This window comes from Apteryx mantelli, unplaced genomic scaffold (assembly GCF_036417845.1).
Source record: "Apteryx mantelli isolate bAptMan1 unplaced genomic scaffold, bAptMan1.hap1 HAP1_SCAFFOLD_72, whole genome shotgun sequence".
In the NCBI taxonomy this organism is placed as follows: Eukaryota; Metazoa; Chordata; class Aves; order Apterygiformes; family Apterygidae; genus Apteryx; species Apteryx mantelli.
Window position 1 is genome coordinate 2,539 of NW_027118798.1, and position 144,179 is coordinate 146,717.

General features: G+C 46.8%; 1 long non-coding RNA gene and 1 pseudogene across 2 annotated transcripts; one reads left to right on the plus strand and one right to left on the minus strand.

Moving 5' to 3' along the window:
- Nucleotides 1–14,639: 14,639 nt before the first annotated feature.
- Nucleotides 14,640–40,059, minus strand: LOC136996718 (transmembrane protein 164-like; annotated as a pseudogene).
- A 1,299-nt stretch (nucleotides 40,060–41,358) lies between these two features.
- On the plus strand, nucleotides 41,359–83,746 carry LOC136996719 (uncharacterized). Of its 2 annotated transcripts, XR_010887676.1 has the most exons (4): nucleotides 41,359–41,409; nucleotides 42,942–43,014; nucleotides 54,235–54,288; nucleotides 83,631–83,746. It is a non-coding gene; the product is annotated as an uncharacterized lncRNA (long non-coding RNA). The 2 variants fall into 2 exon arrangements; XR_010887675.1 differs by lacking the exon at nucleotides 41,359–41,409 and having other exon boundaries at nucleotides 42,718–43,014.
- Nucleotides 83,747–144,179: the final 60,433 nt, after the last annotated feature.

A 144,179-nucleotide genomic window follows, 5' to 3' on the forward strand; every position in this document is an offset into this window, starting at 1 on the left:
CGGGGCGCGCGAGAGAGAGAGAGAGGGGGAAGAGCCGGGGCGCGCGCGAGAGAGAGAGGGGGCAAGACCCGGGGCGGCGCGCGAGAGAGAGAGAGGGGGCAAGACCCGGGGCGCGCGCGAGAGAGAGAGGGGGCAAGAGCCGGGGCACGCGAGAGAGAGAGAGAGGGGGCAAGAGCCGGGGCGCGCGAGAGAGAGAGAGAGGGGACAAGAGCCGGGGCGCGCGAGAGAGAGAGAGAGGGGACAAGAGCCGGGGCGCGCGCGAGAGAGAGAGAGGGGACAAGAGCCGGGGCGTGAGAGAGAGAGAGAGGGGGCAAGAGCCAGTGTGCGCGCGAGAGAGAGAGGGGGCAAGAGCCGGGGCGCGTGCGAGAGAGAGAGAGAGGGGCAAGAGCCGGGGCACGAGAGAGAGAGAGGGGGCAAGAGCCGGGGCGCGCGAGAGAGAGAGAGGGGGCAAGAGCCGGTGCGCGCGCGAGAGAGAGAGGGGGCAAGAGCCGGGGTGCGCGCGAGAGAGAGAGGGGCAAGAGCCAGTGCGCGCGAGAGAGAGAGAGGGGCAAGAGCCAGCGCGCGCGAGAGAGAGAGAGGGGCAAGAGCCAGCGCGCGCGAGAGAGAGAGAGGGGGCAAGAGCCGGTGCGCGTGAGAGAGAGAGAGGGGCAAGAGCCGGGGCGCGAGAGAGAGAGAGAGGGGCAAGAGCCGGAGCGCACGCGAGAGAGAGAGGGGGGACAAGAGCCGGGGCGCGCGAGAGAGAGAGGGGGCAAGAACCGGCGCGCGAGACAGAGAGAGGGGGCAAGAGCCGGTGCACGCGAGAGAGAGAGAGGGGGCAAGAGCCGGGGCACGCGAGAGAGAGAGAGGGGGCAAGAGCCGGGGCGCGCGAGAGAGAGAGGGGGCAAGAGCCGGGGCGCGCGCGCGAGAGAGAGAGAGAGGGAGCAAGAGCCGGGGCGCGCGCGAGAGAGAGGGGGCAAGAGCCGGGGCGCGAGAGAGAGAGGGGGGGCAAGAGCTGGGGCGCGCGCGAGAGAGAAAGGGGCAAGAGCCGGGGCGCGCGCGCGAGAGAGAGAGAGAGGGAGCAAGAGCCGGGGCGGCGCGCGAGAGAGAGGGGGCAAGAGCCGGGGCGCGAGAGAGAGAGGGGGGGCAAGAGCTGGGGCGCGCGCGAGAGAGAAAGGGGCAAGAGCCGGGGCGCGCGCGAGAGAGAGAGGGGCAAGAGCCGGGGCGCGCGCGAGAGAGAGAGGGGCAAGAGCCGGGGCGCGCGAGAGAGAGAGAGGGGCAAGAGCCGGGGCGCGCGAGAGAGAGAGAGAGGGGGCAAGAGCCGGGGCGCGTGTGAGAGAGAGAGGGGGCAAGAGCCAGTGCGCGCGAGAGAGAGGGGGGCAAGAGCCGGGGCGCGCGCGAGAGAGAGAGAGGGGGCAAGAGCCGGGGCGCGCGCGCGAGAGAGAGAGAGAGGGAGCAAGAGCCGGGGCGCGCGCGCGAGAGAGAGAGAGAGGGAGCAAGAGCCGGGGCGCGGCGCGCGAGAGAGAGAGAGAGGGAGCAAGAGCCGGGGCGCGTGCGCGCGAGAGAGAGAGAGGGAGCAAGAGCCGGGGCGCGCGCAGCGAGAGAGAGAGAGAGGGGGCAAGAGCCGGGGCGCGCGCGCGAGAGAGAGAGAGAGGGGGCAAGAGCCGGGGTGCGCGCGCGAGAGAGAGAGAGAGGGGGCAAGAGCCAGTGCACGCGCGAGAGAGAGAGGGGGCAAGAGCTGGCGCGCGCGAGAGAGAGAGAGAGAGGGGGGCAAGAGCCGGGGCGCGAGAGAGAGAGAGAGGGGCAAGAGCCGGGGCGCGCGAGAGGGAGAGAGAGAGGGGCAAGAGCCAGTGTGCGCGTGAGAGAGAGAGGGGGGGCAAGAGCCGGGGAGCGCGAGAGAGAGAGAGAGAGAGGGGGCAAGAGCCGGCGTGTGAGAGAGAGAGAGAGAGGGGACAAGAGCCGGGGCGCGCGCAAGAGAGAGAGGGGGCAAGAGCCGGCGCGAGCGAGAGAGAGAGAGAGGGGGGGCAAGAGCCGGCGCACGCTGCGCGCGCGAGAGAGAGAGCAAGGGCCCCGCCGCGAGAAAGAGGGTGTGCGTGCGTGTGCGCGGTGGTGTGTGCGAAAGAAAGAAAAGAAAGAAAGAAAGAAAGAAAGGAAGAAGGGAAGGGGGAGGGGGGAGGGGAAGGGGGAGAGGAAAGGGGGGAGGGGAGAGGGGGAGGGGAAAGGGTGGAAGGGGGGAGAGGGGGAAGAGGAGAGGGGGGAGAGGAGAGGGGGAGAAGGGGGAGAAGGGGGAGGGAAAAAAGGGGAGGGAGGGGGAGAGGGAGAAAAGGGGAGGGAGGGGGAGAGAGGGAGAGAGAGGGAGTGCACGAGAGAGAACGCATGTGAGAAAGTGAGCGCACGAGAGAGGGCGCATGCGAGAGGGTGAGGGGGCAAGAGAGGGCATGTGTGGGAGAGAGAGGGGGGGCAAGAGCCGGTGCGCGAGAGAGAGAGAGGGGCGGCAAGAGCTGGGGCGCAAGAGAGAGAGAGGGGGCAAGAGCCGGTGCACGCTGCGCGCGAGAGAGGAAGGGCCGCCCGCGAGAAAGAGGGTGTGCGTGCGTGTGTGCGAAAGAAAGAAAAGAAAGAAAGAATGAAAGGAAGAAGGGAAGGGGGAAGGGGGAGGGGAAAGGGGGGAGGGGAAGGGGAGAGGAAAGGGGGGAGGGGGGGAGGGAAAGGGTGGAAGGGGGAGAGGGGGGAGAGGAGAGGGGGGAGAGGAGAGGGGGGAGAGGAGAGGGGGGAGAGGAGAGGGGGAGAAGAGGGAGAAGGGGAGGGGGAGGGAAAAAAGGGGAGGGAGAGGGGAGAGGGAGAAAAGGGGAGGGAGAGAGAGAGAGGGAGAGAGAGTGAGTGCACGAGAGAGAACGCATGCGAGAAAGTGAGCGCACGAGAGAGGGCGCATGCGAGAGGGTGAGGGAGCAAGAGAGGGCATGTGTGGGAGAGAGAGGGGGGGGCAAGAGCCCATGCGTGAGAAAGAGAGAGAGAAGGAAGGCGCGCGCGCGAGAAAGAGGGGGCAAGAGCCGGGGCGCGCGCGAGAGAGAGAGAGGGGACAAGAGCCGGCGAGCGCGCGAGAGAGAGAGAGGGGACAAGAGCCGGCGAGCGCGCGAGAGAGAGAGGGGGCAAGAGCCGGGGCGCGTGAGAGAGAGAGAGGAGAGAGGGGGCAAGAGCCGGAGCGCGCGCGAGAGAGAGAGGGGGGACAAGAGCCGGCGAGGCGCGCGAGAGAGAGAGGGGGCAAGAGCTGGCGCGCGAGAGAGAGAGAGAGAGGGGGCAAGACCCGGGGCGCGCGAGAGAGAGAGAGAGGGGGAAGAGCCGGGGCGCGCGCGAGAGAGAGAGGGGGCAAGAGCCGGGGGCGCGCGAGAGAGAGAGAGGGGACAAGAGCCGGGTGCGCGCGAGAGAGAGAGGGGGCAAGAGCTGGCGCGCGAGAGAGAGAGAGAGAGGGGGCAAGAGCCGGGGAGCGCGAGAGAGAGAGAGAGGGGGGAAGAGCCGGGGCGCGCGCGAGAGAGAGAGAGGGGGAAGAGCCGGGGGCGCGCGAGAGAGAGAGAGGGGGAAGAGCCGGGGCGCGCGAGAGAGAGAGAGAGAGGGGGCAAGACCTGGGGCGCAAGAGAGAGAGAGAGAGGGGGCAAGAGCCGGGGCGCGCGAGAGAGAGAGAGGGGGGGCAAGAGCCGGGGCGCGGGCGAGAGAGAGGGGGGGCAAGAGCCGTGGCATGAGAGAGAGAGAGAGGGGGAAGAGCTGGGGCGCGCGCGAGAGAGAGAGGGGGCAAGAGCCGGGGCACGCGAGAGAGAGGGGGGGGGGGCAAGACCCGGGGCGCGCGCGAGAGAGAGAGGGGGCAAGACCCGGGGCGCGCGCGAGAGAGAGAGGGGGCAAGAGCCGGGGCACGCGAGAGAGAGAGAGAGGGGGCAAGAGCCGGGGCGCGCGAGAGAGAGAGAGAGGGGACAAGAGCCGGGGCGTGAGAGAGAGAGAGAGGGGGCAAGAGCCAGTGTGCGCGCGAGAGAGAGAGGGGGCAAGAGCCGGGGCGCGTGCGAGAGAGAGAGAGAGGGGCAAGAGCCGGGGCACGAGAGAGAGAGAGGGGGCAAGAGCCGGGGCGCGCGAGAGAGAGAGAGGGGGCAAGAGCCGGTGCGCGCGCGAGAGAGAGAGGGGGCAAGAGCCGGGGTGCGCGCGAGAGAGAGAGGGGCAAGAGCCAGTGCGCGCGAGAGAGAGAGAGGGGCAAGAGCCAGCGCGCGCGAGAGAGAGAGAGGGGCAAGAGCCAGCGCGCGCGAGAGAGAGAGAGGGGGCAAGAGCCGGTGCGCGTGAGAGAGAGAGAGGGGCAAGAGCCGGGGCGCGAGAGAGAGAGAGAGGGGCAAGAGCCGGAGCGCACGCGAGAGAGAGAGGGGGGACAAGAGCCGGGGCGCGCGAGAGAGAGAGGGGGCAAGAACCGGCGTGCGAGACAGAGAGAGGGGGCAAGAGCCGGTGGCGCGCGAGAGAGAGAGAGGGGGCAAGAGCCGGGGCACGCGAGAGAGAGAGAGGGGGGCAAGAGCCGGGGCGCGCGAGAGAGAGAGGGGGCAAGAGCCGGGGCGCGCGCGCGAGAGAGAGAGAGAGGGAGCAAGAGCCGGGGCGCGCGCGAGAGAGAGGGGGCAAGAGCCGGGGCGCGAGAGAGAGAGGGGGGGCAAGAGGTGGGGCGCGCGAGAGAGAGAAAGGGGCAAGAGCCGGGGCGCGCGCGAGAGAGAGAGGGGCAAGAGCCGGGGCTGCGCGCCGAGAGAGAGAGGGGCAAGAGCCGGGGCGCGCGAGAGAGAGAGAGGGGCAAGAGCCGGGGCGCGCGAGAGAGAGAGAGAGGGGGCAAGAGCCGGGGCGCGTGTGAGAGAGAGAGGGGGCAAGAGCCAGTGCGCGCGAGAGAGAGAGAGGGGGCAAGAGCCGGGGCGCGCGCGAGAGAGAGAGAGGGGGCAAGAGCCGGGGCGCGCGCGCGAGAGAGAGAGAGAGGGAGCAAGAGCCGGGGCGCGCGAGAGAGAGAGAGAGGGGGCAAGAGCCGGGGCGCGCGCGCGAGAGAGAGAGAGAGGGGGCAAGAGCCGGGGCGCGCGCGCGAGAGAGAGAGAGAGGGGGCAAGAGCCGGGGGTGCGCGCGCGAGAGAGAGAGAGAGGGGGCAAGAGCCAGTGCACGCGCGAGAGAGAGAGGGGGCAAGAGCTGGCGCGCGCGAGAGAGAGAGAGAGAGGGGGCAAGAGCCGGGGCGCGAGAGAGAGAGAGAGGGGCAAGAGCCGGGGCGCGCGAGAGGGAGAGAGAGAGGGGCAAGAGCCAGTGTGCGCGTGAGAGAGAGAGGGGGGGCAAGAGCCGGGGAGCGCGAGAGAGAGAGAGAGAGAGGGGGCAAGAGCCGGCGTGTGAGAGAGAGAGAGAGAGGGGACAAGAGCCGGGGCGCGCGCAAGAGAGAGAGGGGGGCAAGAGCCGGCGCGAGCGAGAGAGAGAGAGAGAGGGGGGGCAAGAGCCGGCGCACGCGCGCGCGAGAGAGAGAGCAAGGGCCCGCCCGCGAGAAAGAGGGTGTGCGTGCGTGTGCGCGTGTGTGCGAAAGAAAGAAAAGAAAGAAAGAAAGAAAGAAAGGAAGAAGGGAAGGGGGAGGGGGGAGGGGAAGGGGGAGAGGAAAGGGGGGAGGGGAGAGGGGGAGGGGAAAGGGTGGAAGGGGGGAGAGGGGGAAGAGGAGAGGGGGGAGAGGAGAGGGGGAGAAGGGGGAGAAGGGGGAGGGAAAAAAGGGGAGGGAGGGGGAGAGGGAGAAAAGGGGAGGGAGGGGGAGAGAGGGAGAGAGAGGGGAGTGCACGAGAGAGAACGCATGTGAGAAAGTGAGCGCACGAGAGAGGGCGCATGCGAGAGGGTGAGGGGGCAAGAGAGGGCATGTGTGGGAGAGAGAGGGGGGGCAAGAGCCGGTGCGCGAGAGAGAGAGAGGGGCGGCAAGAGCTGGGGCGCAAGAGAGAGAGAGGGGGCAAGAGCCGGTGCACGCGCGCGCGAGAGAGGAAGGGCCCGCCCGCGAGAAAGAGGGTGTGCGTGCGTGTGTGCGAAAGAAAGAAAAGAAAGAAAGAATGAAAGGAAGAAGGGAAGGGGGAAGGGGGAGGGGAAAGGGGGGAGGGGAAGGGGGAGAGGAAAGGGGGGAGGGGGGAGGGGAAAGGGTGGAAGGGGGGAGAGGGGGGAGAGGAGAGGGGGGAGAGGAGAGGGGGGAGAGGAGAGGGGGGAGAGGAGAGGGGGAGAAGAGGGAGAAGGGGAGGGGGAGGGAAAAAAGGGGAGGGAGAGGGGAGAGGGAGAAAAGGGGAGGGAGAGAGAGAGAGGGAGAGAGAGTGAGTGCACGAGAGAGAACGCATGCGAGAAAGTGAGCGCACGAGAGAGGGCGCATGCGAGAGGGTGAGGGAGCAAGAGAGGGCATGTGTGGGAGAGAGAGGGGGGGGCAAGAGCCCATGCGTGAGAAAGAGAGAGAGAAGGAAGGCGCGCGCGCGAGAAAGAGGGGGCAAGAGCCGGGGCGCGCGCGAGAGAGAGAGAGGGGACAAGAGCCGGCGAGCGCGCGAGAGAGAGAGAGGGGACAAGAGCCGGCGAGCGCGCGAGAGAGAGAGGGGGCAAGAGCCGGGGCGCGTGAGAGAGAGAGAGAGAGAGGGGGCAAGAGCCGGAGCGCGCGCGAGAGAGAGAGGGGGGACAAGAGCCGGCGATGCGCGCGAGAGAGAGAGGGGGCAAGAGCTGGCGCGCGCGAGAGAGAGAGAGAGGGGGCAAGACCCGGGGCGCGCGAGAGAGAGAGAGGGGGCAAGAGCCGGTGCCCGTGCGAGAGAGAGAGGGGGCAAGAGCCGGGGCGCGCGAGAGAGAGAGAGGGGACAAGAGCCGGGGCGCGCGAGAGAGAGAGGGGGCAAGAGCTGGCGCGCGAGAGAGAGAGAGAGAGGGGGGCAAGAGCCGGGGAGCGCGAGAGAGAGAGAGAGGGGGAAGAGCCGGGGCTGCGCGCGAGAGAGAGAGAGGGGGAAGAGCCGGGGGCGCGCGAGAGAGAGAGAGGGGGAAGAGCCGGGGCGCGCGAGAGAGAGAGAGAGAGGGGGCAAGACCTGGGGCGCAAGAGAGAGAGAGAGAGGGGGCAAGAGCCGGGGCGCGCGAGAGAGAGAGAGGGGGGGCAAGAGCCGGGGCGCGGGCGAGAGAGAGGGGGGGCAAGAGCCGTGGCATGAGAGAGAGAGAGAGGGGGAAGAGCTGGGGCGCGCGCGAGAGAGAGAGGGGGCAAGAGCCGGGGCACGCGAGAGAGAGGGGGGGGGGGCAAGACCCGGGGCTGCGCGCGAGAGAGAGAGGGGGCAAGACCCGGGGCGCGCGCGAGAGAGAGAGGGGGCAAGAGCCGGGGCACGCGAGAGAGAGAGAGAGGGGGCAAGAGCCGGGGCGCGCGAGAGAGAGAGAGAGGGGACAAGAGCCGGGGCGCGCGCGAGAGAGAGAGAGGGGACAAGAGCCGGGGCGCGCGCGAGAGAGAGAGAGGGGACAAGAGCCGGGGCGTGAGAGAGAGAGAGAGGGGGCAAGAGCCAGTGTGCGCGCGAGAGAGAGAGGGGGCAAGAGCCGGGGCGCGTGCGAGAGAGAGAGAGAGGGGCAAGAGCCGGGGCACGAGAGAGAGAGAGGGGGCAAGAGCCGGGGGCGCGCGAGAGAGAGAGAGGGGGCAAGAGCCGGTGCGCGCGCGAGAGAGAGAGGGGGCAAGAGCCGGGGTGCGCGCGAGAGAGAGAGGGGCAAGAGCCAGTGCGCGCGAGAGAGAGAGAGGGGCAAGAGCCAGCGCGCGCGAGAGAGAGAGAGGGGCAAGAGCCAGCGCGCGCGAGAGAGAGAGAGGGGGCAAGAGCCGGTGCGCGTGAGAGAGAGAGAGGGGCAAGAGCCGGGGCGCGAGAGAGAGAGAGAGGGGCAAGAGCCGGAGCGCACGCGAGAGAGAGAGGGGGGGACAAGAGCCGGGGCGCGCGAGGAGAGAGAGGGGGCAAGAACCGGCGCGCGAGACAGAGAGAGGGGGCAAGAGCCGGTGCGCGCGAGAGAGAGAGAGGGGGCAAGAGCTGGGGCACGCGAGAGAGAGAGAGGGGGCAAGAGCCGGGGCGCGCGAGAGAGAGAGGGGGCAAGAGCCGGGGCGCGCGCGCGAGAGAGAGAGAGAGGGAGCAAGAGCCGGGGGCGCGCGCGAGAGAGAGGGGGCAAGAGCCGGGGCGCGAGAGAGAGAGGGGGGGCAAGAGCTGGGGCGCGCGCGAGAGAGAAAGGGGCAAGAGCCGGGGCGCGCGCGAGAGAGAGAGGGGCAAGAGCCGGGGCGCGCGCGAGAGAGAGAGGGGCAAGAGCCGGGGCGCGCGAGAGAGAGAGGGGCAAGAGCCGGGGCGCGCGAGAGAGAGAGAGAGGGGGCAAGAGCCGGGGCGCGTGTGAGAGAGAGAGGGGGCAAGAGCCAGTGCGCGCGAGAGAGAGAGAGGGGGCAAGAGCCGGGGCGCGCGCGAGAGGAGAGAGAGGGGGGCAAGAGCCGGGGCGCTGCGCGCGAGAGAGAGAGAGAGGGAGCAAGAGCCGGGGCGCGCGCGCGCGAGAGAGAGAGAGAGGGGGCAAGAGCCGGGGCGCGCGCGCGAGAGAGAGAGAGAGGGGGCAAGAGCCGGGGCGCTGCGCGCGAGAGAGAGAGAGAGGGGGCAAGAGCCAGTGCACGCGCGAGAGAGAGAGGGGGGCAAGAGCTGGCGCGCGCGAGAGAGAGAGAGAGAGGGGGCAAGAGCCGGGGCGCGAGAGAGAGAGAGAGGGGCAAGAGCCGGGGCGCGCGAGAGGGAGAGAGAGAGGGGCAAGAGCCAGTGTGCGCGTGAGAGAGAGAGGGGGGGCAAGAGCCGGGGAGCGCGAGAGAGAGAGAGAGAGAGGGGGCAAGAGCCGGCGTGTGAGAGAGAGAGAGAGAGGGGACAAGAGCCGGGGCGCGCGCAAGAGAGAGAGGGGGCAAGAGCCGGCGCAGAGCGAGAGAGAGAGAGAGGGGGGGCAAGAGCCGGCGCACGCGCGCGCGAGAGAGAGAGCAAGGGCCCGCCCGCGAGAAAGAGGGTGTGCGTGCGTGTGCGCGTGTGTGCGAAAGAAAGAAAAGAAAGAAAGAAAGAAAGAAAGGAAGAAGGGAAGGGGGAGGGGGGAGGGGAAGGGGGAGAGGAAAGGGGGGAGGGGAGAGGGGGAGGGGAAAGGGTGGAAGGGGGGAGAGGGGGGAAGAGGAGAGGGGGGAGAGGAGAGGGGGAGAAGGGGGAGAAGGGGGAGGGAAAAAAGGGGAGGGAGGGGGAGAGGGAGAAAAGGGGAGGGAGGGGGAGAGAGGGAGAGAGAGGGGAGTGCACGAGAGAGAACGCATGTGAGAAAGTGAGCGCACGAGAGAGGGCGCATGCGAGAGGGTGAGGGGGCAAGAGAGGGCATGTGTGGGAGAGAGAGGGGGGGCAAGAGCCGGTGCGCGAGAGAGAGAGAGGGGCGGCAAGAGCTGGGGCGCAAGAGAGAGAGAGGGGGCAAGAGCCGGTGCACGCGCTGCGCGAGAGAGGAAGGGCCCGCCCGCGAGAAAGAGGGTGTGCGTGCGTGTGTGCGAAAGAAAGAAAAGAAAGAAAGAATGAAAGGAAGAAGGGAAGGGGGAAGGGGGAGGGGAAAGGGGGGAGGGGAAGGGGAGAGGAAAGGGGGGAGGGGGGAGGGGAAAGGGTGGAAGGGGGGAGAGGGGGAGAGGAGAGGGGGGAGAGGAGAGGGGGGAGAGGAGAGGGGGAGAGGAGAGGGGGAGAAGAGGGAGAAGGGGAGGGGGAGGGAAAAAAGGGGAGGGAGAGGGGAGAGGGAGAAAAGGGGAGGGAGAGAGAGAGAGGGAGAGAGAGTGAGTGCACGAGAGAGAACGCATGCGAGAAAGTGAGCGCACGAGAGAGGGCGCATGCGAGAGGGTGAGGGAGCAAGAGAGGGCATGTGTGGGAGAGAGAGGGGGGGGCAAGAGCCCATGCGTGAGAAAGAGAGAGAGAAGGAAGGGCGCTGCGCGCGAGAAAGAGGGGGCAAGAGCCGGGGCGCGCGCGAGAGAGAGAGAGGGGACAAGAGCCGGCGAGCGCGCGAGAGAGAGAGAGGGGACAAGAGCCGGCGAGCGCGCGAGAGAGAGAGGGGGCAAGAGCCGGGGCGCGTGAGAGAGAGAGAGAGAGAGGGGGCAAGAGCCGGAGCGCGCGCGAGAGAGAGAGGGGGGACAAGAGCCGGCGAGCGCGCGAGAGAGAGAGGGGGCAAGAGCTGGCGCGCGCGAGAGAGAGAGAGAGGGGGCAAGACCCGGGGCGCGCGAGAGAGAGAGAGGGGGCAAGAGCCGGTGCCCGTGCGAGAGAGAGAGGGGGCAAGAGCCGGGGGCGCGCGAGAGAGAGAGAGGGGACAAGAGCCGGGGCGCGCGAGAGAGAGAGGGGGCAAGAGCTGGCGCGCGAGAGAGAGAGAGAGAGGGGGCAAGAGCCGGGGAGCGCGAGAGAGAGAGAGAGGGGGAAGAGCCGGGGCTGCGCGCGAGAGAGAGAGAGGGGGAAGAGCCGGGGCGCGCGAGAGAGAGAGAGGGGAAGAGCCGGGGCGCGCGAGAGAGAGAGAGAGAGGGGGCAAGACCTGGGGCGCGCGAGAGAGAGAGAGAGGGGGCAAGAGCCGGGGCGCGCGAGAGAGAGAGAGGGGGGGCAAGAGCCGGGGCGCGGGCGAGAGAGAGGGGGGGCAAGAGCCGTGGCATGAGAGAGAGAGAGAGGGGGAAGAGCTGGGGCTGCGCGCGAGAGAGAGAGGGGGCAAGAGCCGGGGCACGCGAGAGAGAGGGGGGGGGGCAAGACCCGGGGCGCGCGCGAGAGAGAGAGGGGGCAAGACCCGGGGCGCGCGCGAGAGAGAGAGGGGCAAGAGCCGGGGCACGCGAGAGAGAGAGAGAGGGGGCAAGAGCCGGGGCGCGCGAGAGAGAGAGAGAGGGGACAAGAGCCGGGGCGCGCGCGAGAGAGAGAGAGGGGACAAGAGCCGGGGCTGCGCGCGAGAGAGAGAGAGGGGACAAGAGCCGGGGCGTGAGAGAGAGAGAGAGGGGGCAAGAGCCAGTGTGCGCGCGAGAGAGAGAGGGGGCAAGAGCCGGGGCGCGTGCGAGAGAGAGAGAGAGGGGCAAGAGCCGGGGCACGAGAGAGAGAGAGGGGGCAAGAGCCGGGGGCGCGCGAGAGAGAGAGAGGGGGCAAGAGCCGGTGCGCGCGCGAGAGAGAGAGGGGGCAAGAGCCGGGGGTGCGCGCGAGAGAGAGAGGGGCAAGAGCCAGTGCGGGCGCGAGAGAGAGAGAGGGGCAAGAGCCAGCGCGCGCGAGAGAGAGAGAGGGCAAGAGCCAGCGCGCGCGAGAGAGAGAGAGGGGGCAAGAGCCGGTGCGCGTGAGAGAGAGAGAGGGGCAAGAGCCGGGGCGCGAGAGAGAGAGAGAGGGGCAAGAGCCGGAGCGCACGCGAGAGAGAGAGGGGGGGACAAGAGCCGGGGCGCGCGAGAGAGAGAGGGGGCAAGAACCGGCGCGCGAGACAGAGAGAGGGGGCAAGAGCCGGTGCGCGCAGAGAGAGAGAGAGGGGGCAAGAGCCGGGGCACGCGAGAGAGAGAGAGGGGGCAAGAGCCGGGGCGCGCGAGAGAGAGAGGGGGCAAGAGCCGGGGGCGCGCGGCGCGAGAGAGAGAGAGAGGGAGCAAGAGCCGGGGCGCGCGCGAGAGAGAGGGGGCAAGAGCCGGGGCGCGAGAGAGAGAGGGGGGGCAAGAGCTGGGGCGCGCGCGAGAGAGAAAGGGGCAAGAGCCGGGGCTGCGCGCGAGAGAGAGAGGGGCAAGAGCCGGGGCGCGCGCGAGAGAGAGAGGGGCAAGAGCCGGGGCGGCGCGCGAGAGAGAGAGGGGCAAGAGCCGGGGCGCGCGAGAGAGAGAGAGGGGGCAAGAGCCGGGGCGCGCGCGCGAGAGAGAGAGAGAGGGAGCAAGAGCCGGGGGCGCGCGCGCGAGAGAGAGAGAGAGGGAGCAAGAGCCGGGGCGCGCGCGCAGCGAGAGAGAGAGAGAGGGAGCAAGAGCCGGGGCGCGTGCGCGCGAGAGAGAGAGAGGGAGCAAGAGCCGGGGCGCGCGCGCGAGAGAGAGAGAGAGGGGGCAAGAGCCGGGGCGCAGCGCGCGAGAGAGAGAGAGAGGGGGCAAGAGCCGGGGTGCGCGCGCGAGAGAGAGAGAGAGGGGCAAGAGCCAGTGCACGCGCGAGAGAGAGAGGGGGCAAGAGCTGGCGCGCGCGAGAGAGAGAGAGAGAGGGGGCAAGAGCCGGGGTGCGCGAGAGGGAGAGAGAGAGGGGCAAGAGCCAGTGTGCGCGTGAGAGAGAGAGGGGGGGCAAGAGCTGGCGCGTGCGCGAGAGAGAGAGAGGGGGGGCAAGAGCCGGGGCGCGCGCGAGAGAGAGAGAGGGGACAAGAGCTGGGGCGCGCGAGAGAGAGAGAGCAAGGGCCAGCGCGCGAGAAAGAGGGTGTGTGTGCGTGCGTGCGTGCGAAAGAAAGAAAAGAAAGAAACAATGAAAGGAAGAAGGGAAGGGGGAGGGGAAAGGGAAGAAAGGGAAGAAAGGGAAGAAAGGGAAGAAAGGAAGAAAGGGAAGAAAGGGAAGAAAGGGAAGAAAGGGAAGAAAGGGAAGAAAGGGAAGAAAGGGAAGAAAGGGAAGAAAGGGAAGAAAGGGAAGAAAGGAGGGAAGGGGGGAGGGAGTAGAGGGGGGGAGAGGCCAAGGGGGGGAGGCCGCTTCTCTTTTTGTTGCTCAAATTTTTACAGTAGCTACAGTATTTTTTAGAACAGATGAGGAAACAGGAATGGTTCTTCAAATAATAGTAACTAAAATTAAAAAAAAAAAAAAAAAAAATCAATAAATGCCAATGCTGCAAAATTTGATGCAACGCCAAACATTCTTCCTAAACCGGATTTAATCCAATTCAAGGCATTTTGCAAATTTCTTAAGTAAATAAATAAAACAAGATAAACTTAACAGTAGCTGGGGGGAGGGCAGAGTGTGTGTGTGTGTGTGTGTGTGCCTGTATTTTACAGCCAGGCACGGAAGCAAGCCAGAAAGCAGTTTGTAAATTAGAACATGGGGCAAAGCACTCCCGATTCAAGTTTGGGTTTTTTTTGTTTTTTTTTAAATCAAGTGGAGTTAAAATATTTGGAGAAGCCATTTGCTCTCTCTCCAATGAAAATTTTGCTCTTTTAAAACAGGAAAGAAAAAAAAACCACCACGCTTATCATTCTTACTTTTCTTCTTGAGGTATGCGTGACTGTACCTTAACTCCAGAATATATCTTCAGGTGACTGAGCTGAAGGAGGAGGTATGGTGGTTTTGTTTTATCTTACAAGTCACAGCCATGACAATGCAATGAAAAGAATCTATAAATTGCAACAAACTTCTGTACAACAAAATTCCTGCAGCCCTGAAATACAACAGTCTGCACAAACAATGGCCTTAAAACTAACTATCGGAATAGCTACAGGTCACGAGTTCCCATCTTGCCGCGCAGTCCTTTCCCCCTCTGGACGTGGCAGAGCTGAAGAGGTTCACCAGCTGACTGTTTATAATGCTCTCTGCTTGCATCCCATTCTACTCCAAAACGTGTCAACAAGAAATTTAGTGCTATCTCTTCATATAAATGCAATCATACTAGTAAACTGGAACACTGCCTCTCCAGTAGAGGGTGGACTGATTTAACTCTGCTTTTTATACCTATACTTCTAAATCTGTATACAGAGCATATTAGAGCTGTAGAGAGAAAATAATTTAATTTTGTTCCCTCACTAACCACTCTACTGAGGTCAGTGCAGAGCACAGAGCAGGAATGTTTCAAAAGCTAGTAAGTTTAAAAAAAAAATTGGATGTTCGCATTGGACTTTGTATCTCTACTCCCGGCTCCAATCTAAGCTAAATGTCAATAACCATCTTGTTCAAAGGCAGGTCAGAACAGTAGATGAAATACCTATTTTAGCCTAGATGTTACACGGCTTTTTGAAATAGTTTCAACCTGGTGTTTTTCCAGTCACTCAAAAACATCTCCAAAGCTTTAAGACAAATGGGACCTAGTTGGATATTAATCTACAGCAGCTCATAAATAAAGTAGCCGATTAAAACATAGTTTTTGTTTGCAACAATTTTTGTTGTTACAAATATTGTTGCAACAAGTTATTGTTGTTATTCTCCCATATTTTCAACCAGCTTAATGAAAATACAGTAGAACCTCATTGTTTCACACTTGTCACTGGGAGATTCAGTGTACATTTCTTCACTGTGACCATTTGACAACATTCAAGCACTAAGAGCTAAGCTAGGATGATGCACTTCAAGATATGCTCTGTTCTTATCAGTGATGAGTTATAATTCAGCTTTATCTCCTATTCTGGGATGTAAGTGTACTGATATTTAGTAGAAAAAAAGTCATAAAACGAGGCAGCACTGACACTCTCTTTGCTGGAATGTGGACAGATCCTGGGCCTAATTTTAAAGGGTGGCTTAGCAAGATTCTACTGTAATCTACACAAAATGTATAAAACACGGACCATTTCCAGAATAAGGCCACTAATTTTGCCATTGGCAATTAACAGTGAGAAACAGCAGTTAAAGGAAAAACACTCACTTGATTACAGAGGTGTTTTTGAGGCAATAAACTGTGGGAAGAAGTATAAACACACAGTCCTCTCATCCCTCCTCTTTCTTTTCCAGTATGAGTATAGGTGTCTCTGCTTCCTGTATGTACCTATTCCCTGAGGAGAAATTTCAGTCTGTTTTCTTAGTGGGGAATCTAAACAAGTCCACGCTACATTTAAAGATGGGGACGGCGCTGTAAAACAGTAGGATTACAAGTTTCCCATGAGTCATAGTCATGACAGTCTGATGTCCAGATGCCCAGATTCGATATCAGCGCCCATAAAAAGGGTCCGAGATGGCTGGGCATAACATGTCATTCAAATTCACTTCTGTGACCTAGGAAATGGACAACAGATTTATAAATTAGTAACATTTTGTGTTGCGCTGATTCAGACACCTAAAATGGTAATTTTCAAATTACCAGAGTAATCAAAAGTGTTTAGCTGGCAATCCTTTGCTCACCATCAGTAGGCCAGCTTTCAGAAGGAAAGCAGATCTGAAGGCAGTTGTGCATTTAAGAGATGGATTTATACACATGCATAGCTGATTTATACAAGGTTTTGCCACTACTTGTGAAACATGAGATACAAATGGCCATTAGGATGTGCAATTAAAAGTTTGTATTCAAGTAATTTTATCCATGTGAATCTGAACACTTTGAAAAACTAGTGAGTGTTTTTACTTTGAATGTACCTGCAAACTATCCATGTACTAACACACATTTACTTACCAATCCCAGAATCTGCAAGATGCTAAAATGATATATGAACATAAGCCCAGTAGACAGAAGAGCCCACCAGAAACTGGAGAGTGGTTCTGGAGTGTCGATGCCTTGAAAAGAAAGGAATACATTAGTATTCAGCTGAATTACTGTGTCCAAACACTCATGGAAAATCCTCTTTTCTCCTCTAGATGTTGGGGTATCTGGTTTTAGCTGATAACCTAGTGACTACTGTTATAGTAATTAATATTTGAGAGCCTTACTTCCTACCTGGAGCATCTGGATCAGTTTCTTCCCTCCTTCTGCTCCAACATTAAAATGTACAGTGTATTAGCTCATTAAGCTTGCCTATTTTCCACCAACACCAGTGATTTTCACCTCATTTACCTAATTTTTCCTTCTAACACAGAAGTACTAAATGTATCTAAAATCAGGTTGTTAATCGTACTCAGACACCTGCTCGTTATGGGAGCTATGACTTTAGCATGCACAGAACTAACCCAGGTAGTGGCAATTACTGCGCAGTCCTGTACTGGAGTGTGGCTTGATAGCCATTTCCTATTTTATTGTTGGTTGACATCTATTCAAGTAATTTGCACCAATAATGCACAGGAACAGAAAACCTTTATAAAGTAGTCAATCCATTAGTGACAGACCATGCTCTTACGTGAAAATTGCTGTGGAGATACTCTCAAATATACCCTATAAACAATTTTATGTTCAGTAGATATCACAGATGCTGTAAAGTATTTGTCCCCCTCAAATGAAGCAGCAGGTACCACAGTATTTTGGGCCTCTCCTCCTGAAAATGAGTTTTGGCAATTTAGTGAAAAAAACACAATGTCACATGATCTAGAGTTTACCAAAGAAGTAAGAATACTCTAATAAAAGTACCTTCAGATGCAAGACTATTTTTAGAAATAAATATTCACACATATAGCGAGAACAGAAACAGCTTACAGAGTTGTCAGTCTTACTAACAGACACGTTAATAAGATGTGGGGAAAATATTACTTTCCTTATGACTTTAATAACCTAGGGACACACACACAAAAAAGATGCACACTGTCATGCTGTTCAGACTCTGTAAAAAGCTGTAGACTTTCAGACAACTATAAAAATACACTGTCATTTTTATCTGCCTTTGCCTGCTCTCTGCCCTGTTAGATATTATCAAATGTTGACACGTATATTCATTACTCAAAGGATGCCTTGTGGCAGAGACGGGCATATTCATATTACCCTTCACTAGCTAGCACATTCAGCAATAACCATAAAGATTCAATAGACTTCAGCATAGGCTGTACAAGCCTACTGGAGACTGAGAATAACTATGCACATGTGTAGGTAGCTATGACTACTCACTACACTAAAGCTGGTATGAGTACGCCTATGTACGGTATCTTATGAAGAAAAAGGCAAATAACTCCTTTTCCCTGCTTCACCGCACCACCATTCAGTCATGCATGCTCTCTGTTTTAAAACCACCAGAGGACTGCTTTCTCCATCCTTATTGCCCTTTTACAATCCTTTCCTGCATTTATTTTTCTGTAATTTTGGCTGTCATGCCAGGTAGCTACAGCAAAATCAATGTAATTTAAAGAGAAATTTCTGAAAGTTACAATATTCTTCCCAAAATTACCTACACTTTACATTCTAAAGCAGTAGAGCTATCCATTGTCCACTGAAAATAACATAGCGGCTCCGTTCCTAGTCAGGAAAGAGCAAGAAGTTGGTGGTATACTTGAATGACAGCACACGTATGCACCCCATATATCAATCGCTCTCACTGTGACTTTAATAAACAACAACATTATTGTAATTTCACCCAAAATACAATTGCATACCATGTGTTAGTAACCAACCTGTGATTTGATGCAGCCATGACAAAGAGGAGCAGGGAAGCTACTTTGAAAGCGTAAGGCAGCTTATAAGAGTTCTTTTCCAGTGGGCGGATGAAGGTCAGAGGAAGTGTCTGAACTACAAGCAAAATCCAAAGTTAAAAGTGAACTTGATATGAATAACGGAGTCCTCTGTAGTTAAAGGGAGAAAATTCAGACTCGTCTAATACTTCTAACATACTTAGCAAGTATGATCTAAGAGCTGGGGGGTATCCTGTTTACAAACCAGTAAAGAAAGCTTTACTTAAATAGCAATGATATTAATTAAACTCTGCTACCCGAAAACGTCGGTAAGATGGCAGATACATGATACCACCTGACGTATGGTTTTTCATTATAGATAGTGAGAGAGGAAGCAAGTAGCTTTGGTGTCAGAGCTTAAGCGACCACAGCTCTATTACCAAAGTACCAACTTTAAGTGACCTGGTCAAGCTATACATAAACTTTTGTGCTGCCTCCCCAGCTGTAAAGAAAATGTCATTTGACTTGCAAAGTTTTTAGTGTTGTCTTTGCAGTTTTAGGTGCATTTTTAACCTAGATGCAATATACAAAATAATATTTAAATAAGTTAAGCTATCTAAAACAGCTCCCAGGAACTGGCAGAGTAGTGCTATACCATATTTGTTTTCACATGAACTCACCTGGTTGACATTTACTTATGTTATTTCAGAAGTATTCTATAAAGCCTGAGAACAGATGGTACTGGACTAAAGAGGTAAACATTCAGAAAAGCTGTGATTCAGAGACCTTGATATTTGGGGGACAACTTAGGGGCCTACATTGTTTCACTAGGCAACGTGTAAAACTCTAAAATAGACAAGCGGTCCTAGCTATGAAACAGGCTTGGAGGAAGAAGGCAGTCTTTAAGAGATTAAGTAAATTGCCCAAGATTACAAAGCAGAGCAATGGCATAGTTTGGCTTTGAACCCATGTTTCTCGTATCCAGCTCGAACAATCTAGTCAGAGAATCATGTTTCAGCAGACACTTAGGAGAGCTGTTCAGGTTCTTCCAGCTAAGAATTTTGCACTACTACATCCTCTTTTTTTTCCTTGCAAAATTAAAAAAAAAAATAGTTACTCTCACACTCCACAGACTTCTGATCTCACCAAATAATATAAAATCCCCCTCGCTTGCTAGACTTCACAATCCTGAAAACAACAGTATGATATTCAGTAGTGTCATTATCCAGACATCGAGGGACAAAAAGGAAACAACGACCTCCGCACAGAAACATTTCAGAGCGATCTGGATTCCCACATGTGTTTTGGGATACTAATTTTAAATTCATATCTGGGATATTTTGTGAACGTTTCTCATTAGATAAATAATCGCTACAGATTCTACCTCTCTGCAACAGTGCTATTCAACAGATGACTGTTTAACAGGCCAGGGTGATCTACTTTCCTTAGCACACAGTCTGTTAACAACGGCATACAAAAAGGAAAACTGAGATCCAACTGAGAGGTTGTTTGAACGGCCTGCGGTGGGTTTGTCACAAGCTATTTGCTGCTCACATGGGAAATCAATTTCGATATGTAGCGGTGAGCTTCACTATCTCTCTATTCACTACGAATCACAGGCAGTTCTTATACGGTATGTTAAGCACATTCAAAAAAGTTTAATCCGACTGCCAGTCTGGCACTAATCTCATTCTCAGAAACGCTCATGCCCCAGACAGTTGAGACCATTCCAGATCAGGGGCATCCAAGTAGGCTGTATATTTGCTCTTGTGTTGAAATAGCATGGTAATGGATATTTCAGTTTAAACTTTATTATTTCAGTAGCGCTGTTGGGAAGGACTTAATATGGATTCAGGAGATTTGGGTTCATCATCTGCTTCTGCAATAAGAACTCATGTGACCTTGGACAAGTCAAATAGTTAATTCTGTCATCTAGGCAATGGAAGTGTGGCTTTAAAATCTAAAGATCAACAAGGAACAGAGACTACATTTCTTTTATACTTTTTCCCCCATGAAGTCTTGTGCTAGTTCTAGTGTCCTTACTAATTATTTATTTTTATTCAAACTTCTCAAAAAATAGGCTTGTGAAAATCTTTACAGAATTTAACAGAAACTAATACTCTTTTGTATTTCCATCTAAGCATAAGGTAGTAGAAAATTACTCTTCTTTTGATTGCAAGCGGAGATTTATATTTTTCCCCTGCCCAAAATACAACCAAATCACTTTACTCTCTCCATAGTGTGGACAACCTGGGTTTGAATTGTGAATTTTGCACACCCATTTTAACAAAGAGGATGCTGGAGACTTAGCTCCCCCTGCAGTCTAATATGTCTGAACCATACAATGACGCTGTTTGACACTGAAGCGACACTGATACAGAGGCCTCTGATTAAGCATAAAGGATATTCCTGGAACTTCAGGTACATCTGTTCACACATCAGATTGCTCCATATGCTGGAGATCTCAAACTGTAAGAAGGATTATTACCTGAACTCTACTGCTAAGGAGTAGCCACATATTAACTCTTATTCCATACCATTGTGGAATGATACCATTTGCTCACAGCACAAATATGTGGCTGGCATATTTCACTAACAAGAGACAAACAGAATGATCTCTGAATTACTGTACTTCACTTTTTCTTTGGATCATTTTTTACTTCACTTCACTCAATAGTCAAGAACAAAAAGAAGGTTACAAACTTATAGTATAGTAAGCGCAAAGGATTATAAGTGGCGGCTGCTGCTGTAAAACACAAGAGATTCACCAGAATGAAACAGGCTGAGTTTGTTCTGAGCATGTGCTAAATTGTATCCCACTGCTTGGCATCACATCCCTAGGTTGTCAACTGAAGCTACTGAACATCCAGACCATACATTATGAGCTTCTATTTCCTAAATAAAACAATGCAGCTCTGCTGGACAATGCGGCTGAGGGCACATCAACACTAGAGAGGGACAAAGCATCGCGCTTGAGGAACACGTTCTACATTACCTTCTCAGGGGTGATGATTAGAAAACCCCCTGTCGGTGCAATGGTTTAGGATTCCCACACTTACTGCAATATTACAGTAAAGTGAATGCAAGATAGTAATCCTGTTTGAGCAGACAACAAGCAAGCTAGCCTATTTTACTAATGTGTGCCACTACAATTCATTAGAGCTTCAGAATTCCAAGAAATTATCTAACTAGCTGATTAATATTTACCTGGGATCTAATGCTAAAAAGAGATCTTTTCAGCTCAGTTTAAGGTGCAGTACTTCCCAAGAAACATCCAAGAGGGCAAAAGTCTTGAAAACAACATAAGCCTTTGGGCAAAAGACCATCTTTTTATTCCCCTAATTCAGGGCCTGATGCTGTTATCCAGGATGGAACTCCAACATATCACCAGAAGCTATTAAGTAACAACATACAAAAGAGTAATATATACTTTAAGAAAAAGAGCAAAATTTGTGGTAGCCATTAGGCACATCTTGTTCCATTGGGTGGGACGAATTCAACATACAAAGGGCAAAGTGCCAACCTACCTCCTTTCCGCAGCAGATAGAAGGGCACAACATAGAGCATCACATGCTGGATGTAGTAAATTTCCATTTCAAATGGGAGCTGAGGAATAAGGAAAATATTTGTAAATATTTTTCATTATTAACACCTGAATCACAAGGAACCATTTTTAAGAAGGAAAACTGCTCCTCATGCCCCACAAGAATCCCTTCATTTAAGTTCTTCTGTCACTGTGTATATTAACAAAGTGATGACAGACATTAATGGTCAGTGCTTTGAAAACGCAGCTATCTGTACCCGTCCCATCCTCCTTGCCGCTAACACAATACAGTGCTTCTAGCAGAGAATTCGCAAAATTAGCCAGCGGCACAATAAAGGAGGAATAACATAAGATAACATAAGCTTGCTCTCTTCCTTTTCCTAGTTAGCATAAATTACCAACAACAATGCAAAAAAGCAAAGTAATCAAACACCCCCCACATGGCAGCAGCCTATTTACAAAAAAAGTTAACTGCTAGCTTGCAAGTGATAGAAGGCTATAAAGCAGGTATTTTAAAATCATTGTAATGAAAAACAAGTTATTGCTGAGAGAGCCTGTGCAAAAATTTTCAAAAGACCTGATTTAGCAAACTGCACACGTGCAAAACTACTGCGCTTCTCTTAAAACCAATAAAATTCAAAATAGATGAATACCAGTCAATCTTCAAGCTGCAGAAGAATGCATATAAACAAGTTACCTGTTAGCAGATGAGCAATACCTGATTTACCACTAACAACTTTTGAGAAATTACTGTTAGACATTTGTCTGTTTAGTTGAATTCATGTTTCCTCTCACAGGAGGGGTCAGACAGACTGTGCTAAAATAATACTGTTCTAAAATTAACCTGAACCAGAGCCCAACTAATTCTAATTCTAGCTCTGTACGAGTTAGAAAAAGTAATACACTATATCTGAAAGTTATTCCCATCTCCTGTAAGTGTTTTTGTCTATATCCATTTGTTACCAAAAAAAAAAAAAAAAAAGGCTCAAACTAGACCATAACACATTTAAAATTGAACAATGGCAGGAAAAATTCAAATTCAAACTTCAGAATCCAAGTTGTTGTTGCAGTTCACTTAAAAGGCTGAAAAGACATACTTTTCTAATATATTTCAGATGTGAAAATTGGACAATACCCTTACTTGAGTCTGAAATCTCACAGGAATAATGCAAAGCCAAATCATTAGCTTTGGTTTAAACGCAGGCTCATTTTAAATGCTAAAATGCTAAAGTGACTCCGGATGCAAGTATTACTATCATGGCTTGTCTGTTCAAAAAAAAAAAAAAAAAACCCTCCAAACCCCCCCCCTCCCAAAAAAAAAATCTGCATCAGCAGAAGTCAGAGATTGAAACAGTTCAATTTTCTTCCTAAATAAGTCAATAAAGAGCAGGTAAATACTACAGTGATGTTTTAAAGTCTACAATTTTTTTTAATCCAATTTAGAATGTAAAAGCTGTTAAACCCAACAGCTGGATTCCATTAGTCCTGGCATCCCCCAGCTGAATACTTTAAACACTATCAGTGTCCTGATTGCAAACTCCAACATGTTAGCTTACTCTCCCAAGAGCTGGCTGAAAGGATCTTCCATACAAGCTGTTGGGTTAATTTGCTCCAAGTATTCTGTATCAAAACATAAAACCAACCAAGATAATAGTATGCAAAAGCAAGAACTTCACAGAGATTCTGAAGTTTCTTCAATATTAATCTTTCTTTTGTCTCCTGTATTACCTGTTGAAAGACACCTAGGGCAAAATAAGGAAATCAAACAAGAAGATTTGAAAAGAGGCTAACACAGCTTTAGTAATGGAAAAAAATCCCTGTACCTCTCCCAGCTGGAATACGCACACTTCAGAAACAATAGCTCCTAATAGAAACAATACAACACGAGGCACTCGGTCCCTGCCAAGGAGCCTTCTCTAGTATCCTGTGGTTTCATAAGGGCTTCTGCACTCGCCGAGTTGTGAGGGTCAGTTACACAAACATCACACTCAGGACACTTCTGAGAACAGAGTAACAGTTATTTTGCCGCAGTAGTGTGGACAGTAATTTTTTGTGTAAAACAAAATAACATTTTTTTGCTGTGAAAGATTGATCGTTCTGAAGCCCGGCTAATTATGCAAGTGCATTTCCTGGTATGGAACTGACAACGCAGACTTCTCTGTACAGCCAGGCACTCAAGCTGTACAGCCAGGCTACAATAAAGAGAAAAGAACAAACACAAAAGATTAACTGTAAAGTGGTACAGAACAACTGACTCATCCGGCTCTAAAGGTCTGGTGTGTAAATTGTTTTTATCAATAAACACTCATTCACAGATAGCAGATAGGTATCTTGAATGTGCAACAAGAATCTGCAAGTGGAGACAACATAGAAAGGATCACCCATCAATCCAGGATTTTAAAAACCTCTTCATGAAAACAAATCAGCAGTTTAGAATGTGATCAAGTTTGAGATACCCAAAAATCAAAGCAACACTTATTCACAGAACACAAAGGAGCTCAGAATACTGCCTCCTGAGTTAATTCATCATCAATTCATTTGATGGTATGCAGCTGCAAAGGCCATGAGTATCTAAATCCAGACTCCAACAAACTAAAGTAGACCCTTGCCACAGGCCCCAACAGACGTGTCTTCTCCCATCAGATGCCTTTGGTGGAACACAGCAGCCACTCTCAAGAGCAACAAGGAATTCCCTAGTAACAGACCAATGTCTTGATGGTATATTTCTTTATCCACACCTGTCCCCACACTCAGAAACATTGAATGTTCATTACCAAGATGGACCACTCTGAACTCTGTATATTAATTTTCAATCTGTTTGCTGACTGTTTGCCCTAAACTCCTCTCTCCCTTGCAGGCTGCTAGCATCACTCTTCCTGCATTTCACCTTGTTTCCCTTCTCAGGGCATTAAAACAAATAAAGGTACAAGACAAAATGACAAATTATCCATTTCTTCTACTAACTCATATTCTAGGCTCTTAACAGTCTAAATGAACACAGAGTACAGGCTGCCCTGTTACTCAGGATAATAGGTTCTTTTCCTTTAAAGGTTCCTACTCGAAGAAAAATCTGTTCATTGTCCAGTCACTGGTTTTAACATTGGTATAAAATCGTGCTATGTTCAAAACACAACCTAATACTGACATACACAATTCTTCAAACAGGCATACAAAATCCAGAGTACGATGTTAGCATATTTTGAAATAAACATTCAGACTATTCAGTTTTTACATTTTCTGATGAAATTTTTGTTAGAAGATATATACGGTATTTTGTTTTTCCAGGAAGAGTTCAGCTCAAAGTAGCCACATCTGCTGCTTGCCCCCACATCAGCCCAGTATGGTGCAGATTCAAAAGTGCCACATTCCCAGGAGACTTGCTAAGGGCTCACTGGAGACGTACCAAGAATAAATAGTGAGCAGGCAGTAAGTTTTCATCCCAGGAACAGGTAAGTTACGTTCAGTGGTCTAGCTAAACTCTTAGCAGCCACTTCTACTGCTTGTGAGACTGCAGAAAAGAGAAACTATGTGATGAAGTATTAGAACTTGCCTCTGAGCAAGAAAAGTCACAGCCATCAACAGCAGTCCTCTGAGCACGTAACGGATGCCCTAACTTAAACCAGCTATTGCCCTAAGGAAACAATTAGGTCTTTCCATTGACTGCACTAAGATTTAGAAAAAGCTCTTCAAAACTATAGGCTTCTGGGCTGAACTCTATTCGAAGTGCTGATATTTAGATGCGAGTTCCTCCCTGCCCTTCAAAGTGTGGCAACTAGTGTAAACCCACTTCAACTCAGCAGTTGGTTTTCAGTGGAATAGGAGGTTGCTACTTCGCTCTATTTTCTGAAAGCAGTACTCCTCCCTCTGTTAATTATTTATTCCTTGGTTTTATATTTGCAACAACAGCTCAAGCACCGTGTTGTGCAAGAACTCTCCCTCCACCATCCCCTACAAAGACTGCAGGGTATGACAGAAAAAGGGACAAAAGTCATTCAACTCTGCCCTTTTCTATAGCACACCCAGCAGGAAGGCTAGGTGTCTGCATCAACTGGCATTCTGTACCAGTAGCTTTCCTAGACACAGTCAGTAACCCAGATTCATAACTTATAATTAAGGACTAGTTTCCTAGACAGGGTCAGTAATCCACAAATAAACCACAAGCAGATTTTTTAATTCAACCTGAAAAGCAAACCACAGTATATGTGAAATGGGAGATAGGGGCTGTATGTATATGTATGTGTGTTTGTGTGTGTGTGTGTGTGTATATATATAGCTGTACAATGCAGAAATCATGGGGCAAACAGCTACTAGGCCCATGTAACAGATGTTGGTTACTTCTCAACATACTCAGGATAGCAAATAACTTACTTGGCAGAGGAGAGACAGCTGCCAGAGAAGTTTAGGAGAATGGTCTAAGGACAGACGTGGAAGTCTTTAAGAAGGAAAAAAAAATCCAAAACAAAAACACAAGTGGCCTTCAGAAAACAGATTATTTCCAGTCCTGCTAGGACTCATTTCTCAAGCAGACATCCAAACTGGCAAGTAGCCAAGAAGTTGACCAGGGCTCAAGTTACTGTTACACTATTCAGCCAATTTACAGCTCAGGCACCAGTTTGTCCACCTGGCATAGATCAGATAAGGGATTCCCACATACCTGAGTGAGGCAAAAATAAAGATATGCTAATGTTGGCATTAATGTCAACAGCAAAGCCACTTAAAATAAGTGAGTAACAGGGCTGTAGCTAAGTATCAGGCACCCATCTGTGTGACATCTGTGCTAAGGTCAAAACCAGTTTCCCCAGATTTTATTTGCAACAATTCCTTTTCTGATATTTTAGGGGCAGCTTGTTGCATTCAGATTTCCTGCCATACACCTGCTTGTCTGTAACTGATACAAATACATATTGACGAGTGTCATCCCCCCCACCCAAAAAACCCTAATCTCAATTTCAAGTAGGCATCTGCCATCGTCTACACAATCCAGTCAGTAGAGAGAATTATAATATAATCCCTTAAGGTAGCATTAATTGATCAGTTCTATCCAGTTTTATCTAGTTCTCATTTTCAATTAATCCTATGAGGGTGGGCATATATACACAGAGGGAGAGAATCAGAATCTGCATCTGCTACCAAAGGGAAGCGTTAGCATGCACAAGCACAGTCATGAGATTTATAAAGAGAATCTGTTTGTGCTGAAGATTAGTAGAGTTAAGACATGGTGGAACACAGGACTAGGAATAACACCTTGCTACAGGGATGGAGGGGATCAGAAACATAACAAAACAAGAACAACAACTATATTTTTACTAGTGTACAAATGCCAGAAAATCCAGCTAGGGCAAACCCCCAGGATTCCAACTCATGACATACCCAAACGCTGCTAACTTGAGAGGGAATTTTTTTCTTGGCCTGTCACTACACAGGATGAAGCTGACCAAGAAGGTTAGGAAAATGCAGTTGTTCAATGCACTGCTGAGCTCAACGGTATGCGTTTATTTTAACTTTTATTAGTGTTTTCCTTATTTGACCAGTGCTAGATTTGATGTTTATTGTATCTCATAAAAAGGCATCCCAGTCTCCTGGTCACTCAATCTGATCGTACAAACCAGCTTACATGTAATGACTCTAGGGACACAATCAGGCATCTGTAGAATTGAGTCCAAGATAGAAGATGTCAGTTTGGTACAATCTCTCAAGGTGATGGGAAGCAACAGTCTCCTGTTTCCTTGATCTCACTGATCTCAGAACTCTCTCCCACCTACCTGCCCATAAGCATGATCTCCCCACTTTTAAATGAGTAGTTGGGTCAGGTGTCCAGCTTCTCATGCTCTTACTTTCTGCCAGACGCTATCTATTACAACTCTTTACAGATGTAACTAGCTATACAAATTTTTTATATGAACCATGTATACAGTAAAATATATGTCTTAAAATATCACAAAACTGAAATAAAAAGTTGAGGCATAAAATGATGACCATTCCTGACTGAGTCAAAAGCTTTTCAGGAAGGCATTACAAATCAGAGCAGAGGAGCAGAGAGCATGGACAAATTTATTGCACTTTTTTTGGAACTTCCGACTAAGTGTTAAGAGTTATTCAGTGCTTTCAGGAAAATGTCATTGTAGACAATTGCAATGACAGTTATAGAGCAGAATGCGTGTCTACCAAGAGATAATTTGGGCCAAAGCTGCAGTGCTATAAAACATCACCCATATTATCTTGTGCCAGAAGACACACAGAAAAGAGACCGGCCTAGCAAGCAGCTGTTAAGCCAAAAATATCTTAGAGCTGTATTTATTCCAAAAATATTTTCTCTTGGACATAGTCCTTTGGCTCCTCTACCTCTAGTTAAGGGCAGAATTTTATATAAGTAGTCTGTATTTTTCCTGTTCAATCACTACTGCCCAAATATAAATGAGATCTACTATAATATCAGAGAAAATACAAGCTAATGATTTATTAAAACATTTCAACATTAGTATTTTAACCTTAAAAGGTTACTCCTAAAAATCCGATAGAAATCAGAAAGCTACCTAATTTGAAATATGAAATGAGAAGTATTCGATTATCAAGAAAGCATATTTGAATTTTTCATTTAATGCCCTTTCTATTCAGCAGTAACTAGTTTTAGTAAAAACAATTGCAAACTGAAAATAAGCATTTCTAGTATGAAAAAGAATATGTGTAGTTACCAGATTAGGAAGGACAACCTAAATCTTGAAGAAACTCTAGGCTTACGCTACTGAATACACTGAAATCTGAGAATGATGATCAAGCCTTCTGTGCATGTGTGTCTTATGCTGTATGGAAGATTATTTCTAACGTGCAAAAGCCTACAGATGAATGCCATTAATATCCTTTCTCTGGTAACTAAACCCTGTCTCAGTGCAAAGTTTCATAGTCTTAAAGAAGGGAAGGAAGAGACCATGTACAAATCCATAATAAAATCTTCAGTTTTCAGGTCTCCTAGCTACCAGTGTGGCCAATCAACATATCATCCATAAAATTCAATATGGAAGCAGACTTTTATACTTAATCCTACTAAGACTGTCAAGATTTGCAAATGGACAACCACTTGTAAGATCTGCAATGGCAACTTCAGACTCCAGTAATATAGATAAATAATAATCTTGCTAATAATATAATTAATTCATATGCTATACAGATACAGATATGAACATTTTATCCAGACACCATATATATGTAAGCAGGTAAAGTTAAGAGTGAACACTATCTTAGAAGAAACATTTAAATAACTGCAACAAAAAAAATTCTTGCAAAGAAGTCAAAGGTATCTTTACTTGAAAAAAAATGAGCAAGCATGTGTACATACATACATACGCACCCATATGTGCGTGCATAACAGCTCTTAAAAATAATCCTTAGAAATATTTTATCCGGCTCAGATTCAGGACAACTTTTCTTAGCATTAATTCTTGATAGGTTTGAGTATTACTAAGGACACCAACAGGCTAATTTTTCTTCCAGAAGACAGGAATTTTGTGGCAGTTTTGAAAACTTGGAGGAAGAAACCCTGCTGTGCCTAATTTGGGGGGAGAGCAGGTGACAGACACCAACAACACTGGGCATTTTCCAGGCCTGAGGAATCTCCCATACTCACGTGTACCCATTTCTAGTTGTTTTAGTCTCCCACTACAGCATTTTAACCATGGGCCACATGCTTTCCTTGAAGCTGCTTTCAAAGCCATCATGTTCACTGTCAGTTTAAAGATCAAGGTGGAAACGACAAAGAACTTTGTTCCACACTTCCACTCTCCACGTTATTAACTCTCCACATTGATTTATAAGCACAATCACAAAAAATTCCAAGACTAGTATTTTGGATCCATTCTAGTGACCTGTACCAGGAATTTACAGGCTGGTAAAGTGGACTGTGAATTTTCCTAAAACCAAATATATTTACTTAGCATTCACTTTGATCGTAGGAGGGCTGTTATGTGACTTCACTCAGGAAAAAAGCTTATTGATTGAGGTAAATAACTTGAAGCAAAAAATCTAATTCAAACTATAATCTGTAGGACTAATAGCTCCCACCAGGCTGAAATAAAGACCATATCTATAGCACATTCCAAGGCTTAAATGATGCTGACAGGCATACATCTACTAACAATCTAGCCTGCTTCAGTACCAATAATATCAAAACTTTGGCAGCAGAGATTTCAGCACCAACTATACAACTCGAACCCTGAATATGCCCTTGTATTAGCAGCCTACACAAACTGCATTGCCACATCTTCACTGGTCTTGCTTGCCAAAGTTTCCTAGATTAAACCTACCCTGGTTACGATACGATGCCACGGCTACATTCCTGAATGCACTGCTGCCACCCTACAAAAGAGCTTAGACTTTTGAATTAACCTAATCATGTGAAAGATATAAACTACTTTTTTTCATTAACTTTTTTTCCCCCATAATCAATTTACCCTGTAAAACACAAGGACAAAAGGTAGGGCAGTGTAGCAACCGACCTCCAAAAGAAGTCACGCTTGACAGCTCCATCTCACAACTTAGCCATTCTACAGTCTAACCTTCTTTTTACACTTAAATTTTATTTATAGTTTTACATGCACCTGCTTGAAAAGAAACTAGTTCTTCAGTTTCAAGCATTCAATACCATTGTCTCAAACACCGTCAAAATACTTACAAAGAAAAAACTGCATTTCAGAAAGCAGTTTGTTTGCTCCAGCAATGTAGAAGAAACACCTTTTAGATAGCTTTACAAAAAGGACTGGGATGAAGAAAGGCAGCTACTTGCAAGTGTTAGTAATCTGACTACCATATTCAAAGTGGCAAGTTCTTCATAGTAAAAGAAGCAACTCAGTGATAATCTAGTACTTCAGAAAGATCTTAGCAAAAGAGCTAACTTACCTGCTTTGAGTGAAACACTCTCATCCCATCATTTTCTCAGTGTCTTAGATATCTCTTCAATACACAAATCCAGCAGGTATTTATAGATCACTCAAATTCATTATGCAAACAGTATGTATCCTGCTGAATTTAATTAAGAGGGAGGAAATATTTGCAGAAACAAAGATATGGGAATAAAGAAGTTTTCCATGGCCAGTGAATTTACATGCAGCAAGAAATTTTAACTGTCAGAACTTGCTTAGTATTTTAGAAGTATACCTCCTAAACCAAATCTGTGTCATTTAGCCACCTCTAAAGACAGCTCAAGCAAGGGTCAAGCACGTTTCTAGAGAAAGCGTTGTAGAAACACACACAAGAGAAGGAAAGGTATAGTACACTCACCAGACGCGTGTTAACAACAGGAAACAGCAATGCCAAGAGGGCCCCATTTAACATATGCATCTGTAACCTTAGAAGAGAGATGAGACATTATTTTCACAGATTGGAAATGAAATGCAAACTTTTTTATATAGTATGTCATATGCATATGTTATGTATAGTTATGTAGTATTTTATGTAGCATGTCTTTCATAAACGGTAGCAAGAGATTTGAGAAAATTCTGCTGTCTTGAATTTGAATAAAGCCACTGTTAACTGCAATAACCAGGATAAAAACTCTCTTTAAATAAACATTTAAATAATTTCCTGAAGTAGGACTGCTTTCTAGAATGAACTTTGGATTCCTAGAAGGTTTGGACTGCCTGTTCATATTAATCCTATTCATGGTCCAGGCTGCTAAATGGTTGAAATTGTGCTGTTCATTTTGCTTTCAGAGCTTAAAATAGATATTTGACGAAGTTTTTACTTCCATCCAACTCCATAAACGTACGTGACATCAAACTAAAGCTTCAGGAATTTGGAAGAAGTCTGATTTTTGAGTCACTTAAATAAAAGAAGAATTATATTTGTCAAGATGCAACAGTGAATCCCAAGAGAAGAACAGGGAAAGAAAGTAGTATTTAACTTACAGTGCTGTATTTCGTACAGCTTTCAGTCCTCTCTCCCTGAACCACTGTTGCATCAGGCGCACACAGAAGTAAGGTCAGAACTGTTTAAGTTTACTTTATATAAGAGATAAAGTAAGGCATAAAATTCATTATACAACCACTGCCTGTCATAAACTCTATTAAAAATTACAAAGTTTGTAAGTAAATTGAGGGGGGGGGGAAAGAAAAGAAAAAAGGTATTACAATTCCAAAACAGTTCTTCAAATGTCATTTATACGTCAGGACCTCAGAAAACAGAAAGGCTCATTCTGAAGAAGAACAAATACTGCAGCCTCTGCCCTGCAACCAGGCCTTTGCAAATGCATAGTAACTCCAGGATTTCCTAGACACCAGACTTACTTTGCACGCTCTCTGAGATGAAGAGGCACTAGTACTGTATCTCTGTACTCAGCCTACTCCCTGCCCAAATAAGGAGCAGCAGGGAAAAGTTGCAGCCAGACAGTAGCACCTCCAAAACAATTCATGAGGCATGCCCCCAGCATCATATTTTCCAGTCACTGCCTAGACCAAGACAAGAAAGAGACGAGTGAACTGTCATGTTGGCAACTACAGCCATTCCTGATTATCATTCTGTCTGGGAAGTCCCATGACCCTCCCCACAACATGACTAGTGGTACCCCTATCACACAATGCACGTGAGAGAGCGCCTTTGAGAACAAGAACTCTAAGACCCTATAGGCACAAACCTGTTAAAAGTATGGGCTGTTTACTGGACACTACTGCACTAGTCCATTAGACCACTTCCTAAAATTAGTAACGATAAGCAATATTATAGAAAAGATTGCACACATTTGAGAAATAGCCAAATCAGTAAGAATTTGCTTTAACTATTTAACTTATCTCCACATTTTAAAAAATAGACCCATACTGTACATATGGCCTTCCATGAAGATCAGCTACTAGTTTTTAGTGAAGATAATCAGAAAGTACAAGGCACATGACATAAATTAAACAAGCCCATAGGTTAATCTGCAGAAGGACACCTGTGCTCTCATCAACTAATGGATGTTGTTAGTGAGACCAAAGCCACCACCAGTACAAAAGAAACAAGGGTAAGTGGACTCAGCACCCACAATTGAAGCCATGATCCTTTTCAAGGTCTCATCTTTCAGTCCAACCAGTATGTCTTTCTGACTAAGGGCTGGATGCATATCTTAATATTTTATGACTTAAGCCATGATCAACTTCTAAAGCACATCATGCAAGCAGACAGAAATGTAGCAAGGACAAGGCATTACCTGAGAAGAATCATTGCAACCCGGCATGGAGGACAGGCAAGAAGAAAAATCTGAAACATTAGGAAAAAAAAAAAAAAAGAAAGAAATTAATGATACAATCTTATTTAAACTCTATTTTGTACATCTTTCTTCCCCAGTTTTGTATGTCACAGATCATTTCTAACTAGAAGGACTGTTTTACAGCAGAGCTGCAAAAGACTAAAAATCATGAACAAATTAAAAGGTCTAACATTACCTACATATACAAGGATTTAAGCAGTATGAGCAGCATCTAGGATTCAGCTTCTGCCAGTTCCTAAGAAGCAAGTCAAACTCTAGTCCATTTGAAATTCTGTCATTATTAAATATATATATATATATATATTTAGATATAGATATATCTAACTCTCTCTCAGGGCTTTTTGTAAAGCAGATTACTGTATTACCAGTCACTTAGATCTTCAAGAGCTGGGTCCTGCACTGCTGAGGCAAAGGAGAGCTTTGTCATCATAAATGCTTGGTATTCAGCACAGCAGGGACCTTATCATGACCGGAGGATATCTCAGTATCCGTTCTATGGATAACCTTAGTAGTCATCTTTAAATACGCCTGTTGCCTTATTTCCATAGAGTATTTTTGAAGTACTGTTTAAATTTCACCAGTAATTAACTAGCTATTTCCTAAGATGAAAAGTAACATAATGCAGTGTGAGCAGCATATATTTGTTTCTTTTTATAGGCCAGACTCCTGTCATAAATACAACCTGGTTTAAATCTTTATGTAATAAAATATTGTTGATTAGCAACAGTCTCCCATCCAACTTTCAAGGATAACCGTCATCCTTTGATACTGTTGTCCAAACCTCTCACAGCAACTTAAAACACTTCATATCAGCAAGTTTTACTCAGAATACAAAGAAAAAAAATGTGCAAGTGTTCAGTGCTAAATCCTCCCCCCCTCCCCCCGCCATTTTTCTTTAATATTGCCCACTACTGGGAGGAAGGGGTGGGGGGGAAAATCGTACCTAGTCTGCTCTGTGAAAGTATATCAGTGAAAAATGGATCATGCTTTTTTCTTTGTTTCTAAAAGAAGTGCACAATAGATTATTTCATTGTCAGGCTACTAGTCAAATCATTAAATCCCTTCAAGTGAGAATATCTGAAGAACATATCTGCTTTGGGGACAAGTTGGATAAATTCAACAAACATATTTCTTTGAAGTGCTACAGGGCCTACCTGGCCAGGTAACTGATAGATGTTCAAATTAATTACTATCAGGTCATGTACTTGCTACAGCAACAATAGAAAGGTTGAAGCCTGGATCATTCTATTCAGCCCTTGTGTCTAAAAGGGCCTGTTATTACCATATGAATAAATGTGCACATTTCAAATATTTTATTTCCAGTGCAGGTTCCTAATATACAGCCATTTATTTCTCTAATCAACTTGTATGTTTTAATTCAAGTCCATCAGTCTCAATAACAGTTTAGAATGTACACACACTCACAGGAAAAAAAAAAAATCTTTTTCCTTAGTCATACAGAACTCTACAGTCTTCTATTTAAAAAGCAAGGCATTTCAACTCATCAAGGAAGGTTAAAGAGTAAGCGAACACAATGGATGCATGATGACAATCTGCTAGTTGAGGCTTTCTTTGCAAAGGCAAAGAAAAAAAAAAAGTATATACCACAAAATCTTATGTGAGGTCTATATATCACCTTACACATTAAGGCCCATATGGCTTCTGGGAAAAGTGTCCAACGCTTACTAATTACATTTCATTATTCCATCATTTGATATTTTTGCAACAGACTGTCTACTAACTAGACTAATGTTCCTTCAGCTGTGGAGTATATCCCTTCTGTGGTGGACCATAAAATTTTCCCTTCTGTGGGGACCATAAAAGTTTTCTACAGGTCTTTTATAATACCTAGTTTTTCCCATGCTCTTTGTATATATTAGTCAAACTTTTTAAACATTCCATGAGATAAGGCACTTAGAGTCCTACTAGTTTATTTGAAGCTTTAAATTCAGGTATCTTATGATTTCCTTACATTCATAAGTATGACAGAAGAGAGGTGTTACATTAGAAGCATTGTTCATACTTAAATGAAGAAAATTCTACTCCTCCAGTACATATTTTTTTTCTTTTTATCTCCTACATCTTAAAAAAATATATATATTTTTTTCTCTGTGTACACAAAATAATCAAAACAGAAATGTGTCTTAATCACACCAGTCATTTATTTTTCTGACTGCAGAGCACTCCAATTACTGAACAGCAGAGGAAAAACTAGAGTACAACTCTATGTACCAGCTGAATCTTAGTGTACCAGCTGAATCTCACCATTGTGGTGAAACAATAGCAAGTATTTAAAAAGTATGGTCGTAATAGTTACAAAGATTGAGACGAACACATCAGCCTAATCAAAAATACTTTACTGCCTCAGAGACAGGCAAAAAAGAGAAAAGGATTCACAGCTGCTCATTTTCAGGTCAGCTCTACAGCAACACACACAGTTTCAGGATTTGTGATGGCAAAAGAAATATTTACTATTTTGAGCATGCAAGTCCCTCTGTTATGAGGGATCTTTCAGAAAAATGTGCTTGACTTCCATTTTTGGAAAGGATAGCAGGGAATTTAACTAGAATGTTTATGTTAAAACTTAAAGACAGTGGAATAGATCTTCAAATGTTTCAGCTTTAGCAATTTAATATCAAGCACTCTCTCTCTAAATACCTACTTTCCATGATAAATAAACCTCACCACCTCTTAAAAGGAATGCTTTACAGACCCCTTGTATCAGATTTACAAAAGATTATTTCACAGAGTACATTTAAACATTAGAGAGCATTATCATTCAGCTCACATAGTAATTAGCAGCCTGAAAATATCTCGTTCACAGCAGACACTCATAAGCTCTAACATACTGAGTGTTCACATACTCATCCCGTAATAATATTACATTTCACTTTCATCCTGGAAACACCATCCTTAGCCTTTGGGTAGAAAACAGCCAAGTCTCATAAACTGAACAATATCATATTAAGTTAGTGACATGGCTGTGAAGAGTACCCAGCTTCTGTTTTCCTGGTGAAACTCTGAAGGTTTTACTTGCTCAGACTAGCAGAGACAATAGCCCCCATCCTAGCTGATACGCTGCAGACACAAGACAACATCTCTTTGAAAGTACACTGAAGGAGGCTCTTCCACACACGTTTTTATCTGATCATCATTGCATACATTCAAGGCAGAATAGCTAAACTTTCAATTTGGAAAAAAGCTAAGAAACAACCTCAGTATCCCTCCTCATTTTGCCAGATGTGTTACCCATTACATTTTCGCATGTTACAAAGGAAAAGAAGGACAAAAGAATTAACTGGAAGCCCAAAATGTACAAAGTAACATTTTAGAGAGGAAAAATAAGCTATAAAACATCCATTGTTTGACATGCTGAATTCTGGGCACAGTTCTAGTCATTCCCTTCCCTCTCACTTCTATACACACACCACTGAAAATACAGCAGATTTGGGAAAGGGTTACAGAAGTCAACAAGAATGATCAAAATATATTGAATAGCTTCTATACATGGATCAACTTAACACATCAAGAATCTTCAACCTGAAAAAGATTTTGGGTGATGGGAGTGAGAGAAAGAGAAGATACAAAATCATGTGCGGTCTTAGGACTTGTTATCTGCGCGTTTCCTTAATGTGGGCACAGCACTGCGAGTCAGGATGCTTGAGAGACAGAAAGCAGCGTTTCAATCTTTCACCAGCACAGGATCAGGAGATTCTGAGATTCTTTTCAAGTAATAAACTACAAAGAAATTCAAAACACTGGTAAATCTGCAAACTGAAGTTCACTTCAAGCCTGAGGACCCAGAATAAAACAGAAGTCAGAAAGCCAGTCAAATTCCTAGTTGCTCTGCAAGGCCATAAATATCGTCCATCCCCATGGGAAATATTTCTGGCATGAAGAACTGCACGACCAGCACTCCCTCTGCACAAGCCCAAATACAAAGGTCACACCAGAACACATGATGGGTCAGCAGGGCTGTTATAAGTTGTAGACTGCAAGGAAGAGGCAGATTGCACTGCCTAACTATTCGTCTACTGAGAGGAGACCTGAAAGAGACTAAACTCATGGTTGCATTGAACCAACCCAAGAATCAGCCTATTCCACATTCCATTTCTTGAGCCATGCACCAAGAAAGAGGAGAAAGCTCCAAGTGATATCTGTAGGTCTGGGACAGACTGCAAAGAAGGAAAAGGATATTTTCCCCCCTGCACTAATATGCTTAAAAATTTTCTAGAGTGAACATATACGTGATCCAGTCGCTCAGTATTTGATGGAGTTTCCAAGAAATACCATGTCTGAGTTCCTTAAACATCAGAGATCATTATTTTCTTAAATCTAATTTATTAGTCACCTGCATTACTGTGGTAGGTAGTAGAGCCTGTATGTAAAAGGACTATTCTGAAGACCATATCAAGATAATATTGCATGAGTTCATTCAGGAAAACTCCTGTAATCACAAACAGGATCACGTGAGAGACTACAGAGCTGCACAGGGATCAAAAGACAGAAACATCATGACCTAGAGCAAAACGTTTCTTCCTTTGGACTTAGATGCACTGTTCTCTCTACGAAGTAAACAGAGCAAAGTCTATAAGGATTCACACCACTGTTAAGTGAGGTCAATGGAACATTTCTTTCCCTTGTGTATCAATCCTCTCCTCCCATGCAAAAAGCACAGAGAGATGAAAGGCAGTCTTCACTATTCCTATGGTAATGTATGAGAGGAGGCATTCTGTAGGACTTCAAAATTACTTTCAACTCTTCATTTGTCAACTAATCCAAAAGGAATATTTTGCAAAGTATGCCTTCCCTACCTTTAATTTCCTGGCAGCATTGGCAAGATAGCGATATGTAGCTATCACAAAGTATTACATTTGCCCTCCACAAATTCCTGTTAAGTTCCTTCCCTTTTAATCACTGGAAGCAAGCATAACCACTCAAAGGAAATAAGGAACTGGGAAAAACAGGTATTTTTTTTATAAATTCATTTTTAGAAGTCAGAATTTACAAAAAAATACTCCTTGACATTGCAATAATATCTCTAGGTAGAAGTCAAAAATAACATTCATGGAAAAAAGGCTAGATATCCACTGAAATAAAGTGGTATCTTGCAGCAGGTTTAGGGGCTTTGATTGATTCTATCAGTTTTCCTAGGGGCAAAAATATTAAAATGCATCCACATCTCAGAAGTGTGAAAAAAAAATCTAATATTGGAACAAACACCTAAAATTCACAGAAGACTGCAACTTTATGAAACCACAATGAACTATGTTAACATTAACCTGACGGCTCACTTAATACGAACTAATTTTCTAATCTGCATGCACTATTGTAACCCCAATAGTATTTTCACTTCTTGCACTTTAAAGCATTACTTATGCTGCAATTATCAGATCAATTTTGAGATATCAGAGGTTTCCATTATTTGATTTTTCCAGTTGATACAGAAATAATTTTATTCAAACAATCTTTCACAGTCTGCAAATCTAGACTTCAGCAATGCGCAAGCGCACCAGTATGAGTTGGAAAGAGGTGAAGAACACAGTCAGACACACCTAGTTTTCTGTTTTCCATTTAACTGTATTGCCAGATTGGACATGGTAAGAAAGGAAAGGAATTGGGGGGCGGGGGGGGAGGTTATTTGTTTGTTTGTTTGTTTTTTAATCCAGCGGTGCCTCTTTAGTACATTTGCTATGAATCACTTTTGGTGGAGGGGAAAAAAAAGGCCATGATGCAAGCAGATTTTCCTAAATCAGCATTATTACAACCCCAGCATACTCAGATGTTGAGAGAAACTCAAACTTCAAGATGTAAATGTCCCAATATGTTGCCAGGCTACTACCTAGAGTAGCTAAAATTTACTACTTTATTTCTGCAGCTCTTGCATAACTTATGTTTTCCATGTTATGGAAACTATTAGGCTCGCTGGCCTCCATAACAGGGTCCGACCCTAGGTTCCTGCTGAGGCAGAAGTTCGAAGTCAGACTGGAGAGAAATAAAATTTAGTGATACACGTGCGGTAATTACAGCTCGAGCTGGGTGCTTCCAAAGAGGGACCCCGAACAAAGAAATCCCTGGGCAATTATACCCTTACAATCTAAATTCCCCACCCCTTAAGCGATAGTTTGGACCAATAGTAATAGTTAGGTCTGGGGTCTTCCCCTTCTTCCTTGGGCCCCTTCATTGTCTCTAGGCAGACTGCTTCTTATCTTCAAGGTTGGCTACTCCTGCTGTCCATGTAACTTCTTTATCCCTCCAGCTTGAATCAGCTCTGGGGCCCCCTTTTACTTATCTAGGTAAAAATTCACAGCCCAAGGCCTAAGGCTTCAGCAAATTTAGCTACTAATGCTAAGCAAGTTATGCTAAGCAATTAATTCTAGACAGCTTCAGTCCAATATTCTCTAACATCCACTTCATTACCAATACTGACTAATTGATTGCACAGCTCTTGTTACCACTTTATGGGCAGCAAGTGTCCTATAGTCCTATGAGCTAACGTTGCATCACTGCTAAGGAATTTACATACCCTACTAATTAAGTTCTGGAACAGCAAGTTAATCGCTGTAAATGTCTTGAATATTTCTGTAAGGAGCTTGGTTTTCCCCTCTTAAAAGGATACCCATCTTCCTTAGACCTCTGGTACAAAAATGTTACCGTTCCTTTTTCAGGAAATACTCTCCAGGAGTGAAAGTAAGAACTGGCTTGATCTGATATAGCCTAGATCAGTTGCCTCAGATCCTTTGCCTTCTGCAAAGGGAGACTGAGAGTAAGAACTACATTGGTTTGATTTTTATTTGTTATTGCTCTTAGACAGATGTTTTTATTATGGCAGCTTTTATGAAAGTCTTTTTGACATTCTTTTATTAATTTTTGAGCTTAAATTTTGTAAATTGTCCAGTGTTGAGGCTAGAGCATTAGAGAAATTAAACAGAATAATAAAGGAGTTTGGGAGATGTCAAAAATAATTAGTCTCAGTGAAGGTGACTTCTAGATACATGTACAGGACTATTGGAAAATATAGCTCGTATCACAGATATCACAGTTCAATAATTGTTTATGAGTATTTCCATTATTCCAACAGCTACACAAACTGTATATTAAAGTGCATCTGCAAGCTAGACACAAGTCATTAAGTTACACAGTGTATCCACAGGTATTCAGCCAGCCCGGTTATTTCATCCCACAGACAAATGTGACACAGGTAACACTGATTTCCTTACCATTCGGCTTTTAAAATTAGAAAGTCAAAATCAAAATTCTGCACAAGCAGTAATTCACTTCTTCAACAACTTCACAAAACACATTTGCATCCCTGAAAAAAGCTTACCTGAAAAACTTACCTGTGAACTACATAGGTCCTTTAGCAATAGCCTGCTTTCATTAAGCTTGGTGAATTGGTAAATTGGTAAATTTTACCACTACTGTCACTGGAAACAGCATTTTCTATTTTTGAAGCAATAATCAGGTAAAGGTAACTAATGAGAGTTTTTATCTTTTGCCTTTCCAAGCAGGAAGTCTGACATTAGTATTTTCATTTGACTTTTGTTTCTTCAGAGATTTCAGTTCAGCCAGTTAAAAACTAAATCAGTATTAAAATGTTTATATCAATTCTTGACATTTGTACCCTTGCTATGCACTTTTGGTCCACAACTGACTACATAAAAATACTGCTTTGCAAGTATAAAGCTAAAGCAAACTTCCTGGTAATCACACATGGGCCTTACCTGCGTCATAGTGACCACATGACATGGATTCAGCAGGTAAATGACAGTCTTGGTAGCAAACTTGAACCCCACCTCCAGCCCAAAGACAAGACAGAGAGCCACCAGTAGCAGGTTTTTGCCCAAGCTCTCCTGCTTAGCCTGGGGCTGCTGTAGCAGATGACCCTCCAGCTCCCTGAAATGCAGCTGCCTCAGCTTCCACAAGGACAGAAGGATCTCCACAAAACCCACACTGAGGAAGACCAAGCTCTCCAGCAGATGCTGCTGCCCGGAGAGAAAGGCAGCACATTCTGGCCCTCCATTGCCAGCAAAGTTGGCGTCCACCCCCCCGTACAGCCAGCCCAGGAGGTTACGGAGGCTGTAACGGGACATGGTGGGATAGTGCCTCTTCTCCTCCCCGTCACTATCTGGCAACAGGTAGGAGCAAGATGGAATCAAAGCCAAAATGCTGTCGGGCTGACGAAACATGAAAGGTAAGGACGTCCCCTCTGTAAACTCCTTCCCTCCCGAGCTTCAGGAGGAGCCAGCAGCCCAGCTCAGAGCAGGGCTAAATTTGGGGGTTTCCTCTTGACGCCAGGACGGTAACTGCAAGCAACAGCCTGCAAGGGGAGAGGAGTTACCGGTGAAGGGGGTCACTGAACGGCGCCGCCAGCCCCTCGCCCCCAGACCCATTACCCTCCCACCCCCGCTAACGCCCCTCGCTCTCCCCCGCCTGAACGTTACAGGACTGCCCTTCTCCCCGGCCGGCACCACCACGCGCCCCGCCCCGCGGCCGCCTCTCTCCCCTTACCCGGCCCCAACGCCGTCCTGCTCGGCTCGCTCCCCTCGGCCTCGGCCTCGGCCTCCCCCACCTGCGCCCCCCGCCCCTCGGCAGCCCTGCGGGGCCAGCGGCGGCCGCTGACTGGACGCCGAACGCCCGCGATTGTCCGCCGAGCGCCCGCTGATTGGACGCCGAGCGGCCCCTCGCCCGCGCGCCCAACGGCCCCTCGCCCGCGCGCCGCGGTCGGCGCCCTCAGGGCAGCGGCAGCGGGGGCGGATAGCGGCTCCGTTAGCGAGCGCGGCTCAGAGGCGGGCCCGGCGCCCCCCGCCACGGGGCTGGCCCTGGCGGGCGGGGAAGGAGGAAGCAGTGTTCCCCTCAGCGGCGGCGCCTACAAGCCCGAGCGGGCGGGCTGTGCCCACCGCTACCGCGTCCCGCGGCTCTCCCAGCCCCTTCCCAGTGCCGTAGCATCACCCCGCTGACGTGCCTGACTCGCACCGAAAAATGGACGAGCCCCCTGGATTGGCTGCGCGCGCCCGCCCGCTCCTCCCTCCGCCGCGGCTGCTCCCGCCTCTCGCGGCTGCCTCCCCCGCCGCTCTCCTTCGCTGCTACTTCTTCCTCTTCGTCCTCTGCTAGGTGCCTCTCGCTCGCCTCTCTCTCTTCTTTTCTCCTTCCTCTGCTCTCCCTTAGCTGCCTCCCTTTCCTCCTCCTCCCTCTCGAAACCAGCCTCCATGAGACACCCGAGGGTTGTTCTGGGTCCTCCCTCGACCCGGCTCCCCTCTACACTCGGCAGAGAGGAAGTAAAAGAGCCAAGAATAGTTCTTTCTGTGCTCCTCGGGCTCTGGCTGCTGCACTGCTGCCTTTTGTGGAGCTGGGTGCTCATCATCACAGTGCTGTTTGCTGAACTGATTCAACAAGCAGCATTAACTTGATAAATAAGTTTTGCAAGTGCCATTGCAGCATTAGTCAGTCAAGAATTTGCAGTGGTCTGCTTCCTTCTGGCATACCACGGAAGGGCAAACTTCAGAGGGGCCTCAGCTTAGTCCCTGTCTGCACGCATGGTAAGTATATGCAGTCAGTTATATGTGGAAATTGTGGTCATGCAATATGTACAGTAGAGACACCGCTTATATGCATGCATAAGTGATTTACACACATACCTGCAAAACTGAGTCTTTGCAAACAGAGGCCAGGTTTGGTTCTTAGAGTCGACTGGTTTATGGTTTTGTGAAGTAATTATACTGCAAATATGCAGTTCTGTTTCTATCTGAAGGACAAAGGCAGATGGAGATGTAGGTAGAATAGTGGATAAAAGAGATATTGTCAAGGTAGTTAGAACTGTAAGTGAATACACCCTGACAGCTGTCTCACTTTATAGATTTTGCTTCAGAGAGTCTGCCCATTGCCTGGGTGCAACTAGTCATTTCATGTTCGGTAGGGTACTGTATAATGCGTGTTGTACTGGGAACAGTTTGTATTACTGTTTCATTACAGCCTGTGCGTGACAATTATTATAGTGTAACAGTGAATCTAGAGTGCTCAGTTTATCAGAAGCGCGTGCATTTTATTTTGGGAGCTTGCATTATTACAAGTGGGGAAATCAGACAGACTTCTCTACATAGATTTAATGAAAAAATAGACCATGTTTCAAAGACTATAGTTATTGTATGTTTCCGGTTATTGTTATAGTATCAGTTGTCAAGGTTATTCTGAGGACTGTCTACACTAACTACACTGATACTACACTGATATATCTTCTGGAACAGTTTCTATTCCAGAGACATTTATATTATACGGACTCTTGAATTTCAGCACTGACTATGATTTTTATTGCGTGTAGGCAAGTAATCCAATTTCTTGCCAAAATTTCACAATTGTCAAATGGTGATAATAATGCCTATGTTGCAAGGATGATATGAGAAGTGAAATTCGTGTCTGAAGGAAAAGAATGTTTATGAGCAGCAAAACTCATTTTTTCCTACAGATATATATTCTACATTCTCCTACCTCAATATTCGCAGTTCCCTGATTCTCCCCACACAGCCCCAACTCCCACCTTATCCACACTTCTCCCCACACAACCCCAACTCCTGCCTGATTCCTTTTTGTACCTCTAAGCGTTATCAGCATCGGAGGCCTCAAAGCCTAAGGAATGTCCCAACAATCCCCTGCCTCCAAGCTTCCTTCCTGTCTGCAGGGGCTTTCTAAATTTTAAGTTTTCTTACCAGACCCCTCTCAAAAGTGAAGAGGTCTAGTAGCTCAGCAGTGTAGGGGATAACAACACCTCATACTTCTGTGTGTTTTGAGAAACTACTGGCTACTCCAAACCAGCGTTCCAGCTCAGGCTAGTTCAAAAATACAAATGCACCCATGGGCTTGTCACTAGCCCATCAAAACAGATCATTGTTGTGCTCATGTTCTGGCCTTTTCCTCACTTGCTCACACATTTAGATCTCTTGCATATACCCAGTTATGAGGAACAGGGTTGGTAGAGCCTGAGTGCATAGGACTCATTTCCTTGTGAAAGCAATCTAAGGAAATTGCTGCATCTGAGGTAAGACTGCCTGACAATGTATTGCTCTTCTGGTTACAGGTCACTTTCACCTCACAGAAGAGGAGTTCAGGAGATGAGAATTCCCAGAAGCAGACCGCAGAGGCTGCAAAAGGTGAGAGACAAGATGACACACAGACGCAAGATACAAGTCTGTCTGCCATGGCTTTTAGCAGCAGTAGCTGTTCTACTGTATGGGGTTAAGGAAGTGGAAAGAGATGGATCTGTTCCAGGTTGTCCAGAGCAGCAGATGATCCAGTTGGTAGACCCCACGAGGGAAAATAATCTGTGCTTGTCTTTATGAGCAGTATTGTTATGTTTTAGAAATAGGGAAAGAAAAGAACTGCCGAACTATTGGTGTTAGTGCTATTTCTTGTGGGGGGGGATCTTGTTACTATTGTTAAATATAGAAACCTTGCAATAAAGGTTGCAATAAATCTTTGGAGAAAGAATATATATTTAATATATAAAAGTAAAAATGTTATTTATATAATATTCAAAATCATAAAGTAAAGAAAGGAAACAAATTACAATCACGGCACATAAGAAGCAGCTGAAACACATTCAAATGTTCAAGACCGATCCACTTAATTATTGATCACTCAATTTGTTATTGTCATTTAGATGAGAATAGCTTAGATCTTAATCTTACCAGTGGATTAATGAGGAATCCATTAGAACAGGAAAGTGAAACTACAAGAGACTGCTATAGCCTCTTTCAAAATTTAATAAGTGAAAATTTAACAGCAGTGGCAAAATAGCCTATGTTTCTTAACAGGTATAAAGAGGATTTTATAATAATAATGAATTTAGTTCTATCAGCCAAACTTTGAGTTTACTAAGGGCTTGTCTTACACTGTATCCATATGGATACATAAGAGGCTTCCTAAAACCAAGAGTCTTTTCTAGACATAGATGATTTCAGCAAGTGTGTTGCCAGAAGGATTTATCACTGTATGGATTATTTCTACCTGAATACACAGAAACACCAGTTGGGTTTCAGTTAAAGTGTGTAGTCAGCAAGTTGATGGTCTCCCAAAATAAATATTAACATTTAAAAATATAATGTAGTAAGTTCACTAGTTAACTGAACATGGCCTCCTTTGAAAGCACACAAACATTGTCAAGTTTCAGAATCTTAGAGTATGATAGCTCTATTCTGCTTCCTCAGCTTCAAAAGAGCTTTGAATCTCTCTACCGTTGATATGCATGATGCTTTGTTAACAAATCAGAGGATTTTGTTCTGTGGATGAATGCACATTCTTATGTAACAAGGCATAAAAACTAAAAAAATAGTTATTAATAATAGAATAATAGGCAAGACAAGGAACTAATTCTTTTAGATATTGGTGTACTAATTCAGGGAGAATAAGAGACATTGGAAGTCTTAAAATAAGATCAAAATGATGACTTCATTAGCATGAATAGTTCCATATAATTAATGTAGAATTTAACAGAAAACTAGAATATTAATATGAGGATATTAATATATCCTTATTCAAATAAGGATAGGAAAAGGGAGGATGTTTTGTTTTGCTTTGTATAGCAAGAAAACATACATTGTTTTGGGGTGCAGAATATGTCGTAAATTAGACTTGCGACAATATACATGATAATAATGAAAGGAGAGAAGCACATCACAGCAAGGTGAGCTTACAGTCAGACCATGAAACCCAAGATAACAAGGTGGATGGTTATTTTAAGATCAACTAGCTGAAATGAAAAACTTAGTAGTAATAAGGCATTTTAACTACTTGGACATCTATTGGGAAAAGAGCATGGACTAGCCACAAGAATACGGCGAATTGGTCAATTTGCTTGGTTTTGTTACAGAGAATGCAGAAAACAACTAGAAATAAGGCTCTTAGTTCAGTTCTAACCAGTGAGGAAGAACCGGCTGAGAATGTGAAAGCGGGCAGTGTTTTGTGTGAGAGCATTTGCAAATGAGAGAGTTTGTTGTCCATAGAAAAGGAAGGAAAGATGATAGCTAAAAAAGACCAGTTAGACTTCAGGAAAGCTTCAAAAAACTTAGGGAATTAATGGCTAAGATCTCATAGGAAGGAAGTCTTAGGAAATAAGGAGCTAAGAAGAGGGACAGTTCCTCAGAAAAATAATTCTAAGGGCACATTTATCCCAATTTTGAGTAGAATAGGGATAATAGTAAGGTTAGCTTGACCATGACATGAGCTCACTATTGACATTAAGCATGAGAAGAAAATATAAATCAAGATGGGTCAGACTACTAAGTATAAAGACTAAAAGACTAAAAAGATGTCATGAGAGGATTAAACTGTCAGGAGACATCAAAGATAACAAGAATTATTCTGTATTAGTAGTAAGAGAAAGACAGAGGAGAGGATTAATACCCTACTCAATAGAGAAGAAAATCTGTCAACAAATGATAAAGAAAGCTAAGTAATTGTTGCCTTTGTTTTATCAGACTTCATAAAAAGATCACCTGCAAGCAGATAGTTAGGACAGGTGATGCCAAAATCTTAGCCCAGAATGGGGAAAGAACAGATTAGGAGCACTCAGACCATTTGAAAACATCTGATTTATCTGAGTCTGATCAATATGATCCAAGGATAATTAAAGAATTGACTGAATTAATATCAGAACCATAAACAATTATATCTAATAGCTCTAGTAGGATGAATGAGATGCTGAAAAACAGAAGAAGCAGCTGTAAATTGCTCTTATTAAAGAGGGAGGCAGAAGCTGAGAAATACAGATTGGTCAATTTAATTAACTTCAATCCCCAGAAAAATTCTGGAACAATTAATCATAGAAACTATTATTAGCACCTAGGTGATAACCAGGGAACGAGAGCAATCAGCGTGGACATGTCATAAATCGTGCCAGATAACTTGATTTTTTTCCTCCAATAAAGAAGAGAATTTAGGGAAAGGACAGAAGCAGATGACCTGTTGTCATGTGAGTGTCAAAAAACTAATTAAACTGACATTTTCATTAAAACATTAAAGAAATATGGTCTAGATAAATCTATTATAAGGGCTATACAGAACTGGCTGGATAGCCAGCAGTAGTTCACCCTCAGAAAGGAAGACTATATTGCTGGATTCCTAGAGTTTGTGTTTAGTCTGGTTCTGGTTGGTATTTTTTATTAACAATTAGATGATGGAATTGAGAATATGGTTATTAATCTTGTAGGTGACACAAAGCTGAGGGTAACAGAATTAAATTTTAAAATAGTCTTTACAATTTTGAAAAATGCTGTTTAAGAAAATAACAAGGAACATATTCAATAAGAACAAGTTGCATCCTAGTTCAGCACTTCATACTCGTATAAGTCAGCTGGTATAAACCATCACTGCCTTTCCTCTTCCCCTTGCTACTCATTTTCTCTCACACCACCTTATGCTAGCATAAGCTTTTCTGGGGCTATGTGGTTGTCTGTATGAGAAAACTGATTCACACTACAATTATCATCTCGGAGTTAACTGTAATCTGGAGCACTTACCTGATCTATTTGATCCTACTTTGGGTTACGGCGATGGATGAGGTGACCTTGCTAGATGTCTTAACAGCCCTGTTTTTCTGTGATTATCCCCTCATTAAAAAGAAGGGGTATATTTGATATAAAATTGACATACCAGTATGATTTTTTTTTTTTTTGGGCAACAGCACAATATTGTTGATTCTTGTTCAGATTGTGATCCACTGTAAATTCAAGAGATCTGTGTTCTCTGATCTTGATCTACTGGGTGGCTTAGTCACAGTTCCTTGATTTGCTCTGTTTCAGTTTCTTCAGCTTCTTTGAGAAGCACTTTGAAATCTGTGAAAAAGAATTGTTGACAGAACACTAAGCCATTGCTCTTTCCTGTTTGTTAACCATTTCTTCTCTTCCTTTCACTAAGTAATTTACGTTCTTTCTAAGATCCTTTGTAAACATATATATCGCATATGTCAATAGAAATGGTTGTCTAAAAGCAATAAATTCCTGTGACTAGGATGTTTGCACAAGAGCCTGAGGCTTGTTCTTGTATCTAACATGAGATTTATTTTTCTTTCTGTGAATTCTTAAAATATCAAAGTAGTGAAATCTAATGTTAATCCATCAAGAAATGCCAGGGCCCTGTGTGCACCAGTAGGCCTTAACTACCCTGAGCAGCTTTGTCTGGGACCTCTACCAGGGAGCTCTATTTAAGCTCTGGCCTGTGCCCCCAGTCCTCGCCTACGTTGTGGGCAGCCCTGAACCCGTGCTCAGCCCTGTCCCCCAGTTGTTGACTGGACTTCCCTGACTGACCATGGACCTGACTTGTCACCTCTCATTTCTCTGATGGTCACTGGACTGTCAACAGAACCTGTCACTGTCGCCAGCCCTGTTCTGCTTGCCTGCCTCGGTGCTGTGGCACTGCACCCCTGTTGGCAAGGTCACTGCCCCTCTCTGTGCGTGGTCACCCTTGGCTCCTGGATTGCTTCCCGTCGTAGAGCAGCCCCACTCTTGCTGACAATAAAAAGATTAAAAGTCAATTTATGTGAAATTGCTTCCACTCCAAAATAAAGCTGTATGTTCTTTTCTATTCCTAATACATCACTTGCAAATTCCCACTAACTTTCCTAAGTACAGCGGTAAAGGCAAAGCCTGAAGTCTTGCACATGGTAGATAACAGTCAATAACCATCAGAAGTTGAACTTCAAAGCAGAAGAACTGAAAGGCTAAAGGATATTTTCCTTAATTCTTATTCAGTAGAGCATTTAAGCACAGACTTATTTTCAGTCTGTCCTTAAATTCTCTGAATTTAAGTACATAAGTTAAGAGCTTTCCTCTGTCAACATCTAGCTATGTTTCTATACTTTAGAAATTTGATTCTATACATCAGTATGTAGTTACACCTATAGGTTTACTAGAAACTGTGCATCCTTCTTGTCATGTAAAAAAAATTTTTTTTTTTTAAACCCAACAAAATAAAATAATATTTTAAGCCTTGAAATGGTGAGGAGTATGTTCCTCAGGAATAATTATACTTACAGTTATAGCTGAATACATCAGCAAAGTTACATTAACAGTGAATCTATAATTTACCATGAAAGTTTTTTGCACAATGTAATAAAATTCTGATGTTTAGTTGTTTATTAGATTCTTTGAGCCGATGGGAAACTAGATTATTTGAAGTGTCAGGATGAATGTTTAATGCTTTATATATAATCCATGATGTCTCATACAAAATGGAAAAACAGATGACCACAGCTTTAGGAAAAAATCCATTAAATTGTGTGTACTAATGTTAAGACTTTTAAAAACAATAATCTGAGAGGGACTGCCATTTTCGTAATGGTTGGAGCTGGCCCCAGCTGACAGGGCTCTGAGCACATTCCTCCCTTCCAGTTTTGTTGGCCAAGTTGAGGAGTTTAGCTAGCTGCTCCTTCACTGCTAAGAGCTGTTGTGAAGAAAGCTAGATGCAGGGGCCTGCACCGTCTTTCTTTTGTGAGCTGCTGTTTAAGCTGAAGCTTTATCACTGGCCCTCGGCTGTGCTACATCCTAGCTGTGCAGCAGCTATGTCTGTGCCCAGTCTCTTACCTCCTTGGTTCTGGCCCTGATCCGAACTCACTGGCTTGGCTTCCTGGCTTGACCTCAGACCCGTCTCGTCTGTGACTTGCTGGGTGATCGCTGGGCTATGACTGACCCTGGTCACTGTCTCCAGAGCTGATCCTGACCTGAACTTGCTGGCTCAGCACCGAACTCCTTAGAGATGAGGTCACTGCTGCCTACCTTGTTAGCACGCTCAGGTCCTGGCTCTCCATCCCTTGCAGAGCAGCCAGGCCTTGCTGTCCACTGATACCAATCCATTATATTGGAGCTGATGCATCTCTTCAAAGCCTCGTAAAAAAGGTGGTATTTATTCCTATTTGACGAAAGAGACATGAAGTGCAATGCGATTGTGTCTTATAGTTCTAAGTTCATATAAGAAGCCTGTGGCAATCAGGAGTTCTAACTGAACCAAAAAACCTTCCCACTTCATTGTATCAGTAACTCTGTTTCATTTTCTCCACTCTTCCTTTGTCTGTTCTTCTCCCACCTTTAATAAGCATTTCTTGGTCAGCCGTGAGTGTTACAGTCTTGCAACATTGACCATGCACTGGAGACAAAGGTTTGTTTTGTTCCCTCAGCTTGGAACTTAGCATTTTTGTAGTTTCATGTGCTTGATCTGAATAGTGAGGAGTTTTGAATTCCTACTGGTACAAACATAGATACTCAGAAAGAAAGGGGAATTGCTTAACTGAGATAGGAAGGAAAGAGTGCAGCTGGATTGAAAGAAAAAGCAGTAATGAGGACAAGTTTTGCAAAAAGTTGTGATCAGATGCCTATTAAAGTACTGCTGTTTATTTACAGGGATTTTTATTAAAAGAACATAAACATTATGTGCAGGATCTTTGATGGTCTGATGATCTTTGGAGGTGCATATGGAGTCAGAGTTAGACTCGGCAGCAAATTTATCATTCATATATGCTTAAAATGGAAGCTGGGTTGAGACTCCCCTTTAGCTGTCATTTCTTGTCTGAAGGATGGTATTTGGCACAGTATTGCCGTCTGGAGTATGCTTTGAGCAGTCAGAATGAGACTTGGAATAGCCACAGTGCCAGTAGTTAACAGACTTGGGGCATGAATGTATTCAAGTCATGCCCGCAGAAAGCAACAACTTTTCTACTGCTTAGGCCTGTAAGCCAGAAGGCTTGTTTCTGTAAAAAATAGAAGCTGGAGTGTCTTTGGCTTTCTAGTGACATCCTAATTCTTTCCACTTTGCACCTGGCCTTCCTGCTGTGCTCCTTGGAACCCGGGAATTAAATCAAATGTACTTTCCTTTCAAAAATTAGGAAAATTGATTCTATAACCTAGATAATTCTGCAGAAATGTACCTACATATTTTTCCCTCTCTCTCTCTCTCTCTCTCTCATTTTCCATGTTTTTTCTGTTGTTAGGATGGCTTTGGTACCCCAAGCTGAGTTCTACTAAGTCCTGAAATTTTCATCTAGTCTTAAGAAAATTCTTCCCTTATTTTCCATCTCTTAAAAAGTAACCAAAACCTTGATCACTGGCAAAAGCAGTGGACCTACAAACAGTGCTGTGCTGCCCATGGTAAATGCTGTTTGTTTACTCGTTTTATTTTATTCAGTATGAACAAGGGAAATAGATTGATCAGTTTTGATTTCCGTTTTTAAACACTTCTGTTGTACTTCAGTGTAAGGGACATGGGCAAGGGACTATTGAATCTAGTCTTCAAAACTGTTTAATTTGGGAAAAAACGTCTAACCAAGATTATTTCCTTCAGTGCTAGTTTTGATAAATGTATTTCTCTTCACAAAACAGTTTGAGCATAAGATGCTAATTCAGAAATGGTTTTTTTTTCTCTTCCAGTTCTTTCATATATAACTGTTATAAATGGTCGCATACAGAATAACCGTTGATGGTTCTCTCTCACGTTTTGGCAAAAAAAAAAAAAAAAAAAAAAAGCATTTACCCTCCAGGGGCACCAGAACAAGACGCCTCCCAGCAAATCAGTAAACAAGTCTTTCCTCTTGCATGCTGATATCAACAAGTGAAATAATTAAGAGCCAGTAGTTATATTGTCATTAGTCCCCTGGGTTAATATTTAACCCCCTCAAAAATGGACATGCTTATAGATATTACAATTTTTCGTGTTGAATTATCTACAGTATCTGATATGACTGCATCGCTGAACATTTAGTTCACATTTTGAAAATTACCTTTGCAATCAGAAGTGCCTACAGGGCAACCACATGGAAAAATTCAGTCTGGTAAGCCGTACTCAGTACAGCTTTGTTTCTGATTACTACAAATCTGGTTTAATAGAAATTCTGCCATTAGTTATGCTGACTTTCTTCCATTTAGTCAGTTGCTCACCTATATTTTTTATGAATTTGAAGAAAGGCTTGTGGTACTGTAATTGCTGATTTCCTCTCAAGGGTTTTTCTTCAGAGAAAGATGAAAGGCTGTTGTGTTTGTCATATCTCTCTCCCTGTCAGCTAATTTAGCTAGAACATACGCTAGACAATACTGAAAAAAACTAAATGTCAACTTGAAACATTCAAAATAGAAGCTTAGAAAGCATATCATATTTTCATGTTTTTTAATCTGAAGGACTGAAAATAATTATAAAGTACCGACGGAAACTTGTTAGATGACAACCGGGTGAACCAGCTTTTTGTTGAATCACATTCCTGTCATTTGTTTGCAGTATCTGACTTATTTTTTCCCTTACGTAAAAAGCTGCAGTATTAATAGACACAGAAACAGTTGGATGTAAAAGCAAAGAGAAAAAGAAATATCATTAGTGTGTGAGATTTGCTTTGAGATACAGAAGATTATGGCTAACAGTTCTGCATCTGGAGGCTGAGTATGTGAGAAATGGTGATACATTTCATTTTAGGTTCATATCTTAAATGAGTAAAGGAATTCTCTGAAAATATTTGGAGCTTGGGGAAAATATTTTTTTAAGATGAGTGTGAAAAAAGAGTCTAATATAAAATAAATAAAATGTTTCTGTAAGAAAATTAAAGTGTCCATCCAGATGTTATTTATGTATTCTTCCTAAGCTTGAAGTATCTTGAGAACTAACTGAAAGAAGAACAAAACTGCTCTTTTCACACACCAGTAACTAAACATCTTATGCCTTAAAGTGCTTGATGACATTCACGCCCTTCTGAGGCTGTGTCCTGTGCTGTTTAGCTATTTTTCAATTTTCATTGTATTTTCAAGGCATTTGCTTTATTTCATGTCCAGCGCCAGCACCATTTTATTGTTAATATAACAAAAGGAATTTCACAAACCACCCAAACTCTTTTTCTGGAAGCTCAGTCTTAAGAGCACTTTTTTCACTCTTTCCTCCCAAGTCAAAATATTACAATATTAATATAATGCACACTTACAGATGTTTACAACCACAATAATTAAATAGACTTGTTAACAGTATTTAACTAGTCTTTCAACTGGCTGCACCCAGATGGGAGGTGATCTCTGACTTACCTATAGGTAGACTACAAGATACTTCTCATACTGTTGTCTCAGAAAAAGAAGAACCAAATCAGTGATGAATTTGATTGTCAAATTGAATTTACAAGAATTGTTAGTTAATTCATGTTTGGTAGAGTTTAACTTTACCCATTGCTGGTATACACAGGACTTATATGATTCTGTAAGTCTACACAGAAATGCAACGAGAAGAATTTGTGCTTTCCAGTTTTGTTCTATCAAACCTTATTAGAAATTCTTTTAGTTTTTGCTTATGAAATCTGTCATCACCTGTCAATCAGAGATGGAGGACAGTAATCAGTGTAACAAATTAGTGGAAGGGACGTGTATTCTTTCTTTTGTTTTAATGTGTTTTGTGTTGTGAAATTTTTCTGACACTTCAGATTTTAAATGCTAAAGCAGGAGACTAAGTGTTCATGAAAAATTTGTATATGAATTTTAGGGGTTTAAAAATATGTTACAAAATTTACAATTTTAAAGTTTGCTGTTTAAGAAGATTACCTGGTAATTGTGTGCAAACAGCCTCATTGTTCTTCAGCTTAGATCAAAAGCAGCGCATAACATGGTTAACAAGCAAAGATTTAAAAAATCAAGAGATGCAGATGTCGATTCATTCTGAATGAAGATCAGTTTTAAAAAATACGAGTTATTTCCCTGAATTTCATTTCAGATTTAAAAATCACCCATGAAGAGTCTGAGTAGCACAGGTACAGTAGCAAGCACTGACATAGCGGCTTATGCAACATCAGTTAAAAAAACACCTTGCCTGCAATAGAGGCTTTCCAGGCCACCAGACTCGGGAGGAAAACTTCAGTAACCAGAGCAAGCTGAAATCGGTAAAAGGAATATCAGTCTAAAATACAGACCTTTACTTTTGTACAGTGGTACCACCACTGGTTATTAATACAGGGGAAAAAAACCCAACCATCAACTATTGTAGTAATACATAAGGGGAAAGTTGATTTGTAAGCAAATCAGGATTCAAATTTTCCACATCTTTAAAGGTGAAAATCAACACCTTGAATGGGTCTATGGAGATTAGGTAATGCATACTCCAAAAAGTTAAGTGAAGTATAATCAAAGTACTAGGTTAAAACTTTCTTTTTCCCCCGCACATGAAAAGGATACATTTCTAAAATTGTAAGGTCAAGTAACTGAAGTTTTTCTAGTATGACTAGGAAAGAGTTAATTTTAGATGAACACCTCATTAAACGAAAGCAGAGTGTTTATATTAGTTTTGTCATTTCAGTAGTAATTCAAATTGCCAAGCATGAGAAGGGGTGGGTGTTAAGTGCTTGAGTAATAATAAATCCATGATCAAAATGAAACATAGTGTTTGCATATGGGGATGACAGTGACATGGTGAATGTCTCTTGGCCAATCAGAGACTAGTACAAAATAATAATCTTGTAGAATTTGAAAGCATTGTGAAAGAGTGGTGACTATAATGCCACAGTCCATATGTGTTTAAAGGTGACTGTGATGCAAGAGAACTTTAGATAGTACCTGTGAAACCAAGTTGCGGCCCCTGACTTTCATCTGCAGATAAAAGAATTTGATGCTTCTTTTATCAGCAACTCAAGACTGAGTTCTGTCTTAAATTCTGAAATCTTATTTCTGATTATGAGACACTCTATTACTACTTATAAATCTCAGCCTGAGAGATTCTGAACACTTGCATCTTCCCTAAACTTCTGTGTGTAGTTTGCCTTTATTATGAATACTGCAGTGAAATGTTGTAATATATAACAAAAGGTAATTCCAGTCTCAGAAACAAGAAAAAAGGTAGGAAGGAGAACTATTAGATTATCTGATCCCTGGTTAAATAAGTTTTATAAAATTTGTACTACTCCATTCCATTGTGGAATAGTATGTGATGAGACCAATTATGTCATACTATAGTATTATCGCTATGTATTTTCATGTCTTGTGATATTTAGGAAAGGAGGTGTTTAGTGTCTCAGCTTTTACAGTGATATATCAGGAACTCAGCACACGTTTTACTTAAAGGTTTCCAATCCAAACATGCTTGCAACAACTGTCTTGAAAATGTGAAGCTTAATCATTCAAGAATTAGACCGCAAAAAGAGATACCCAGATTTATTATTTGGCGTGTTTTGGTTTGGGGGAAAGTGAATTATTGGTTTTTAATCATCGGGCTACTGGTATTGTAATATGTGTGTGCAAAGAGGCACAGCTGGTTTTTTTTCTTACACCATTATATCAGAGAAGAAGGAAAGAATAGATCAATACCATTAGGAAAATATGCCAACTTTGGGACCAGACCAACCAGAGTATTTAGTTCTTTCAATTCTTTTACAGTTGATGAACGGAGCAGACAACAGGATTAGGCCAAATCACACAAGCTTTGCTCAGGTGAGTAGTAACTCTTACCTTTTATCATCTCAGGTTTGAATCAGGGTTTCTCTGAAAAGGTGAAATATTTAAAGTTCTGTTAGATACTTGTATCTTTTATTGACCTATAAAAATATTGGAACTGCACTTTTAACCTTTCTGTTGAATGTAAGTAATATTAAGCGTTATTTTAATATGTTGAATTCATTTTTTACTAATCCACAAAAGCAGATTCTGTAAAATACCAAATGGCTCCTCTTCTAGTGTACACCATGTTGAAAACCACATGGTTCATCACACAATGAATTCTGACTTTTATGCTTAATATGCTATAGTTCTTATTTGTAGTCTAGAACTGCTTTCAGCTTTGCCAATATTTTCTAGCATTGACTCACTGAAGATATGCATTTATAAATGCATATTTATTATTCTGTAGAATGTCATCTCTTTAGAGTTTATTTTAGTAAGTTATGGAGAAAGATGGGTATGCTCAGTTTTTCCATGCAAGTTTATGTGTTTCATAAAGTCACAGGAACACCACACAAGACAGAGGTCATGTTTAAGTTCTTTACTGTTTGCTATTGATGGTTTTATTTAACCATTTTGTTAAAAAGACTAGATGGAATAATGAGCCCTCTAGTGGCTGTTGACCCTCTTAAATACTCATTGTAACGCTCTTGATTTAACTAATACAAAAAAAGAAAACCCTCCTTTCTTTTTCAGTAGCAGCATGATTTTTGTTGCTTTAACTCTTGGGATGTTGTTACCACTACTCTTATACACCTAGGAAATGGAATAGTAAGAGCTGGGCTGCTTCTTTTTAAGGCATGAAAGAAGTACCAGTAGAAAGCAGATTCAGAATTACGTCTGCATGATACATAATACTCTCTCTAAGGAGAGTTTTGCTTTAAAAGCAAGAATAGATGTCTGATTCTGCAAAGTTTTTATTATAGAGAAAGCTCATATCCTTGCTTTCATATTAATGAGTTAAAATCCAGGGAGCTTCTGATGGGGCAGCCTGGTGGTCTTTGCTCTTTCCAATCATGCTTTGACTGGCAGACGTATCCAAAGAGGCAGGAATCCAAAAAAAAAAAAAATTTTTTTTTTGGTTCCGCTAATGGCAGTGGCATTTGGTCACTAGGAGCTTGGCAGGGGCCTAAACTCATCAAGCATTTTTTAGTACTTCATGTACTGATAGAACAAATGCTAGAAAAAGTTGTGTCAATGTTCATTCTCATTTCCTGCCTTGTAGAGTGGACTTGAGCTGACACTGCCACAGTTCAGGGTAAGCAACTGCTTGAGAAAGGCCAGGCAGACAGCATTTTGTTGGATAATTCTGAATAGGTCACTTTGCAAAGAATTCTGTCATGGGAGACATGGATAGAGCCTTGTTTTGCATCTGAGTACTCTAGCTATCCAGCTACAGAGGGTCCTGCAGGGAAGGAATAGGAACTAAACTTGATTTCCTAACCTCACATCCGCAGATGAAGGAGAAATAGGGGATGGCAGGAGGGAAGGGCAAGACTGAATCCCTGGAACAAAGGGGTGTGTAAAAAAGGCAAAATAAAAGAAATCAGGTAATGAAAGTGACAGTGGCAGAGGTTCTGCAGCAAGGAGAGGAAGGAGGGGACAAGAAATTGCATTCCCTCCTCTGTTAGAAATAGAAGAGGGAAATAGATTCAGTATTTCTCTAATGAGGTGGGGTAAGAAGGATCCAGCTCTAAACAGCAGCAGTCACCAGACTGAAATTCAGTGATAAATAATTTGGATTAAGTTTTCTTAAAATGTGTAAGGATTGCATTTTTGGAAAGGAGTTGTCATGAAAATGTAAGATGTTTTGCTTAGGCCTATGGAGCGCATAGTGTTTGAAGGAAACAAGAGAATATGATTCTGATGCAGATTTAGTATCTCTGCCTATATTCCCTGTCTCAGGATTCAGATGAATCCTGTAGTCAGTGGTTCCTGTATTCATACTACAGCAATGGATGTTTGCTAACAGTTTTCATTAATAGAAGGGATTTTTCTTTTTTCAGTCCTGCTGGGCTGTGATTCCTAGATAGCTCAGTTCCTTTTAGTTTCATTCAGTCTGTTTCATGAGTCCAGGAAATATTTGCCGTAGAGCTCTCCAAATGTATCAGGGCTCAAGGATCAGGTACACGTGAGCGTTTGATTGATGGTATGTGTCATGCTTCAGAGCTAATTGATTTTTGTTTTCTCCCCTGGTTGATTGCTAGGAAGACTTTTTCCACATTCTCAACCTTGAATCTTCCTTTCTCTGTAGCACAGTCTTGTCTTCCTGCCAGGATATGGGCCAAGGCTATGGTACTCAGTACAGGCATTTTACCCAGTGGGTCATACCGGACTCAGTAACTGATTTTTCCCTTTAGAAACTATGACAAATGGTGAAAAGAAGAACCCAAATTACTTTCTTACAGCAAAGCATTACTTAACAGCAGAAACAGGGAAAAAGAGATTAGCAGAAACTGTTTGTAATGTAGTCCTGCAGAATTACACCACAGCCAGGTCTTCTCATTTGTCTTGGTGATCTGTGAGCAAATCTGTGGAATGATTCAGTTAAGCCAAGTTATCTACCAACTACTTCAATCTGCAGCATAATCAGAAACTCTCGTGCAGGCACAAAGTGATCAAGCATCCACAGGAAACACTGAAACTGAGAAAACCCAAGATTACTTTCAAACCCACAAAGTGAAGCCGAGAGAGGAAGTGGGGAAAGTTAGGGACTTTTCCTATGCTTACAGTTGTACTTACACTAGATGAAAGTTTTTCAAGCAGAAGGGTAAAATTTACACGGATGGTTCCCTTTCAGATATTTCTACAAGGAGAAGGATCAGTAAGAACAACGTGAGGTCAGTTTCTCCCTCGTCTTACCAAGTCGTGATCCTTTCTACCCCTCTTCCTTCTACTGAGCAATGACGTAGACTTCTCAACAAAATAAATGACAGGGATGAAATGAGCACACCTTTATGGCTGTGCAGTACCCAGTCCAAAAGAAATAGCTGGGCTCCATCCAAGCCAGAGCATGACTGGAAGCATACCGCAGCAATCCCAGGGCCATATTTAGGCAGCTGGAAAGGAGTGACCAAGAGAGAAATGGTCAGGGGAAACTATATGCCTGAATACCAGCAGGTGGCAAATTCCTGAGCTAAAAACAAGGTGTGCATCTACAAAAGGACCGATTCACAATTCAGACAGCTCGACCATGTATCTTGCTTTCCATCACCACCAAACTGCATTTAACAAACTACCCATCTGTCTGATCTCATCTCATCGACTTAAGTCATGTAGGCATCTGTACCTAAGCTAGGCATATTACACCTGACCAGTCTACTTGTAGATGTGATGAATCATGTGCTGCCGGTACCCGTTTCTTACTGTTGACTCCAAGAGGATTACTAGAATGACTAATTCAGTAGAGGATTCCCACCAGTTATGGCTTATCTCTTAGTGCCTTTGCAGGGGTAGACCTGAGGTATATGACATAATGCAATCAGCTGCAAAATAAAATGAATCTCATGTGTACTCTTAACATCTCAAAAAGGGTGAGAAATTGCACCATCTCCTTACTGCATGCATTCTTCCCTAAAATCTCAGGTGGTTATGGGAAACAAAAGAATAATATCGAAGCAATCTAATCTGCGGCTGTAGAACTAGCTCTGTATGTGATTCTAGCCAAAGATAACTAGAGACAGTTGATAACTTCAGTGGAAGTTTCTTTCTGTATTTTCACATTTGTGCAAGAAGAAAGGAAAAGGAAGAGGAAAGCAAAGCAAAACAAAGCAAAGCAAAGCAAAGCAAGAAGCCAGAGAAGCTGCAAAACTTACCTTGCCTGTGTTTAGAGATCTAATTTTTTGTGTAAGGGCTGTACAACTTTATCTCCTCAACTTCTGTCTTCCCTGGTATGTTAAAGAACATAGAATGGCTTCTGGAAAGCTTCCAAAACTTGCTTAGGAGGTGGCTGTTAGTGTATAATCCAATCCCATCTAATTTAACTGGCCATGTCCTTTCATTGAAATTCTTCCGATTGCTGGGGCATTCCAAGCTGTCGTGGCCGTGGCCGTTGCAAGTGGGAGGGGCGTTAGATGAGGGAGGACAGAAGAGTTAGTCCAGGGTGCTTTGGTATCAAAAACTGCAAGCAGGAAGCACGGAGATATAACTAGGTGCTACAGTTGTAGGAAAGCAAGTAGCTCCAGCCGATCATCCGGAAGGAGCCAGCCTCCTTTTCCTCCACCAAAGACATCCACAGACAATTAGGGCATGCTGATTTCATGCATGCTGTTCTTCAAGGATTCAAGGCCAAAGAAATGTGTTGTCTCTCCTTAGCTAAAAAAATGCAACGTGGGTTTGTGGAGTCACCTAGCTTCCCAGATTGGGAATGCAGGAGTGACTCACTTCGTAGGAAGAAAATTGAGGAATGGCCGGCTAAAAGGGCATAATAAAAACCCTGCAAAAAAGGGCTTCATTTGCGATCTTTAAGCCACTATGCTTACATTCATATTTTGATATTGCAATGTGAAAGTAATTCAATCCCACAGTGGAGAAGTTAGCTTTTGGGGTCCCAGCTGCATCAGTAATTTTTCTCACTCTCTCTTACTGTGCTGCTCAGGAAGGTTTCTGACCCACAGAACTTGGTCCAGTCTCTAGGCTCCTTGGCCTGAGCCAGAAAAGGTCCTGCAGTACTGGGATGGCAAAAAAAAAAAAAAAAGAAAAGAAAAAAAAAGGTGCTATTCACAGACGTATTCCATGATAACAGAGCAAAAACCACGAGAAAGTTGTATTTGCAATCTAGGAGACAGCACACAAGGAAAGATGAAACCATCTGAATGAAGGAATCTGATAAATATCCTCCAGTTCTATGGACTCACAGGAATGTTTTGCACTTTGTTAGATACAGCTAAGGCCTTTCAGAGCCCACGGCATTTCTTTTCCCACAAGGTTCTTCTGCTCCTTCCTGACCACCTTCTCCATTTCCAGTGGACCCCTTGCACCTAAACTTGACCAAGGCAGAGGCCTCAAGGCTGCTCAGTCAAGACATAATGAACATAAGAGCCTCACGGCTGGGGGGAAGAGATCCAGACCAGTGTGTGCTGGACAAAGAAAGATACTTTTAACATCTGTGTCTTGATCGATCACTTCCTTTGCAAACTTCTTGTTTTGCAGTTACGCTCCTAGCAATGCTTGTTGCCAGCCAGCATGTCACAGGCCCAGGTTCTTAATCGCTGGAGAGCCCGGGTACGGGCAAAGTTCCCACTTGGCGCCTGCACTAATACACGCGCTGGAGAGGTTTGCGGTTCACGTGCTGGACCTGCCGGCTCTCTTTGCTAGCAGCACCTCACCCGAAGAAAGATGTGCACAGGTACCTCTTCTCTCTGCCGTCTCACAGGATGAATAGACTCAGGGGAAGCAGGCAGACCTCCCGCGGTTAATGGTGGTGGCCTGGCTTTCCTCTGCTTCCTGTGGTGGTTATTTCGCGCTGAAAGAACACTTTTCTTGTACGCTGACCCATGGAGAAGAAGGATGTTGTGCATGAGCATCTTTTCCATTCCCGGCTAAACAGTAAGGATGTTGCTAGCAGCTCAGGGAGCTCCAAGATGCTCTCGATAAAGCCCTCTGCATGGCAAGAGCTGCTGCTCATGACAGCGGGCTCTCCAGAGCTGTTTCCCTTGCCTCTTCAGGCTCTGTAGCTCCCAGGAGGCGCCTCTGCCTCAGCCTGACTGCACGTCCTGCCCTTTCTCTAGCCTCCCTCTTTATAACACTGAAATGCAACCCAGGCTTGGGAGGGGGGAAGAAAAGGGTTCCTCTTCTCTCATCATACCGCAGGGAAGAGGCAAGAACACGCTTGTTGCATTCGAGCGGTGTAGCAGTGGCCCCAGGCTGATGTGGACCCTGCTGAAGGGCTGGGCCTGTTTTTTCAAGCACACTACCACTCGCACCGGGCGTGAGGCTCTGGGCGAGTTACCTGACATCTAAGCAGTTTGGAAATCAGGCGGAGATTCAGGCCTGCCTCTCGCTGTGGAGAGGCTGAAGGAACTGGCTCCAAGCAGCAATGTTACCTTATTCTTGGTGGCTTGTTTGGACACTTTGTGCACTCCCGTTTTGCAGGCAATTTTGATTGATACATTGTTGTTCAGCAGCAGCCTCTGCTGCCCGCTTCAACAGTCTTCTCCAAACTTCCTTTTGACCAGTTGATCCGAGAAGCCCAGAGGACAGCACCGAGCATCCTTTATATTCCACGTATCCATGCCTGGTGGGAGGCTGCTGGACTCACCTTGAGAGCTACGCTCACAACATTGCTAGAGGGCGTTCCAGCATATGCTCCAGTGCTGTTGCTCGCTACGTCGGATGTTTGCCATGCAGATCTCCCGGCAGAGGTATTTCTCTCACTGCCTTCCCGGCTTCTTTCAGTCTCACGTTAATTTATCACTCCATTAAGCACCGAAATACTGTGCTCTCCTAAGCCATTCAACACCGGCATTACTAGGGCACCCTGCTGGCATCTCTTCCCTCTGCAGTTGCCACAAGGCTTCAACCTGAAGGGCAGCAAGGCAAGTAAATCCAAAACAGGCAACCTAGGAGATGCTCAGTGTCCTCCCTTGGAGCACTGGAACCTCGGGTCGCTTCACAGAGCTTTAATCCTAGAGGTGTTCCTTAAACAAGATGCCCTAAGTTGCCCTGCCGACCCACTACAATCTCGCCTTTAAGGCCAAGAAGCAAACTTGTTCTAGCCTCTCCCTTATTCAAAGCATTCCTCAGCTTCACTGGAAAAGGCATTCATCTTTGTGGAGCAGAACACAAATTTGGGGGGGGCTTACGGCTGCGCTGTCTTTTCTCCTCCCACCTCAGGTACGAGCTTTATTTTCTGAGCTTTACGGAGAAGTTTTCAGTGTCCAGTCACCTAGCGAGGAGGAAGGGAGAAAGTTTTTCGAGGACTTGCTTGTCCAGCAAGCTGCTAAGCCTGCTGCACCACAAAAGAAAGCAGGTGAGGCTATTCTACAAACACAGCGTTGCTATCTCTAGCTTAGCAGCCACTCGGCATTTGCTTTGGTAATAGATTTCCTGGCACGAAGGTTTACTCTGCTTGTGTCTGAGTATCATCACTTGGCTAACCTTTTCTGGTTGACTGAAGCTTGTCAGGCACGGGAAGTCCTCCTGCCTGTGGCATCACCACCTGAGCCTCGACTGCTGACAGAGGAGGAAGACAGGCAGCTCGAGGAGCAAGGGGATGAGACATGGCCAGCGGTGCCTGCAGAGTCCAGTACACCCCTCTCTACTGGCAAGTCCTTTCTTCCTTTTTTCTTTTTTCTTTTTTCCTTTTTTGGATAAGGTGCCAATGACATTGATATCTTCCCTCTTGTCATGGCATACCTGGTTTTGGTGATGCCGGTGGCTTTATGCCAAAGGCATTCCATTTCCAAATTAGGCGCAGCATGTGAGGTCAGTCCCCAGGACAGTCACTCAACGTGCTTATGAAATAAAGCCCAGCCACAGAGCTTGGCTCACACTGTAAAACACTGGCCTCGATGGCCCCGCAACGGCTAGCTCCTCAAATGTAACATGTTGTTTAGAGCAGTTGCTGAACACTGCACAAGTTCTTATGGTAACAGGAAACAGTGAGGATTTTTCCTTTGCTTTTGCTTCCTTTTTCTCTTCCTCTCCCTCTTGCCTTCCTGCCCGCCACCCCCGCACCAAGTAATTGCCGTCTGTCTGTGAGGCTTAGGCAACCTCTGCTTTTGGAACACAGGGGAAGGAGAGCTTGTGTGGGAACAAGAGAGAATTCAGGGAGAAAGATAAGGGGGCACACGGGAAAAACAGTACGTGGCAGCCAAAGCACATCACCCTTTTGCAACATGAGTAACGAACTAGCTGGTGAAGGCCAGACAGTTTGTTCCAGCTGCACGGCGGAGGAGGGAGCGATATGGAGGTATCACGGTCCGCCCCTGACCACAAAGGGCTGCATCCCAAAAAATAATTGCTGCTCACAGACTAACTGTTGACCTCTAGTACCCCCAGCCTCATTATCCCTGCTTACCATATTAAAAATCACGCCCTTTGCTGCATAACGATATGTAAATAAGGGGGGGCATACCCCCAACAACTGCGCAAATGGCAATCCGGCCAATGAAGTATGTCTGCCGCACTTCCACATCCCACCTTCAGCAACTATAAAACAGAGGATAGCTCACTAAAGTTTTTGGAAGGGAAGAAAATTGAACCGCCGACCTGTTCACTGGAGATTGCTGACGAGCGAGCCTCCTTCTCCCCTCCCCCAAACAGGGACGCCTCTTTGGTAAGACTTGCGCCTCCGACAAACGTTGGACGTTACCCGGGAAAATATATTATTATTGAAAGCGCTTAACTGTTAGTTTGAGCTCATGGAAAGAACATTTGTAGCAGCAAGTGCATTTATCAACGGCAATTCCGAACCTGTTGTATCTGTCGCTTTAATAAAATCTTATTCTTTTTACTTTGCGAAACTGTCTCAGGGAAAGTCCTCAAACAGGGGGGCTCTGGCAGGCAAACGTAAATTATAAAGATAAGGAAGGGCCTTCCGTCCCTCCCTTTCACGCGACAGTAAATTGGCGTAGTCGGCAGGATTGCCATGGATAAACTGCTGCATAAATATAAGTGTGCACCATCCCAAGCAGGGAAAGAATGGGCCCATAAATTTTGGAAAGATGAAGATAAAGTGGTAGAGCGAATAGAGCAATGTAGAAGCCAGCAAAAGATCAGGAAAGGTAAAGGAAAAGGAATTGTTTGTGCGGTATTGGGGGCTTGCTTATCTTGCGCGCAGAAAGAATATAAAGAGTCCCCTCCCCCCGAAAAAGTTGCAGACGCAGAATATGCCGCTTTAAAATCAGCTAACGAGGTGCTGGAAACCTCACTAGCCTTTGAAAAGGAGAATCGAGAAAAATTGGGGACACAAGTAAATGGTCTCACAGTTGAAAACCAGAACTTAAAGACAGAAGTTAGGGAGATGAAAATGCTGCTAGCTGCAGCAGAAAGGCGAGAGAAGCAGCTGCAGGCAAAATTAGACTTACTCCTAAATCAAATGCCATCCACAGTCTCGGCTCAGCAAATTCGTAAATTAGTACGCTGCGCTGACCCTGAGACCTGGGATGGGGATATCTGGTATGACAATGACGATAATGACGATTTTCTGGAAAGCTCCGATTGCTGTACTCCCACCCCAGAGCCTGTGCCAGTACGACCACTGATTAAAACTGAGGTTGCAGCTGAGGGAGAGGATAACATTCGTACTACTGTACGCTCAATCCCTTGGTCCCCGGCTGAATTGGCCAAGCTGCAAGAAAAGTACTCTAGACGGCCGGAAGAATCTGAGACCGAATATGTATGGCGAGTCTCCCTCACGGGGGGAGATCGTATCTTGCTGAGTGAAGGAGAGGCAGAGGGCTACTGGGGCCCCGGAGTATTTCTAACCACCCCTCTGGGTGACCAGAATTATTCATTAACTGCCCGAGCTGTCTATTGGGCCGGTGGCATAGACCCGCAGGAGCGAGGGGACCCCCTTGTTATCAAGACTTCTGGCTTCTCAGACCTTGCTGCGTCTGTGCAGAAGGCAGCCTGCATACAAGCAATGCATGAGAGGGAGGCGTTAAGGAGATCTCCCATGCTAGCTCCAATTGATCCAGCAAGGTTAACCCCCCTTATCCGCGGTCTCCCTGATAGCCTGAAAACTTATGTGGCCAATGCTCAGGATCGCATACAAACCGCTCGCACAATGAACGCTGGCGCAGCTGCTGCGCAGCCCCCGCGAGATCAGGCTCATGTGACCACCTGGAATGAATTTGTGCAAGAAATAATAAGTTACGGACGCCGTATGGGCTGGATTGGAACTAAGCCCGGAGGATCGACTGAACCTCACAGGCGGGTCCGTCAGGTACAGGCTCGCAACTTGCGGCCTGAACCCCACCAGAAATTCGACAAGGAGCGTAACGACCTCTGGCGCAGAGCACTGGCACTGGGAGTACCGCGGCAGTTACTGCACAGCACCCCCACGGCTGACCTTCGGGCTCTGGTACAATCTCTGAGCCGAAGGATTGATGCGAACAGGGGGGGGGCCCTGCCCATAAGGCACGACCCGGCCCCTGGCAGATCCGAGCCCTCAGCCCCGCAACAGGACCTGATTGACTTACCAGATACCCCATCAAAAAACGTGCAACCCCGGGGAGGGCAGTGAGCCACCCTGCCCGGCGGGTGCTAGCTATACAGTGGCTCCCTGATAAACACCGTGACCCTGTCATTGCCATTCCCCTAGGGCCTAGGAAAATTTTTGTGAACTTCCTCATTGATACAGGGGCACAGATGTCTGTAATCACCAAAGAGACAGCAAAACACCTGGATCTTAAATGTGGCCGCCGTAGAATGAAATTTACTGGTATTGACGGGAATATAAGAGAGTGCCCTACAGCAAAGATTACATTGTGGCTCCCGGGTGAGCGGAGATTAACCCATGCCGAGGTACTGGTTGGTGCTGCTAATATTAACATTCTAGGATATGATTTGTTGTACGGCAGGACTTGGAAACTCCCTGACGGGTCAGTCTGGAGTTTTGCTGTGCGGGGAGGAGATGAAGCAGCACAGCTGGATAATGACAACCAGCCTAAGGCCATAAATCTATTGGACACATCCATGTCCTTACCTCCCTCGGGAATTACCAATGTAAGACAATACCCCCTACCTGCAGCAGCACAGGCAGGAATTGACGGGGTGGTAATGGATTTAGAAAGCAGGGGTATTATCACTCGTACGCACTCCCCTTATAATTCCCCTGTCTGGCCGGTAAGGAAGCCGAATGGGCAGTGGCGACTCACAATTGACTATAGGCGATTAAATGCTAACACTGCACCTTTAACTGCTGCTGTACCAAATATCGCGGAACTGGTAACCCAGATCCAAGGAGCCTCCCATTCATGGATGGCGACCCTAGACGTAAAGGATATGTTTTTCATGATCCCACTTCAGGACCAGGACAAGGCCCAGTTCGCCTTCACCTGGAAGGGAGTGCAGTATACATTTAACCGACTACCCCAGGGGTATAAGCACTCTCCCACTATTGCCCACAACGCCCTGGCAAAGGCCCTAACTGACATTCCCATCCCCAAAGGAATCACCATATACCAATACATTGATGATATACTGATAGGGGGGGAAGACCCCGCCAAGGTGGAACAGACAGTGACGAATGTGAAAGATAGGTTGGAGGCTTTAGGACTGGACATTCCCCCATCCAAGTGCCAGGGGCCTGCACAGGAGGTTAAATTCTTAGGAGTTTGGTGGATTAAGGGAGCTGCCTCTGTTCCCCCAGATACCTTGAAGAAGATAGAACAGGGACAGAACCCATCTAATGTAAAAGAACTACAACAGGTTTTGGGAACTATTGGCTACTGGCGCAAGCATATCCCAGGTTTCTCTATTGTTGCCCGTCCTTTGTATAACCTAATTAAAAAAAGGAAACTGTGGGAATGGACAGAACAACACACAAACGCCCTAAACTTACTGACAAGGGAGTTGAGGCTATTCCAACAGCTAGGTCCTATACACCCAACTGACCCTATCCATGTGGAATGGGGGTTCAGCGAACACGGTTCCCACTGTAACTTATGGCAAAGGGGACCTGAAGGTCCAGAGAGACCACTGGAGTTTAGTTCCCACTCTTTCAATGATACCGAAACGAGATACTCAGACCTCGAGAAAGGCTTATTGTCACTGGTACGAGCAATAAGACGAGCAGAACAAATAAGGAGAGAACAAAGTGTGATCATCCGGGGACCTTTCCGTCTCCTAGATGTAGTTCACAAGGGTATGGCACCCCCTGCGGGCATTGCTCAAAAACCCACAGTCCGTAAGTGGTATGCCTACCTGGAAGGTATCAGTGAAATTATGCCCATCACAGAAGGCAATATCAAGGTATCTAAATTGCAAAAAGATATAGACAGCACCCTATTATTCCAAATACCACCAACCACATGCTCCCCAATTCAGGAGGCACCGCTCCTGCAAGAGAACAGTAGTCTGAAGGGAGTGTGGTTCACCGATGCATCATCCTACAGACAAAATAATGAATGGAGGTATAAGGCTGTGGCACTGGAAGTGGCCACAGGGGAAAGGTCAAGTGAAATAGGCAAGGGAAGCGCACAGGTAGGAGAGCTTAGAGCTGTCCTACTAGCCGCACAGCAGGGTGCCAGCTATATCTACACCGACTCGTATGCTGTTTTTAAGGGAGCCACAGAGTGGATAGGCCACTGGGAGGCCAATGACTGGCAGGTAAATGGAACCCCGGTGTGGCAAACTGACAGCTGGAAGCAATTATTAGAGATAGGGAAGCAAAGGCCATTGTACCTTGGCTGGGTAAAAGGACATGACAAATCAACTTCTATCGCTGCCCAGTTCAATCAGCAAGTAGACAGCCTTACCCGATTACGACAAATCGATGTCACGAACGATGGCCAGGAGTGGGAACGCTTGCTGGAGTGGTTGCATGTAAAACGCGGCCACACTGGACGAGCTGATCTATATAGGGAAGGAATCGCCCGTGGATGGCCCGTATCAGTAAAACTGTGTGAACAGATTGTAACTGCCTGTTCACAATGCCGTTTTCGACTCAACAAAGACCACCCGAGCAAAGCACCTCCCCTGCATATTCGAGACAGGAAAACATTGTGGCAAACCTGGCAAATTGACTATATAGGCCCACTACGACCCTCAGGGGGCAAGAGGTATGTACTGGTGGGGGTGGAGGTCATTTCAGGAATTACCATGGCTACGGCCGTTGCAACAGCCACTGGGGAAAATACAGTCCGTAGCTTAAAGGAATGGTTTAGTGTACTCCCCCTGCCAGAGGAGATTCAAAGTGACAACGGGTCACATTTTTCGGCTATAATAGTACAAAACTGGGCCAAAGATGAAGGAATCCGGTGGGTATTTCACACTCCATACTACCCCCAAGCCAACGGTATTGTTGAGCGTACCAATGGACTGGTCAAACGATTTGCTAAAACCCATGAGTCTGGGTGGCACCTGCGACTGTCCAAAGCCATCTACCAATTGAATAACAGATGGAGCGGGGATGGTTGCCCGAAAATGAAGGCCTTTTGTGTTTCTGCCACAACCTCAGTGCCAAAAGCAGATGCCAAGCCAGGGCAACACCCGACTGGCTTCTATGCAGGACAGCCTGTGCTGGTCAGAATGCCCCAAATTGGAACTGTAGCAATGGTACTAACAACCCCCAAAAACCTTTATGCCTGGGAAGCAAAAGACAGTTCCGGGAAAAGACATCGGATCAGTACTAGATGGATAGTACCCACCTTCTAACATAAATTTCGCCGGTTGGACGACAACCGAGCATCTTTTCTTTATGTTTCCACAGGTATTCCACATGCCAGGAAATTGCATCTGGGATCAAGGACTCCCTTACACTGACTGGGAGTGCCCCCAAGGATTACTAATTGTTTGTTGCTGGGTAATTGTATTTCTAACGCTTGTAATTGTCTGTAGGCCAAAATTGTAATCAAAGCCTAGCTTGCACTGTCGTTTGTAACCCACTGTCAACATGAACCTAATGTTATATATAGGCCGCACCGAGAAAATATTCTTGAGTTTAACGTGTATATGCTTAATAGGTATAATGATAATCACATGTGTAAACCGAGAGAATAATTGGCAGAACAGTACGAGAACTTGTCGCGATCAGTTCCCTCATGATTTGAATGGTAATCTGATTTTAGCCTTGATAAGGGGCTTTGCAGCAATGCTTAACGAGTCCAGCATCACTGCTTGCCTGCCCCTACCCAAATCAGCTGAGGATCCCCTGCCTATGGGAATAATTCCAACGGATATAGAAACCAGTCTATTACATCTCTGGAATCAAAGTGGACCCATACCATTTGTAAATCCGCATGCCCCACATCAGGCACCACTAACACCAACTGGAGCTTTCAATTTCTCAACAATTTCCAAAACTGACTGCACCCTTAGTTGGAACTACACAGAGGAGCCTAATGGCTCAATGATCTGGAACCCAGGCGGATGGACTACACGCTGTAGTGCATTGCCTTGGGGTGCTTTAAATTCATGGTCTTGGGGACGTGCAGCCAACATCCTGCAATATACCCAGCCTGTAAACACGTCCTGGTGCATACAATGGGACGATGGAATGGGCCAGGGATGTCCAAAACAATGCCACGATGCTACACTGGCTGCAAATTGTCCTTATAGTTGCTCTTGGTCCGATCCTGATAGGGGCTTCATACCCTTTGATCATGGGTCCCCTTTTATTCCCACGTCAAATGGATCAACACTGTGGTCTTGCCGAACGGTGATAAATTGCTCCAACTGGGAACAATACAAGTGGGTACAGTATTACTGGTCAGTTTACACGACCCTAAAAATGGGCTGCCTGTGCCGAAACCACAGCGTGCCCTATGCATACGTAGGATCAGAATTCGCACCCCGCAATGACTGCCGCATCACCTCCGGCGATGCACCAGCAGGCCTAATTTGGGCCTGTAGTGATGGTCACATGTATACTACCTTATCTGCTAGACTACCTAACCCCCAATGTACACTAGGCATCCCCACTTTGTGCCCTGTATGGAAGAGGACCCCAGTCCAGCCCCACTGGTTTGCTCGCACAAGAAGGGAGCTGGGAGGTAAGGTTGAGGGGTGGCAGGACCCAGGAGCAGCTGTCCGAATAGCATGGGGAATGGAAGGATTTTGGGGATTTGGGTCCGCTACAGTACGAACGCCGTTGTGGATAAGTAAATTAGCCTACCAGGTAGAACTTTTAGCCAACACCACGCGAGACAGCTTGTCCTTGATCAACACACAATTGCAAGCTACGACTAAGATGGCTCTCCAGAATCGCATGGCACTGGACCTGATGTTACTGCACCAAAATGGACTGTGTGGCTACCTCAATCTCTCAAGCACGGACTGCTGTGTTTACATTCCAAACGTCACACAGGACCTCAACACCCAACTAGAAACCATACGACAGGTGGCCAAAGATACTCGCGAGCTCCGAGAGTCGATGAACAACAGCTGGCTGTCGAAACTGTTCGGCTGGTTTGGACTCAGTGTCACCAGATGGATCCAAAGCTTGTTACAGACTGGGGTTATCATTATCATTGTGGTAATGTTGCTATGCATTACTGTTAGCTGCCTAAAAACCTTCATAAGCCGTGCCCTAGAGTTGCGTCCACTCACCACTTCCTATACCCCATTAGTGGAGGTCAGTCCAGACACATACGCATCACCCCTCCAACAAGTTATCGATACACCTGTGACTGAGAGTGGGATGTGAAAGTGGCAGCAGCCACGGGGTGGATGATGTGGGAACAAGAGAGAATTCAGGGAGAAAGATAAGGGGGCACACGGGAAAAACAGTACGTGGCAGCCAAAGCACATCACCCTTTTGCAACATGAGTAACGAACTAGCTGGTGAAGGCCAGACAGTTTGTTCCAGCTGCACGGCGGAGGAGGGAGCGATATGGAGGTATCACGGTCCGCCCCTGACCACAAAGGGCTGCATCCCAAAAAATAATTGCTGCTCACAGACTAACTGTTGACCTCTAGTACCCCCAGCCTCATTATCCCTGCTTACCATATTAAAAATCACGCCCTTTGCTGCATAACGATATGTAAATAAGGGGGGGCATACCCCCAACAACTGCGCAAATGGCAATCCGGCCAATGAAGTATGTCTGCCGCACTTCCACATCCCACCTTCAGCAACTATAAAACAGAGGATAGCTCACTAAAATTTTTGGAAGGGAAGAAAATTGAACCGCCGACCTGTTCACTGGAGATTGCTGACGAGCGAGCCTCCTTCTCCCCTCCCCCAAACAGGGACGCCTCTTTGGTAAGACTTGCGCCTCCGACAAACGTTGGACGTTACCCGGGAAAATATATTATTATTGAAAGCGCTTAACTGTTAGTTTGAGCTCATGGAAAGAACATTTGTAGCAGCAAGTGCATTTATCAACGGCAATTCCGAACCTGTTGTATCTGTCGCTTTAATAAAATCTTATTCTTTTTACTTTGCGAAACTGTCTCAGGGAAAGTCCTCAAACAGGGGGGCTCTGGCAGGCAAATGTAAATTACACAGATTCTTTTTTACTTTGCGAAACTGTCTCAGGGAAAGTCCTCAAACAGGGGGGCTCTGGCAGGCAAACGTAAATTATAAAGATAAGGAAGGGCCTTCCGTCCCTCCCTTTCACGCGACAGCTTGTCTCCAAAGACTTTTCTGCTTCTCACCTCTTTTACTTCCTGTGATGAGAGACGAAGCCACCTGAGCTTATGACCCTGCTTTGTGCTCGGTCTACAGTCTGCTCTGTGCCCAAAATCGTCAAGGGCATTCTTTTATGCATGATATAATCTAATAGTTGTTGCGCTTTTTAATTCTAATAACAGTTGGGCCCCCTTCACTTGCTGCCCTCTCTCCCTCAACACATGCATGTAGTGAGCCAGCACAATGGTACTTCAGTCCCTCTCACCATTTCCCTTGTGCACCGAGTAAGACGACGGTGCTAGAGTTTGCAGACAGAACTGCTTAGCTAATGCTTTGGCTTGCTTTTTCTCCTATCTCTGTGCAGCTGCCTGCAGACAAAAGCGAAGGAGGAACGCATCTCCCTCAGAGAGCCTAGCAGAGAAGAGGAGGAAATGCTCACCCCCTGCTGAGAAGGAAACCAGCATCTCCCTCAGGGTAGGCTGGAGCTCACTGATCCACCTTTGCTTCCCGCTCTGCTGACGACCCTTGAGCTATCCGTTCTGCCAGCAGAGCTGCAGGCATGGGCAACATTCAGCTAACGGGGAGACAGAAGCACCTGAGGAGGCTCCCACTGCCAGCTGGCAGCCCTCTTTCTAGAGGCTCTGTGGCCTCTCTTCAAAAGATGCATTTCGCAGGGCCCTGCATTGCAGCCACAGAAGCTCATGCAAGGCAAGAGGGGCTTTGCTGTGGCAGCCGCTGTTCTTTGCTACAAAACGGGCCATGGCAGTTCCCGCTGTTCTCAGAGAAGTTCACTTGCAGTTAGGATCGTGGAGGTGACTGATAGCCTGAGGAGCAGCACAATGCTAGCTGAAACTGGAGCCTTGCTTTTTCTCGCAAGTCGGACACAGGAGCTCATTTCCTCCATGGAAATCTGCTGCGATATTTAGTCTGTTCTTGGGCGTTTCACTCCTTTTTTATTTAGCCATACAAGGAAGGAGGATGCGAGTTGTGTGGGACCATTTTCTTTTGTGTCTGAACACATCGAGAGCCTATTCAAATGATCACGTGTTAACGTAAACTTGTACTGTCTCCCTTTTTTCTTCAGCAACTGCTGAATGTCGTTGGCGACGCAACAAAGGGCTGCAACATCCGCCACCTCGAAAAACTACACCTGGTGCTCAGCCAGTGTGTTTTCCGCCATCGGCAAGATGATGACAAAACGCAGTTGATAGAGGTACTTTGCTTACACAGCACTTCCTGTCACTGTTCTGCACTTCTTCCTTGCGCACTGTGGATATCCTGCTTATTCGCTATTCCTCTCTTTCCTGCTTAGCAGTCTGTGTTACATACGAGTTGCTGACTTCCACCTGGAAGGCATCTACACAGACTTTCATTTCATACAAAGCAGCTAGCTACAGGATTTTACATTTCTATTCCAGCTTATAGCAAGTTTGCCTGTGTTTACTTGGCAATTATTATTCCTTTTTTATCTTTTTTTTATCTTTTTTTAGGAAATGAAGGAAGAAATTGAAAACTTCTCCCGTGCTCAGTAACAGGAAATGTGCTTCTACTCTGCCATTCTTTTTCATTATTTGCTGTTTAGTCCTCAGTGCACAATTCAGTGAAGAGAGCCTGTAGTTATAATATAAAGACATCTGTTTGAATATATATCCAAATATAGCGAGGCTATACCAATAAAGCTCATATAAATCCTTTTAAGCTTTCTTACTGGCTATTTGTTGCTGTTGTTGTTCCATACCTATTGCGTATACATATGTGATCTGTTGAGATCAATGTGTTTGGCCTTCCTTTCGCATGTGCATTGCCTGAAAGTCTCGTGCCTGGCATTTTTAGGAGACCAATGGTCCTCAGTGCCTTTGACCTACACACATCTGGACGTCTTCCCAGTAATCTCAGTGCCTCTCTCAAAAGAAAGCAATGGAAAACTCGACCATCTTTGCCCAAACGGTGACAGGCGGTTTTTCTGGCGCCGCCTGTGCTGCTGCCTATGCCGTTGTCTATTAGGCAACGTTGCAAGGCAGCGCAGAGGTCATTCTTCTCCGGACCTGCTCGCGCCCCCAGGGATTCTCAGAGAAGGAAAACAAGCCTGCAGCAAGCGTCGGGGAGGAAAACTCTTCCCCAGGCAGCGGCACTTTGCTGTGCTCGGGGTGCCCCGCGCCCGGGCACGTCTCAGCCCGCAGCGCTGCCTGCTGCCCGCCGCCCCCCCCCAGCAGCTCTCCTCCGCCCGCTCGGCGGCAAGCGGCGCTCGCGCTCTCTCGGCCCCTCGCCTCGGCCCCGGCCCCCTTCTCGGCCCGCCAGCGCCCCCGGCAGCCGCTCCGCCGCCGGGCACGGCTCTCCCGGCACAGCTCTCCGCCCGGGCGGCCGCGCCGCGCCGAGCCGCGCCGCGCCGCGCCGAGCCGAGCCGAGCCGAGCCGAGCCGCGCCGCGCCGAGCCGCGCCTAGCCGCGCCGAGCCGAGCCGAGCCGCGCCGTGCCGAGCTGAGCCGAGCCGAGCCGAGCCGAGCGGCGCCGAGCCGAGCCGAGCCGCGTCGAGCCGCGCCAGCCCCCGGCTCCCTCGGCGCCCACCCCCGCCCGCAGCGCCCGCCCGGCGCCCACCCGCCGCGACCCGCCGCGACCCCCAGCGCCGCCGGCAGCCGCGCTCCGCGCCGGGAGCCGCCCTCGCGGCGGGAAGCGCCCCCGAGCCCCGCCGAGGCTGCGAGCCTGCCCGGGGCTGCAGCGCCCACGGCGCCGGCTGCCCCCGCACCCTCGCCCCCGCCGCGCCTGTCGCGCTCTCGGCTCCGCGCAGCGGCCCCGCGCCCCGACGCCTCGCCGCCCGGCGCCCGCGCTCTGCCCCGCCGCTGCCCCGGCCCGCCTCGCCCGGCCGCAGCCTGTGCTAGCGCGCCCCGCAGCCGCGGCGCTCCAGCCCAGGGCGCTGCTCTTCCCCAGCGCTCTCCTGCTCGCCCCGCCGAGGCTCAGCGCCCTCGCCACGGATGCGACTGGCGTGTTCGTCGCACTGCTTTAAAGGCTCGCGTCTGGCATTGTAACACAAGAAATCGGCTTGGGGCAATGGTAACTCCCTTGCCAGGCTTGCTTGCCTGGATCGGCAGCGGTAATGGGCCTTCTTCCCTTCTGCCCTTCTGAGCGCAGATCCAAAAGCTGCCCTGGCAGATGGCCGTTGGCAGACGTCCATCGCAGAGCAAGCGGCCGTGGGAGCGTCGTCTTTCTTTTCCTGCTTCTGCCCGCTGCAAACAGCAATCAAGCAAACAGCAGGCAAGAAAATCAGGAGGAGAGAGCGCTCCTGCCCTTCCCCTTTGTGCAGTGCAGTGCTGTGCGATGCAGCAGGAAGAGCCGAGAGCGAACAGCTGAAGGCGCCACACACAATTTACCCCAGACTTTGGAGAAGCTCCAAGGCAGCTAAGCACTTACAAAGGAAACAACCACCCGAGCTGTAAAACTGTGAGCATCCCTCAAGGGGCACAACCTTTGCTGATCTGGTTTTACATTTGACTCACTGTGTCCCCTCAGAGAGGGCTGCTGCCCAGGCGCTCCTGCTCCTCTGCATCTTCTACCCTTTCACTTGAAAAGCCCTCCCTCCTGCTCTCTCTCCTTGCTGCTAGCACTGGTGTCGAATGGTAGTGCTCCGAGTAGGGCTGCTGCTTGCCTAGGTGCTTGCCCAGCACTCCCTGGCAGGGCAGCGCTACCCAATGCAGTGCACTTGCCCCGGATGACGGGAGCATCAGTGCAGCCCTCTTTGGCTTCAGGAGGTTCAGAAGCCTCTTAGCCTGGGATTTGCACCTGCATCTTAGGAAGGAGAGCGTGCTGGGAACTGACAAGTATGGACTTGGTGGTGTGGCTGTGTGTTTCCTTCCCCTTCGGAACGAGCAGAAGAAGAGGACGGTGAGCATAATCACGGTGAAGAGCCTGCCTGTTTGGAGGTGCTGGGAGCTGCACTTGACTTTGAGGAAGAGGGTGAGGCTGAATACCAGCATGAGGGGCGTGCAGAAGAGGAAGTCCAGGACTCCAATGGTGATGAGGAGTATGTGGCAGTTGCTAGAGAGGCGAACAGTGCTAGAAACTTACCCCAGCATGTTCAGCAGCAGCGAGAGGCTCCAGAGCAGGCCGGAAATGATGCCAGACAAGTGCTTTCGGCGATGGCTTCGGCACCAGATGGGACAGAGGACAGACGGGCACCTCTCGATGCTGATGGCTGTCAGGAGATACAAGCCAGTTCCGTACGTGAAAAGATCCAGGAAGAGGAATATCCCAAACTGCACTCCCACATTGAACTGCATCAGGCACTGAACTGTTTCGATGGCGATGCAGAGCAGGTAGCCAAAGTCAGCGGCAGCCAGGTTCAGGATGTAGACAGTGAAGCGGTTCCTCCGGATGCAGAAGCCGAGGTACCACAGGACCGTGCCATTTCCCACCATGCCAGAGGCAGAGCTGATGAGGCAGAAGCTCTCCATGAACTTGAGGAGAGCATATGACGGCTCTGCCTTTTGCACAGTCCCACTGTAATTAGTCCCTTCAGCCAGGCTTGAACTGCTTTGAAAGGAGAGCATTATGAACTGATCAGTCACTATGAAATAACCAAAATGGAGAAAGTTTCTTCTTCTCTCTGTTTCTCCAAGAGACAGAGGGGAATTTAGTGACTGATACACTGCTTTTATACTTACAGCCTTGTGGCCTGGGACAGCTGTCGCTCACGGAGTATGCATGGCTGATGTCTGGGAAGGTAACAGCAAGGTGCTACATATTGAGGAGAAGGCAAAATCATGCAGAAATTTGGAGAGGTTGAAGCAGGAAGACAGGGTGAGACAGTTCAACAGAGTTAAAAAAAAGAAGCAGAAGAAAACATTGCTACTTATAGAGAGGGAGGAGCAGGAGATGGGGAGGGGGTAACTCTACGCAGTGATCGTGTGTGTGTGGATGTCTGTGAGAGAGGACATGAAGATGGAACAGCAGAGACAGAGAACATCCCAAAGCATTAATGATGGCAAGGAAATGCTGAACCTATCGCAGAAATGCTTACCTTCCTGCCCCAGTGCATCGGAATTGACTGCTCAGAGAAGCTGGGACCTGACATCAGCTCTAGTGTCTTTCTCTTGGTTTCTGATTCATCCCATGGATCTTCTGGGAAACATTTTCTGTGAAAAAGACAAGGAAGTTCTTTCAGCCTGCAGATTCAGTTTCTGTCTCCTGTGCGTAATGAAGCAGGTGTTGTCAGGAAGGAGTGTTTTCACTGTACTGAGGAGGCTGGGACGAAGTCAGTGGCAGATGAGAATGGGGCTCTCTCATGTTGTGAGGCAGTTTCCTATTTCTGCTCTACTTCTCTGGTTGCTTTTACAGTAGGTGGGGAGAAAATTACCTGCCAGGGATTCCATTCCCAGGGATGCTGTGGGATTTTGCATGCATCTGTGAAAGGCTCTTGGTGCGTTCGTACTCTGGCCAAATGCTGTTATAAAGGAGATGTACAAATGAGCAGTCAGTAGAGGTTGCGGGAAGTTTTCAGAGTAACTGTATTCTGTTTTGTTTTTTCTTTCTTGGAATATGAGAATCAGCTGGAATGGGATTATTCCAGAGGAGGATGTCCCTTCTTCCAATGTTTCCTTCAAAAATCACTTCCTGTGCAATGTCTCGCCCCAAATCCTGCCAAGACCCCCAAAAGAGAAAGGGCTTGTCTGCTGCGCGTGGGGTGTGAAAGGGAGATCAGACATTGAGGCCTTCACAGCCTGGGTGCTAGGCATCAATAATCCTCTTTGGGCATTATCAGCCTTTGCCTGCCTCCCCGAATGCTTCTGGGCCTCCCTTTGACAACACGTGTAGAAAGGTGCCTATTTCTTTCTCCTGCAGATAGGAGGAGTCTCCCCAAACTGCACAGGGCTCTAACAGCATTTGATGACTCGTCGTTCACCTCTGGCCCCAGAGAATTAAAGTATTTTAGCAGCTTGACCTGAAAGGGACTTCAGAAAAATAGTAAACACAGCGATTTATTCGCCGTAATACAACAGAAACCCTGCAGACCAGAAGTATGCTTGCTGTGTGCCACTTACAAAATGAAGAGGAAGAAAAGAGTTTTAACAGTGTGATTGTGCAAGCTTCAAAATGGGCAGGTGTTGGCTCCAGAGGGACAAATCTCACTCAGACTTTGGGTATCACGTGGTGAAGCAGCAAAGGTCTCTCTCTGCCTCTACAGTCAGGAATTGTCTTTGATTAGACAAATTAGACCTATTTTGTGATATTGTGACTTTTGTTTGCTACTTTTGTTTGATGTTTGAGGTAGGCTGAGGTGAGGGAGAGAAGAGGGTTGACTGCAGTAGGAGCTCTTGGAGTTGAGAAGGGGGTAGCTGTGGGAAAGGAAGGGTGGGGATAACTACTGAGGGCAGAGGCTTGGGAAAGGGAAGCAAATCAAGTCTTTTTAGAGTTTTTCTCTGACCCTTCTTCATGTGGTGAAAATTGGACTGCTCTGAAACACGCATATGCACCTACAGATTCCTTCCTCCAGGCCTCAACCACATTGCAGAAATACCAACAGTACCATGAGTGCCTTATGTTGCAATCAATGAGAAAATAAAGACTATTTCAAACGCTGGTGTCTAGGAGCTCTTGTGATGAGTGGAGTCAGGTTTGCTGCCCTCAGGGCGGCAGGTGTCCCTTGCAGGCACCTCATGCCACTGGTACATGGACTGTGTTGAGGAACACACTCAGCACTAACATCCTTGGCTGCCTGTCTCCTTTCAACCGTCCCCAGGAAAGCAGAAATGTGGTTTTTTTACAGGGTGCTGGTGGCCCCCGAGGAACGCATTCTTCTTAGCCATGACCACTGACCTTCTAGAGTGCTCTGTGTCCTGGCATCTTCCCAGAGAGATACTGAGCAATTCAGAGGACAAACATAGCTCACTTGCTGAGGGCATGCTCCATGGTAGGCTGGGCTGGCTATCTTAATGTTAGTTCAGGGCAGAAAATTCTGCATATGATCCCTATTCCTTGCAGTCATCCTATCACCGACTTCTTTCGGACCACAAGAAATATATTGCAAACATGTGGCAGATGCCACCTCTGAGAATGCTTATTTCTTACTGTCAGTGATTGAGAGGGTCTACGATAGTGGTTTACATCCTCTGGAGGTGCCTCTCTCTCCATTGGGCATTCAGGGAATGTCAGGTGATTAGCTTTCTGTCTAAGGCATTTCAAACAGATTTCATAATGTTAAATAGCATCAGCCTGGGCCATTGATATGTACTGTCATGTACTGTCATACTGGTTGTAGTGGACGCCCTGTGGAGATATGCCGAATCATCAAAAACTTTGCATTCCATATAATGCAAGTGAAGTAACCATCCTATGACTTCCATAGACCGTGCAAAAGCATGCTGAAAAAGTCACTCACAGTTCTCGTATATCTATTATAAGGCTTTGGTAAGATTGGTCTCTTGTCTCCAAAGCATATTCAAAACCTGAGTCTACTTCCTTAACGAAACTAATTAATGAAAGCCTGCATCAAATAGCAGCAGTATAGCTCTAGTTTCACAGACCTTGCAGAAGATGCTCTACTGCTGCTCAGGGTCACACAGATTGAGAAACTGTCAGTCCTCTTCCCTAATGCCTGCTGCTGATTTCACAACCTCCCTCAACAAAACTTCTCATTCCCCAAGGGTCCACTGTCACTGCAGAACCTCCCTTAGCACACTCATCACTACCGAGTGTCCTCTTCTGACCTCAAAACCTCTCCCAACACAAGTTGTCACCATACATTGTCCCCTACTACTTCACATTACCTGTTCTACAGTAGGGTCTCCTTGAACTCTGTAGCCAGCCTTATGACACCTCAGCAGCCCCAATTCTGCAACCTCTCCTAGTGTTACCCTTCAATACACGATGCCCGCTTCTGATGTCACAAGGTCTTTCAACACAGCTTAGCACCCACAGTATTACCTGCCACTTCATACGATCTTTCAGCACAGTCCCTCACCGCACCTCAGGCACTTCTGATTTCACAAACTCCATGAAGACAGCTCCTGGCCATGTAGCATCCATTTCAAGTTTCACAACTTCCCTCCACACCGTGCCTTGTCCCCATCCTGCCCATCATCAAATTCACAACACACATTCACCATGGCTCTATCAACAAACTCCTTGCCAGTATTCACTATGCAGCTGCAAAACCTCGTTCATCTCACCATGCACAGTCCCTCCTTGTCCAAATCACAGCTCCCCTGAGCATGACCTGCTGCCATAGTGGTGTCCAGAGCCAGGTGCCAAGGTAAGTGGAATGGAAATGGAGAAAAGACCTTTCTCCTTTGCTGGCACTAAGCACAGCCCTACGGGGAATTATTTTGCAGCAGGAGGTAGCAGCAATTCTTCATTTGGACTTGTGCATTAAGTCACCTCTGGTAGTCCATTTGGCTAGGGAAACAAAAGGACATGAATACGATGCTAGCCAAGTTGCTGCCATGTGTGCCACTGGGTACAGAAAGTGGCAGGCTGATTCATACTAGGTTAGCAGGCCAGATGCTATTGGCCTGATCTCTGGCTTCTGTCATCTGTTGTTCCTCTTCCTTTCCCAAAGATTGTAAGACTTTGTTTACCTTCTTACCCAATACTCTTGTTTCCTGTAGTGACTACTGATAACCCTCATTAAGCTGCCCAAGACTCCAGGTGACAGTAAAAGGATATTTAAGTTAGGGGACTATTTTCACCAAGACATTTCTTTACCAGTATTTATTCTCATTAATTGTAGGATTTCTGTTTTCACTCTGTAGATCGCTGGCATTCTGTGCAGAGGAGATGGAGACATTAACTATGTTGCTATCAGGCCATTCCACATTTCCAGAAACTTCAGCAAAACAAAGTAAAGGACGGCAGCTGAGACAATGTCTTTCCTGACATCCGTGAGGCATAAGCTACAAATACACAGTAGAGTTGAGAGAAACGATGAATTTGACTTGGGCCTTGGTTGAGATGATATGCTGATATAAATCAGCATGTCTATTTGCTTCATAGGTTCACCTTTGACTGCAGCTGCTCAGGTTAAGAAAGATGGGGCCCATCATGACAGTGAGATTTGTCCGCCCTAAGTTATTTTGTTTAAAAGCTAGATGTCTATTTCAGACCTAATCGCATCCTAAAATCAGTTCTGAGGTAGATCAGATGCATCTGCCTCCGGAGACATTCATTTTTTTCCGCAGAAGAGCCTAGAGTGACTAAGTCAGGGTTAAATTTACTGACTTCCATCAGCATTAAATAGGTGACGTCCTCCCTCAGTTTCCCAATTCGTAAATGAAGGATTTTTTTTGACTGACTTTGTAATTCACTGACCTCTGTTAAAACATGCAAATTCTTGCAAAGAGGCTGGATTTCCAGTGATGAAATTTCTGGTGAGATAGGACTTGGAGGGTCATCAAGAGGTCACCCAGGACATCTTCTGTCCCTATAAAAACTTAATCGTAACCACTCCTGAGAGAAATGAGCCCAACCTGTCCTTAAAAGACTCCTGTGATAGGAATTCTTTACCGTCCGTGGAGGATGGTGACACTTCCTACAGCTTGAGGTTTCTTTCTTTTTTTTTCTTTAATGAAGATTTCTCTTTTACATGTTTTTTGGAATACACAGAAGTTAAAAAAGGAGAGAAAATATCTAGATTACAAATGGACTGTTTTAGCATTCACAATGCTAGGAAGCCAGAGCAGTGGACCTAATGGCCCTTTACACATGGGAAATCCATACAACTATCAGCTTGGAGTAAGGAAGACTCCGAGAAGCGTTAACTGGATAGTTCCATGCATATGCTTGTCCAGTTGAATACTCAGCTACTCCTTTGACTGTTATTTCTTATGGAGAAACCCTGAAATGCCTTTGTGATATCATTATAAAAGCATTGACTGACAACTGTTTCTTTACAATATATTTACTTAAACTTTTCAGTCAAGACAGAACTCATTCTCCTCCTTTGCCTCTTTCTTTCACGCCTTCCCTTCACCAAGCCTCCACACCGGCTTCCTCCAGCCCCAAGAGCCCTTCAGGTGGAAGATTTCCTGGGAGAGGGTTAAAGGTTGGTACTTAAATGGTTTTCTTCTCAGCCCTTTTTGCAGCTGCTGGGGTATGAAAGCATCATTCAGCACACCCAGGTCACATCATCCACACAGCCCATTAAACCACTTCTCACATAGGCAGGAAACATCAAGATATACTTGTGACACACGAAAGCAAGTAATAAATTAGATGGGATTGGATTATACACTAACAGCCACCTCCTAAGCAAGTTTTGGAAGCTTTCCAGAAGCCATTCTATGTTCTTTAACGTACCAGGGAAGACAGAAGTTGAGGAGATAAAGTTGTACAGCCCTTACACAAAAAATTAGATCTCTAAACACAGGCAAGGTAAGTTTTGCAGCTTCTCTGGCTTCTCGCTTTGCTTTGCTTTGCTTTGTTTTGCTTTGCTTTCCTCTTCCTTTTCCTTTCTTCTTGCACAAATGTGAAAATACAGAAAGAAACTTCCACTGAAGTTATCAACTGTCTCTAGTTATCTTTGGCTAGAATCACATACAGAGCTAGTTCTACAGCCGCAGATTAGATTGCTTCGATATTATTCTTTTGTTTCCCATAACCACCTGAGATTTTAGGGAAGAATGCATGCAGTAAGGAGATGGTGCAATTTCTCACCCTTTTTGAGATGTTAAGAGTACACATGAGATTCATTTTATTTTGCAGCTGATTGCATTATGTCATATACCTCAGGTCTACCCCTGCAAAGGCACTAAGAGATAAGCCATAACTGGTGGGAATCCTCTACTGAATTAGTCATTCTAGTAATCCTCTTGGAGTCAACAGTAAGAAACGGGTACCGGCAGCACATGATTCATCACATCTACAAGTAGACTGGTCAGGTGTAATATGCCTAGCTTAGGTACAGATGCCTACATGACTTAAGTCGATGAGATGAGATCAGACAGATGGGTAGTTTGTTAAATGCAGTTTGGTGGTGATGGAAAGCAAGATACATGGCCGAGCTGTCTGAATTGTGAATCGGTCCTTTTGTAGATGCACACCTTGTTTTTAGCTCAGGAATTTGCCACCTGCTGGTATTCAGGCATATAGTTTCCCCTGACCATTTCTCTCTTGGTCACTCCTTTCCAGCTGCCTAAATATGGCCCTGGGATTGCTGCGGTATGCTTCCAGTCATGCTCTGGCTTGGATGGAGCCCAGCTATTTCTTTTGGACTGGGTACTGCACAGCCATAAAGGTGTGCTCATTTCATCCCTGTCATTTATTTTGTTGAGAAGTCTACGTCATTGCTCAGTAGAAGGAAGAGGGGTAGAAAGGATCACGACTTGGTAAGACGAGGGAGAAACTGACCTCACGTTGTTCTTACTGATCCTTCTCCTTGTAGAAATATCTGAAAGGGAACCATCCGTGTAAATTTTACCCTTCTGCTTGAAAAACTTTCATCTAGTGTAAGTACAACTGTAAGCATAGGAAAAGTCCCTAACTTTCCCCACTTCCTCTCTCGGCTTCACTTTGTGGGTTTGAAAGTAATCTTGGGTTTTCTCAGTTTCAGTGTTTCCTGTGGATGCTTGATCACTTTGTGCCTGCACGAGAGTTTCTGATTATGCTGCAGATTGAAGTAGTTGGTAGATAACTTGGCTTAACTGAATCATTCCACAGATTTGCTCACCGATCACCAAGACAAATGAGAAGACCTGGCTGTGGTGTAATTCTGCAGGACTTAAAATGGTGCATTTTAACACCAGCTGACTGGGAATGTTTTGATACTAGAAGGAAGCCCATACAGTGGATATTGTTATTAAAAGAGTGCCTGCTTTTGGCTGACCTTAAACTCTCTGTGAAGAGTTTAATCTGGTGGTTCCCAGACTTCTTTGACCAAGGGAATTCTGGTGGTCTGGGTGCATAATGGCAAGCTAGAGACGTTACACTCTTTCTAAAGATGTAGGCTACTCATTTATTAGTGACATGTAATGCTCGATGGGTTGTAGCTGGAATACAGGGTGCACCAAAGAAGTCCCATGTTTATGCTGGAATGTGACCTTGTCTCGAATGAGAAACTGTATGGATGTAGAAATGCCTAGGGACAAGGAGCTCAGCCATAACCTAAAACAGGTGGATGGCATTACAAAAAGCTCTGAGCTACTTTCAGGGACCAAAAGGGATTATTCTCTGAGGTTCATTCTAACCTGGTGGTGCTAATTTGCTTAAGCTCCTCATAGTGAATGGAGGAAAAAAGGGTTCTGCAATGGACCCTAATTTAGTCTTTCTGAATCAGCCTATAGAGAGACTTATACTGGCTGTTGAAGGAGTTTAGTTAGATTAGCTTCATTAAGCTAAGTTAACCCTTGAAAGCATCACGCAGAGCGTATCAAAAATCACACTAGGTAAAATCAGTACAATGCTGGGACAGAAGATCTCACAAGAGTCTTTCATTCTTCCTTCCTCGGATAGAAGCAATGCTGAGATTTAGAACAATGTGAAATACTACATTAAGTCATATGTGCAATTTTTTTCCCCTCCATGATAGATAACCTTCCCAGAACTCATTTTTCAGCCCGTGACATTTCATATTTACGTTTCAAAATGTATATACACAAGAGAGTTCTTTTCTCTGCGTGTGGGTACGTTTCCCTTCTAAACAAGAATTCAAAGATCATGTGTACTTATAAAAGAAATCATCATTCTGAGCAATATTTCCAGGTATTCTTAAAGACACCCATTTTACAAAGATTGCTGTCAGGGACTTTGTCTACCCTGAGGGCAAACATACTACATTATCTGCCTTGTAGTGCCCGAGGTGAACACTCTGGCCTTGTCCTTAGTGCATGGAAAGCTATCAGCCATGGAGACAATCCTTCAAAATCCTGGAGGATCAGGATTAAGGAACATATCACAGAGTGCACCTATCTCTGTGCCACCAAAGCCATGGCAGAAGTTTTGTACTGTGGAGAATTAAATAGCCGTTAAAAAAAAATACATGACAGAAACTAAACACTTCATAAGCTTAATACTAATGCTGTATCTTTCTTGGTTTGTATCCACTTCTGATATAGAACTCATTATTAATAATGAAAAAAATGCTGATGAATCATGTGTCTGTCTTTGTTTTCCCAGGTGTATAAGCTGTATATTGCATATTGGCACCCGACTGATCAACATGGAGAATGTAAGCAGTGTGAAGGAATTCATTCTCCTGGGCCTTTCAAAGAACCAAGGGGTGCAGAAAATATGTTTTGTGGTGTTTTTGTTCTTCTGCATTGTTATCGTGGCAGGAAATCTGCTCATCGTTGTCACTGTAGTTAGCAGTCAACGTCTGAACTCCCCCATGTATTTCTTTCTCTGCCACCTGTCCATTGCAGATCTTTGCTTCTCTTCTGTCACAGCTCCCAAAATGATTGCTGGCTTCCTTGTTGAAAAGAAAACCATTTCCTTTGGGGGTTGCATGGCACAGCTATTCATGGGACATTTCTGTGGCTGCGCTGAGATCTTCATCCTCACAGTGATGGCCTGTGATCGCTACTTTGCCATATGCAGACCCCTCCACTACACCACCCTCATGACCAGGCGTGTGTGTGGCTGGATGGTGATGGGTTCATGGGTGGGGGGCTTTGTGCACTCCCTGGTGCAGACCCTCATAACCGTTAGCCTCCCTTTTTGCGGCCCCAACAAAATTGACCACTACTTCCGTGATGTCCACCCCCTACTACAACTGGCCTGTACCGACACCTATGTTGCAGGCATCACTGTCGTTGCCAATAGTGGAATGATTTGTTTGGTCTCTTTCTTCATCCTGGTCACGTCCTACATTGTCATTTTGTTATCCTTGAAAAGGCGAACGTTTGAAGGGCGGTACAAAGCCCTCTCCACCTGTGGGTCCCACATTACTGTGGTGACTCTCTTCTTTGGGCCATCCACATTCACCTACATACGCCCATCCAGCAATCTCTCAGAGGACAAGAGCGTAGCTGTGTTTTACAGTATCATCACGCCCATGCTGAACCCACTCATCTACACGCTGAAAAATGAGGAGATGAAAAGTGCCATGAGAAAACTGTGGAATAGAAAAGTCTGGAGTGAAAAGGGTGAGGTGGAGAACTGTGGTAACATTTTCTCAGGAGCTGAGAAAATCAAGTCTCTCTCACTATAATTCCATTTTGGAAAATTTACTGAAAGCTCCCTTTTGAAGAAAAGCTTGGTTTTAGCTGTTGCAGTAATTAGGAAGACACTGAAAGTTCATGTTTTGATTGGAATGGCATTGCAAACTCTGCGACTAGCAGGGATTCCCTTTATGTTCTCTTTTTGAATAGCACAGGCCCAGGACTGGGGCTTCCAAGCACTGTGGAGACACCAGCAAATAAATAAATGAATGCTATCAAAAATATTAAAATGTGTTCCAGGCAGAGCATCCTGTTAGTCCGAGCTCTCCCAGGTATAAACTTTCCGTCAGACAAACTCCATCTACTCTGCAGTTTACTCAGCTAGGAAACGATGGCCCAAGGTGTCTGCAAGACCTGGAAAGTCACCTGCTGCTGGAAGCAATTGTGCCAAAGGCTTCCTTCCCCTTTACTTTGGAGTAAATGCCTTCTTATGAGCACTGCATTGTCGTATGCTGAATCCATGGGTTAGCAAGTAAACTGCTGATATTAGATGCTGGCTGGGTCATTTGCTGATGCAGATGATATGAGGAGAAGCTTCTCCCCTTCCCATTCCAGTGCAACTCTCTGCCTTTCTGCAGTAGTTCACCTATCGCTAATGCCCTCCTTCCTAACCATCCCCTCTGCCCTTCATCTCTGCCTCAGATTTTGCATTTTACTGTTTAGACTAATAGAGAATCAAAGATCCAAGTGGAAGATAAATTGCTCACCGTAGGAAATTGTCGCCACCAAAGAAAGCATTGGGGGGCACAATTTTATGTGTCAGTGAAAAAAAAGAGTTGTTTGGGAATAATTCCTGTACTCAAGGTCTGCACGCCTCCTAGCCCAACAGGGCACATTTACAGGCCCAGGCAAAGGAAGAAACATGTATTCCAAGGGAATAGCTGGAGCAGCTACTACTGCAGGAGGGAAGAGAAGAAATGTGAAGATGGAAGATTAAATCATCTCAGAGCCAGCCAAAGCTGCCACAGGGAGGTTAGTTGTAGCAGCTAAGGTTCTCCACAAGGCCAAAGGAGCCACGAGGAGCCACAGGACCCTGACTCCTACCTTGCCAGGAGGAAAAGAGCAAACCAGCTGCGTGAGGGAGAAAGACATCTGTGTAATGCACTCTGAAAGTAACTAAAGCACTTTCTTTTTTTTTTCCTCACTTCACGTTCCCTATAAACACTTGTTTGCACTTGTGTTGCACCTTAACACGGCTTAAGTGTGATTCAAGATAAGAAGGTGTTCCCTGCACAGGAGAGCAGCAGATCTACGGACCAAACCCTGGGACAATGTCGGAAATGCTCTGCTTCCCCGAATGTCCTCTGCTCTATGCAGGGGCTGGCAGAGTGGGTTCCCATTTCACAGGCACGCACCAGCACACTGCGGACATCTCAGTGTCTTCTCCTCACCGTGGTGGGTTATGTGGATGGCAGCCAGCAGGAAGGAACTGGGATAAACCCTGATTCTCAAGGCTTAGAGGGATAGTGTCCCTCAGGCCTGGGCCAGCATGTCCCTCACCCAGCATTCACACTCTGTGGACACAGCTAAAGGTGGGACCATCCCCACCTATTTGTAGCAGTCTAAATTCTTCATGCAATGAAGGACTGTTGCCTAGCTCAGCACCATTGTCAACAGAGAGGGACAGGCGCCTTCAGAGGTTGGTCTGTCTCACCATAGGTGGGGCAGGTAGAAAGGCAGATGGGGCCCACTGACCCCCTTCATACTGCAACTGCTGAGGGGTTAGGGCACACGGCCAGTTCAAGCTAAGGCTTATAATTTAAAAACTGTTTGTTTGGGGTTTTTTTTAATGTTTTGGGGAAGAACGCCATGATTTTTCTGATTTCTCTTCCGGGTGCTGGATGCTAGCAGGCAACAGTGGGACCATAGTTTATGGAAGGTGTCAACAGCAACAACAACATTTGATTCCTCTACACATTGGCCCAGATTCTTATAATGACTTAATATGAGGACTAACCAGCTGCTTCTGTATTTTGCATTGCCTGAGTAAAAATACCTGGCAAGTAGTGAGGCCTGACCACAAACATTTTTAAAGTCTTGAAATAATTTCCTCGTTTACTTCTTGTTTCAAACTTGTACAGATCAGATGTTTAAGTAATAACAGTCATATAGCACAGTTATGATATTTATTTATGCTGCAAACGTGCAATGGTAAGAGTAAGTTAATAAGAAATAAGAAAGCATATGTGAAATATTGGCTTAGAAGGGAAAAAATATCTGACACGTGTAAGAGACATCTTTACTCAAAAAATGTTTGATTGCAAGGGCAATGTGAACACAAAATTTTGCAAATGCAAAAGCGATTCTGTGATTCTGTGATTACCCCAGTGGCATCACAGGTGTGTTTATGGGGATTTCCATAGTCCAGAACTTGGCTGAGGTGTACAAAAACCTTACTAACACATCGTTAATGCAGATGATCTCCAGTATTCACCCATGTACTGTAGGAAAGGTGGTCTGAGGAAATACAAGCCTGCTCTTTTGGAGACTGAGGTCGCAAGCCAGAAACTCATGAGCAATAACTGGAACCAATCCACACAAGATGTAGCCCAGTACAGCACATATAGGACAATGACTCTCCTGCTTCAGGTTTCCTGGCATCCCTTGAACATGGTCTGATTTCACTTAGGGTGCCTTAAAGACAGTTTGTGCCTAAAGGCACATCTCTGCTAAACAGACATGAGGTAGGTGTCCACTTTACCTCCTCCAGAAGGATCTACGCTGATAGTTGAAGTGATGTTAATTAGCCAGCTGCCTTGTGTCATGATGTGAATACTGATGGTTGCACAAAAATGCATGGACATTCTACCAGAGTCAGAGAGCAATAGTAAGGACTAGTTCTGTTGAATTCCTTCAGAGGGTTGAAAAAGAAGGTACGTTCACTGCTTGAGCAGAATTCCTTAGGGCATGACTAGCGTGTTGAGACTCAAATGGTAACATGCACTATCCTTCTCAGTCAGTTTTTCATTTCCAAATCAACACTTCAAAAGTGGATGTTTAGGCAACCTAGTGACTAGTCTTCCTTTTTAAAAGGGGCAAAGATCAGAAATATGAATCTGGAGGATATTTCCACCAACTCCCTCAAATAAATAAACGGAGCTCGCTATTACACACTTCAGTAATACATTCTGAGTTAGATATCAACTGTCACTCCTTGAGAGAAGCATTGACTTGGAAAGGAAACTTTCCCCAAAAGGCATAAAAGGGAATACATTGATATTGAACATACCAGTGATTGATATGGATGTGTACTGATAACACTGTGTTTCTAATGCCATCACAGGTGGCTTTATTCTGTGCTTCAGGTCCTGTCTACGTGACCTATATGAAGAACAAAAAAAATGTGACGGAGTTTATCTTCCAGGGACTCACACAAGATGATACATTAGCAAAAGTATGCTTCACATTCTTCTTAGTCTTCTATGCCACTATTATTCTTGGAAACCTGCTTATCATCATCACTATACAGAACAGTCAACAGCTGGACTCTCCCACCCCATACTTCTTCCTGAGCTGCTTGTCCTTTGTAGATATCAGTTACTCTACTGTCACAGTTCCCAAACTCATTTATGACCTTCTTGCTGAAAAGAAGACCATCTCTTTTGTGGGCTGCATAGCACAGCTCTTTGGGGTCCATCTCAACCATGGGGAGGCAAAGAGAAGTTTTCAGGAGGGACTTTTCAGGAATGTTGTTCTATTTTTAGCATGGCTGTTCAGAATAGAACTGAAAATAAATCCAAGGTTTCATGTAGCTCTCATCTTTCTTTGGAAATTGTCAGTCAAAAGGATGTGAGGATATTGTCACCAGTCAAACCTGAGCATTTGGGGTGGTATTGTGGCTCTTACCTTTAGACACCTTAGAGCTGTGTAAGTCTCAGGTCTAGGCTTCTCCTGGCATTAAGAGGAATAACTAGGTATTTTGAGAGGTTATACTTTCTCACTAGCTCCTACGAGCTTCAGAGAGTGGTGTCTGCTCACGTTTCTACACAAAAAAAGTGATGGTGGTGCTAAGCTTCCAAGAGAAAGCAAATCCTTCAGGATGGCACAGCACAAGCAGGTTTCATCTCACATATATTGGTGTGCTGACATGAGGTGCCTCAACTTGAGAGAGCTGCTGAAGACAGCAATAACCTTTGAGGGGACTGAGATTCATTGCATGGTAAAATAGGAGCATGAGAGGAGCAGGATGCTGCACTAGGTGTCTGCCTTACAGTGAAGGGTGACATACACTGTACTAGACTTTCCAAGGCTCCCAGGAACACTGATGGACACAGAGGTCATTCCCCGATGCCAGGCATTAACTCTGACTTTCATCAGTCTGTGCCAACCTGGTGTCTCTGGGAACGCTTCATTTAAAGGAGCTCTGCTAACACCTTTCCAAGGCCTTGACCTTATGTCATAGCTGAGCTTTGTAATCTATCAGAGCAGCAATCCAAGCACGGTTAAATACCATAGTCAATGTTGGAGCCACAATCCAGATCAATTATCGGGACATTTTTCACCGCTTTATTTAGAGATCGGATGAAGTTTCATACTTTGGCCAGTCGTCTGGTGCTTCACACTATAAAAGTCTAAGGAACAGGTATCTCAGTGGAAATATGGGGATCCAATATCTCTCCATACTCCATACGATATAACCTAATTCCTAGATGAACGCTGAAAATTTCCCTAAAATTCTTAACAGTACTGTTCTTGATTCATTGAGTTTTCCTCAACTGTTTGCAGCAGGGAAAGCCCCAAACGCCCCTAGGACCTCCTGACTCTGGGCAATGCTGTTCTACCACAAAGAGACTTACTTTAGCATTGCTGTCATGACAAGTGATTCAAGGCAGGGATTATCCCAAATCTCCTCCTGGAACTGAGATTTGGGGAAGGAAAGAAGAGGAACAGGATTCTGGATGGTGGATCAGAAGGCTTTCTTAGAAAAGCAAACTGTAGATTTGAAGAGACAGCAGCTCTTTAACATTTTAAATTCCCTAATTTTGTCTGGGTTTCTCGAGGTGGAGACTAAGGGATAGGTGAATGCAGGGCTTAGATGAATGCGGGGCTTATGAAAATCTGTTCTTTTTGATGATATTTGTCAGAAAGCATATTTAGGTTTGAGATTGTGATTCTTGATTGAAACATGCTGCCGGTTCTGCTGATGCTTAGCTCTAGATGGCTTTGACCATCTTAAACATCAGCGCAGAGAGAGGTGTGCAGACATGACTCATTGCTGTGCAGGGAAGCTCTTTGATGACAACCTACCTGTCTTTTTCTGGAAGAGTAGTATTGTACATTGCTCTTCCCAGAGACCTGTAAACATACACAGTAAAGTAAAATGATGCCTGTGATTTCTTTTCAAGCTATTTCCTTCCTTTGAGCTGGGATTCCACTGAAAAAGACAATTTTGGACACCTCAGAAATCTGTTTTAAAATCTCACTTCTCTGTCCAAGATAAGAACAACACAACATTGATACGTGTAAAAACAGTGAACTTCACATATCTGATGATACTTAATAATCAGAAACAAGAGATAAACCTTGAGCTTCAGCCTCTGCAGCAACAGAAAGATGACAACTAGCAGGACCATAAGGCTACATTTTCACATTCTTTTTCCTGCATTTTAGGACCGTCAGGCCAGCGGGATAATAGTGCATATAGTCCAAATGCTTTTACTACCCCGTGCATATTCTGATTTTAGCGTTACTGAGATAAACGGCTTCTGAGATAGTGATGGCCTTTAATCATCACTACTTGATCAAAATTCAGACTATAACATACTGAAGATAAGTTTTCTCCCCAGCCGTGTGTCTTTGGGCAAAAATAATGATGTTTCGCAGTCATATTGCCTCTCTGTAAAATATGCTGGCAGCCATTTGAAGAAAAGAGACTTGTAAAATCCTTCTTTAGAATCACAGAATCACAGAATCGCTGAGGTTGGAAGGGACGTCTGGAGATCATCTAGTCCAACACCCCCTGCTCAAACAAGGTCACCTAGAGCACCTTGCACAGGATTGCATCCAGGCGCGTTTTGAATATCTCCAGAAATAGAGACTCCACAACCTCTCTGGGCAACCTGTTCCAGTGCTCTGTCACCCTCACAGTGAAGAAGTTTTTCCTCATGTTCAGATGGAAGTGTCTGTGTTTCAGTTTGTGCCCATTGCCTCGCGTCCTGTCGCTCGGCACCACTGAAAAGAGTCTGGTCCCATCCTCTTGACACCCTCCCTTCAGATACTTGTACACGTTGATAAGATCTCCTCTCAGCCTTCTCTTCTCCAAGCTAAACAGGCCAAGCTCTCTCAGCCTTTCCTCATAAGAGAGATGCTCCAGTCCCCTAATCATCTTTGCAGCCCTTCGCTGGACTTGCTCCAGTAGTGCCACATCCCTCTTGTACTGGGGAGCCCAGAACTGGACGCAGTACTCCAGATGTGGCCTCAGCAGGGCTGAGGAGAGGGGGAGAATCACCTCCCTCCACCTGCTGGCAACACTCTTCCTGATGCACCCCAGGAGACCATTGGCCTTCTTGGCCACAAGGGCACATTGCTGCCTCATGCTTAACTTGGTGTCCACCAGCACTCCCAGGTCCTTCTCCGCAGAGCTGCTTTCCAGCAGGTCAACCCCCAACCTGTACTGGTGCATGGGCTTATTCCTCCCTAGGTGCAGGACCCTGCACTTGCCTTTGTTGAACTTCAGGAGGTTCCTCTCTGCCCACCTCTCCAGCCTCTCCAGGCCTCTCTGAATTGCAGCATAGCCCTCCGGTGTATCGGCCACTCCTCCCAGTTTTGTATCGTCAGCAAACTTGCTGAGGGTGCACTCTGTCCCTTCATCCAGGTCATTGATGAAGAAGTTGAACAAGACTGGACCCAGTACTGACCCCTGGGGGACACCGCTAGCTACAGGCCTCCAACTAGACTCTGCGCCACTGATCACAACTCTCTGAGCTCTGCCATTCAGCCAGTTCTCAATCCACCTCCCTGTCCACTCATCTAACCCACACTTCCTGAGCTTGTCTATGAGGATGCTATGGGAGACAGTGTCGAAAGCCTTCCTCAAGTCAAGGGAGACAACATCCACTGCTCTCCCCTCATCTACCCAGCCAGTCATTCCATCACAGAAGGCTATCAGATTGGTTAAGCATGATTTCCCCTTGGGGAAGCCATGCTGACTACTCTTGATCACCTTCTTGTCCTCCACATGCTTGGAGATGGCCTCCAGGATGAGCTGCTCCATCACCTTTCCAGGGATGCAGGTGAGGCTGACTGGCCTGTAGTTCCCTGGGTCCTCCTTCTGGCCCTTTTTGAAGACTGGGGCGACACTGGCTTTCTTCTGGTCTTCAGGCACCTCTCCTGTTCTCCATAACCTTTCAAAGATGATGGAGAGTGGCTTAGCAATAACGTCCGCCAGCTCCCTCAGCGCTCGTGGGTGCATCCCATCAGGGCCCATGGATTTGTGGGTGTCAAGTTTGCTTAAATGATCTCTAACCCGATCCTCCTCCACCAAGGGAAAGTCTTCTTTTCTCCAGACTTTCTCTCTTGTCTCCAGGGTCTGGGGTTCCTGAGGGCCAGCCTGAGCAGTAAAGACTGAAGCAAAGGCGGCATTCAGTAACTCTGCCTTCTCTGCATCCTTCATCAACAGGGCACCCACCCCATTCAGCAAAGGGCCCACATTTTCCCTAGTCTGCCTCTTGCTACCGATGTCTTTGAAAAAGCCCTTCTTGTTGTCCTTGACATCCCTTGCCAGATTTAATTCCAAACAGGCCTTAGCCATCCTCATCGCATCCCTGCATACTCTGACAGTGTTCCTATATTCCTCCCAAGTGGCCTGTCCCCCTTTCCACTTTCTGTATACTTCCTTCTTCTACTTGAGTTTTGCCAGGAGCTCCTTGCTCATCCATGCATGTCTCCTGCCTCCTTTGCTTGACTTCCTACTCATAGGGATGCACCGCTCTTGAGCCTGGAGGAAGTGATGTTTGAATATTAACAAGCTCTCTTGAACACCCCTTCCTTCTAGGGCCCTAATCCATGGGATTCCTCCAAGTAGGTCCCTGAAGAGGCCAAAGTTTGCTCTCCTCAAATCCAGGGTTGCGATCCTACTTAGTGCCCTGCCTCCTCCTCGCAGGATCCTCAACTCCACCATCTCATGGTCACTGCAGCCAAGGCTGCCCCCAACCTTCACATCTTCCACCAGTCCTTCTTTGTTTGTTAGTACGAGGTCCAGCAGCACACCTCTCCTTGTTGGCTCCTCCATCACCTGTGTCAAGAAGTTGTCACCAATGCTCTGCAGGAACCTCCAGGACTGTTTGTGCCTAGCTGTGTTGTCTTTCCAGCAGATATCAGGGTGGTTGAAGTCCCCCATGAGAACCAGGGCCTGAGACTGTGAGGCTACTTCCAGCTGTCTGTAGAAGACCTCATCAACTTCCTCTTCCTGATCAGGCGGCCTGTAGTAAACACCCACAACAGTGTCACCCATGCTAGCCTGCCCTTTAATCCTTACCCATAAGCTCTCGACTCGCTCTTCATCCACCCCTAGGCACAGCTCAATACATTCCAGTGCTCTCTCACATAAAGAGCAACTCCACCACCTCGCTTTCCTGGCCTGTCTTTCCTAAAAAGCATGTAGCCATCCATGACGGCACTCCAGTCATGCGAGCTATCCCACCATGTCTCTGTAATGGCAATGAGATCATGGCCCTGCGACCGCACACACACCTCTAGTTCTTCCTGTTTATTCCCCATGCTGCGTGCATTGGTGTACAGGCATTTCAGAGAGGTGATCAAGCATGCAGGTTTCCCAGGAGGGATACAAGAGGATCCCCCATAGCCACATCCCATGCGCACTTCCCTGGCTGCATTCACCTGCTGGAGGTGTCCCGACTTGAGGTGTGTTTTGCCAACTACCCTGGCACTATAACTCTCCCCTTCCCCAGTCTTTCCTAGTTTAAGGCCCTCCTTACCAGGTTGGCCAACCTATTGGCAAAGACACGCATGCCCCACTTAGTGAGGCGGATCCCATCTCTCCCAAGCACTTGTCGATCTTCAAACAGGGTCCCATGGTCGTAGAAACCAAAACCCTGTTGCCAACACCAGTGGCGCAGCCAGTCGTTACCTTGGAAAGTCTGTCTCCTCCTCCTCTCATCCATCCCCCTCACTGGCAGGATTGAGGAGAAGATGACCTGGGCTCCCAGACCCTTGACCACCAAAATGGATGCAGCACAACCCGTTGGGACAAACCTCCCTGCGGGATATAGAGCCACAGCTTCCTTCCTGGGCCCAGGAGTCTCTCCAGCACATGCTTGGCTCTCTCCGTTTTTTCCCTGGAGCCTCTCCCAGATTTCTGAGTTGCTGATGCTGCTCACTGGTGGCCCTTACTGCTGAGAGGCTGCACGGTAAGCATGACAGTTTCTTGCAGGCTGGCAGGTGGAAATGCCCTCCCTTGGTCCCACCGGGCAGTGAAGATGGACTCCAGAGCCAGGAAACCCTCTTGGCAGCAGCACCAGCAGCACCAGCAGCACCAGCAGCAGCAGGACTTGTTTTCTCTGGCTGTGCCAAGTCTCTGCTACAGCCAGCAACTTGGAAGAGACGGTCAGCAAGGCAGGGCCAGATGTGGAGGAAGCTGTCATGGCATACTCACTTCCAGAGCATCAGAAGCAGGAAAAGAAAAATTATTTTACAGACACATGGCTTGGAACCCTTCTCTCTCCAGGGCCTGTGCTGAGCCACAAATAGAGGTGCTGAGAGCTTCTTCTTGGTGTGGGACAATTTCATTCTGGGACAGTGGTGGATGCCTTCTGCAGAGGAGGCAAGTGCTTCTGTAGGCCCTTCAGCAAGAGGATTCATCTGTTGCTTGTTCCAAAGGGGAAGGAAACACACAGCCACACCACCAAGTCCATACTTGTCAGTTCCCAGCACACTCTCCTTCCTAAGATGCAGGTGCAAATCCCAGGCTAAGAGGCTTCTGAACCTCTTGAAGCCAAAGAGGGCTGCACTGATGCTCCCGTCGTCCGGGGCAAGTGCACTGCATTGGGTAGCGCTGCCCTGCCAGGGAGTGCTGGGCAAGCACCTAGGCAAGCAGCAGCCCTACTCGGAGCACTACCATTCGACACCAGTGCTAGCAGCAAGGAGAGAGAGCAGGAGGGAGGGCTTTTCAAGTGAAAGGGTAGAAGATGCAGAGGAGCAGGAGCGCCTGGGCAGCAGCCCTCTCTGAGGGGACACAGTGAGTCAAATGTAAAACCAGATCAGCAAAGGTTGTGTCCCTTGAGGGATGCTCACAGTTTTACAGCTCGGGTGGTTGTTTCCTTTGTAAGTGCTTAGCTGCCTTGGAGCTTCTCCAAAGTCTGGGGTAAATTGTGTGTGGCGCCTTCAGCTGTTCGCTCTCGGCTCTTCCTGCTGCATCGCACAGCACTGCACTGCACAAAGGGGAAGGGCAGGAGCGCTCTCTCCTCCTGATTTTCTTGCCTGCTGTTTGCTTGATTGCTGTTTGCAGCGGGCAGAAGCAGGAAAAGAAAGACGACGCTCCCACGGCCGCTTGCTCTGCGATGGACGTCTGCCAACGGCCATCTGCCAGGGCAGCTTTTGGATCTGCGCTCAGAAGGGCAGGCTGAGACCAGCCTCTGGCAGCTCTCCGTCGGGAAGAAGGCCCATTACCGCTGCCGATCCAGGCAAGCAAGCCTGGCAAGGGAGTTACCATTGCCCCAAGCCGATTTCTTGTGTTACAATGCCAGACGCGAGCCTTTAAAGCAGTGCAACGAACACGCCGGTCGCATCCGTGGCGAGGGTGCTGAGCCTCGGCGGGGCGAGCAGGAGAGCGCTGGGGAAGAGCAGCGCCCTGGGCTGGAGCGCCGCGGCTGCGGGGCGCGCTAGCACAGGCTGCGGCCGGGCGAGGCGGGCCGGGGCAGCGGCGGGGCAGAGCGCGGGCGCCGGGCGGCGAGGCGTCGGGGCGCGGGGCCGCTGCGCGGAGCCGAGAGCGCGACAGGCGCGGCGGGGGCGAGGGTGCGGGGGCAGCCGGCGCCGTGGGCGCTGCAGCCCCGGGCAGGCTCGCAGCCTCGGCGGGGCTCGGGGGCGCTTCCCGCCGCGAGGGCGGCTCCCGGCGCGGAGCGCGGCTGCCGGCGGCGCTGGGGGTCGCGTCGCGTCGCGGCGGGTGGGCGCCGGGCGGGCGCAGCGGGCGGGGGTGGGCGCCGGGGGAGCCGGGGGCTGGCGCGGCTCGACGCGGCTCGGCTCGGCTCGGCGCCGCTCGGCTCGGCTCGGCTCGGCTCAGCTCGGCACGGCACGGCGCGGCTCGGCTCGGCTCGGCGCGGTTCGGCTCGGCGCCGCTCGGCTCGGCTCGGCGCCGCTCGGCTCGGCTCGGCGCGGTTCGGCTCGGCTCGGCTCGGCGCCGCTCGGCTCGGCTCGGCTCGGCTCGGCTCGGCTCGGCTCAGCTCGGCACGGCGCGGCTCGGCTCGGCTCGGCGCGGTTCGGCTCGGCGCCGCTCGGCTCGGCTCGGCTCGGCGCGGTTCGGCTCGGCTCGGCTCGGCTCGGCGCCGCTCGGCTCGGCGCGGCCGCCCGGGCGGAGAGCTGTGCCGGGAGAGCCGTGCCCGGCGGCGGAGCGGCTGCCGGGGGCGCTGGCGGGCCGAGAAGGGGGGCCGGGGCCGAGGCGAGGGGCCGAGAGAGCGCGAGCGCCGCTTGCCGCCGAGCGGGCGGAGAAGAGCTGCTGGGGGGGGGCGGCGGGCAGCAGGCAGCGCTGCGGGCTGAGACGTGCCCGGGCGCGGGGCACCCCGAGCACAGCAAAGTGCCGCTGCCTGGGGAAGAGTTTTCCTCCCCGACGCTTGCTGCAGGCTTGTTTTCCTTCTCTGAGAATCCCTGGGGGCGCGAGCAGGTCCGGAGAAGAATGACCTCTGCGCTGCCTTGCAACGTTGCCTAATAGACAACGGCATAGGCAGCAGCACAGGCGGCGCCAGAAAAACCGCCTGTCACCGTTTGGGCAAAGATGGTCGAGTTTTCCATTGCTTTCTTTTGAGAGAGGCTTTGAGAGAGGCACTGAGATTACTTGGAAGACGTCCAGATGTGTGTAGGTCAAAGGCACTGAGGACCATTGGTCTCCTAAAAATGCCAGGCACGAGACTTTCAGGCAATGCACATGCGAAAGGAAGGCTGAATGCCTCGATCTCAACAGATCATGTATGTATACGCAATAGGTTTGGAACACCAACAGCAACAAACAGCCAGTAAGAAAGCTTAAAAGGATTTATATGAGCTTTATTGGTATAGCCTCGCTATATTTTGATATATATACAAACAGATGTCTTTATAGTATAACTACAGGCTCTCTTCACTGAATTGTGCACTGAGGACTAAACAGCAAATAATGAAAAAGAATGGCAGAGTAGAAGCACGTTTCCTGTTACTGAGCACGGGAGAAGTTTTCAATTTCTTCCTTCATTTCCTAAAAAAAGATAAAAAAAAGATAAAAAAGGAATAATAATTGCCAAGTAAACACAGGCAAACTTGCTATAAGCTGGAATAGAAATGTAAAATCCTGTAGCTAGCTGCTTTGTATGAAATGAAAGTCTGTGTAGATGCCTTCCAGGTGGAAGTCAGCAACTCGTATGTAACACAGACTGCTAAGCAGGAAAGAGAGGAATAGCGAATAAGCAGGATATCCACAGTGCGCAAGGAAGAAGTGCAGAACAGTGACAGGAAGTGCTGTGTAAGCAAAGTACCTCTATCAACTGCGTTTTGTCATCGTCTTGCCGATGGCGGAAAACACACTGGCTGAGCACCAGGTGTAGTTTTTCGAGGTGGCGGATGTTGCAGCCCTTTGTTGCATCGCCAACGACATTCAGCAGTTGCTGAAGAAAAAAGGGAGACAGTACAAGTTTACGTTAGCACCAGATCATTTGAATAGGCTCTCGATGTGTTCAGACACAAAAGAAAATGGTCCCACACAACTCGCATCCTCCTTCCTTGTATGGCTAAATGAAAAAGGAGTGAAACGTCCAAGAACAGACTAAATATCGCAGCAGATTTCCATGGAGGAAATGAGCTCCTGTGTCCGACTTGCAAGAAAAAGCAAGGCTCCAGTTTCAGCTAGCATTGTGCTGCTCCTCAGGCTATCAGTCACCTCCACGATCCTAACTGCAAGTGAACTTCTCTGAGAACAGCGGGAACTGCCATGGCCCGTTTTGTAGTAAAGGACAGCGGCTGCCACAGCAAAGCCCCTCTTGCCTTGCATGAGCTTCTGTGGCTGCAGCGCAGGGCCCTGCGAAATGCATCTTTTGAAGAGAGGCCACAGAGCCTCTAGAAAGAGGGCTGCCAGCTGGCAGTGGGAGCCTCCTCAGGTGCTTCTGTCTCCCCGTTAGCTGAATGTTGCCCATGCCTGCAGCTCTGCTGGCAGAACGGATAGCTCAAGGGTCGTCAGCAGAGCGGGAAGCAAAGGTGGATCAGTGAGCTCCAGCCTACCCTGAGAGAGAGGCTGGTTTCCTTCTCAGCAGGGGGTGAGCGTTTCCTCCTCTTCTCTGCTAGGCTCTCTGAGGGAGATGCGTTCCTCCTTCGCTTTTGTCTGCAGGCAGCTGCACAGAGATAGGAGAAAAAGCAAGCCAAAGCATTAGCTAAGCAGTTCTGTCTGCAAACTCTAGCACCGTCGTCTTACTCGGTGCACAAGGGAAATGGTGAGAGGGACTGAAGTACCATTGTGCTGGCTCACTACATGCATGTGTTGAGGGAGAGAGGGCAGCAAGTGAAGGGGGCCCAACTGTTATTAGAATTAAAAAGCGCAAGAACTATTAGATTATATCATGCATAAAAGAATGCCCTTGACTATTTTGTGCACAGAACAGACTGTAGACCGAAGGCATGAGCACAAAGCAAGGTCATAAGCTCAGGTGGCTTCGTCTCTCATCACAGGAAGTAAAAGAGGTGAGAAGCAGAAAAGGCTCTGGAGACAAGCTCTCCTTCTCCTGTGTTCCAAAAGCAGAGGTTGCCTAAGCCTCACAGACAGACGGCAATTACTTGGTGCGGGGGTGGCGGGCAGGAAGGCAAGAGGGAGAGGAAGAGAAAAAGGAAGCAAAAGCAAAGGAAAAATCCTCACTGTTTCCTATTACCATAAGAACTTGTGCAGTGTTCAGCAACTGCTCTAAACAACATGTTACATTTGAGGAGCTAGCCGTTGCGGGGCCATCGAGGCCAGTGTTTTACAGTGTGAGCCATGCTCTGTGGCTGGGCTTTATTTCATAAGCACGTTGAGTGACTGTCCTGGGGACTGACCTCACATGCTGCGCCTAATTTGGAAATGGAATGCCTTTGGCATAAAGCCACCGGCATCACCAAAACCAGGTATGCCATGACAAGAGGGAAGATATCAATGTCATTGGCACCTTATCCAAAAAAGGAAAAAAGAAAAAAGAAAAAAGAAAAAAGGAAGAAAGGACTTGCCAGTAGAGAGGGGTGTACTGGACTCTGCAGGCACCGCTGGCCATGTCTCATCCCCTTGCTCCTCGAGCTGCCTGTCTTCCTCCTCTGTCAGCAGTCGAGGCTCAGGTGGTGATGCCACAGGCAGGAGGACTTCCCGTGCCTGACAAGCTTCAGTCAACCAGAAAAGGTTAGCCAAGTGATGATACTCAGACACAAGCAGAGTAAACCTTCGTGCCAGGAAATCTATTACCAAAGCAAATGCCGAATGGCTGCTAAGCTAGAGATAGCAACGCTGTGTTTGTAGAATAGCCTCACCTGCTTTCTTTTGTGGTGCAGCAGGCTTAGCAGCTTGCTGGACAAGCAAGTCCTCGAAAAACTTTCTCCCTTCCTCCTCGCTAGGTGACTGGACATGGAAAACTTCTCCGTAAAGCTCAGAAAATAAAGCTCGTACCTGAGGTGGGAGGAGAAAAGACAGCGCAGCCGTAAGCCCCCCGCAAATTTGTGTTCTGCTCCACAAAGATGAATGCCTTTTCCAGTGAAGCTGAGGAATGCTTTGAATAAGGGAGAGACTAGAACAAGTTTGCTTCTTGGCCTTAAAGGCGAGATTGTAGTGGGTCGGCAGGGCAACTTAGGGCATCTTGTTTAAGGAACACCTCTAGGATTAAAGCTCTGTGAAGCGACCCGAGGTTCCAGTGCTCCAAGGGAGGACACTGAGCATCTCCTAGGTTGCCTGTTTTGGATTTACTTGCCTTGCTGCCCTTCAGGTTGAAGCCTTGTGGCAACTGCAGAGGGAAGAGATGCCAGCAGGGTGCCCTAGTAATGCCGGTGTTGAATGGCTTAGGAGAGCACAGTATTTCGGTGCTTAATGGAGTGATAAATTAACGTGAGACTGAAAGAAGCCGGGAAGGCAGTGAGAGAAATACCTCTGCCGGGAGATCTGCATGGCAAACATCCGACGTAGCGAGCAACAGCACTGGAGCATATGCTGGAACGCCCTCTAGCAATGTTGTGAGCGTAGCTCTCAAGGTGAGTCCAGCAGCCTCCCACCAGGCATGGATACGTGGGATATAAAGGATGCTCGGTGCTGTCCTCTGGGCTTCTCGGATCAACTGGTCAAAAGGAAGTTTGGAGAAGACTGTTGAAGCGGGCAGCAGAGGCTGCTGCTGAACAGCAATGTATCAATCAAAATTGCCTGCAAAACGGGAGTGCACAAAGTGTGCAAACAAGCCACCAAGAATAAGGTAACATTGCTGCTTGGAGCCAGTTCCTTCAGCCTCTCCACAGCGAGAGGCAGGCCTGAATCTCCGCCTGATTTCCAAACTGCTTAGATGTCAGGTAACTCGCCCAGAGCCTCACGCCCGGTGCGAGTGGTAGTGTGCTTGAAAAAACAGGCCCAGCCCTTCAGCAGGGTCCACATCAGCCTGGGGCCACTGCTACACCGCTCGAATGCAACAAGCGTGTTCTTGCCTCTTCCCTGCGGTATGATGAGAGAAGAGGAACCCTTTTCTTCCCCCCTCCCAAGCCTGGGTTGCATTTCAGTGTTATAAAGAGGGAGGCTAGAGAAAGGGCAGGACGTGCAGTCAGGCTGAGGCAGAGGCGCCTCCTGGGAGCTACAGAGCCTGAAGAGGCAAGGGAAACAGCTCTGGAGAGCCCGCTGTCATGAGCAGCAGCTCTTGCCATGCAGAGGGCTTTATCGAGAGCATCTTGGAGCTCCCTGAGCTGCTAGCAACATCCTTACTGTTTAGCCGGGAATGGAAAAGATGCTCATGCACAACATCCTTCTTCTCCATGGGTCAGCGTACAAGAAAAGTGTTCTTTCAGCGCGAAATAACCACCACAGGAAGCAGAGGAAAGCCAGGCCACCACCATTAACCGCGGGAGGTCTGCCTGCTTCCCCTGAGTCTATTCATCCTGTGAGACGGCAGAGAGAAGAGGTACCTGTGCGCATCTTTCTTCGGGTGAGGTGCTGCTAGCAAAGAGAGCCGGCAGGTCCAGCACGTGAACCGCAAACCTCTCCAGCGCGTGTATTAGTGCAGGCGCCAAGTGGGAACTTTGCCCGTACCCGGGCTCTCCAGCGATTAAGAACCTGGGCCTGTGACATGCTGGCTGGCAACAAGCATTGCTAGGAGCGTAACTGCAAAACAAGAAGTTTGCAAAGGAAGTGATCGATCAAGACACAGATGTTAAAAGTATCTTTCTTTGTCCAGCACACACTGGTCTGGATCTCTTCCCCCCAGCCGTGAGGCTCTTATGTTCATTATGTCTTGACTGAGCAGCCTTGAGGCCTCTGCCTTGGTCAAGTTTAGGTGCAAGGGGTCCACTGGAAATGGAGAAGGTGGTCAGGAAGGAGCAGAAGAACCTTGTGGGAAAAGAAATGCCGTGGGCTCTGAAAGGCCTTAGCTGTATCTAACAAAGTGCAAAACATTCCTGTGAGTCCATAGAACTGGAGGATATTTATCAGATTCCTTCATTCAGATGGTTTCATCTTTCCTTGTGTGCTGTCTCCTAGATTGCAAATACAACTTTCTCGTGGTTTTTGCTCTGTTATCATGGAATACGTCTGTGAATAGCACCTTTTTTTTTCTTTTCTTTTTTTTTTTTTTTTGCCATCCCAGTACTGCAGGACCTTTTCTGGCTCAGGCCAAGGAGCCTAGAGACTGGACCAAGTTCTGTGGGTCAGAAACCTTCCTGAGCAGCACAGTAAGAGAGAGTGAGAAAAATTACTGATGCAGCTGGGACCCCAAAAGCTAACTTCTCCACTGTGGGATTGAATTACTTTCACATTGCAATATCAAAATATGAATGTAAGCATAGTGGCTTAAAGATCGCAAATGAAGCCCTTTTTTGCAGGGTTTTTATTATGCCCTTTTAGCCGGCCATTCCTCAATTTTCTTCCTACGAAGTGAGTCACTCCTGCATTCCCAATCTGGGAAGCTAGGTGACTCCACAAACCCACGTTGCATTTTTTTAGCTAAGGAGAGACAACACATTTCTTTGGCCTTGAATCCTTGAAGAACAGCATGCATGAAATCAGCATGCCCTAATTGTCTGTGGATGTCTTTGGTGGAGGAAAAGGAGGCTGGCTCCTTCCGGATGATCGGCTGGAGCTACTTGCTTTCCTACAACTGTAGCACCTAGTTATATCTCCGTGCTTCCTGCTTGCAGTTTTTGATACCAAAGCACCCTGGACTAACTCTTCTGTCCTCCCTCATCTAACGCCCCTCCCACTTGCAACAGCCACGACAGCTTGGAAAGCCCCAGCAATCAGAAGAATTTCAATGAAAGGACACGGCCAGTTACCTGTTACAGTTAAGGAAGGTTTGCTTTTGCTGGCCAGGCCTTGGAGGAAACGGCTCATCTTCAGGACCAGAAGGTGACTCCTCATCACTGTCCATGCAGTCATTTTCTAAGAAATGAGTGGTACCATGAGAAGGCAAGAGAGGCTTGTTAACTTTCCCGAAGAGTCTGCAACCTTCTCTTGCGCTAAGACAGCTTCTAAATGTGAGCTGAAACCCGGGGCCTTGTATTTCTTCGTCTGAGGGGCATACGCTGAATGCCATTTTCCAAAGCCTTCAGTTTCTACAGAGCTCTCCTAAGTGTCTGGATTTGCGCAAGCTATGTTTTGCTAGCGGTGAAAGCTCCTTTTCTCCTTGCAAACGGGAAAGATGATGCTGACAGCCTTTAGAAACTGGATGCTCGAGTGGAGAACATAGAGTTCTGTACTGTGAAGTGGGAGGAGTTCCCGGCTCTGCCCTCTCTACCATTCAGTTTCACCTCATCCTGACTGAAAGGTTTTTTTCTGTTGCTTGCACAAACTAGCAGTGTTTGCTTTGGGAGAGTTTTACGGTGGTGAAGGCAGTGAAGCCCTACCTGGCTGTTGGTCCTGCTGGAGTGCAAGTGCTGCGTGGGGAAATACCCTCTGCACGCCTCTTAGGAGTCTCTGTAGCGTGTTCTGAAGCAGTGGCTTGGAAAGGGGTGGCAGTGGTTGTCCAGGGGAAGCCACAGCCCTCTGTGAAGCTGGTGCAGTCTTCTGCATAGCCACAAGAAAATCTGTTGCTGTGATTTCAATGGCAGCAACATCAATGTGCAGCTTGTGACTGCTTGTGTAGATCTGCGGATAGTGTCGATGCAAAGCACAGAGGGCAGCTTCAGCGCAGAGGGCTTGAATATCGGCCCCGCAGTATCCTGAGCAACAAGAGCAGAATCCAAAGGGATGTCAGTCTCAGGCAGCAGAAGGGAGTCAAGGACAGGCTTTGCAAAGGGACACTCTCAAAGTCTTTGCATGTGGCCCAAAGGGGAAGAGTTTCATGGGCAACGGCAAAAGAGTTCCTGCACTGCAGAGCAGTGCCCTGATGCGGAGCTTGCGTTACGGGAGGCCCAGCGCCCTACAGCCTGTGCTTCGGAAGTAGGCCTCTGAGCCAACCTTAGCTCCTGAGGAAGACGCCCCCCAGAGCCTTCCATGTTCTCAGAGGCAAGGGAAGGCAAGGAGACAGAAGCAGCTTGGGTACTGCCTGGCACAAGCTCAGACGCTGTCAGGAGCCAGGCGCAGGCAGGAACTCGGTGCGTTTTTTCATCTTACCGACGCATTTTTCAGCAAGCTCCTCAAGCAATGCGTCCAGGGGCTTAGGGCTCCAGTCTCTGGTGTGGATCTTGAAAATCTCTTTTCGAGCCTACAAACCAGGTGGTCACACTGTGGTTTGTCTTAAGCCTCTTTCTCAAAAAGAAAATAAGCAATGCGCAGTCCCCCTCCCCCCGTCACATTCCCGTAATTGCTTGTCTTCCTCTGCTAAAATTAAGAAATGTTTACATTCTAGTAACACACTGCCTGCTTTTCAAAGCTCAGTACTTTTCAAGTAGATAGGAAGAGTAAGTAGAGTAGCAGGAGCAAGAATTCTGACTCCAGCTGCTATCCTTGAACGAGCAAATGTCAAGCTGTGCCTATGTTCATCGCTGCTCTTTGCCAGAGCTTCAGTGAAGTGTTTCCTGTTTCTGTCCAGTATAGTGTGTTGTGCATTTTTACTGGCCTTCAATCCAATAACCTTTTTCTCCTTTTCCCCACAAAATGTGAACTAAAGACAAAAGAATCTGGGGTAGCCAGAAAAAAAAAAGAAAAAAGAAAAAGAAAAAGAGCCCGAGCTCCCTGCTAATACCAGTAACAATGTCAGCTCCCTAAATGCTTTTGGGCGGCTCCAAGGATTCCCAGCCCAGCCACGCTCAAGCCCAAGTCTTCCCCCGAGGCTTTCCCAACTGGAGAACTGAGAACAAGGCGGCAACCTCAGAAGGCAAGAGCCTAGGTGGACTCACTAACTAAGCAAAGAGCAAGCCCTTGGGCAAGGAAGAATATCCATGTGCTCCAGCCGGAGTGAAACTCCTGTTTGCAGCCTTCCTGCCAGTTCTGTGTGGGGAACCGGGAGGTGTGGAGCACGTATGCCACTTGTTTCCTTGCTCGCTCTCGGAGATGCTGTGGGGCAAGCCGGTTTTCTTGTCAAGCAAGGCTTTGTGCCAGTAGCAGGAAGGTTGACGAAACAGCCTTACCTCTTTGTTTGGCAAGGTGAAAAGGAACTCCCTGTCAAAGCGTCCAGGCCTTCGTAAAGCAGGATCCAGGGAGTCTGGCCTGTTGGTGGCTCCAATGACCACGATCTCTCCTCTGCTGTCTAAGCCATCCATAAGCGCCAGGAGCGTTGTGACAATAGAACTACCAAAAAAATGTTGTTTGGATTCCCTGGGTTAGTAGCTGTTGTTACCTTTGGCACGACTTTCTCCAAAGTCACGTCGCTCAGAAAGGATAAGCTTTTCTGGATGAGCTGTTGTTAGCGAAAGGACTCATGGTAAGACAGAAAAACCGAGGCAAGGTCTCGAGAGAGACCTTGTCTGGACACCAAGCTTAGTGACCTGATTTCAGCTCCTGCCTTTAAACTGCTACGAAGCTCTGTGTCATTGTACTCGAGGAGTTCAGAGTGTGGGTGTGCGTGTGCGTCCTATAAAGGGAAGCAGGTGGGTCTTCTTTTCCTAGAGATGAAGCAGATGACATGGAAATGGAAGTGAAAGGAAGTACCTGTGAATCTGGTCTTGGTGACTGGAGCGCACAGGAGCGAGACCGTCGATCTCATCGAAGAAAATAATCGAAGGCCGCATCTCATAGGCCTGGAAGGGAAGTACAGATGCAGGCATACTGACGTATGTGAAACCGAGCACCACGCAGCGAGAACATGCAGGATAAACATTATGGCTGCAAAGGCACTGGCACTGTGCTGGACCCAACATCTGCAAGATTTCCAGCCCCTCAGGCAAAGCAGCACGGCACGGGAAAAGGAAACACTGATGTTCCCTTTTCAACAGGAGACACTGCCAAACTGCCCAAGAGGCCAAGTCCTCCTGCAAGACGTCCACCCCGGAAAAGTAGAGGTCCAACTCTGACCCAACCTACTGCGCATTTCCTCCTTACCTGCTGAAATAATGCGCGCAGCTGTCGCTCGGATTCTCCCACCCATTGGCTGAGGCAGTCGGCACCTTTTCTCATGAAGAACGCTATTCTCTTGTCTCCCTGCCTACATTCATTTGCGAGCGCTCGAGCCACCAGTGTCTTTCCAGTGCCTGGTGGGCCATAGAACAGACAGCCTCTGCAACATGAAAAAAAGAGATTTACGTAGCTACAACAAAAACATGGAAAAGTGCCCATGACAGCCCCTGTTGTGAAAGCAAAGCGGCCTTCCCTCCTAACCAAAACACTTCCCGTCTTAGACAGATTTGAGAGCAAAGCCTGTCTTTCTCCCTGCCACAGTTGGAGTCTCTTGGACTGTGCCTCCCAGAATTTGTTGGAAGCACTGGGGAGGAAGCCTTAAGCTGGGAGGCCAAAAAAGGTCTTCTGTGTTTCCACACCCTACTTAGAACATCAGCCAGAAAAGGGAATTCCTGTGAACAAAGCAGCAAAGCATCTGAAGATTTGCACACTTTTAAAGGTATGGAAAGGGAAGGATTTCAAGTCATATTTCAACATCCAGTGAGTCAAGCTTTGCTGGCCAAGAATATATAAAGCTAAGCATTACGTCTTGAGATATTGCCCCTACAAAAAAAAAAAAGAAAAAAAAAAAGGAGAATACTTTTCATGTTGAAAAGCATATTGCAGCAGTTAGCTCTGTAGTTCGAATGCACTGCCCGTTACCTGGGGGGTCGGATTTGGAATCTCTCAAAGAATTCTGGGTAAAGCAGTGGGAACAGGACCATCTCCTTTAAGGCTGAAATGTGGTGAGAGAGACCACCCACACCATCAAAGCATACCTAAAGAGACATGCAACCGAAGACATGTCAGAGGTCAGAGAAAGCTGCCACCTGGAAAAAAAAGGCTTCCTCCAAATTTTTCCTATGCCAGCACAAAGGAAAGGCTCAGGACGATCTTGTTCCCTGAGAGGAAAGTGTAAAGCCCGGGAGCTGTCGGCAGCACAGTAGGGAAGGTTTTCATGACCCCTGGAAAAGTCCCCACTGACACAATGAGTTACCACTGCTTACCGAACTCTGGATTTGCACTGGATCAGCTTCCGGCAGGGTGGTTCCGGTTTTCCTTCCATCCATGTGCTTTCCCTTGAATTCGTCTTTCCCAGAGCTTTGGGGAAGACACCAGATGTGAATGGAGGAGAAAGGGAAAGGGGCTTTCTAACTGAACATGCAGTTAGCGGGATTGCTGTGGTTTTCATGTTGGCAAGCAAGTGCAGAAGCGCTTATACACTGGCATAAACTTCCCAAACCATGAAATATTCCCTAGACTTGATTGGCGTTCACTATGCAAGCGTGAAGAAAGGCAGGTGGGCATTTTTATACTGCACGATGAAATCGTCTAATGACAATTTGTGGAAGGGGATTCTGGCTTCAAGTGCAGAACAGAAGAATTGCAGATCCCCAATCTCAGCCAGGACAATCCGCAATCATCTCATCGCTGACCCCCAAATCCTGCCTTTTTAAAAGCCGTGGGCTAATGAAAGTTATCTTCTCTCCCAAAGGAAAAGCCTTGCTTCCTCTAGACCCTCCAGCTGTCCCAGCTACAATGCTGCTCTTTTCCCATCACGGCCATCAGTCGGAAAATCTTTTCAAGCATTACTGAGTGATGGGAGTGGCAGCACTCTGGATCCCTGAGAACTATCACTATCCGTACACCAACCTGTTTGTTCTTCTGCAGCATGGGCTTTGCGACGGAGCAGCCCTTTGCCTGTCAGGAGAAGATGGCCCTGAAGAAATGAAAAGCAGCAGTGAGCATGCACACTGGCCAAGAACTGCAGTGTGCGCAGGATACAGGCATCTCAATCCCAAAGGGAGAGTTTTATCTGCAGAATGAAGGCAAGGAATTTAAATGAAAGGTGGGGGGGGGGGAGGTATATGTCTTTTCATTTAGCAGCCTCTAGCCCACTATCCACAAGAAATCAGCTCTTCCGAGGAACTGTGCATAGAACCTACTTTCCAGTGGATCCTGGAAGTACATGATGGTCTTCCTGGGTCGAAGGTTATACTCCTTGCAGGGATCTTTGCCATCTTCCCCTTCTCGGCCTTCACCTTCTTGTGTTGCCCCTATGATTATAGAACCTAGAGAGAACTTCTTATTGGTCTGTGCACGTATAGCTTTTCATTCAACAACGTGTATGCCACTTCTGCACAAGAAATTAGCCCTTCAGAGAGGCTCTGCATATAGCCTACCTTCCAGTGGGGCTTGAGTGTCTTCAGCAGTTTGCCTAAGGTTAGATGGCTTTGGAGTATCTTTGGCGTCATCCTCTTCCTGCTCTTCATCGTCCTCTGAGGACCCTGTCATTACAGTACCAAGTCATCATTTCTTGTTTGTCTCTGCGCATGCACATTTTCATTCAAGAACTTATAGCTCCCACCCTTAAGCACAAGGAATCAGCCCTTCTGACAAACTGTGTGCGTAACCCACATTCCAAAGGCTCTTGATACTGGACAACAGTATTCCTGCGCCGAAGGTTATACTCCTTGCGAGCATCTTGGCCATCTTGCCCTTCTTGGTGTCCACCGGCCTTTGATGGCCCTACAATTACAGAACCTAGACATAGTTTCTGATTGCGCTGTGCGTAGCTACATTTTCATTTAACATCTTCTATCCCCCTTATACAGGAGAGATTAGCCCTTCCGAGAAGCTGTGCCTATAACCTACTTTCCAGTGGAGCTTGATAGCATACAACAGGCTTCCTTTCTCTCACGCTATAGCGTGCCTATAGGGAGCAAAGATACAGGTTCTTTTAGACTGTGGTACACTTTGGAGGAAGTTCTTCTCAGCTGAGCGAAAAGTGCAGTGGCATCACTGTGCTGTGTGAAATCCATTACTTACCGAAAAGGAGTAAGGTAAAGTCATTTTGACTTCTGCAAGGACTCGCACAGTCTGCCTGAGGTCCATTCTTCCTCAGAACCTGAACTCAAAGAGCATATGAACCACAAATGAACTTTTGGAAGCACGGAAGTAAAGCTCTTTACTTTTGCAGAAGTTTCTCAGGCAAAGAAAATTGCTGAAGAGGACAAGGTAAATCTCTTGTGAGTGAAGCAAGCGTTTGGTTCACAAGAGAATATGTAAATTACTGAGCTGACAGACATGAGGGGCAGAAGTTGGAAGGTCTAGTTGGAAAGATGATCCAAAACCGAAAACAGCAGCAACAGGGAAATACACAGGAGCTGTCTGCAAATTCTTCAGACATGAAGCACCTGTACAAGTCCTCCTCTCATGCACCTTCCCAGTGCTCAAAGACTCCAGTAGCCATGACTGTCCACCTCCAAAACACTCCTGTCAAACCAGGTTGGCTCCGCAGTGCCAAGGACCACAGGTGTGACAGCGGCAAAGGAGGAAAGAGTTATTGGAGCGAGGACCAAAGGTCCTATGGCCGCAGCTGACAAGGGACTAGTAACACGGGGGTGGACGCGCTGCCGGGGAGCAAAGATTCTAAACGTGCAAGTTCTGCAGCCCTGACAGCGCCATATTATGGAGGGCTCCCGCAGGCAGCAATTCCCAGCAGCACTGAGGACTTCCCTAGGGGCACAGAGGGAATTCCCAGCCTACCGACTTAGTCCAAAGAGCTCTTGTGGCCAGGGAGAAACGCTCCTCTCCAACAACCTCCTGGGAAGGTCACCAAACAGCGTCTCGTGCTGTCCCACCGCCTCCTCTCGCCTTCTCCTGCTCGCTGCACAGCAGCTGCTCCAGAGCAGAGCAGGGCAGGGCAGAGTCGTGGCGAGAGCAGCCCCAAGCACCTGGGCTCAGCTCAGGCTCCCAGGGCCATAGGGGGAGGGCGCAGCTGTTGCTGCGATGCACTGCGTGATGCCCCAGGCCATGTCACAGAGGGGCTGCAGGGTCCCCTTGACCCCCCAGGTGCTGCCAAGGTGGGCCCTGCAAGGGCAAGGGGAGCCGCCTGGGGCACTTTAGGGAGCTGCCCGCACCTCACTGCCCACTCCCCAAGGACAAGAGGGGGCACGGGGAGCCACAGGAGGGGTCCCCCAGGCTGGGGCTCACCTCAGGCATGCCACTCCCGCAGTGTCCCCAGATCAGGGTTGCGGGGCTACAACTGCTGGCAGGGAGAGGCTCTGCTCAGGAAGGAAGGCCTAAATGAGCAAGTGAATGAATAAAGAGGAAGACTGTAACTGCACTCTCTCAGCCTCTGGGGAGGAAGGGCCAACTCCTAGCTGTTGCTTCCCTAGGCCACAGGCATGGAGATGGCATGGCCTAGCGAAGGAGCAGAGGGGTTTGCTCTCTCACCCTGAAAACTGTGTTAAGGCAAATCCACCATGAATGCCTCCAAATGGTGTCAAAGCCTGGGGGGGGGGGGGGGGAAAGGCTTATCAGAAAGGTCATTTCTTTCCCTCGGCACTAAATTCTCTCTGCGTTAGAGACGACGTCTGGGAATCCTGGTCTTGGGGTGGGTTCTAATTGGGGGGGTTTTGAAGATGTGATCCTAACAGGGCAAAACAAAAAGAAGGGTGGCGCCAGGTGGAGATTATCACTGGAGCCCCAAAAGCCCATTTCCATTCTAAAGTCACTCGTTTTGCAGAAGAAAAATGTGATCCTCTGATGGAGCCTGCAACACTCGCAGTGCCATCACACCGCTTGGGTTCCCAGTGGAGGAGACTGAGAGCAGCTTCCCATCTACAGCGTGACAGCGCAGTATCACACACCCCAACGAGGCACGGGAATAATGCCTGCACGCAGTACATTCTGGTGACCCTCTCTGGTTACTTCTCAGTCTGCCCTGAGGGTGGTCTGAGGAGCGGCCGGCCCTCTGGCCTCTTCGGAAGGAAACGATGCCTGAGGTCTTTGCTTTCTCACCTGCTTGGTAAGCACTGCAGGCTGAGAGACCCCTTGCAGAAGCAGAACAGATAGCTGAGATGGCTGCATGGAAAGCAGAGTGGCTTTACACCGAGTGCCCGAAAGGCATCCCTGCACATTATTTTCCGCCCTGCAAATCTGAGGGAGCCTCAAAGGAAGCAACGGAGTGAGCGAGACAGTGGGAGCAGAGCTGAGTTCCTACTGACCCCCGCGCCCCAACTCTGCAGCTGCAGAGGTCTGTGGAAGGGGCACGGTGCCTTCGGCAGCAGCACTGCCTGCAGAAGAGAGAAGCTGTAGAGGGGAAGTGAGTGTGAGTGGGGGAAAGGGAGGGGATGCGAGCGCGCCGGGAGGTGAATGGAGGGGATGGGAGCACCGAGGGAAGGGGATGGAGGGGCTGAGGGTGCGCGTGGCGAGCAACGGAGGGGATCAGAGGAAGCCTTGGGGGAAATGGAAGGGAGGAGAGTGCTGCGGGCGGGGAAAGCGGGGGGCTCAGGTGCTCACGGAGGGAAACGGAAGGAACCTGAGGATGCAGGGAGAGGACTGGAGGAGACTTTAGCAGGTGTGAGGGGACCAGAGCATCAGAGCATGCATGGAGAAGGGATCTAAGGTCGCACAAAGGAGCCTGGAGCGTGCCAAGGAGGCGATCGAGGAGGTTGCAAGGCACACGACTGCACGCCCCCGGAAAGCAGACAGCGACGCACTGGCTGCGTAGAGCCCATGGCTTTAAGCTGGCAGGAAGGCAGCGCCCTCAGGCTGCCAGCACCTCGGCTCCGCCACACCAGGGCCGGGCTGGCGGCAGCCACCCTCCCAGCATGCCCTGGGGCATCCCCACGGCCTGCTGGGAGCAGGGCTGCTATGGGGCACCACGGCTCCGCCCGGGGAGACGCGGCCCCTGCCCCCGTGGAGCCCCGGGGGCCAGCTCTTTCCCCTGCCCCACAGCCCCAGCCCAGACCTCCTGCCCCATGGCCCCCGCTGCCACTCGCTGCCCCAAGGCCCCAGCTCTGCCCCGGTGCCCCACAGAGCCCAGCACAGAGACCTCCTGCCCCACGGCCCCAGCTCGAACCTCCACAGCAGGGGCCCACAGGGGCAGTGACTGTGGCAGATTTCGAGCACCGGGTGCTCTGGCCTCCGTTGCCGAGACTCTGCCGGGGGATTGCCAGCACGGCCCCCAAGAAAGCAGCGTCCACGTCAGCCCCTGCTGTTCCTCTTTGCAGAGGAGGCAGCACCTTCTGCCTGAAGCACTGGCTGGGGCCCCGGGAGCTGCAGATGCTCTGCGGTGCGAAGGAGGTGCCTGGGCAGGAAGAAGCTGGCGGAGGAGGGATTGTGCCCCAGAAGCAGGAATTCCCTCATCCTCCTCTGGCCCTCCGGCACGTGCGTTGACACTTGCTGGTGAGTCGTGGGGACGTGTCACGTGGCAGGGCTGGACGCCATGGCACAGTGCTCAGGCTTCATGCTTGTCGGGAACGGCAGGCTCCAGCCCGGGGGTGGGAAGTGGAAGGAGAGGCACCCCTCGGTTTTCAGGCATGCCCTCATTGCCTGCTGCATTGCCACCGTGGCCCCTGTGAAAAGCCTGTGCAGAGAGTGTGCAGCGTGACATGAGCAAGGGCAGGTTTGCAGGGGGGAGTGGGGCTGAGAGGTGAGCATGCAGACAGCTGGGACCAGATGGCGCCAGTGTGCAGGGGTGCACTTCTGTGTCCTTCAGCCCCCGGTCAAAGTGATGACTTGTGCTCTCCAAAACCAGCAGACTGGCTTTCACCTGGCAGCCTTTACACCCGTTTGAGCACCAGCCAGCACTGTTCCTCTTAGCAGTTCATTGCTCCTGAATAGCAGGCAAGGAGTGTTGAGGGCAAAGGGGGCCGCCCATATGAAATCTGGAGAGCCGCAGTGTTCACAGCAGAGCTTGTCCGTTCATGGGTATCCCCAGAGCTCTGGAGATGCAGGAGCCAAAGGCAGTCCTGGGAGGATGCCTTTTGGCTTAACGAAGCTTTGTGTCAGGCAGCCCCTGCCTTGTTTCATCCTAGCTTTGGATCTCAAAGCAAATAGAAAGCTCGGAAGGAGAGGAGAAGTCTTTTTATGCATGCCATACTGCTGTTGAGATTTGTTTAGGCCTCTTCTTTGCACTGTGCATGCTACTGCATTGTGTAACCCTGCAGACTGGTGCTTCCACCGAGGGTCGTCGGCCTTATAGCTGAGGAGCCGTCACCGTGGGGTTTATGTAGGCAGCAGAGGGGCAAGTGTTTGTCTGGAGAAGGGCTTTGTTCAGCCCTCTCATGCCACACCAGGACTATGTTCCTGGAGTAATGCGATCAAAGCAATCTGATTTTGACTAATAGTGGGATTAATGAGCTTTGTCAGGTCTTGAGCTGTCCAACTAAGGATGCTCGTTATGAGCCCAGGCCAATTACAGACTTAGCTGCTGCCTTTAGACATGGGGCTGAGAACAATCCTTTTTTCTTTCATGGCCATTTGTGTTTCAGGCATAGAGACAAGATGCTCTGAGGTAGTTCTGTTGCAAGGGAATAATCCCTCACTGCATCTGACATTGCAGGTGGGCTCCATCCTCCCTGCTAGGCTTCCTCAGAATGTTCTTTATTCTAAAATTAAATTAAAAATTGGGTTTCTAAGTAATGGCAGCAAAATTGCCAAGACCCCAACAGAGCAGAACCCTGGAAAATTTCAGTGGAGCATAAATGGAGATGGTCACTGAAGGAGTGGGGCAGGGAAGGAAGAACAGCCCCCTCCCCAAAGTGGCACTTGTGTCCTTGTTTTTTGCTGTATCCTTAGCAGCGGGTAGTAAATTCCAGCTCTTCAGGGCTGTCCCTGCACAACTCTGTGGCCTCCTTTGCAAGGCCATGGCTGAAGAAGGTAGAGTCCAGGGGGTGGGGGAACCTGGATGTGTTGGTGGCCGGACAGGCTACAGCCGACACCGAGGGGGTCTGTGAAGTAAGTGCCAAGGTCTGGCTGAGCTCCTGGAGCAAGGGACTCAGCTGAGGAAGACTCCAGGGGCTGTTTGGGGAAAGAATGGTCCCGCTGTGGTGGCCTGGTTAGGTTGTGCGTGAGGACGCTGACTCTGGATGGAGGGAAGGCAGAGGAAGGGAGGAGAGGACTAAAAGGAGACATGGCTCAGCGTAGCAGGAGGAGAAGAAATGAGTAATTGGAGCAAGTGACAGAAGCGAGCGTGAGAAGCGCAGTTCAGGGCACTACCTAGATAAGCTCAAGCAGCTGGAAGTCCAGACTGGCACTCAACCTAGCCTCCACAGGTAACGACACAGACTGTGAATGCTCGTAATGGCAGAACTGAGCTGAGGCCAGGGTTTACCTTGTTTCAAGCAATGACAGGCTGTGAGGCGATCAGAAATTGCAAAAAAGTCATTTGCGCATCCTCTGCAGACATGTCCCTCGTTTGTAGCTGGCTAACTCTGCTCCTAAATTCACTGTTTCCACCATTCTTTTATTTCTCCCTGAAGTCCAGCTGAGCCCCTTCAGTTTTGGGCCATAGCCACCTGCTGCTATTTCAGTCTGCCCTCACCCCCATGCATATCTGAAGGCCTCTTTCCCAAAAGCTGTTCCTGTGAGGTAATTACATACTCAGTTATTTCCAGCTGATAAACCTCGTGTGCTTAGAGATGCATGCGATGGACACACATGCAGAATTACCACTACCTTAACAGCCCCGGTATTCCTCCACGCATCCCACAGTGCCTCCATCTTCCCACAGGTCCCCTTCCCGCTTCCAGCACAACATCTCCCAAGGAAAAATAAATAAATACATAAATAAATAAATAAATCATCTCTGTAAGTGCTCCTATTCTCATGTTTTTAGCACTTCCTTTTAAACCAACTGCCCAGCTAGTCAGCTCGTATAGTTTGACTTTGATCCATTGTTACATTTGAGATGGAGAAGCACTTCCGGTTTCCAAAGCATTTTTCATACCTACTTTCTTGTCTGGTTTCATTTAATTCAAAACACACTCTGTTATTACATACTATATGACTGTAGTGCAATGTCTATGATATACATTCTGAAATACCTAATAATTTCTTTATTGAAATTAAATGATTCAAAATGATCAAAGTGAAGCATTTTGATTTTTCTCAATTGAAATTTAGCATAATTGACCCAGAAGACATTTCAGTGTTTCAACATTGCTCTCTCATGCAAAAGGAAGATTAGAGAAGTAGGAATTCACCATTGAAGAGAAACACTATTTGCCCAAAGATGGGAGATCTTTGGAGAGCAGCCTCCACCAGGAATATCAATGACTCCCCCACTATTTCTGACCTTCCTTCTCTTTCTGCAGGTGTGGGAGTGAGGGCAAATTTAAGATAGCATTTAAAATACCAGCAGGAAATGAGTGGAAATGGAAAATGTCCCACTTCCCTGTAAGATGAGTTTGCAAGAGAGAGATGATGAATTATCTTCTTGAATGGCCTGTCTCCTTCCTTTACTACAAAGGCAGTTTAGACAAGAAGATTAGATTTGGTCACCTAACTTTTAAATAGCTTAACTGCGGGGAGATGAATCCCATCTGCTGTATAGACATGTGGCATGTGCTCAAGATCCATGATGGGTCTGGATCTACTGCACAGCTATGTCCAGGAGATGCATTTCACATTCTCTGAAATATCACACTGAGCTGCACCATGTGCTGTTCTGCCTGTCTTTATGTGCACAGTAAACTATGCACATCCCAAAATCTGGGATGCATGGAGCCTAATCAACATGACATGGAGAAAGCATGTGTGAAATTGCACGTGCATGTGTAAAAAAACAAAAACCAAAAATCCTGCCCTGGAAATCCACCAGCCTTACCCTCCCAAGCCTGCAGTTCTGCGCCATGCCATCACACCGTATTTCCATACCACAGCAATGCAGGAGGCCAGGCTCCATGATTACTCTTTCAAATGCTCATAGGTGTGAAACACTTGGGGAAAACATACAGGAAGACTTCCTTACTGAGCTTTAGCTGTATGCAAGTGACCTACTTAAAGCTAATCAGGCTTCCTCTGTGTTCATCAGAGAGAAAGAAGTTAGCATCTTCACAGAGCGCTTCTTCCTTAGGGTGGGTTGAATCATCTCCAGGAACTGCCTGTCTCTCTCCGTTGAGTACCGAGGGGGTTTAGATGACTAGATTAGATTCAGACAAAGCTTTTACGTGCTTCCTGGTAGATGACATGAGCGTTTTCACCCACAGTCCTCCCTAATTTCTCCCTTTTATCTCTACTGAGAGATCTCAAACCACCCAGGCGCCAGCATGAGGTACTTCAGTAGGATGCCTGAATTTAGGCGAGATGAACTGAATCCTAAGAGTCAGTTAGTCTAACACAAACAGATAATGTAACTCCCTGTATTTCTCTTGTTGGCAGATGTTGAACTTTTGACGTATTTGGTGACATAATTAATACATTCATAATGGATAATTTGCTGAAGGAGCACAGTAACTTAATTACTGCAAGGTGGAAGTTTCACAGTTATTCAATTCACCTCACAGAAGAAAATCCTCTTGTCTTCCCTTTACTCTGCTTCCCAAAATACTTGTGCTGCCTCCCCAGCTATAATACTGGATTGTGTCACTTCCTCCTTTACCTATGGACGTCCCCTTGTATGATTTTTCATAATTAACCTGTGCAGGAGAATTATGACGATTTTCAGAAAAGTTTTTTAAAATGTAGCGCCCTACTATGGCTAAAGAAAAATCCAACAAATAAAATAGCCATCTTCAACTTACCGGAAAACATCAGCACCAGTGTATACACATTTATATACACTCGGGTTTGTGCCTTCGCCATCTGGTGGCAAAGCACAATCATAGCGTGTCCACAGAGCTGAGAAAGTTTTTGGACCCTATCTATTTGTTTGAAAATGGGGATTCTAAATAAGTAAGATGGTTGAGAAAGTTTCCATTTTTCAACGTTTATTGATAATATCATCAGTTATATATATATATACATCATTTGGAGAGCTTCTATTTTGTAAATAGGTGATACTTATTGTTTACTGCTGCTACTTGTTTTAATGTATTATCTTGTATTGTATTGTACTGACCAACATTGCGTTGCATCATATCTGAGTGTTGTGGCACAAAAATATCCGACATGCTCTTTTCAGATAGTTGACTATGCATCTAGTCATAGGCTTGAGCAAAAGGCTGTCCCAGCTTATTCCAGTCATAGGTGGGCACATGGATTTATCTTACCCAAATTTAAACCTCTGCAGCAGATTTGAGTTCATCTGACCTCGTCAATCTAATCTTCCTTTAAAGTTAATAAAGAAAAAAGGGGGGCACTTCTTGAGCACTGTTCATCTTTTCTTAGAAGAGACATCTTCATAGCCCGGGATCCATGAATCTTCTTTGTAAACTCTGAAGAACACGAGATGAAGAGCTTAGGTGAAGGCGATTACTTCTGAGATCATATACCTTATATCATAGACAGCCAAAGCACAGACAGCAAAAACCTCACATCTTGTCCTTCCAACTGGGGAATCCAAGTCAATGAGTGCAATTATAACTCGGTTACTTTCTCATGTATCCTGAAATATTGGAGCTGAGAAAGATATCTGAGCCATATTACATACTAAGATCAAATTTAAAAAAAATACTTCTCTTTTTCTTTCTTCTAACTCTTACATTGTGTAGGAGGGGATTTACTAGTTGCACTGGATAGTATGAAATTTGCATTTTCCTGGCCTTAGAAATTAGTAGCTGAAAGATCTATTTCCCATCTCTAGTTTCTTTGCTATGAAGGATGGCCATTCATTTTCTTACACCCACTGCTTAATCCTGCCTGCTACAACACTGGATTTCAACACAGGTGGAGTTGCTTGCTTTCTCAACTGGGAAGTAACATCTGGGTTCACTTTGGAAGTTCTTGTATGATCCAAGCATAAGTTGCTATGTAATTGCTTGCAAGCTTTTTTTTTTTTTTTTTTTCCCCCCAATAAGGACTGGATTATTTACCAGATTTGCTTATAGACCCTTGATCTCCAGATGTCTATACACACATATAGAAGCTCCATCGTTAACCAGATAGATAAAAGCCTGTTCTCCTTATTTTTCAGAGTGCTGGGTATTAGCAAGAGTGGAATAAATCCAAATCTTCTCAACATTTTGGAAAGAGACCATCTCTGTTATACAAAACAGAAATAACAGAGATAAAGTCTGTTTCTATTTAAAAGCAGACTGAAATTTAGCAAAACATCATTTCAGGACAATGTGGAACTAGAATGTTACAGTCTAGGAATCCTAGAATAGCCTCATTTTCACACGTGTTCTTTGTGGCTTGTATGTCCAATTTATTGATAGAATTGATACAGCAGCAGCAGATTGTAGTGATGTATTCTTCTGTGCAAACAAATTGCAGCTACTTACCTTTGGTTTAATGAAGGCATGATAAGTGAAAATGGATATGAATTTAACTCTTTTCATAGTCGTGGAGTTTAAGTGCAGCTGACATCTACTCTGGAATATCATTGTAATCCCATGCAGACAAATGCATTTGAAACCTTATTTTCCCCAAAGATGCTGACCATCCATTTCTGTCTTCCCAGGTAACTCTGTATATCCTGCACACCTTCAAAAGTCAGCTCATGAATTCATACGTCCATGTACCTACTAGTCAGACAGTCAGTTTGTTATGAGTGTGAATGGAGCTTGGTTTGGTGCAGGAATGAGCAGAATTAATCAAAGAGTGTTTTCTATCAGACATTTGTCTAGCAGAATGCTATCAAGTTGACTGGAAACAGTTGGAATCCAACCAGTGGACTTTAATATCCTTTTCTGAATTAAACAAATATTAGTATCACAGTTATAAATATGGCAGTGAAGGAATAGTTGGTTTATTTGTAATAAATCTGGAGTAGCTCTACATGCATATGCCTGCTTATGGAATTCACCTCACCTAGAGATATACCTTTAAGCATGCCTTCGTTTCTGTCTTCCATCTTAGTTTCTTCTCAATAGGGAGGGGGAGAAAAAAAAAAGTAACAGGTATTTTTACAGAATGGTTCATGTGAGTATCTTAGACATCTGCTACACGATGAGATGAGTGATGCCATAGAAGTGCCCATTTTTTCCTTCCTTTTCCCTATTCAGGATGTGTAGAATGATAAGCTCAGGAGGCTGCAGCCAGGGCCTGTCCCTCTGGCCCTGAGCCAGGTGGGCAGAGAAGACCTAGAGATGGTAGCCGAGTTCAGCCAAGAGTCCGGATGACCAGGAGAGTTCATGGTGATGAAGCAGGTATGAGGTCAAGCTGAGAAGTCAGCCTGCGGGTCAGAGTCAGGATCAGGCCTGGTGAGGGTAACCAGGGACAGAGAGAGTCCAGTGCCTACTGGGCAGGCCCAAAGTGACAAGATAGGTCCAGGGTCAAGCTGGGAAGTCAGTCCACGGGGCAGGGTCCAGAGCAATGGAGTCTGCACGCTGAGCTGAGCTGAGCTGAGCTGAGCTGGAGATCAGTGCTCCTCTAGGGCAGCTCAGAGAGAAACTGAAGGCCCAGGGTTGAGCTTAAATGGGGCTCCTGGGCCCATGGGCAGGAGGTGCAAGTGGATGCCTCAGGCGAGGATGATCAGGCCCATTAAGGCCTATTAGTGCCCTCAGACCCTGGAAACAGTAGTAATTGAAATGCTCACTAGCATATGTAATTTTGATTTAAGAATTCAAAGAACTGGGAAATGTTACTACCTCTTTAAGATCTGTCAGAGACTATTTCTTCTGTTTCCAGTCTCATTTAGCCTACTTGCCACTAACAGCTCTTGAACATTGATACCTATGTATTTCCCATTATTAGACTGTGACTTGGTGGCATTCATAGTGCTCCAGCTTCACACTGGAACAATCTAGGTAGATAATGTATGTTACAGCTGGTTTGGGATAACACAGACAAGTGATTACATTTCAGAATGGCACGTTGGATGAAATCAGTATTGTCCTCGTTGACCAAAGGAAGTAAGCTGTTCACCGCTAGCGGGAGCATATGATCATGATCGGTTTTTGCCAGTTGTTCTCCGGAGCGTATCAAGACAAGATTGCTTACCTAATGTGATCAAATATCTGAGCAAAACGGCAGGAGAAAATTACACCACAGTAGCTGAGTTCCTCCTCCTAGATCTAATCAACAAGGCAGAAGCACAGCCCACTCTCGTTGTAATGCTTTTAGTTATTTACCTGATGACTGTAGTTGGAAGTCTGGGCTTGACCGCATTAATAAGGATTGTCTCCCCAAACCACCCTCCCAAATAGCTTTTCCTTAGCCATTTGGCAGTCTTAGAGCTCTGCTGCTCAGGCATCATCCCCAGGACGGTGGCCAGTCTCTTAGCAGAGAGCAAAGCTGTCTCGTTTGGTGGCTGCGCTGCCCAGATGTACTGTTTCTCTACATTTTGCACCAACGAATGTTTCATTCTGGCTGTGATGGCATATGACCAGCTGCAAACCACTGCTATACAAAGCTGTCATGTCATGAAGCCTCAGCATCCAGCTGTGACTTGGTTCTTACTTTTGTGGGTCTCTAATCTCAATGATACACAGCAGCTGTGCCTTTGGGGTGTCCTTCTGCCATTCCAGCATCACCAGTCACTTCTGTGGTGTGGTACCCCTGATCTGTGGTATCTCCTGCTCTGACATCGGGGTTAACAAGATCATCCTCGCAGCATTTTGCATCTTAGGTGACATCTTCGTCATGCTGCAGGTACGCATTTTGCTACATCTACATCATCTCTGCCATCCTGAGGTGTCACTCCAGCGAGGGAAGGCACAAAGCCTTCTCCACCTGTGCATCCTGTGCACTTGATAGTTTTTGCCATATTCTTTGGCACTCCAGCTACACACCCCACAGCTCTGGCTCCTTGCCTGACCAAGACCAGGTGATATCTGTGTTTTATACAATGGTAAGCCCCGCAGTCTACAGCTTGAGGACCAAGGAGGTCCTCAAAATGAGGCACTGAACAGAGTGTTACATGGAGAAAATTGTTTGTCAGTCAATAAAACCTCCAAAGGAGTTGGAACAGGTGCTTAAAAAATTAAAATGATGAGTACAGCTGTTCATGGATGAATTTATTCTGAAATAATTGCTCGTTATGCAACAGAAGTAGGAGAAAAGTGAATGCAGAAGTGAAGAAAGAAATAACTGTAATATTAAAATCTTTTCTGTAATAGCAAGAGCTACAGCTTTACTGTGAGAAAGTACAATTGTGACACTTTTGAAGGCAATTAGTTTCACCTAAGTTTTTACTTTCAAGTTTGATGCCTTGAAGATATCCCAGCTTTGTTTTCAACTGTTGCTAACTAGTACCAGTTCAGCAGTATCGCTTCCATGTTCTGTTTCCATTCCCTTACCTCATACATCCTTGTAGTCTTTTTTTTCCTGACTCCCAGTCTGAAGGTGATCATTAACCTTTTAGCAAAAGTGGGTCACATTCATCAGGCACCTTAAACTGTTTACAGTATTAGTGATGTGGGCGACTCGAGTCTTCCATGCAAGAACAAAGTTACCACACAGCAGGTGGTCCTGAGGGACAGCCTACCCTCTTTTGTTGTGGGTGGATATCCTTGAACCAATTCACATTCATCGCAGGCTAAAAATGTGCACACAGAAGAATTTTTTACAAATGCTGAGGCTGGGATTCATCTTACCTAAGTTTAGACTTCTGTTAATGAGCTGCCAAAGCATAAACCAAACTTGTAGGCTCTTTCTATAGCTCATGAAGGCAAATAAAAGTCTGTTTGCCTTCATAGTTTTGGAAGAGAGATTGATCACACCTGTCTCTGTCTCCCTTGAAAGGTCTATATTTATATCTATGAATTACAGGAAGAGTGTAGAGCGACCGGCTCAGGTTTATGGAATTATTTCAAGTCCACGTTAATGCAGCTTAATGCTGCCCTGAGTTCTGGTTTTGGATCACATTCCATCTGACTCAGGGAGCTGGCTCGTAGAGAACAAAAAGCCACTGGCTTCAGTAGAGAAAGACTTCAGTCACATGGCCATGGAAGTAGCACAGAGAAGGAAACGGAACCTGCTATAACACTGCCTCAATACACAGAGTTATTAGACAAATGGGTGTAAGACCATTTTTCCCTATCCTTCGGAAGGACTGCAAGTAAAGGTCCCATAAAAAGCTACACTCCCTCTCACTGGGGGTCATCACTCAGAGCAACCCATTCTGCCCATTCTGAACCACTTAGAGCCCTTAATGTGTAAATGTAGTGTCTGAGGAAGAAATATGTTCCACTCTTCCATATCCATAGATTTATCATTAAGACTGACAGGTGTTATTAAACAATAACCAGTCAGTTCCCAGAGCAACTCTGGCAGCATCTAGAAGTACAAATTTTCTGCAAGCAAACATTTTCATGCTTCCTAGAATACCATGGAGGTTTCAGATATTCCTGACTAAACTGTGAGAGAGGACTACAGCAAAGAAAGATAGATAACCCAGACAAGCAATACCTGTTGATCCACTTTTAACCCAGCTATCTCCTGAACACCATGGCTTTCACGTAGTCTAGACGAGAACTCCGGAAGCCATTACATTGCCAGTCTAATCCAGTCTGGAAGAGGACTTAGTCCAATGCAGATACATTGCAGACCTCATGGTGCAGCCCAAAGAGACGAGCTTCCCTCACTCGTCATCTTACACATGGCACTGCACATTCATTGTCCCAGGAGTCGCCCCCACTCCACAACACGAGCAGCCACTGTAAGCACAGTCTAACCGGGGCTGCGTTACCTGGGACATTTCTGCCTGCCTAAGCCCCACTGATGACTTTCCCTGCTAGGGACAGTCAGAGCAGATCACTCTTCAGCTGAGTAACCCAATTCAGCTCTCTGCTCTGAAGGCCAACAGTTTGTCGAACAACCTCTAAGCCCTCGAAGTAGCACAAGAAAGCTAGCTTTCCTGGCAGGTAGAGATGTCCTTAAACTCACGCCAGAATCAGGGGAAGGGTCTTTGTTCATATGTCTCAAAGGCTCCTCAGCTTCCCAGAACAGCTTTCTTCATCATCTTATCGTAAAGTAATTTCAATAAGTGTCCAGTGATATTGCAAGAACAGAGAGAGGTTAATGGCAAACTGTTTACTAAAGCATGATATCTATGTCAACATCTTCCAATAGACCATTATTTTTCTTTTCTTCAAAAGAGTTAATTATTCAAGGATCTTAGAAGAAAAATATATGTGGGATTAGGTGCAAGTGCAAAGGCAGTGTTAAGGCAGAGGCACCAGAACTCTAAGCAAATCACCAGCAATTACCTACTTGAAGAATTTTCTATCTGCATTTGAAGAAAAATCTACCCCGATGGATGGACACATAATCTGAGCCTGGATGGTCCACAGATGAACAGGTTATCACAGCAAAATATATGCTCCACCGGTGAGCAGGCTGCCTGAAACTAGATGGTCCATGAGACAAAGAGGTTATCTAACAAAAGGACACGAGTCCAAGGGTGGATGTGTTATTAGAGACAACAGGAGTCTTCTGTGGAAAAACCAGCTAACTGTGTATCAGGACTGTGCATTTTAATGAGAGGAAGAATTATCAAGTTTGGTCATAATTAATAACAGAGGTGGATTCACATCCAGATGGCATACTTAAACTCCACGGAGTTGCACTGCAGCTCTTCAGAGTCAGATAAGCAGAACTGATTGCTCTGATATCTTACACTGTACTGCTATTTACATGAATATGGTCTTATTATTATTAAAAGAATTTATATTCAAGTTTGCGGTCTAAAGCTTTGTTAAGCTTTGTTTGTGAGTTGATAGGGACAGACAGGTTCACTGAATTTGCTAGGATACAGTATCTACAGTATCTTCTCTTGCCTTTCTGGATGAAACAGGTCAGTAAGAGAATAGTTTTGTACATATGCAATACCTTGAAGCCTATGCTAGAAACAGACCTCAGCAAGAATTGAAACCTCCATTCAGTCACCCACATGATAAGAACTCCGCTTTGAGAGCGTCAGCCAGGTTACTGGTAACCTCCAATAGATGAACAATAATTTTTCATGTGAGGTGAAGCTGGTAGAACCTTTACAGGGATGACTGATTCCCTTTTTGTTCAGGATTCCTTCCCTTTTAGCATGAGATTTTTCACCCTCTAAATGGAAAGTATTTCATTTGGTGACTCTTCCCAATTTATTCCTGAGCAGAAAATGGCCACTTTTCCTTGACAACAGGGATGCAAGCAAATGAGAAATCCTTTCTCAGCCAAACCTGGAGGATCTTGTGGTATCTCCTCCTCTTTGGGAAGATGCAAAGCTGGGTTTTCCCGCTGCTGTTGCCATTTAGTGCTTGCCGCCATTTCTTTCAAGAGAGGAAACTCTTACTTTCTTCTGCCAGGATGTGGATTTGTTATTTGTATGTTTACAAGTTGCAGTCCCAAAGGTCAGGCTGGTGGAGGTCCATGTAATTAAGGCAGGTCTTACCAAGTTGGCACAGCTGCAGCCTAACCATTATATTCCTATTTCAGCAAGGCTGAACGGGGGCTGCTTTGTCCCATTAATGGACTTATTGGCCCATACTGGGCTCTAACTACCCTGCTACCAATGCCTGGGGGAGTTAGCTAATAGGCAAAAAATGTATTGGTGATTGCAATACAGAAAGAATGATGTCTGAACTAGTGTCAAGACCATGTATCTTCAGGAACAAGCGGGCCATTGCCCTTGGAGTGGGCCATTTGCATGATACTGTACACCCAACCCTGGCCACGAGTGAGGGGAGAAGAGTGCTCCATAGGTGTCCTCAAGAAAAGCAGACTTTTTTCCTTAAAAAAGGAGAAAGAGGGCACACGAAAACCATTGTAGTGCCAGACTAGGACTTGTGTTTCACAGTGCTGCTGTTGCCTTTTGAATAAATTATTTTATCTTTCTGCGCTTTCTTATCTGACCTGAAAAACAGGAACAGTACTCCCTTGTATCACAAGTCATTTCAATGCGTAATTAAAGAAGTCTAGTCAGAAGCTATGATGAAAATGTGCCGTACTTCCTTGTGGCTACTGAGACAATCCATTGTGTGTTGCCAGTTTCCCATTACTTCTAGGTGTTGAACCAGTTTCCTGTCGGGAGATAATATGAGTGTGCTAGCAATATGCCTGAGAGGAATCACTGTGTGGCCATTGAGTTTATCCTCTCTGGACTAACAGAAAGCCAAGAGGTGAAGGTGGCCCGCTTTTTTTTAAGCACATTAATAGGGAATCTTGGAATGATCATGTAGATGAAGGTTGATCGCCCAGCTTCACACACTGTGTACCTTTCCCTCAGTAACTTGGCTTCCGTGGATTTCTGTTACTCCTCAGCTATCTCCCAAGGTGGCTGGTGAACTCTTCAGCAGTGAGGAGAGCCACTTCAGTCAGTGCCTGTGTGGCACAGCTATTCACTTTTTTCCTCATGGCTAGCGTTAAGTGTCTCCTGCTGGCAGTAATGGCATATGACTACATGTGGCTCTCTGTAACCCTCTCCTTCATGCAACTGTCATGTCCCCAAAAGCCTGTACGCAGATGGTAATCATCTCCTATTTCATTGGCTTTATCCATGCACTTGCGCAAACTATCTCCACCTTCACATTCTCTTTCTGTGACTTTGGTGTTATCAGTCATTATTTCTGTGACATCCCCCTAGGATCCAGCTTTCATGCTCTGACACCTATAGCAAAGAATTGGTACTTCACATTTTTGGTGTGTTTCGTGGCATCTTCACATCTCTGGCAATTCTAATCTCCTCCATCTACCTCATCTCCACCACCCTGAGGATACACTCCTCCAAGGGCAGATGCAAAGCCTTCTCCACCTGTGCTTCCCATCTGAGAGCTCTCTTCTTGTTTTATGGGAGCACCGTTTTTATGTGCGGTAGCCCAATATGCAGCTACTCATTGGACTGAGATAAACGGGCCTCTCTGTTCTCTACAGTGGTGACTCCAGTGCTGAATCTTATCAGCTACAGCCTAAGGAATAAGGAGGTGAAGGATGCTCTGAGGAGAGTTTTAGGTCATATTAGAGAAACTTCAGCAGACTTGTTAGAAAGAGAACTTTGTTTGGGGAAAATTTATCAAAACCTTGGTACAAAGAGTAGGACTTCCAAGGAAGCTTTGATCAGCTTCCAAGGGTGAGATTCAGAAAGGTACTTAATTGTTAGAAGTGATTTTAGGTGGACTTTTAACTGGTTGTATCTGCAACTTCTATCTTGAAAGACTGTGTTCCTCTGCTGCTGAAAGCTGGAGGAATCCTGACTTTTAACTTGCAAGTTCCAAGCACAAACAGGACTCCTGCCTGAGGAGTGCGTGGCACAGAATTGCAGTTCTATGTTCTGTTAGGAACGTTTGCTCATGTAGGAAAACCACCAGTCCGTCAAGATGAGAAAAAGCTTTCAGAGATATTCAAGAGGAGAAAAGCAATGTGATTTGAATTTATGGCCATTTCTGCTACATCTTCAGTATTTGAAAGGAGTAGCCTCTTCCAGTGCAACACACAGAACCTGAAGTTCTGGAAAGGAAATCTTGGAGAAGAGACACCCGTGTTTTTGCCCCCCAAACACTAGGGAAAGTAACTGTCCCTATTCTGTTAAATCTCCCTCTTCTGTCACTCATTACTACCTCCTTTTTCCCCTTCTGCCTGGAAACATGAAAAAACTACAGAAATGCAAAAAAGACTGACTTCTAATTTTGCTACCATTGTGAAGTAACAAGAACTTATTCCTGCTTTTCATCTCCACATATCAGCAATCCACTTGAGGCAACTGAGTGAACTGGTAGTTATTTTAAGGACATTGGACATAATCTGAAAGTTAATCAAGCTGCAGTGTTCTTTCACTTAAAAGAATGACGGAATAAGATGGTGACTTACCAACTACATGTCTGCCATCAATGTGATTTTGAGAATAAACGACCAGTCATTTCTGGGAGATGAGAAAGTTGGGAAAGGCTTTGGAATCCTTTTATCAATTCAACTAAGCTAGCTCTAAGGATAGGTGTTCTATCACTAGTAGATGTTTCATCCCTTCTGGCTGAGTTTACAAATGCTGTCCCTCGGTTGGCAGAAGGAGTTGAAATCTTTATTGAGCTGAAAGTGACAGAATTAATCTCAGACAGGCGAGAGGTTCCTGCCTCTGCATAAGGTTTGCAGTCAAAGGGGGATGGAAAGAGGTCTTGCGGATTCCCTTTGCATTTCACTGCAAGCCTGTTAGGGCTGTTATTTCCCCTGACTTCCTCTCCTTAAAGCTGTGCATAACTATAGCAAAGATTGTGTCCCTGTGGTCATCTATGGCACCCTAAAGAAGGATTTTACAAGTCTCAGGAAAATGTAGCCTTTTGGTCCTGCTAGTTGTCATCTTTCTGTTGCTGCAGAGGCTGAAGCTCATGCGCCAATGTGTAGAGGAATCGAATGTTGTTGTTGTTGTTGACGCCTTCCATAAGCTATGGTCCCACTGTTGCCTGCTAGCATCCAGCAACCGGAAGAGAAATCAGAAAAATCATGGTGTTCTTCCCCAAAACATTAAAAAACAAACAAACAAACAAACAGTTTTTAAATTATAAGCCTTAGCTTGAACTGGCCGTGTGCCCTAACCCCTCAGCAGTTGCAGTATGAAGGGGGTCAGTGGGCCCCATCTGCCTTTCTACCTGCCCCACCTACGGTGAGACAGACCAACCTCTGAAGGCGCCTGTCCCTCTCTGTTGACGATGGTGCTGAGCTAGACAACTGTCCTTCATTGCATGAAGAATTCAGACTGCTACAAATAGGTGGGGATGATCCCACCTTTAGCTGTGTCCACAGACTGTGAATGCTGGGTGAGGGACATGCTGGCCCAGGCCTGAGGGACACTATCCCTCTAAGCCTTGAGAATCAGGATTTATCCCAGTTCCGTCCTGCTGGCTGCCATCCACATAACCCACCATGGTGAGGAGAAGACACTGAGACTTCTGCAGTGTACTGGTGCGTGCCTGTGAAATGGGAACCCACTCTGCCACCCCCTGCATAGAGCAGAGGACATTCGGGGAAGCAGAGCATTTCCGACATTGTCCCAGGGTTTGGTCTGTAGATCTGCCGCTCTCCTGTGCAGGGAACACCTTCTTATCTTGAATCACACTTAAGCCATGTTAAGGTGCAACACAAGTGCAAGCAAGTGTTTATAGGGAACGTGAAGTGAAGGAAGAAAAAAGAAAGTGCTTTAGTTACTTTCAGAGTGCATTACACAGATGTCTTTCTCCCTCACGCAGCTGATTTGCTCTTTTCCTCCTGGCAAGGTAGGAGTCAGGGTCCCGTGGCTCCTCGTGGCTCCTTCGTCCTTGTGGAGAACCTTAGCTGCTAGAACTAACCTCCCTGTGGCAGCTTTGGCTGGCTCTGAGATGATTTAATCTTCCATCTTCACATTTCTTCTCTTCCCTCCTGCAGTAGTAGCTGCTCCAGCTATTCCCTTGGAATACGTTTCTTCCTTTGCCTGGGCCTGTAAATGTGCCCTGTTGGGCTAGGAGTTATCTTGCGTATAGGAATTATTCCCAAATAACTCTTTTTTTTCACTGACACATAAAATTGTGCCCCCCAATGCTTTCTTTGGTGGTGACCATTTCCTACGGTGAGCAATTTATCTTCCACTTGGATCTTTGATTCTCTATTAGTCTAAACAGTAAAATGCAAAATCTGAGGCAGAGATGAAGGGCAGAGGGGATGGTTAGGAAGGAGGGCATTAGCAATAGGTGAACTACTGCAGAAAGGCAGAGAGTTGCACTGGAATGGAAAGGGGAGAAGCTTCTCCTCATATCATCTGCATCAGCAAATGACTCAGCCAGCATCTAATATCAGCAGTTTACTTGCTAACCCATGGATTCAGCATACGACAATGCAGTGCTCCTAAGAAGGCATTCACTCCAAAGTAAAGGGGAAGGAAGCCTTTGGCACAATTGCTTCCAGCAGCAGGTGACCTTCCAGGTCTTGCAGACACCTTGGGCCATTGTTTCCTAGCTGAGTAGACTGCAGAGTAGATGGAGTTTGTCTGACGGAAAGTTTACACCTGGGAGAGCTCGGACTAACGGGATGCTCTGCCTGGAACACATTTTAGTATTTTTGATAGCATTCATTTATTTATTTGCTGGTGTCTCCACAGTGCTTGGAAGCCCCAGTCCTGGGCCTGTGCTATTCAAAAAGAGAACATAAAGGGAATCCCTGCTAGTCGCAGAGTTTGCAATGCCATTCCAATCAAAACATGAACTTTCAGTGTCTTCCTAATTACTGCAACAGCTAAAACCAAGCTTTTCTTCAAAAGGGAGCTTTCAGTAAATTTTCCAAAATGGAATTATAGTGAGAGAGACTTGATTTTCTCAGCTCCTGAGAAAATGTTACCACAGTTCTCCACCTCACCCTTTTCACTCCAGACTTTTCTATTCCACAGTTTTCTCATGGCACTTTTCATCTCCTCATTTTTCAGCGTGTAGATGAGTGGGTTCAGCATGGGCGTGATGATACTGTAAAACACAGCTACGCTCTTGTCCTCTGAGAGATTGCTGGATGGGCGTATGTAGGTGAATGTGGATGGCCCAAAGAAGAGAGTCACCACAGTAATGTGGGACCCACAGGTGGAGAGGGCTTTGTACTGCCCTTCGGACGTTCGCCTTTTCAAGGATAACAAAATGACAATGTAGGACGTGACCAGGATGAAGAAAGAGACCAAACAAATCATTCCACTATTGGCAACGACAATGATGCCCGCAACATAGGTGTTGGTACAGGCCAGTTGTAGTAGGGGGTGGACATCACAACAGTAGTGGTCAATTTTGTTGGGGCCGCAAAAAGGGAGGCTAACGGTTATGAGGGTCTGCACCAGGGAGTGCACAAAGCCCCCCACCCATGAACCCATCACCATCCAGCCACACACACGCCTGGTCATGAGGGTGGTGTAGTGGAGGGGTCTGCATATGGCAAAGTAGCGATCACAGGCCATCGCTGTGAGGATGAAGATCTCAGCGCAGCCACAGAAATGTCCCATGAATAGCTGTGCCATGCAACCCCCAAAGGAAATGGTTTTCTTTTCAACAAGGAAGTCAGCAATCGTTTTGGGAGCTGTGACAGAAGAGAAGCAAAGACCTGCAATGGACAGGTGGCAGAGAAAGAAATACATGGGGGAGTTCAGACATTGACTGCTAACTACAGTGACAACGATGAGCAGATTTCCTGCCACGATAACAATGCAGAAGAACAAAAACACCACAAAACATATTTTCTGCACCCCTTGGTTCTTTGAAAGGCCCAGAAGAATGAATTCCTTCACACTGCTTACATTCTCCATGTTGATCAGTCGGGTGCCAATATGCAATATACAGCTTATACACCTGGGAAAACAAAGACAGACACATGATTCATCAGCATTTTTTTCATTATTAATAATGAGTTCTACATCAGAAGTGGATACAAACCAAGAAAGATATAGCATTAGTATTAAGCTTATGAAGTGTTTAGTTTCTGTCATGTATTTTTTTTTAACGGCTATTTAATTCTCCACAGTACAAAACTTCTGCCATGGCTTTGGTGGCATGGAGATAGGTGCACTCTGTGATATGTTCCTTAATCCTGGTCCTCCAGGATTTTGAAGGATTGTCTCCATGGCTGGTAGCCTTCCATGCACTAAGGACAAGGCCAGAGTGTTCAGCTTGGGCACTACAAGGCAGATAATGCAGCATGTTTGCCCTCAGGGTAGACAAAGTCCCTGACAGCAATCTTTGTAAAATGGGTGTCTTTAAGAATACCTGGAAATATTGCTCAGAATGATGATTTCTTTTATAAGTACACATGATCTTTGAATTCTTGTTTAGAAGGGAAACGTACCCACATGCAGAGAAAAGAACTCTCTTGTGTATATACATTTTGAAACATAAATATGAAATGTCACGGGCTGAAAAATGAGTTCTGGGAAGGTTATCTATCATGGAGGGGAAAAAAATTGCACATATGACTTAATGTAGTATTTCACATTGTTCTAAATCTCAGCATTGCTTCTATCAGAGGAAGGAAGAATGAAAGACTCTTGTGAGATCTTCTGTCCCAGCATTGTACTGATTTTACCTAGTGTGATTTTTGATACGCTCTGCGTGATGCTTTCAAGGGTTAACTTAGCTTAATGAAGCTAATCTAACTAAACTCCTTCAACAGCCAGTATAAGTCTCTCTATAGGCTGATTCAGAAAGACTAAATTAGGGTCCATTGCAGAACCCTTTTTTCCCCCATTCACTATGAGGAGCTTAAGTAAATTAGCACCACCAGGTTAGAATGAACTTTAGAGAATAATCCCTTTTGGTCCCTGAAAGTAGCTCAGAGCTTTTTGTAATGCCATCCACCTGTTTTAGGTTATGGCTGAGCTCCTTGTCCCTAGGCATTTCTACATCCATACAGTTTCTCATTCGAGACAAGGTCACATTCCAGCATAAACATGGGACTTCTTTGGTTCACCCTGTATTCCAGCTACAACCCATTGAGCATTACATGTCACTGATAAATGAGTAGCCTACATCTTTAAAAAGAATGTAATGTTTCTAGCTTGCCTTTATGCACCCAGACCACCAGAATTCCCTTGGTCAAAGAAGTCTGGGAACCACCAGATTAAACTCTTCACAGAGAGTTTAAGGTCAGCCAAAAGCAGGCACTCTTTTAATAACAATATCCACTGTATGGGCTTCCTTCTAGTATCAAAACATTCCCAGTCAGCTGGTGTTAAAATGTACCATTTTAAGTCCTGCAGAATTACACCACAACCAGGTCTTCTCATTTGCGTTGGTGATCTGTGAGCAAATCTGTGGAATGATTCAGTTAAGCCAAGTTATCTACCAACTACTTCAATCTGCAGCATAATCAGAAACTCTCGTGCAGGCACAAAGTGATCAAGCATCCACAGGAAACACTGAAACTGAGAAAACCCAAGATTACTTTCAAACCCACAAAGTGAAGCTGAGAGAGGAAGTGGGGAAAGTTAGGGACTTTTCCTATGCTTACAGTTGTACTTACACTAGATGAAAGTTTTTCAAGCAGAAGGGTAAAATTTACACGGATGGTTCCCTTTCAGATATTTCTACAAGGAGAAGGATCAGTAAGAACAACGTGAGGTCAGTTTCTCCCTCGTCTTACCAAGTCGTGATCCTTTCTACCCCTCTTCCTTCTACTGAGCAATGACGTAGACTTCTCAACAAAATAAATGACAGGGATGAAATGAGCACACCTTTATGGCTGTGCAGTACCCAGTCCAAAAGAAATAGCTGGGCTCCATCCAAGCCAGAGCATGACTGGAAGCATACCGCAGCAATCCCAGGGCCATATTTAGGCAGCTGGAAAGGAGTGACCAAGAGAGAAATGGTCAGGGGAAACTATATGCCTAAATACCAGCAGGTGGCAAATTCCTGAGCTAAAAACAAGGTGTGCATCTACAAAAGGACCGATTCACAATTCAGACAGCTCGGCCATGTATCTTGCTTTCCATCACCACCAAACTGCATTTAACAAACTACCCATCTGTCTGATCTCATCTCATCGACTTACGTCATGTAGGCATCTGTACCTAAGCTAGGCATATTACACCTGACCAGTCTACTTGTAGATGTGATGAATCATGTGCTGCAGGTACCCGTTTCTTACTGTTGACTCCAAGAGGATTACTAGAATGACTAATGCAGTAGAGGATTCCCACCAGTTATGGCTTATCTCTTAGTGCCTTTGCAGGGGTAGACCTGAGGTATATGACATAATGCAATCAGCTGCAAAATAAAATGAGTCTCATGTGTACTCTTAACATCTCAAAAAGGGTGAGAAATTGCACCATCTCCTTACTGCATGCATTCTTCCCTAAAATCTCAGGTGGTTATGGGAAACAAAAGAATAATATCGAAGCAATCTAATCTGCGGCTGTAGAACTAGCTCTGTATATGATTCTAGCCAAAGATAGCTAGAGACAGTTGATAACTTCAGTGGAAGTTTCTTTCTGTATTTTCACATTTGTGCAAGAAGAAAGGAAAAGGAAGAGGAAAGCAAAGCAAAACAAAGCAAAGCAAAGCAAAGCGAGAAGCCAGAGAAGCTGCAAAACTTACCTCGCCTGTATTTAGAGATCTAATTTTTTGTGTAAGGGCTGTACAACTTTATCTCCTCAACTTCTGTCTCCCCTGGTATGAATGTGTTAGAGCACAGTGCCTTTAAAGAACATAGAATGGCTTCTGGAAAGCTTCCAAGACTTGCTTAGGAGGTGGCTGTTAGTGTATAATCCAATCCCATCTAATTTATTACTTGCTTTCGTGTGTCACAAGTGTATCTTGATGTTTCCTGCCTATGTGAGAAGTGGTTTAATAGGCTGTGTGGATGATGTGACCTGGGTGTGCTGAATGATGCTTTCATACCCCAGCAGCTGCAAAAAGGGCTGAGAAGAAAACCATTTAAGTACCAACCTTTAACCCTCTCCCAGGAAACCTTCCACCTGAAGGGCTCTTGAGGCTGGAGGAGGGAGGGGTGGAGGCTTGGTGAAGGGAAGGCGTGAAAGAAAGGGGCAAAGGAGGAGAATGAGTTCTGTCTTGACTGAAAAGTTTAAGTAAATATATTGTAAAGAAACAGTTGTCAGTCAATGCTTTTATAATGATATCACAAAGGCATTTCAGGGTTTCTCCATAAGAAATAACAGTCAAAGGAGTAGCTGAGTATTCAACTGGACAAGCATATGCATGGAACTATCCAGTTAACGCTTCTCGGAGTTCTTCCTTACTCCAAGCTGATAGTTGTATGGATTTCCCATGTGTAAAGGGCCATTAGGTCCACTGCTCTGGCTTCCTAGCATTGTGAATGCTAAAACAGTCCATTTGTAATCTAGATATTTTCTCTCCTTTTTTAACTTCTGTGTATTCCAAAAAACATGTAAAAGAGAAATCTTCATTAAAGAAAAAAAAGAAAGAAACCTCAAGCTGTAGGAAGAGTCACCATCCTCCAGGGATGGTAAAGAATTAATATCACAGGAGTCTTTTAAGGACAGGTTGGGCTCATTTCTCTCAGGAGTGGTTACGATTAAGCTTTTATAGGGACAGAAGATGTCCTGGGTGACCTCTTGATGACCCTCCAAGTCCTATCTCACCAGAAATTTCATCACTGGAAATCCCGTGAATAAAGCCTCTTTGCAAGAATTTGCATGTTTTAACAGAGGTCAGTGAATTACAAAGTCAGTCAAAAAAATCCTTCATTTACAAATTGGGAAACTGAGGGAGGAAGTCACCTATTTAACGCCAATGGAAGTCAGCAAATTTAACCCTGACTTAGTCACTCTAGGCTCTTCTGCGGAAAAAAATGAATGTCTCTGGAAGCAGATGCATCTGATCCACCTCAGAACTGATTTTAGGATGCGATTAGGTCTGAAATAGACACCTAGCTTTTAAACAAAATAACTTAGGGCAGACAAATCTCACTGTCATGATGGGCCCCATCTTTCTTAACCTGAGCAGCTGCAGTCAAAGGAGGACAGCAGAAAGGTATCATGGTTTCTAGTGAAATCTCTGCTAAAGCAATATTGTAATCAACCATTAAAGGGCTTCTCCAAACCTTGTTAACTGACATGAAATGGCTTCAGGAATACTGCTACTCCATAGAATTAAAACAAACAAAAAAGAAAAGTTTTGACACCTGTTAGTTCTTTGAATGTTCTGGTGCAGACATTTTCCCTTCTTTCTCTGCCTTCAACTTAATTTCAAAAAATCAGATTTAGATCCATTCCTTTTAAATCCAGCCCTTCACTTGCTCACAAACTGTTTTAGTGTTAATTAGATCCACGCACCAGCCAACCCAGAAAGAGTAACGGAGAAACAAAGGAGGGAAGGATTGAGGGCAGGAGCCAAAAAAAAATAAAATAGAAAGTCTGGAGAGCTGGATGGAGAGGCAGAGAAACGCCCTTTCAGCCCTGCAGCAACAGGCAAGTGCCAGTGCCAGGAAGAGAGGTGACCCTCACAGCAGCTACTGGGAAGACAGTGAGATAAGGTGCTGTGGCTGGGAGCTGAAAGCTTTCTCAGAAGCACTAGGGTGAGAGGACTTGCATGGCACTGCGTAAGGGGAGCGAGGCATCCCCAGTGTGGGGCGAGACGGTGGTGGGGAAGAGATTTGGCACAGGGACAGGAGGGGGGGCTGATGGCTCAGCAGGAGCTGTGTGCTGCAGCCACATAGGGAAGGGAAAAGCTCCTTACAAGCACCTTTCTCTCCACTGCCGGTACAGACAGCCTAGGGCAACTAACTCATCTGGAGATGTCCATCTTGGGCGAAAGCTGGGAGAGATGAGTTCCCCCTCCAGCCCTCTGGGGACAGCGATGGAGAGGCTCAGGGTGTAGGTGAGGAATTGGTGCTCTTCTCTACACACACAGAAACACCACGCATCGCTCCAGGACCCCTGTCTGTTGACCAGAGCAGCCGTGGCACCAGCTGAACGGTCCCCTAGGTGTTCAGACCTGAAGGATGTTTCTATACAAGCCCAAAATAGCCAGGATGAACTCATCCCTGCTGAGAATGGCCTCCCAGGAGCTGCCAGAATGCACTGGAGTCCTGCTGGCTTGGCCTCAAGTCAAAGTGAGGGATAGGACTCCCTGTAAGGTTCAGGGTCCCAAAGACATGCCCAGCATCCTGGGTCATTCTTCCGCCCTCCATTCTGCATGCTCTGCATAGCCATGCTCTGTGCACCATGTCCCCTTCCACAAGGGGAGACCACGTAATGAGAAGAGGCACTGGCATGGCGTGCAGACAAGGATCGCTCTCACCCAGCTCCCTGGTCCCCAGCACAGCCCTGCTCGGAAGGGGCACATCACCAGCTGAGCTGCTCCCACCACAGTGGAGATGCCCTGGCTCCGCTGGGGGCTGAGCACTGCTGCCCACCTCCCCTCAGTCCCCTCTGCAGGCTGCCCCACCCTCCCACACCTCCTCGCCAGCAGGGATTTATACAGCAGTCTCTGCAGCAGTGTCTCCGGGCACTTGGCTTCCTTCTCCGCATGTTGCTTTCTCTGCAAACGCTTGTTGGAAGGTGACTTTCCCAGAGCCATGGAGCCGGTGGTGACGGTTGCTCCTGCCCAGGAAGTAAATGACTGGGTTGGTGCTGCTGTCCCAGAGAGATGAGCCAGGGACCATCAAAAATGGGAATTTACCAATGTTTGGCATGCAATGGTAATGCTTTTTCACTACTTCTCCCTTCTTCAGACAGTCTTGCGATATAAAGAACACAAGAACTGTCTGTCCAAAGTTATAGCTTGACTCTTGCACTGATGCTTTGCTTCCCAGCTGCATCCATGAGCAGCTCTAGTTTCACAGACCTTGCAGAAGATGCTCTACTGCTGCTCAGGGTCACACAGATTGAGAAACTGTCAGTCTTCTTCCCTAATGCCTGCTGCTGATTTCACAACCTCCCTCAACACAACTTCTCATTCCCCAAGGGTCCACTGTCACTGCAGAACCTCCCTTAGCACACTCATCACTACCGAGTGTCCTCTTCTGACCTCAAAACCTCTCCCAATACAAGCTGTCACCATACATTGTCCCCTACTATTCACACTACATGTTCTACAGTAGGGTCTCCTTGAACTCTGTAGCCAGCCTTATGACACCTCAGCAGCCACAATTTTGCAACCTCTCCTAGTGTTACCCTTCAATAGCACCTGTTCCAACTCCTTTGGAGGTTTTATTGACTGACAAACAATTTTCTCCATGTAACACTCTGTTCAGTGCCTCATTTTGAGGACCTCCTTGGTCCTCAAGCTGTAGACTGCGGGGCTTACCATTGTATAAAACACAGATATCACCTGGTCTTGGTCAGGCAAGGAGCCAGAGCTGTGGGGTGTGTAGCTGGAGTGCCAAAGAATATGGCAAAAACTATCAAGTGCACAGGATGCACAGGTGGAGAAGGCTTTGTGCCTTCCCTCACTGGAGTGACACCTCAGGATGGCAGAGATGATGTAGATGTAGCAAAATGCGTACCTGCAGCATGACGAAGATGTCACCTAAGATGCAAAATGCTGCGAGGATGATCTTGTTAACCCCGATGTCAGAGCAGGAGATACCACAGATCAGGGGTACCACACCACAGAAGTGACTGGTGATGCTGGAATGGCAGAAGGACACCCCAAAGGCACAGCTGCTGTGTATCATTGAGATTAGAGACCCACAAAAGTAAGAACCAAGTCACAGCTGGATGCTGAGGCTTCATGACATGACAGCTTTGTATAGCAGTGGTTTGCAGCTGGTCATATGCCATCACAGCCAGAATGAAACATTCGTTGGTGCAAAATGTAGAGAAACAGTACATCTGGGCAGCGCAGCCACCAAACGAGACAGCTTTGCTCTCTGCTAAGAGACTGGCCACCGTCCTGGGGATGATGCCTGAGCAGCAGAGCTCTAAGACTGCCAAATGGCTAAGGAAAAGCTATTTGGGAGGGTGGTTTGGGGAGACAATCCTTATTAATGCGGTCAAGCCCAGACTTCCAACTACAGTCATCAGGTAAATAACTAAAAGCATTACAACGAGAGTGGGCTGTGCTTCTGCCTTGTTGATTAGATCTAGGAGGAGGAACTCAGCTACTGTGGTGTAATTTTCTCCTGCCGTTTTGCTCAGATATTTGATCACATTAGGTAAGCAATCTTGTCTTGATACGCTCCGGAGAACAACTGGCAAAAACCGATCATGATCATATGCTCCCGCTAGCGGTGAACAGCTTACTTCCTTTGGTCAACGAGGACAATACTGATTTCATCCAACGTGCCATTCTGAAATGTAATCACTTGTCTGTGTTATCCCAAACCAGCTGTAACATACATTATCTACCTAGATTGTTCCAGTGTGAAGCTGGAGCACTATGAATGCCACCAAGTCACAGTCTAATAATGGGAAATACATAGGTATCAATGTTCAAGAGCTGTTAGTGGCAAGTAGGCTAAATGAGACTGGAAACAGAAGAAATAGTCTCTGACAGATCTTAAAGAGGTAGTAACATTTCCCAGTTCTTTGAATTCTTAAATCAAAATTACATATGCTAGTGAGCATTTCAATTACTACTGTTTCCAGGGTCTGAGGGCACTAATAGGCCTTAATGGGCCTGATCATCCTCGCCTGAGGCATCCACTTGCACCTCCTGCCCATGGGCCCAGGAGCCCCATTTAAGCTCAACCCTGGGCCTTCAGTTTCTCTCTGAGCTGCCCTAGAGGAGCACTGATCTCCAGCTCAGCTCAGCTCAGCTCAGCTCAGCGTGCAGACTCCATTGCTCTGGACCCTGCCCCGTGGACTGACTTCCCAGCTTGACCCTGGACCTATCTTGTCACTTTGGGCCTGCCCAGTAGGCACTGGACTCTCTCTGTCCCTGGTTACCCTCACCAGGCCTGATCCTGACTCTGACCCGCAGGCTGACTTCTCAGCTTGACCTCATACCTGCTTCATCACCATGAACTCTCCTGGTCATCCGGACTCTTGGCTGAACTCGGCTACCATCTCTAGGTCTTCTCTGCCCACCTGGCTCAGGGCCAGAGGGACAGGCCCTGGCTGCAGCCTCCTGAGCTTATCATTCTACACATCCTGAATAGGGAAAAGGAAGGAAAAAATGGGCACTTCTATGGCATCACTCATCTCATCGTGTAGCAGATGTCTAAGATACTCACATGAACCATTCTGTAAAAATACCTGTTACTTTTTTTTTTCTCCCCCTCCCTATTGAGAAGAAACTAAGATGGAAGACAGAAACGAAGGCATGCTTAAAGGTATATCTCTAGGTGAGATGAATTCCATAAGCAGGCATATGCATGTAGAGCTACTCCAGATTTATTACAAATAAACCAACTATTCCTTCACTGCCATATTTATAACTGTGATACTAATATTTGTTTAATTCAGAAAAGGATATTAAAGTCCACTGGTTGGATTCCAACTGTTTCCAGTCAACTTGATAGCATTCTGCTAGACAAATGTCTGATAGAAAACACTCTTTGATTAATTCTGCTCATTCCCGCACCAAACCAAGCTCCATTCACACTCATAACAAACTGACTGTCTGACTAGTAGGTACATGGACGTATGAATTCATGAGCTGACTTTTGAAGGTGTGCAGGATATACAGAGTTACCTGGGAAGACAGAAATGGATGGTCAGCATCTTTGGGGAAAATAAGGTTTCAAATGCATTTGTCTGCATGGGATTACAATGATATTCCAGAGTAGATGTCAGCTGCACTTAAACTCCACGACTATGAAAAGAGTTAAATTCATATCCATTTTCACTTATCATGCCTTCATTAAACCAAAGGTAAGTAGCTGCAATTTGTTTGCACAGAAGAATACATCACTACAATCTGCTGCTGCTGTATCAATTCTATCAATAAATTGGACATACAAGCCACAAAGAACACGTGTGAAAATGAGGCTATTCTAGGATTCCTAGACTGTAACATTCTAGTTCCACATTGTCCTGAAATGATGTTTTGCTAAATTTCAGTCTGCTTTTAAATAGAAACAGACTTTATCTCTGTTATTTCTGTTTTGTATAACAGAGATGGTCTCTTTCCAAAATGTTGAGAAGATTTGGATTTATTCCACTCTTGCTAATACCCAGCACTCTGAAAAATAAGGAGAACAGGCTTTTATCTATCTGGTTAACGATGGAGCTTCTATATGTGTGTATAGACATCTGGAGATCAAGGGTCTATAAGCAAATCTGGTAAATAATCCAGTCCTTATTGGGGGAAAAAAAAAAAAAAAAAAAAAGCTTGCAAGCAATTACATAGCAACTTATGCTTGGATCATACAAGAACTTCCAAAGTGAACCCAGATGTTACTTCCCAGTTGAGAAAGCAAGCAACTCCACCTGTGTTGAAATCCAGTGTTGTAGCAGGCAGGATTAAGCAGTGGGTGTAAGAAAATGAATGGCCATCCTTCATAGCAAAGAAACTAGAGATGGGAAATAGATCTTTCAGCTACTAATTTCTAAGGCCAGGAAAATGCAAATTTCATACTATCCAGTGCAACTAGTAAATCCCCTCCTACACAATGTAAGAGTTAGAAGAAAGAAAAAGAGAAGTATTTTTTTTAAATTTGATCTTAGTATGTAATATGGCTCAGATATCTTTCTCAGCTCCAATATTTCAGGATACATGAGAAAGTAACCGAGTTATAATTGCACTCATTGACTTGGATTCCCCAGTTGGAAGGACAAGATGTGAGGTTTTTGCTGTCTGTGCTTTGGCTGTCTATGATATAAGGTATATGATCTCAGAAGTAATCGCCTTCACCTAAGCTCTTCATCTCGTGTTCTTCAGAGTTTACAAAGAAGATTCATGGATCCCGGGCTATGAAGATGTCTCTTCTAAGAAAAGATGAACAGTGCTCAAGAAGTGCCCCCCTTTTTTCTTTATTAACTTTAAAGGAAGATTAGATTGACGAGGTCAGATGAACTCAAATCTGCTGCAGAGGTTTAAATTTGGGTAAGATAAATCCATGTGCCCACCTATGACTGGAATAAGCTGGGACAGCCTTTTGCTCAAGCCTATGACTAGATGCATAGTCAACTATCTGAAAAGAGCATGTCGGATATTTTTGTGCCACAACACTCAGATATGATGCAACGCAATGTTGGTCAGTACAATACAATACAAGATAATACATTAAAACAAGTAGCAGCAGTAAACAATAAGTATCACCTATTTACAAAATAGAAGCTCTCCAAATGATGTATATATATATATAACTGATGATATTATCAATAAACGTTGAAAAATGGAAACTTTCTCAACCATCTTACTTATTTAGAATCCCCATTTTCAAACAAATAGATAGGGTCCAAAAACTTTCTCAGCTCTGTGGACACGCTATGATTGTGCTTTGCCACCAGATGGCGAAGGCACAAACCCGAGTGTATATAAATGTGTATACACTGGTGCTGATGTTTTCCGGTAAGTTGAAGATGGCTATTTTATTTGTTGGATTTTTCTTTAGCCATAGTAGGGCGCTACATTTTAAAAAACTTTTCTGAAAATCGTCATAATTCTCCTGCACAGGTTAATTATGAAAAATCATACAAGGGGACGTCCATAGGTAAAGGAGGAAGTGACACAATCCAGTATTATAGCTGGGGAGGCAGCACAAGTATTTTGGGAAGCAGAGTAAAGGGAAGACAAGAGGATTTTCTTCTGTGAGGTGAATTGAATAACTGTGAAACTTCCACCTTGCAGTAATTAAGTTACTGTGCTCCTTCAGCAAATTATCCATTATGAATGTATTAATTATGTCACCAAATACGTCAAAAGTTCAACATCTGCCAACAAGAGAAATACAGGGAGTTACATTATCTGTTTGTGTTAGACTAACTGACTCTTAGGATTCAGTTCATCTCGCCTAAATTCAGGCATCCTACTGAAGTACCTCATGCTGGCGCCTGGGTGGTTTGAGATCTCTCAGTAGAGATAAAAGGGAGAAATTAGGGAGGACTGTGGGTGAAAACGCTCATGTCATCTACCAGGAAGCACGTAAAAGCTTTGTCTGAATCTAATCTAGTCATCTAAACCCCCTCGGTACTCAACGGAGAGAGACAGGCAGTTCCTGGAGATGATTCAACCCACCCTAAGGAAGAAGCGCTCTGTGAAGATGCTAACTTCTTTCTCTCTGATGAACACAGAGGAAGCCTGATTAGCTTTAAGTAGGTCACTTGCATACAGCTAAAGCTCAGTAAGGAAGTCTTCCTGTATGTTTTCCCCAAGTGTTTCACACCTATGAGCATTTGAAAGAGTAATCATGGAGCCTGGCCTCCTGCATTGCTGTGGTATGGAAATACGGTGTGATGGCATGGCGCAGAACTGCAGGCTTGGGAGGGTAAGGCTGGTGGATTTCCAGGGCAGGATTTTTGGTTTTTGTTTTTTTACACATGCACGTGCAATTTCACACATGCTTTCTCCATGTCATGTTGATTAGGCTCCATGCATCCCAGATTTTGGGATGTGCATAGTTTACTGTGCACATAAAGACAGGCAGAACAGCACATGGTGCAGCTCAGTGTGATATTTCAGAGAATGTGAAATGCATCTCCTGGACATAGCTGTGCAGTAGATCCAGACCCATCATGGATCTTGAGCACATGCCACATGTCTATACAGCAGATGGGATTCATCTCCCCGCAGTTAAGCTATTTAAAAGTTAGGTGACCAAATCTAATCTTCTTGTCTAAACTGCCTTTGTAGTAAAGGAAGGAGACAGGCCATTCAAGAAGATAATTCATCATCTCTCTCTTGCAAACTCATCTTACAGGGAAGTGGGACATTTTCCATTTCCACTCATTTCCTGCTGGTATTTTAAATGCTATCTTAAATTTGCCCTCACTCCCACACCTGCAGAAAGAGAAGGAAGGTCAGAAATAGTGGGGGAGTCATTGATATTCCTGGTGGAGGCTGCTCTCCAAAGATCTCCCATCTTTGGGCAAATAGTGTTTCTCTTCAATGGTGAATTCCTACTTCTCTAATCTTCCTTTTGCATGAGAGAGCAATGTTGAAACACTGAAATGTCTTCTGGGTCAATTATGCTAAATTTCAATTGAGAAAAATCAAAATGCTTCACTTTGATCATTTTGAATCATTTAATTTCAATAAAGAAATTATTAGGTATTTCAGAATGTATATCATAGACATTGCACTACAGTCATATAGTATGTAATAACAGAGTGTGTTTTGAATTAAATGAAACCAGACAAGAAAGTAGGTATGAAAAATGCTTTGGAAACCGGAAGTGCTTCTCCATCTCAAATGTAACAACGGATCAAAGTCAAACTATACGAGCTGACTAGCTGGGCAGTTGGTTTAAAAGGAAGTGCTAAAAACATGAGAATAGGAGCACTTACAGAGATGATTTATTTATTTATTTATGTATTTATTTATTTTTCCTTGGGAGATGTTGTGCTGGAAGCGGGAAGGGGACCTGTGGGAAGATGGAGGCACTGTGGGATGCGTGGAGGAATACCGGGGCTGTTAAGGTAGTGGTAATTCTGCATGTGTGTCCATCGCATGCATCTCTAAGCACACGAGGTTTATCAGCTGGAAATAACTGAGTATGTAATTACCTCACAGGAACAGCTTTTGGGAAAGAGGCCTTCAGATATGCATGGGGGTGAGGGCAGACTGAAATAGCAGCAGGTGGCTATGGCCCAAAACTGAAGGGGCTCAGCTGGACTTCAGGGAGAAATAAAAGAATGGTGGAAACAGTGAATTTAGGAGCAGAGTTAGCCAGCTACAAACGAGGGACATGTCTGCAGAGGATGCGCAAATGACTTTTTTGCAATTTCTGATCGCCTCACAGCCTGTCATTGCTTGAAACAAGGTAAACCCTGGCCTCAGTTCAGTTCTGCCATTACGAGCATTCACAGTCTGTGTCGTTACCTGTGGAGGCTAGGTTGAGTGCCAGTCTGGACTTCCAGCTGCTTGAGCTTATCTAGGTAGTGCCCTGTGTTGCCGTGCTCTCGCCCGGACCCATGGTGCCACCAGGGGAGCACTGCAGCCTCCTCTACTGCAGGGTCACAAAGCACAGACCTCAATGTGAGAGATGCTAAAATGGCGTTTATTGTGGGCTGCGTGCAAGCTTACATACAGGTGCACTTCGTTTCCACCCCTAGGCTGCGCGTCACACCGCGTGATCTTCCGCTACGCCTAGTCTACCGCTTCTCATGCAAATATCTTGTCTATGCAGTTTCCCAAGATCCACCACATCTCCCCCCCTTTCTAGAACCTCTTTTTCCTGTACTATTAATTGATATACTCTACGCTCATGTCCATCAAGCAGTTAAGCCGTACATGCCGTAAGCAATAATTCAGAATTAGCAAGCCGCAGCATAACACTATTACTACTGTGAGTGCTATCAAGCCTAGTGTTATAAGCCATTTCTAATCAAACCATGACAAGATCCACGCCCCTGTGTTGACTTGTTCCCTGTCAGGAAAGTCTCTGTCGGCCCCGCCTCGGGGTTGAACGGGATGCAGTAGTGAGCTGCTCCGTGCGCCTGTGCTCATCTCCTCCAGTATGACTCTGCGGTCCCCGGAATCATGAAGCCGGCGATAAACATCAATGCAGCCATGCAGCAGCATCCCGTCTGGCGTTGCCCTGTTCAGGATGGAATCTCACCAAGAATGATTAGTTACACCCCAGACCCTTCCGTACGTGCATTTAAGTCAGGTCTTATGCATTTCATTGGAATCCACCTTATCTGCTCCTCCCGTTTTATCGCGGCATACCCTCTTCCCTGTGATATCAGTTCCCATCCTGTCTCCCACTCCCCTTCCCCTGGGAAGCGGACCTTCACACCTGGACCCGTCGAGGGCGGTAGGTGCCCCCAATGTCTCCTCACTGGCTCCATGGGGCAATCCCCTCTGCTGTGATGGTTCAGCACATAGAGCGCGCGATGCAGTAGCATCGCCTGTTTCTCAGGAGGGATGCCTCCCCCACAGCCTTCCGCCTCAGCTAGGGATTTTATTTTACTTTTCAGTGTTTGATTGGCCCGTTCTACGATTGCCTGGCCTGTGGAGTTATAGGGCAGGCCTCTGAGTAGAACAATTCCCCATAGCTGTGCCCATTCGGCTGTGCTCTGAGAGATAAAACAGGGCCTGTTGTCTGTCTTTATCTTCGCTGGCACCCCTAGCCACGCAATGGCTAGGTTCCAGTGGCTCTGTGCCGCTCGGGCCGTCTGCTTCTGATGCTGTGTTGCGATGATCACAGTGCTACAGGTGTCTATTGTTACCGCCAGCCAAGGCCGTGGCTTGAACTCCGGGAAGTAGGTAAAGTCCGTCTGCCATATCTCATTCCCTTTTAGACCCCGGGGGTTCACCCCCGCCTCCCACAGCGGTGTTTTCTGACAATATGGGCACG